At 47.2% G+C, this 139,269-nt stretch overlaps 1 protein-coding gene across 3 annotated transcripts; it reads right to left on the bottom strand.

Annotated features, from left to right (window-relative positions):
• Nucleotides 1-19,223: 19,223 nt before the first annotated feature.
• Nucleotides 19,224-81,642, bottom strand: LOC147105367 (methyltransferase-like protein 27). 3 transcript variants are annotated; one of them, XM_086011662.1, is made up of 6 exons: nucleotides 81,528-81,642; nucleotides 76,189-76,309; nucleotides 45,298-45,426; nucleotides 25,170-25,308; nucleotides 24,777-24,869; nucleotides 19,224-19,557 (listed from the first exon to the last, which is right to left on the bottom strand). In XM_086011662.1, exons 1-6 carry the CDS (start codon nucleotides 81,536-81,538, stop codon nucleotides 19,355-19,357), a joined length of 696 nt encoding a protein of 231 aa, XP_085867788.1. In that variant the 5' UTR covers nucleotides 81,539-81,642; the 3' UTR covers nucleotides 19,224-19,354. The 3 variants fall into 3 exon arrangements, with proteins under 3 accessions (XP_085867788.1, XP_085867790.1, XP_085867791.1); XM_086011664.1 differs by lacking the exon at nucleotides 81,528-81,642 and adding an exon at nucleotides 81,413-81,516; XM_086011665.1 differs by lacking the exons at nucleotides 76,189-76,309; nucleotides 81,528-81,642 and adding an exon at nucleotides 81,413-81,512.
• Between the last annotated feature and the right edge of the window lie 57,627 nt (nucleotides 81,643-139,269).

The raw sequence follows: 139,269 nt of genomic DNA, 5'->3' as shown, positions 1-139,269 counted from the left end.
GATTTTATTAAACAGAAAATAAAACAGTCTTATGAGAAGTCACTAGTATAAAAATACAGGCAAACTACAAAATAACTATACATATACAGGGAATGGGGAACACACGGCACATTGAGGGAAAAACAATTACCTTAACAATCCCCTTATCCTTATCCCACCCCCTATACCTAACTAGATTAAGCTATGAGGGGCCAGAATTCATGCTCACCAATCCAAAGCAAAGCCAACTGTTAACGAACGCAGGTTTTGAGGTTTGGTTTTCTGTCCTCTTAGGTACCCCGTCGCCATGTGGTCTTCAGGGGCGCGGTGCTGGAGCTGCTGCTGAGACACACCTTCTTCTCCTCCACTGTCGTCGTCGGCTCGTCGCGATGGGTTCTCCTCTTCTTCTCCCTCGGGCGGTCGTCGGCGGTAATGTTACATCAATGGGACGATTAGCAGTTTTTACTGCTTAGATTTTACTACCCAAGCTTAGAACACCAGTATATTCGTCATGGCGTGGACACCTGCGTTTATTCGCAATGTTCAACGAGAGGCTTGCCCCCAAGCTTTAACTTAGTTGCAGGGTTCGCCCAACCAACTTCGTCTCACTGTCCTCAGATATTTTCTTCCCCGAGCGTCAGCTTATAACTCGGCGCTCGGGTTTTTAATTAATATGTCTTCTGCTGCCCTTCTCTGCTCTTACTCTTCGTCTCGATTCGCCTCATCTCGTTTGGTTACCATACAAGCCCTGGGCTGCCCACTCAGTTTTGTCTCACCCCTCTTTGCGGCCTATGTGTCCTGGATAACTAGGGACTCGGGTCTCGTTCACCTCCCCTGCAATTGGTATGGTGTCCTTAGCTGTTGAAACTCTGCTACGGGGAGCGAGGAAAGAACCCGCCATGAGGTCAGGGCACGAGTACAGGCAGCCCAAGAGGCCGGAGCCACGAGAGCAGGAGCAAAGGCAAGAGCAAGAGAGCAAGAGCAGAGAGAGATTGCTACCCGGGGCCCACAGTTATACTCCTTTCGAATGGCCCTTATCTTCACGCCAAATCAGGTTAGTTCATTGTTCCAATTTTGGCGGGCTGTTTTAAATAATTATAGCAATCTAAACTAACTGTTTTTAGATGGCCGTTTATCGCACCTAATGGACTGTATTGTTATTAATGCATTCTAATCGGCCTGGCCAGCCTCGATGGCTTCCATAAGCTGTTTCCGATTATTTATGCAGACAACTTGATGGCCTCAAGTATAGGCCTAACTGGTTTTGATCTGTCTACAATCTGGCTTAATGCATATTCAATGTTTGCTGTCTGTTTTCCAAAATACAAAGTCCTATTTCACAGAAACTGCATTTTAGGTTTCGATTTCCCCAAAAGCTGCTTGCGCTGCCACAGAGTCCAAGCTTTTAAAATCTTGCAGGCTTTTGGTCACGAGGTGCGGACGCCGTCTTTGGGTACCCCTTTTAAAATGTCCATAGGGTCCCTTTTATTAATAACCTTGGGAGGATGTGGGAATTTTGCAAATCTTACAGAGCTTGCCTCTCATAAGCCTGCCTTGATAGGTAGAAATTGGTTGGGATGATTGAAGCTGGATTGTAATGAGATTTTTCATGTGGAAGCATAATTTGCATCGAAATCAGTATCCGAAGGTGTTCAGCAAAACGGGCAGTCCAATCCAAGTCTTCAAGGCGAGTGTCAGAGTGCAGAAGGACGCAAGACCAGTTTACCGCAAGCCACGTGCCGTACCATACGCACTCAAGGAGAAAGTTGAGCAAGAACTCAAAAGACTAGAAACTGAGTAGATCTGAGTAATTGGGCTACACCCATTGTTGTTGTACCTAAGTCAGATGGTAAGGTAAGGTTGTATGCTGATTATAAGATAACCATAAACCAGGTTCTAGAGTGTAATCTACCCAATACGTTGCCAAATGTGGAAGATTTGTATTATATGGATTCCAGCATTTTCGCAACTACTGATGTGAGGCCAACAGGTCTATAGTTCCCTGTTTTTTCTCTCCCTCCTTTCTTAAATAGCGGAGTTACATTTGCTATCCTCCAATCTGCAGGAACCATTCCAGAATCTATAGAATTTTGGAAGATGACAACCAATGCGTCCACTATCCCAATGGCCACCTCTTTCAAAACCCTATGGTGTAGGCCATCCGGTCCTTGGGATTTATTGACTTTTAGTCCCATTAATTTTGCTAGTACTGTTTTTTACCACTAATAATTGCTTTAAGTTCCTCATTCTTGCCACATCCTTGGTTTTCTCGCATTTCTGGGAGGTTTTTTGTGTCTTCCTCTGTGAAGACAGAAACAAAGTATTTATTTAATTTCTCTGCCATTTCCTCATTCCCCATTATAAATTCTCCCGTCTCTGACTATAAAGGACCTACATTTACCTTCGCCAGTCTTTTCCTTTTCACATACCTATAGAAGCTTTTACAATCCATTTTAATATTTTTTGCTAGTTTGTGCTCATATTCCATTTTCCCTTTCTTTATCAATTTCTTGGTCCCCCTTTGCTGATTTCTAAAAAGATCCCAATCTTCAGGCTACATGCTTTTTCTGGCAACTTTATAAGCTTCCTCCTTTGACTTAATACTAGCTTTAATTTCTTTTGTTAGCCATGGTTGGATCACTTTTCCTTTTGGGTTTTTATGCCCTAGAGGAATATATGTTTGTTGTAAATTATGAATTATTTCCTATAAGATGAAGAGTCCAAGTCATGCTTGACTATAAATACTCACTGAGGCCTTTATCAATTCATTAGGCTACCATTTGGAGTGTCTTCTGCCCCCAACATATTCCAGGGGGTGATTTTGCAAGGGATTGAGGGGTAGTGTGTTATTTGGATGACATACTCATTTCAGCACCAAACAGGCAAATCCATGATAAGGTGTTGAATGAAGTGCTCAAATGGCTAGAGAAGCACAAAGTACGAGTGACAGCTCACAAGTGAGAGTTGTTTTAAAACTCAGTGGAGTACTTAGGGCACAGAGTAGACAAAGATGGTTTACATCCAACCAAGGGAAAGCTGGATACAATCAGAAATGCACCCACTCCCAAGAATGTCTCTGAGCTTCGATCATTTTTGGGTCTTTTGAATTATTACGGAAAGTTCCTCCCAAACTTGGTTACATTGGTACATCCACTGAATGAGCTGTAGGGAAAAGAGGTCCCTTGGAAGTGGTCAAAAGAATGTGACACAGCATTCAAAGAGTGTAAAAGCCAGTTAGTATGGAGTACCATGTTAGGTCACGATGATGTATCTAAGGGGAACAAGCTAGCGTGTGACACCTCTCCGTACGGAGTTGGGGCAGTGATCTCTCATGTACTAGATAGTGGGGAGGAGAGACGAATTGCTTTTGCTTCACACACTCTCAGAATTATGTGCAGATCAAAAAGGAAGCTTTGTCATTAATTTTTGGGGTCAAGAATTTTCAAATAATTGTTTGGTCATAAGTTTACCGTAGTTACTGACCATAAGACCCTGACAGTAATCCTCCATCCAAAGCCCCCAGTTCCAACCTTAGCTGCAGCCCGAATGCAGAGATGGGCTTTGATTTTGTCAGCGTATATGTATGACATTGAGTACAGACGATCAGCTGATCACAGTAATGCTGACACTATGTCCAGGTTGCCATCCCCATCACAAGTTACACCCAATAGGGAAGAAGTATTCTATTTCTCTTATATTGATGAGCTGCCAGTCACAGCTGAAGAAATTGGTAGGGCAACCAAACGTGACCCAATTATGTCAAAGGTGTATGATTACATAGCAAATGGATGGCCAAACCAGGTAGCAGAGGAAACTGTCCATCCATATTTAGTTCATAGGAATGAATTGTCAGTGGATAAAGATTGTATTGTGGCAGAGCCACCAAGGGGACTCTGATCTTATGTACATAATTATCTTTAACTAATTGTTAGCTACAGAATGAATCTGTATCTCTGTTCATATTGTCGCATGTACATAGCGCGGTCCCTTTAAGATTGAGACCCAACACGATGACGTCATCACGTTAATCACGTGATCCTCCAGCGGCGGGAAAATGTGATGACGTCATGATGTCCGACCAGGGAGGAGCCCTAGTCAGTCCTCGTGGAGCTAGCAACCAGTACAGACCTGTTATCCAGCTTTCCTATGTTTTAGTGTTAAACTCTGTTTATTAGTATTAAACATCATTTGTTTAATAGACTGACTCGATCTCAGTCCTTTAGTTAGGAATCTAGCCGTTCCTACAGTGGTGACCCCAAATTTTCGTGGACAATTTTCGCGAAAGAAGCGAAACGAAACATGGAAGCACACTCCGTGGCTTTGAAGTTCCCACAGTTTTGGGAACAACATGCTGCCTCCTGGTTCGTCCAAGCAGAAGCACAATTCGAACTCCGTAAGATCGTCACGGATCAGACCCGTTACCTCCACGTGGTCTCCGCACTCGACAGCTCCACGGCCGCATGGATCATCAGCCTACTCGAAAACTCCCCAGAGGCCAGCAAGTATGATGCTCTTAAAGCGCGGTTAATACAGGTCTTTGGACTCACGAAGGCAGAGCGGGCCCGCTGGCTGCTCGCTATGCCCGGCCTTGGCGATTCCAAGCCATCCGAGTTAATGAGCCAGATGCTCACGCCCCAGGGGCTGAAAATTCAGTAGGGTTAGCGCCCATTTTGCGGCGCTAGAGGGCCTAGCGCCGCAATGATAGCCGTTTCTGAAATTCACTTCGGCGCTGCCATCGGCGTTAGCCGGTTGCGCTGCGCCGGCACCGATGACGTCATCGGTGTGCGCAGCGTCCCGGTTGCCGTGGCAACGCGCCCGAACGCCGAAATTCAGTTGCGGCCGCCTCGCCCGTGGCAGCCGCAACTAAGACTCTGGCAACCGAGTCTTACACAAGTTAGCGCCGGCGCATTAAGGTCGCGCGGCGGCCGGCCACTTTCCCGCCGGCCGCCTGCCCGCACCTCCCTCCCCGGACTCCTCCACCACCCCCCCCGCGGAACAGATGCGTCTGGCCTGCAAGCCTGGCACTTGTCCGAGGTGCCGGGCTCATTTTTGAAAAAATCAAATGGCCAGCGATCGGGTGAAGGCAGCGCCTCCTTAACGGGAGGAGGAGGCCTGCACTTCCCCAGCCTGCCGCACCGCATCGGGTGCCGCAGCGCCGGATTAGCGCCGCAATGCGGCACTCAGCGCCCATTAGGAGGCACTCACGCCCGCCAGTAGCGCCGGCAGCCGTCTGGGCGCGGCGCTACTGAATTTTTGGCGCGCGCAAGGGAATTAGCGCCGGCGCTAAATTTCCGGCGCTAAAGCCCTGGCGCGGCGTCAACTCAATTTCTAGGCCCTGGACTCCGAACCCCAATGTTTCCTTTTTCGGGAGTTATTCCTGAGTCAACTCCCTGAACAGGTTCAAGCCGCTCTCGCTAGATCGGACACCGCGGATTGTGCAGCACTGGCTGCAGAAGCAGACACGGTTTATGCAGTTACGCAGCAACACTGCACCGCCACGAGGCACCCCTCCTCCGTGGACGCCGCCCCGACGCCTCCATCCCCCGGCTTGTGTTTTTACCACGCCTGTTTTGGCGCGAAAGCCAGAAGCTGCCGCCCTCCTTGCAGTTTTGCGCCTAAAAAAAACATCAACCCCGGCAGCAGCCCCAGAAAAAGAGGATCGAGTTTAAGGTACGGGCCGCGGCCGCGATGGCGGTTGTGAATTCCGAGAAGCTCCTCTACATTACAGATTCCCTTTCGGGCCGGCGCTTTTTATGCGACACCGGGGCGCAGTGCAGCATCCTTCCCGCCTCAGCACTTGACATCCAGTCTGGGAGGCACGGTCCCTCCCTCAAGGCAGCTAATGGCAGGGCCATTCGTACCTTTGGCAAACGGCAGGTCCGGGTGTGCTTTGGCAGGCAATGGTTTCAGTGGGAATTTATCACAGCCAAAGTTTCACAAGCCATCCTCGGCGCGGATTTCTTATGCGCCAACAGCCTCTTGGTAGATGTTCGAAATCGTCGACTGGTCAACGCGGCTACTTTCCATTCCATTCCGTGCTTTCGCAGTTCCGCACCATCCCATACTGTCTCCTGTGTGTTACCCTCGCCGGACGAATTCACCCGCCTATTAGGTGAACTCCCGGAGCTGACCAAGCCCACTTTCTCCACCTCGGCAGCTAAGCATGGTGTCCAACACCACATTACTACGACCGGTTCCCCAGTGTATGCACAAGCTCAGCGACTGGAACCCGGTGTGGTAAACCACTGTATTGTATATTGCCACCTCTGGGTGGCGCTGTGTATGGAGGCATGCCTCAGCTGACTCCACCCACCACTGTGTGGGTTTCGTTCAGACTTGTTCAGTCACTCACGAAGAAGCATGGTCTCTTCTTAGCTAATAAAAGCCTTATTCATCTCTTCTTTCGACTCATCATCTCTTCTTCGACTCATCACCTTTTATGAAGTAATTGATAAGCGTATCAATTTTATTGGCTAAAAGTTAAATGGCGACACCTGAGGAGCAACAACAGCAACGGATACAGCAGACATTGCTGAGAGCCCTCAGACCACCACGCCTGGACCTCGACCCTCAAGATGTGGGTGCATCAGCCAAGTTTGAACACTGGCTGAGCTGCTTTGAATCCTTCCTCGCAATCTCACAGGTTAGAGAGGAGGATCACAAACTGAAAATTTTGACCGCCCAGGTGAGCCATCAAGTATATATGCTAATCCGGGACTCTAATACGTACGTGGCGGCCCTCGAGCTACTAAAAGGGCAATATACGCGCCCAGTGAACACAATTTACGCCCGACACCTCTTGGGATCCCGCAGGCAGCAACCGGGAGAATCGGTAGGGGCATTTGCACGGGCGCTACTGGCACTCTGCAGAGACTGCGATTGTAAAGCGGTAACGGCTGTGGAGCACGCGCAGGGACTCGCCTGTGATGCCTTCGTCAGGGGCCTCCAGTCAGACCACACCCGGCAGAGACTGCTAGAAAGCAAGGAACCCGACCTGAAGACGGCCATTGCCCTTGCGCTCTCGTTAGAGGAGGCCCACCGAAACCTCGAGGCATACCCCCGTAACGGCGCCGAGACATGGCAATCGAAACCGTGGGACACGGGACCGCCGCCCCCGGCACCAACCGCTGCAGCGACCCAACCGAGACAGCAGCCTCCGGTAAGAACTGCTTCGATGCCCAGTAACCAGGCCCAAAAATGCTATTTCTGTGGCCAGTTAAAACATCCCAGAGCGCACTGCCCAGCTAAGACAGCTACCTGCTCGGGCTGCGGGAAGAAAGGCCATTACGCTAACGCCTGCAAGGGGAAGCCAGCCAGCAGCGCAGCGTGCGGGCCGTGGGAGCAGCCATCTTATCCGCCATTTTGTGTACCCCCGGCCGCATGGCATCCGCCGCCATCGTATCCAACGCACTCAACCGCCATTTCGTCACCGGAACCGACCACCGTCTCGGCGGATGACTATAGTGACTCACTAAGCCACATACTGGCCTCCGTGACGCTGGATCAAGGCCACCCTCACCATCTATCCAGCTCCATGATGGATATCGCGGTAAACGGCCGCGCCACCAGTTGCCTGATCGACAGCGGGAGCACAGAGAGTTTCGTCCACCCCGACACGGTACGTAGCCACTCCCTCACGATTCTGCCAACGCACCATCGCATTTCTATGGCGTCCAAGTCCCAGTCAATGGACATCAGCGGCTACTGTGTGGTGACCCTGTCAGTAGGGGGCACTGAATATCAAAAATTTAAACTGCTAGTCCTGCCCCGTCTTTGCGCTGCCGTCCTGCTAGGGTTGGATTTTCAGTGCCACCTTAAGAGTGTCACACTAGCATACGGTGGACCCCTCCCCCCACTCACAGTCTGCAACCAACAACTTTTAAATCGCCCGCTGCAAACCACCTGCAGCCTTTCCACATTAAAAGTCCCCCCCCCTCCCCTGTTCGCTAACCTCACCCGCGACTGTAAACCCATCGCTACCAAAAGCAGGCGGTACAGTGCCGGGGACAGAGCTTTTATCAGCTCTGAGGTGGAGCGGCTATTGAAGGAGGGCATTATCGAAGGTAGCACTAGCCCCTGGCGAGCCCAGGTTGTAGTCGTTAAAACCACTGCAAAACGCCGCATGGTAATCGACTACAGCCAAACCATAAACCGGTACACCCAGCTGGACGCGTACCCCCTCCCTCGCATATCTGATATGGTCAATCAGATTGCGCAATACAAAGTATTCTCCACCATCGACCTTAAGTCAGCGTACCACCAGCTGCCCATCCGCCATGAGGACCGCCAGTATACTGCCTTCGAGGCAAACGGCCGCCTCTACCACTTCCTTAGGGTCCCCTTCGGCGTCACCAACGGGGTTTCGGTCTTCCAAAGGGAGATGGACCGAATGGTTGACCAGAACGCGCTGCGGGCAACCTTCCCCTATTTGGATAACGTCACCATCTGCGGCCACGACCAGCAGGACCACGACGTTAATCTAGCAAATTTCCTCCGTACGGCCCAACGGCTGAACCTAACGTACAATAAGGAAAAATGTATGTTTCACACCAAGCGCCTGGCCATCCTCGGCTGCGTGGTGGAGAACGGAGTCATCGGGCCCGACCCCGACAGAATGCGCCCCCTAATGGAGCTACCCCTTCCCCACTGCCAAAAAGCACTGAAGAGATGCCTGGGGTTTTTCTCCTACTACGCCCAGTGGGTGCCCCTCTATGCAGACAAAGCCAGGCCCCTCATCAAAGCCACCTCCTTCCCCCTGACACCAGAGGCGTGTGCAGCCTTCACTCTTATCAAGAACGATATCGCGAAGGCCGCAATGCACGCGGTGGATGAGTCCATCCCCTTCCAAGTGGAGAGCGATGCCTCCGACTTCGCCCTAGCCGCGACCCTTAACCAGGCGGGCAGACCCGTGGCCTTTTTCTCAAGGACCCTCCAGGGCCCCGAGACGAGACACTCCTCCGTCGAAAAGGAGGCCCAGGCTATTGTAGAAGCGGTGCGTCACTGGAGGCATTACCTGGCCGGGAAATGATTTACCCTGCTCACTGACCAGCGTTCAGTAGCTTTTATGTTTAATAATAAGCAGAGGGGTAAAATCAAGAACGACAAGATCTTGAGGTGGAGAATCGAACTCTCCACCTACAATTATGATATCTTGTATCGGCCAGGGAAACTCAATGAGCCCCCAGATGCCCTATCACGTGGTACATGCGCCAACGCGCAGAGTGATAGGCTGCAGTCCCTCCACAATGACCTCTGCCACCCGGGGGTCACCAGGTTTTTCCATTTTATCAAATCCCGTAACCTGCCCTACTCCATCGAGGAGGTCAGGACCATGACCAAGAGCTGCCAAATCTGCGCCGAGTGCAAACCGCACTTCTATAGGCCGGACAGAGCAAGCCTGATCAAGGCCACCCGCCCCTTCGAACGCCTGAGCGTCGATTTTAAAGGGCCCCTCCCCTCCGCTGACCGCAATGTGTACTTCCTCAACATAGTTGATGAGTACTCCCGTTTCCCCTTTGCCATCCCTTGCCCAGACATGACCAGTACCACGGTCATCAAGTGTCTGAATGACATCTTCGCTCTGTTCGGGTTCCCCAGCTATATACATAGCGACAGGGGCTCATCGTTCATGAGCGACGAACTTCGGCAGTACCTGCTAACAAGAGGTATCGCCACGAGCAGGACCACCAGTTACAACCCCCGGGGGAACGGCCAGGTGGAAAGGGAGAACGCGACGGTTTGGAAGGCAGTCCTCTTAGCACTAAAATCTAAGGGCCTTCCGACCTCCCGCTGGCAGGAGGTCCTCCCTGCAGCGCTTCACTCCATTCGGTCACTGCTTTGTACTGCCACTAATGCGACCCCTCATGAGAAAATGTTTGTTTTCCCCCGGAAGTCTACATCGGGAACCTCGCTACCGGCATGGTTGACTTCTCCTGGGCCCGTCCTACTGCGGAGGCACGTGAGGACGCATAAAACGGACCCCCTGGTCGAGCGGGTGCACCTCCTACACGCCAACCCCCAGTATGCCTGGGTGACATACCCAGACGGGCGGGAGGACACGGTCTCCATACGAGATCTCGCACCCTCGGGTACCCCTGAATTACCACCGTTATCCCCCTTACCACCGTTATCCCCCTTACCACTGTTATCCCCCACCACCCCTCCCAACCCAACCCCTGCAGACGGCATGCCAAAGCCCCAGGAATCTTCGCCAACCACCCAGACACCAGACCCGACGTCGGATGCTGCAACACCACCGCCGCCACCACGACGATCAGGACGTCAGACAAGGCCTCCTGATAGACTTAACTTGTAGTACCCTTCACCCCGCCGGACTTCACATTAAACAAGGGGTGAATGTGGTAAACCACTGTATTGTATATTGCCACCTCTGGGTGGTGCTGTGTATGGAGGCATGCCTCAGCTGACTCCACCCACCACTGTGTGGGTTTCGTTCAGACTTGTTCAGTCACTCACGAAGAAGCATGGTCTCTTCTTAGCTAATAAAAGCCTTATTCATCTCTTCTTTCGACTCATCATCTCTTCTTCGACTCATCACCTTTTATGAAGTAATTGATAAGCGTATCACCCGGTAAGCTCGCGGCAGCGAAGGCCGAGTTTGCCACGATGGAGCGGCTGGGGATTATTCGCCGGTCGAATAGTCCCTGGTCCTCACCCCTACATATCGTTCCAAAGCCTGGCAGTGGATGGCGGCCATGTGGGGACTACCATCGACTGAATGACGCAACGACGCCCGATCAGTACCCGATCCCGCACATTCAAGACTTTTCCGCCCATTTGGCGGGAAACTCAATCTTCTCCAAGATCGACCTTATCCGGGGCTACCATCAGGTCCCCGTACACCAGCAGGACATCCAAAAAACTGTGGTTATTACTCCCTTTGGACTTTTCGAGTTCCTCCGAATGCCTTTTGGGCTCAAGAACGCCGCACAGGCCTTTCAACGACTCATGGACTCGGTCCTGCGGGATCTTTAGTTTTTATTTGTCTATCTGGACGATATCCTGATAGCCAGCTCCACCAAAGCGGAGCACGTCGACCTTCTCCGCACCCTTTTTCGTCGCCTCAGCCAGCATGGCCTCATAATCAACCCGGCCAAATGCCAGTTCGGCCGACATCAGATCGACATCTTGGGCCACCGCATTACCCAGGAGGGTGCAATCCCGCTGCAGTCAAAGGTCGAAGCAATTTCGGCATTCCCGAAGCCACAGTCCACCAAAGCCCTCCAAGAATTCCTGGGCATGGTGAACTTCTATCACCGCTTTGTGCCGAAGGCAGCACAACTCATGCAGCCCCTCTACGAGGCCCTCAAAGGCAAGATGGGAAAGGACGCAATAACCTGGATGGTGGAAATGGACGACGCTTTCGACAACACAAAAACCGCTCTAGCCAATGCAACTATGTTGGCGCACCCTCTGCCAGGAGCCACCATCACCCTCACCACAGACGCTTCCGACTGTGCCATAGGCGCCGTACAAGCACAGTGGGTCAACGGGTCGTGGCAGCCACTGGCGTTCTTCAGCCGCCAACTCCGGCGCAACGAACGCAAATACAGTACTTTCGACCGTGAGTTGCTGGCACTGTTCCTGGCCATTCACCATTTTCGTTTCCTGTTGGAGGGACGTCCCTTCACCGCGTTTGTAGATCACAAACCACTGACTTTTGCAATGGCCAAGACCACCGAACCGTGGTCGGCTCGACAGCAGTGACAGCTAACTTACATTTCGGAATTCACGACAGACATCCAGCACATAGCTGGCAAGGACAATTTGGTAGCCGATTGCCTTTCTCGTGTGCCCGTACGGGCAGTCCAGTTGGGCATCGATTATGCCCTCATGGCCACTGATCAAGCATCTGACCCTGAAACGCAGTCGTATCGTGGATAACAGGGGAAATTAGAGACAGCATAAAATCCAAAGATAGGGCGTATAAAATAGCCAAAAAAAGCGCCAGAGCGGAAGATTGGGAACAGTTTAAGATAGAGCAAAGGAGGGCAAAGGGCATGATCAAGAGGGGCAAAATAGCTTACGAAAACAAGCTGGCGGAAAATATAAAAACTAACTCCAAAAGCTTTTATAAATATATCAAAAGGAAAAGACTGGTGAAAACCAAAGTTGGTCCATTGCAGTCAGATACGGGGGAATATATAATGGGAAATAAGGAAATGGCAGATCAACTAAATGCATACTTTGGGTCAGTCTTTACGAAGGAAGACACAAAAAACCTCCCTGGGATATCGGGAAAAATAGGGACATTGGCAAAGGAGGAACTGACGCAAATCAATATCTCTAAGGATATGGTGTTAAGGAAGCTAAAGGGATTGAAGGTGGACAAATCCCCAGGGCCTGATAACATGCATCCTAGGGTACTGAAGGAGGTGGCCCTAGAGATAGCGGATGCACTAAGGATGATTTTTCAGAATTCATTAGACTCGGGAACAGTGCCGATGGATTGGAGGGTAGCTAACGTTACCCCACTATTCAAAAAGGGGGGTAGGGAAAAAGCAGGTAATTACAGACCTGTAAGCCTTACATCAGTTGTGGGCAAAATGCTGGAGTCCATCATTAAGGATGAAATAGCGGAGCACTTAGCAAATGGGGACAGGATAGGACAGAGTCAACATGGATTTACAAAGGGTAAATCGTGCTTGACTAATCTATTGGAATTTTTTGAGGGAGTAACTGGTAGAATAGATGGGGGAGAGCCAGTAGATGTGGTGTACCTGGACTTCCAAAAGGCCTTCGATAAGGTCCCACATAAAAGATTAGCATGGAAAATTGAGGCTCATGGGATAAAGGGGAAAGTTTTGGCGTGGATAGGGAACTGGCTGTCAGATAGAAAACAGAGAGTTGGAATAAACGGCTCATTTTCTGAATGGCAGGCAGTAACAAGTGGGGTACCACAGGGATCTGTCCTGGGCCCCCAGCTGTTCACAATTTACATTAATGACCTGGATCAGGGAGTCGGATGCAGCATTTCCAAATTTGCAGACGACACTAAACTAGGAGGGGGGGTGGGCTCAGAGGAAGAGACCAGGAAGCTCCAGAGCGATTTGGACAGACTGGGCGATTGGGCGGATAAATGGCAGATGCACTATAATGTGGACAAGTGCGAAGTTATCCACCTTGGGTGCAGGAACGGGAGGGCAAATTATTATTTAAATGGCAATAGATTGGGAGAGGGGGAAGTACAGAGAGACCTGGGTGTTCTTGTACACCAGTCACTGAAGGCGAGCATGCAGGTGCAACAGGCGGTCAAGAAGGCAAACGGTATGCTGGCCTTCATAGCAAAAGGGTTAGAATACAGGAACAGGGATACCTTGCTGCAGCTGTACAGGGCACTGGTGAGACCACACCTCGAGTACTGTGTACAGTTTTGGTCGCCTCATCTGAGGAAGGATGTTCTTGCCATGGAGGGGGTGCAGCGGCGATTCACCAGGCTGATACCAGGAATGGCGGGAATGACCTATGAGGAGAGACTATGTAGTTTAGGGATGTACACACTGGAGTTTAGAAGATTGAGAGGGGACCTCATAGAAGTGTATAAAATTCTGACAGGTCTAGACAGACTGGATGCAGAAGGAATGTTTCCCTTGGCGGGTGAGAACAGAACTAGAGGACATAATTTAAGGATAAGGGCTAAACCATTTAGGACAGAGATGAGGGGGAATTTCTTCACTCAGAGAGTGGTGAACCTGTGGAACTCATTGCCACAGAGGGCAGTGTACGCCAGCTCATTAAATATATTTAAGAGGGAATTAGATATATTTCTACGGGCAAAAGGGGTTAAGGGTTACGGAGAGAAGGCGGGGACGGGATACTGAATTAAAGGATCAGCCATGATCTCATCGAATGGCGGAGCAGGCACGAAGGGCCGAATGGCCTACTCCTGCTCCTATCTTCTATGTATCTATGTATCTATGTATCGCGCCGACACCGCTAGCCTCCAACTGGCCAATGTGCAATTCCATGCAGCAGGCACCTCGTTGCTCTGCGATGTCTCCATGGTGGATCCTCGCCCGATCGTTCCAGCTGCCTGGCGCCACCAAGTCTTCGATGCCATCCATGGGCTTTCGCACCCGGGCGTGAAAGCATCCCAAAAAGTACTGTCGGCTAAGTTCGTCTGGAGAGGAATGCGTAAGTATATCTGCGACTGGGCTAACACCTGCGTCGTCTGTCAAAAGTCTAAGGTGCAGTGCCACGTCAGGGCCCCATTGGCCACGTTCGCTGTACCAGAACGGCGATTCAACCACGTCAACGTGGACCTCGTCGGACCGCTGCCACCGTCCCAGGGTTTCACGCACATTCTAACCATGGTCGATCATACTACCAGATGGCCCGAGACAGTACCTTTGGCGTCTACTACGTCTGCTGATGTAGCCAGAGCGTTCGTCTCCTCGTGGGTCGCACGTTTCGGCATTCCGGCGGATATTTCTTCAGACCGCAGTCCACAATTCTCGTCCGAGCTCTGGAACGCTGTGGCCCAGGGTCTTGGCACCAAGCTCCACCGCACTACGGCCTATCACCCACAGGCAAACGGTTTGTGCGGACGTTTCCACAGATCGTTAAAGGCATCGCTGAGAGCCAGCCTCCAAGGCACCGGATGGGTGGATAAGCTGCCATGGGTCATGTTGGGGCTGCGCTCGGCACCCAAAGAGGACCTGCAATCGTCCGCCGCAGAGCTCGTGTACGGCCAGCTGCTCCGCGTACCGGGAGATTTCCTGCCGCTTCCCACCACGCCATGGTCTGCGGCCGACCAACTCAGCAACCACCGGGAAATGGCCAAGGCTTTCGCGCCTATTCCGACTTTGCATCACGGCCTGCCATCTTCGCACGTTCCAGCAGAGCTAAAAAATGCTGAATTTGTATTCATTCGTCATGATGCCCATAGGGATCCGCTCAAGGCTCCTTACACAGGACCTTTCCGCGTACTGGAGCCCGGCGACAAGAGTTTATCGGTAGACATCGGGGGTAAACCAGACCACATATCCATTGATCGTCTCAAACCGGCGCATCTGGACATCGACCGGCCAGTAGAGACTGCACAGCCACCACGCCATGGCCGCCCTCCCGCTGCATCCATGCCAGACCGAAGGCTCCCATCCGCCAGCCCGCCCGCTGTTCAACAACGTTCACTCCGAGAATACAGTAGTCGCTCTGACAGGCTTGACCAAGAGCTTTGCATGCAGTTACTTATGGTGGCCAGGTTTAGATAAAGAGAGTACATAATAAGTCAGTGTACAACATGTCAATCGGTGAGCAAGAAACCACCATCAGTACCATTACAGCCATGGAAATGGCCTCCCAGAGTGTGGCAAAGGTTACATGTAGATTTTGCTGAGCTAGAAGGACAGCAATTGTTAATAATGATAGATAGTCACTCGAAGTGGGTAAAGGTGTTTCCGATGCGGGCAATAACAAGCAAAACACGAGACAATTTGCGAAGATTGTTTTCTTCATACGGCCTCCCAGAAGAAATTGTGTCTAATAATGGGCCACAATTTTGTTCAGAAGAGTTCACACAGTTCATGAGCAGAAACAGTGTGAAACATACCAAAGTTCCACCGTACCACCCTGCTTCAAATGGTGCAGCAGAGCGCACAGTACAAATTGTCAAACATGCCCTCATCAAACAAATGTTGGATCCAAATCCAAAGAATCATCAGTTGTCGTTGGACCACAAACTGGCAAATTTTCTGATTACCTATCGGAATACTCCTCATACCACTACTGGTAGAAAACCATCAGAGTTGTTTCTCAAATGACAGCCATGAACCAGGTTTTCGTTGTTAAAGCTAAACTTGGCACAGTCCATAGAAGAGAAACAATCAAGGCAGAAAGAGAATCATGATAAAGGTAGAGTTAGAGAGAGAAGTGTGAAGTTGAGCCAGAAGGTTAGAGTGAAGAACCATCAGCATAAATGGTTAAAGTGGTTACCAGGAAGAGTAGTGAAAATATGTGGCCCTCACACATATTTGGTCAAGGTGTTTGATCATGGAAAGGTTAGGTTTGTTCACATTGATCATATCTTACCTACAGATGTGGAAGGAGTTGAAAGCTGGGATGATTCAATTTATTCTAATGAGTCAGATAGTCTTGTTACAAGTAGAGTACCAGTAGCAAATCCTACATCAGACGTACCAGAAACAAGTCCAAGACAAAGTCAGAATTTATGTCTGAGCCCGAGTCAGTCAGACAAAGGGGTCAATTTTCTGGCCGCCGTCGGGTGGCTTTTCATGCAGCCGGGGGCTGAAAATCGGCGCAAAAGCGGGTCGGGACCCCCCCGCCTGATTCCCCGCCCCGTCCGACTTTCAGACCGCCGTTTCCCCGCGACCCGCTTCATTCCCGGCCGCCACTGGCGGGACTGGTCGTCGGCACACTAATTACCAATTATCAGCTTGTTGAGGTAGTTATTCCGGGGCCGTTGCAACTTTGGGGCTTTCCCCACATCAAACCCGCCTGCGGGGAACCCCGCTGCTGAGACCTGGCGTGAAGCTTGCTGGCTTGCTTGCTGTCAGCTGCAGGTCAATCGGAGAAGCTGCGATTTAAAGGGACAGCACTTGTATGTTGAAGGACCTTCTTGTTGCAGGTTTGGGGCTACTTCTTCAAGGCTTAGGCACAGCTGTGGAAGGTAGGAGTCTCACACACTTCTCCAATGCAATCTCCTGGGAAGCCCCTCTCGCCACCCTCACTCAGCGCTTCCTCAGCGGAGGCATCTACAAGAAACATGGGATGCCTTTTTTTCCTTCCCTTCTTGCCATTAGAGGATCTCCAGCAGCAGAGGCGGCAGCAGCAGAACCAGGAACAGCAGGATGAGCACCAGGAGCACCAGGCTGCTGCTCACTCACTTGAAGCTGCACAGGCCAGAAGGGGCCAGCGCTTGGAAGTGGCTTGAGAGCACCTTGCTGCGCTTTAGGGGGCCATGGGGACCCGTTTCTGCACTGGCAGTCCTACTCGGAAGGGCTTCCATGAAGATCTGGTTTTTCTGTTCAACAGATGGCCAACGCTCCTCAAGAGATGTCATTCTCTTATGAGCACTCACCATGTTTTCCGTACCCTGGTGAGTTATCTCCTCCATGGAGGTTGCCAACCTTTCCATGGTGATGCGTTCATGCGCCAATGAGTCCACAAAGGCTCTGCTCATGGTCGCTATGGACTCTTCCATTCGCTACACACTCGCAGCGACCCTGGAGACAAAACCTGCTAGAGACTCCTGCAGCTGTGCATGGCGATCCATCACCTCTTCTCTTGTGGATTGACCCAGAGGTAGAGGGTCAACATGCAGTGTAGCTGAGCTGAGCTGGCAGAGTCCTGCGCCCTCCGACGAGGACTCTCCACTGCTGTCCCTGTCTCCAGAATCTGCTGAGGCTCACTTGTGAGCTGTGAAACACCAGGTGACAACACTACTCTATGTCCCGAAGGTCCTCCCGAGGTGTGAGTGTCTGCGCTGGTGCTGGGTGCGCTTACTTCTGCTGACGCTGTGCCCTCAGAGGTAGGAGCTTCCTCTGAGGAGTCTGGCTGCACAGCCTCTTCCTCCTCCACAGTGAGGACGGGGGCTCTGGATGGTACTGTGGGGGAGTAAAGGAAGGAGTTAGAGATGTAATGCCAAGGTTCTTCTGGTGACTCACAGCGAGTTGGCATCTGCTGACACCTGCATCCATGCAGCATTGGTCTCAGTGGGAGGCCTCTTCCTCCCTGACCTAGGGAAGAGGACCTCCCTGTGGGCCCTAACCCCATCCAATAATGCCTGTAGTGAAGCCTTGTCGAATTTGGAGGCAGCTCGGGGTCTGGCACTGGCCACAGCTGCTGCAGGCTCCTCTGCCATCCTGTATGGTTCGTTTGGAAGCCTTCAGAGGATGCAGTGCTTGCTATGGACCTTGAAAGCACCACGAATGATGACATCATACTGTGGGGATTTCTGACTCGAATTGGACAATTAGCAAGGCTTCCCACATGCTGGGAATTAATTGGCCACTTGAGGGAAAATTGTGCGGAGCTGGCTGACACTTTTTTCTGTGTGTCAGAAACCCCACATTCGGGGAAACCCGACCATTTCCCACACAAGCCGAAAATCGGGGCCAAAGAGTCTGAAAGTGTAAAGAGTCCAAATGTAGATCAAGGTCAACCCATGGACAAAAATTTTCCACAGGCTCAGCCTAGAATGAGTCAAAGTCCTACAACAAGATCTGAAAGTTCTGTTCAAGAAAGAAGGTATCCTCTTCGAAACAGAAAACCAGTGGTTAAGTTCAATCTGTAAATATGGAAAATACTGTGTGTTATAGAATTCTAGAATAGAATTTGGAAACACAAAATGGGTTCCATTTGAGAAATGTGTACCAAGAGTTGTGTATACCATGCAAGTCACGTACAATGATTATTTGCTGTGATTAATTTCTTCAATAAGGAGGGAGAAGTGTAATAGAGCCACCTGGTGAACTACTGATGTATATAATAATAAAGCCACGTGCAGTGCAGTTCTTACCGGAAGCCATGTTGTGTTGTTGTATGTATATGCTGTGTCTCAAGATATCACAGGATGCAAAGGATAGGCAGTGGCCTTCAAGTCTCAGAATTAAGTTCTAATAAAGCCCAGACTAATGGGCTGGAAATCTCTTGTATTTGTATGGGTTCCATGTGAAATGGGTGTGGGCTCACAGCAGGAATAAAGCACACTCAGTTGGGGAGGCAATCGGATGGCTGGTGTGGGAGATGGTGATATATCACACTGTGAAGAGGGGGGTGTCTTATGAGATTGGGGAGAGTAAAGGGAGTTTTACTCTGCATATAAATGGGTTGGCTAGCTGCAGAATTGTACAAAATGGCAAGCCATAGGGACTGATACTGGGTCCCTTACTATTTCTGATCTACATATCTGGCTTACATGTGACTCCAATCCCACACCAACTTTGTTGACTCTTAACTGCCCTCTGAAGTGACCGAGCCAGCCACTTATTTGGCCCACTATTTCCATCAGTAAAGAGCCTAGCGCCTGTTTCAGGTGTGGACCCTGGACGCCTCCTTTGATGCCTATACCAATATGGCAGGAGGTGCTATTGGATGCTTAGTCGCCTGTTGCGCGACTGAAATACAGATGAAGCGCCATCGAATTTCAAGGCAACTGGTCTTTATGAAGCCTGTTACGATTTCCCATATATGTGAGTACATATTTACCCACAATACAATGTCAGCAGCACATTAACGACAAATGAAGAGCAAAGAGACATGGAAAGGGATGATCACTCTCGGGTTTATTTGCACCAGGTGAGTTCTGACTAATTTATTCTCAGATTAAATTCATTCAATTGACAATTTGCAAATGTAAAACTCCCAGAATATCCAGAGACTGGTGACAGCAACATTACTTTTTCCTGTAGACACCCACAACCCCTTCAACGTACTCTTCTGCTAGCTGTGTCTGCAGCACCTCCTTCTGCCATTTCTCCACATGTCGCTCCACAATCTTCTCCCACAGCCCTTTGCTCACCAGCTCTTGGACTGAAGCAAGCAGTTTACTTCTGTGATCACTCTCCTCAGCTCTCAATGAGAAACAGATAGAACCTCCTGCAAGAGAGACGAGTATCCGTTAGACAGCTTCATAAAGGCACTGGGAAGACATGCATTCCCCAAGAACAGAGTTATACTGCACTCTGCTTGTGTAATAGCAGTCTCAGGCCATTCTAACCTGCAGTATGGCTCAGTGCAGTCTGACCCTGCCCTATCAGTGGGTACCTGCAGTATAGCTCAGTGCAGTCTGACCCTGCTCTAACAGTGGGTGCCTGCAGTGTAGCTCAGTGCGGTCTGACCCAGCTCTAACAGTGGGTACCTGCAGTATGGCTCAGTGCGGTCTGACCCTGCTCTAACAGTGGGTATCTGCAGTACAGCTCAGTGCGGTCTGACCCTGCTCTAACAGTGGGTATCTGCAGTATAGCTCAGTGCGGTCTGACCCTGCTCTAACAGTGGGTACCTGCAGTATGGCTCAGTGCAGTCTGACCCTGCTCTCACAGTGGGTACCTGCAGTATAGCTCAGTGCAGTCTGACCCTGCTCTAACAGTGGGTACCTGCAGTATAGCTCAGTGCAGTCTGACCCTGCTCTAACAGTGGGTACCTGCAGTATGGCTCAGTGCAGTCTGACCCTGCTCTAACAGTGGGTACCTGCAGTATAGCTCAGTGCGGTCTGACCCTGCTCTAACAGTGGGTACCTGCAGTATAGCTCAGTGCAGTCTGACCCTGCTCTAACAGTGGGTACCTGCAGTATAGCTCAGTGCAGTCTGACCCTGCTCTAACAGTGGGTACCTGCAGTATGGCTCAGTGCGGTCTGACCCTGCTCTAACAGTGGGTACCTGCAGTATAGCTCAGTGCGGTCTGACCCTGCTCTAACAGTGGGTACCTGCAGTATAGCTCAGTGCGGTCTGACCCTGCTCTAACAGTGGGTACCTGCAGTATAGCTCAGTGCTGTCTGACCCTGCTCTAACAGAGGGTACCTGCAGTATAGCTCAGTGCGGTCTGACCCTGCTCTAACAGTGGGTACCTGCAGTATAGCTCAGTGCAGTCTGACCCTGCTCTAACAGTGGGTACCTGCAGTATAGCTCAGTGCGGTCTGACCCTGCTCTAACAGTGGGTACCTGCAGTATAGCTCAGTGCAGTCTGACCCTGCTCTAACAGTGGGTACCTGCAGTATAGCTCAGTGCGGTCTGACCCTGCTCTAACAGTGGGTACCTGCAGTATGGCTCAGTGCGGTCTGACCCTGCTCTAACAGTGGGTACCTGCAGTATGGCTCAGTGCGGTCTGACCCTGCCCTATCAGTGGGTACCTGCAGTATAGCTCAGTGCAGTCTGACCCTGCTCTAACAGTGGGTACCTGCAGTATGGCTCAGTGCGGTCTGACCCTGCCTTATCAGTGGGTACCTGCAGTATAGCTCAGTGCAGTCTGACCCTGCTCCAACAGTGGGTACCTGCAGTATAGCTCAGTGCGGTCTGACCCTGCCCTATCAGTGGGTACCTGCAGTATGGCTCAGTGCAGTCTGACCCTGCTCTAACAGTGGGTACCTGCACTATAGCTCAGTGCAGTCTGACCCTGCTCTAACAGTGGGTACCTGCAGTATAGCTCAGTGCGGTCTGACCCTGCTCTAAAAGTGGGTACCTGCAGTATAGTTCAGTGTAGTCTGACCCTGCTCTAACAGTGGGTACCTGCAGTCTAGCTCAGTGCGGTCTGACCCTGCTCTAACAGTGGGTATCTGCAGTATAGCTCAGTGCAGTCTGACCCTGCTCTAACAGCGGGTACCTGCAGTATAGCTCAGTGCGGTCTGACCCTGCTCCAACAGTGGGTACCTGCAGTATAGCTCAGTGCGGTCTGACCCTGCTCTAACAGTGGGTACCTGCAGAATAGCTCAGTGTGGTCTGACCCTGCTCTAACAGTGGGTGCCTGCAGTATAGCTCAGTGCAGTCTGACCCTGCTCTAACAGTGGGTACCTGCAGTATGGCTCAGTGCAGTCTGACCCTGCTCTAACAGTGGGTGCCTGCAGTATAGCTCAGTGCAGTCTGACCCTGCTCTAACAGTGGGTACCTGCAGTATAGCTCAGTGCAGTCTGACCCTGCTCTAACAGTGGGTACCTGCAGTATAGCTCAGTGCGGTCTGACCCTGCTCTAACAGTGGGTACCTGCAGTATAGCTCAGTGCGGTCTGACCCTGCTCTAACAGTGGGTACCTGCAGTATAGTTCAGTGCGGTCTGACCCTGCTCTAACAGTGGGTATCTGCAGTATAGCTCAGTGCGGTCTGACCCTGCTCTAACAGCGGGTACCTGCAGTATAGCTCAGTGCGGTCTGACCCTGCTCTAACAGTGGGTACCTGCAGTATAGCTCAGTGCGGTCTGACCCTGCTCTAACAGTGGGTACCTGCAGTATAGCTCAGTGCAGTCTGACCCTGCTCTAACAGTGGGTACCTGCAGTATAGCTCAGTGCGGTCTGACCCTGCTCTAACAGTGGGTATCTGCAGTATAGCTCAGTGCAGTCTGACCCTGCTCTAACAGTGGGTACCTGCAGTATAGCTCAGTGCGGTCTGACCCTACTCTAACAGTGGGTACCTGCAGTATGGCTCAGTGCAGTCTGACCCTGCTCTAACAGTGGGTACCTGCAGTATAGCCCAGTGCAGTCTGACCCTGCTCTAACAGTGGGTACCTGCAGTATAGCTCAGTGCGGTCTGACCCTGCTCTAACAGTGGGTACCTGCAGTATAGCTCAGTGCGGTCTGACCCTGCTCTAACAGTGGGTACCTGCAGTGTAGTTCAGTGCAGTCTGACCCTACTCTAACAGTGGGTACCTGCAGTATAGCTCAGTGCAGTCTGACCCTGCTCTAACAGTGGGTACCTGCAGTATAGCTCAGTGCAGTCTGACCCTACTCTAACAGTGGGTACCTGCAGTATGGCTCAGTGCAGTCTGACCCTGCTCTAACAGTGGGTACCTGCAGTATAGCCCAGTGCAGTCTGACCCTGCTCTAACAGTGGGTACCTGCAGTATAGCTCAGTGCGGTCTGACCCTGCTCTAACAGTGGGTACCTGCAGTATAGCTCAGTGCGGTCTGACCCTGCTCTAACAGTGGGTACCTGCAGTATAGCTCAGTGCGGTCTGACCCTGCTCTAACAGTGGGTACCTGCAGTATAGCTCAGTGCGGTCTGACCCTGCTCTAACAGTGGGTATCTGCAGTATAGCTCAGTGCAGTCTGACCCTGCTCTAACAGTGGGTACCTGCAGTATAGCTCAGTGCGGTCTGACCCTACTCTAACAGTGGGTACCTGCAGTATAGCTCAGTGCAGTCTGACCCTGCTCTAACAGTGGGTACCTGCAGTACAGCTCAGTGCGGTCTGACCCTGCTCTAACAGTGGGTATCTGCAGTATAGCTCAGTGCAGTCTGACCCTGCTCTAACAGTGGGTACCTGCAGTATAGCTCAGTGCAGTCTGACCCTACTCTAACAGTGGGTACCTGCAGTATGGCTCAGTGCGGTCTGACCCTGCTCTAACAGTGGGTACCTGCAGTATAGCTCAGTGCGGTCTGACCCTGCTCTAACAGTGGGTACCTGCAGTATAGCTCAGTGCGGTCTGACCCTGCTCTAACAGTGGGTATCTGCAGTATAGCTCAGTGCGGTCTGACCCTGCTCTAACAGTGGGTACCTGCAGTATAGCTCAGTGCAGTCTGACCCTGCTCTAACAGTGGGTACCTGCAGTATAGCTCAGTGCGGTCTGACCCTGCTCTAACAGTGGGTACCTGCAGTATAGCTCAGTGCGGTCTGACCCTGCTCTAACAGTGGGTACCTGCAGTATAGTTCAGTGCAGTCGGACCCTGCTCTAACAGTGGGTACCTGCAGTATAGTTCAGTGCAGTCTGACCCTACTCTAACAGTGGGTACCTGCAGTATAGCTCAGTGCAGTCTGACCCTGCTCTAACAGTTGGTACCTGCAGTATAGCTCAGTGCGGTCTGACCCTGCTCTAACAGTGGGTACCTGCAGTATAGCTCAGTGCGGTCTGACCCTGCTCTAACAGTGGGTACCTGCAGTATAGTTCAGTGCAGTCTGACCCTGCTCTAACAGTGGGTACCTGCAGTATAGTTCAGTGCAGTCTGACCCTACTCTCACAGTGGGTGCCTGCAGTATAGCTCAGTGCAGTCTGACCCTGCTCTAACAGTGGGTACCTGCAGTATAGCTCAGTGCGGTCTGACCCTGCTCTAACAGTGGGTACCTGCAGTATAGCTCAGTGCGGTCTGACCCTGCTCTAACAGTGGGTATCTGCAGCATAGTTCAGTGCAGTCTGACCCTGCTCTAACAATGGGTACCTGCAGTATAGCTCAGTGCGGTCTGACCCTGCTCTAACAGTGGGTACCTGCAGTATAGCTCAGTGCAGTCTGACCCTGCTCTAACAGTGGGTACCTGCAGTATAGCTCAGTGCGGTCTGACCCTGCTCTAACAGTGGGTACCTGCAGTATAGCTCAGTGCGGTCTGACCCTGCTCTAACAGTGGGTACCTGCAGTATAGCTCAGTGCGGTCTGACCCTGCTCTAACAGTGGGTACCTGCAGTATAGCTCAGTGCGGTCTGACTCTGCTCTAACAGTGCGTACCTGCAGTATAGCTCAGTGCGGTCTGACCCTGCTCTAACAGTGGGTACCTGCAGTATAGCTCAGTGCAGTCTGACCCTGCTCTAACAGTGGGTACCTGCAGTATAGCTCAGTGCGGTCTGACCCTGCTCTAACAGTGGGTACCTGCAGTATTGCTCAGTGCGGCCTGGCCCTGCTCTAACAGCGGGTACCTGCAGTATTGCTCAGTGCGGCCTGGCCCTGCTCTAACAGCGGGTACCTGCAGTATAGCTCAGTGCGGCCTGACCCTGCTCTAACAGCGGGTACCTGCAGTATAGCTCAGTGCGGTCTGACCCTGCTCTAACAGCGGGTACCTGCAGTATAGCTCAGTGCGGTCTAACCCTGCTCTAACAGCGGCTATCTGCAGTATAGCTCAGTGCGGTCTGACCCTGCTCTAACAGTGGGTACCTGCAGTATAACTGACTGAACATTTGCCTGCAATTATTCTGCAAACATTACGATTTTGAAGAAGGTGAACAATATGATTTGAACACGCCCATCCTTCACCTCCGAGATATTTTTGTTTCCGGCACATGAGTGTAAAAGATTCTTTCTGTGGAGAATTAGACCTGCCCCTGGTGCTGTTGCCTTGTTTGATGCCAGGTCCTGTGGATGCCACAATGACAATCCGAGCTGTCTTACGGGGATGGGGCCTTTCTGCTCACCTGATTTGGTGACTCTCAGTATCTCTGGAAAGATGTCCCATGGCAGGTGTTGTTGAGCCAGTCCACCAACAATAGTCACTAAATCATAGGTACCTACAGCAATTCAATCAACAAGAAAGAGGCTTGTTAGACTCCGCACAGGAGAACTGTTACCTGACCTCACAATAAAATGAGAGAAAACGTTGTTTAGTAAGTCGAGTTCTCTTTAAACCCAATCAGTCAGATTGAAGACACCGCTCCTCTACCAGTGAATGAACTCTGAGGGTCTCTGAAATATTCAGACCCGAGCTCTTCCGAGGACCAAAACCTCAGAAAGATCGTCCGACAGAATGAAGGGGCCTGTTCCCTGGGGTCTACGGGTGTTATTTAGATGAGGTAGAATCAGCTGGTTACCTGCTTTTATAGGCAGTGGTTTATCCGCAGTCACCATCCAATGTGTCAGACTCTGATACAGGCCTTTGGATTCAGCTAACTTCAGCATTTCTTCACTGCCATCTATTCCATGGAAGTTCTTAAATCCCAGTTTCTGCAACTAAAGAAACCAGATTATTACATTATGTGTTATTGAACAAGCCTTTCATTGTCTATTACACTTGTCTCCATCGTATTTTATCAAGCTCCACATGAAGGGTGAATTGTGCCACGCAATTTGAAGTCCCACCATCTACACTGCTCTGTGATTTGGTCAGGACGTCAGGATTTGGGCACTTGTACCAATTTAAACTAACTGAAAACAAATTTGTGACAAAAATGAAGTATTTTTCTCTCATGTATCATGTGGTGGGCTTCTCTCTCTCTACCATGGTTCATGGGTCCAAAAACCAGACCCACTAACAGAAAATGGCCTCGTGTGGCAGAGCCACTGAGGGACTCTGAACAACTGTACATAATTCCCTTTAACGATGTGTTAGCTACAGACAAAATCTGTACCATTGTATATACTGTTTGCATGTACAGTGCGCGGCCCCTTTAAGAGCGCCGGCAAACAAGATGACGTCATGCCGCTAATCACGTGATCACCCAAACGCGGGAAAAACGTGATGATGTCATGACGCCATCCACGGGACCGCCCAGGCAGTCCTCGTGGAGCCTCCGACCTGTTAAGACCTGTATTCATAGTTCTCTTGCATCAATCTGTTCAAACTCATTAGTTTGACATTAAAAACCTTTTTGATTGATTGCCTGCGTCGAACTCAATCTCTAGATAGGAATTTGACCATTCCTACATTGGTAACCCTGACTTTTGTGAACGGATTTCGCAAAAGGAACACAGCATGGAGGCGAATGCCCTTTCGTTGAAGCTGCCGCAGTTCTGGGAGCAACAAACAACCTCGTGGTTCATCCAAGTCGAAGCCCAGTTCGCCCTGAGAGGCATCGTTGAGGATCAGACCCGATAACTATACGTGGTCTCCGCACTCGACGGCTCTACCGCCTCGCGGATCATCAGTCTTCTCGGGAATCCCCCAACTGACAGCAAGTATGAGACCCTCAAGGCGCGGTTGCTACAGGTTTTCGGGCTCACGAAATCAGAGCGCGCCCGTCGGCTGTTCGCAATGCCCGGGCTCGGGGACTCCAAACCTTCCAAGCTGATGAGCCAAATGCTCACACTCCTCGGCTCCGAACCGGAATGCTTTCTCTTCAGAGAGTTATTCCTCAGCCAATTACCGGAGCAAGTGCAAGCAGCTTTGGCGAGATCCGAGGTCAAAGACTGTGCAGCGCTCGCTGCCGAGGCAGACAAAATATTCGCAGTTATGCAGCAGTACTGCACTGCCACGAGGCGCCCACCCCCACAGACGCCGCCCCAGCTCCTCAGCCCGCGGGGCTGTGCTTCTACCACGGGCCGTTTGGCGTGAAGGCGAGATGTTGCCGCCCTCCCTGCAGCTTCTCCCAAAAAAAAACGACAACTCCGTCCAATGAAGAACAGGTCTAACGGGTGCCCCGCAGCCGCGATGGCAATCGGCAATGCCGGCAAGCTGCTCTTCATCACAGATACCCTCTCCGGTCGTCGGTTCCTGTGCGACACCGGAGCACAGTGCAGCATTCTACCCGCGTCAGCTCTTGATGTACAGGCTGGGAGGCACGGCCTTCCCCTCGAAGCGGCTAATCACAGATCACAGATCACAGAAATCCCACAGTGCAGATAGAGGCCATTTCGGCCCATCGAGCCTGCACCGACACATATCCCACCCGATCCCCGTAACCCCTACATCAACACATATCCCACCCTATCCCCATGTATTTAATCCCCCTAACACTAAGGGTCAATTTATCATAGCCAATCAACCTAGCCCGCACATCTTTGGACTGTGGGAGGAAACCGGAGCACCCGGAGGAAACCCACGCAAACACGGGGAGAATGTGCAAACTCCACACAGACAGTCGCCCGAGGCCGGATTCGAACCCGGGTCCCTGGCGCTGTGAGGCAACAGTGCTAACCACTATGCCACCGTGCTGCCCTGGCGGAGCTATTCGGACCTTCAGCAGACGGCGGGTCCAGGTGTGCTTCGGCGGCCAGCGGTTTTTCTGGGAATTCGTTACGGCCAAGGTTTTGCAAGCCATTCTCGGTGCAGACTTCCTGTGCACCAACGGCCTCCTGGTCGATGTAAGGAACCGGCGGCTGATCAACGCGGCCACGTTTCACTCTATCCCTTGCCACCGTAGTAACACCATGTCGCGCACTGTCTCCTGCACTTTCCCGACTCCGAATGAGTTCGCTCGCCTGCTAGGCGAATTTCCAGACCTCACCAGGCCCACGTTCTCCTCCACGGCCACGAAGCATGGTGTGGAACACCACATCACCACCACCGGCCCCCCGGTCCACGCACGGGCCCGGCTCCTCGAACCTGGCAAGCTAGCGGTCGCGAAGGCGGAGTTCGCTACAATGGAACGCTTAGGGATTATTCGCAGGTCGAATAGTCCCTGGTCTTCGCCTCTTCACATCGTTCCGAAACCTGGCGGAGGATGGCGGCACTGCGGCGACTATCGGCGCCTAAATGATGCCACCACTCCTGATCGATACCCGATCCCCCACATTCAGGATTTCTCTGCCCATTTGGCTGCAAATAACTTCTTCTCCAAGGTCGACCTCATCCGGGGCTACCACCAGGTCCCGGTGCACCTACAGGACGTCCAGAAGACCGCAGTCATCACCCCATTCGGCCTTTTCGAATTTCTGCGCATGCCTTTCGGCTTAAAGAACTCTGCCCAGGCTTTCCAACGCCTGATGGATTCCGTGCTGCGGGACCTCAACTTCATCTTCATCTATCTGGATGACATTTTGATCGCCAGCCCCACCAAAGAGGAGCATCTTTGCCATCTACGCACCCTTTTTCAATGCCTCAGCCAACATGGCCTGATTATCAACCCGGCTAAGTGTCAGTTTGGCCTGCGACAAATCGATTTCCTGGGGCATCGCATCACCACAGAGGGAGCGGTTCCTTTGCAGGCGAAGGTGGAGGCGGTGCCACACTTCCCACGCCCGCAGAACATAAAGGCTCTGCAAGAATTCCTAGGCATGGTAAACTTCTACCACCGTTTCGTGCCTAAGGCAGCACTGCTCATGCAGCCCCTGTACGAGGCCCACAAGGGCAAGTCTGGCAAGGATCCGGTGGGCTGGACGGTTGACATGGACCGGGCAGTCACCGACACCAAGAGCGCCTTGGCCAACGCGACCATGCTGGCGCACCCGCTACCAGGAGCCACCATCGCCCTCACCACCGACGTGTCAGATTACGCAATCGGCGCCGTTCAGGAGCAGTGGGTAAACAGGACGTGGCAGCCGTTGGCATTCTTCAGCCGTCAACTGCGGCGTAATGAGTGGGCGTACAGTACTTTCAACAGGGAGTTGCTAGCCCTTTTTCTGGCGATCCGCCATTTCCGGTTCTTGTTGGAAGGACGTCCTTTCACCACTTTCGTCAACCATAAGCCACTGACTTTTGCCATGGCCAAGATTGCCGAACCGTGGTCATCTCGACAACAACATCAGCTGACATACATCTCCGAATTTACCACAGATATTCAGCACGTGGCCGGTAAAGACAACCTGGTGGCAGATTGCCTCTCCCGCGCGACCGTGCATGCAGTCCAGCTGGGCATCGACTACGCCCTCATGGCAGCAGACCAAGTCTCCGACCCAGAAGTGCAGGCTTACCGCACCAACACCACTAGCCTCCAGTTGGCCGAGGTCAGGTTCCATTCGGCTGGTACCACGTTGCTGTGTGACGTCTCCGTTCGGGACCCTCGCCCTATTGTGCCGGTCGCCTGGCGCCGCAAGGTGTTTGACGCCATACATGGGTTGTCACACCCAGGAATGAAGGCTTCTCAGAAGCTCATGTCATCTAAGTTCGTTTGGTGGGGCATGCATAAAGATGTCCGCGACTGGGCCAACACCTGCGTGGTCTGCCAAAAGGCTAAGGTACAGCGCCACATCAAGGCTCCATTGGCCACCTTTGCAGTCCCTGAGCGACGGTTTGACCACGTTAATGTGGACCTGGTAGGACCACTTCCACCTTCCCATGGTTTTATGCACATCCTGACCATAGTAGATCGCACCACCAGATGGCCGGAGGCGGTTCCCCTGTCATCTACTACTTCAGCGGACATGGCCAGGGCGTTCATCTCTTCATGGGTCGCCCATTTTGGAGTGCCTGCTGACATGTCTTCAGACCGGGGACCGCAGTTTTCCTCTGAACTCTGGAATGCGGTGGCTCAACGACTCAGTGTCAAGTTACACCGCACCACAGCCTACCACCCACAAGCGAACGGTCTGTGCGAACGCTTTCACAGATCGCTTAAGGCCGCACTGAGGGCCAACCTCCAAGACGCTGGATGGGCAGGCAAGCTGCCATGGGTCATGTTGGGCCTTCGCACGGCCCCCAAGGAAGATCTTCACTCTTCTGCGGCAGAACTCATTTATGGTCAGCCGCTGCGAGTGCCAGGGGATTTCTTGCCAACACCAACGGAGCCATGGTCCACCTCACGCCAGCTCATCAGTCACCAGGAAGCAGCCAGATGTTGCGCGCCGGTTCCCACATCGCATCACGGGTTTCAGGGCTCTCACATTCCAGCAGAGCTGAAACACGCCAACTATGTGTTCATCCGCCACGATGCTCACCGGGATCCGCTCAAGCCCCCATACACTGGTCCTTTCCGCGTGTTAGAGGTAGGAGACAAAACGTTCAACGTCCAAAGATGTGCAGGTTAGGTTGATTGGCTATGATAAATTGACCCTTAGTGTTAGGGGGATTAAATACGTGGGGTTACAGGGATAGGGTGGGATATGTGTTGGTGTAGGGGTTACGGGGATCGGGTGGGATATGTGTCGGTGCAGGCTCGATGGGCCGAAATGGCCTCTATCTGCACTGTGGGGTTTCTGTGATTCTGTGATTCTGGATGTCGGTGGTAAACCGGTGGTGTGGAGATGCCGGAGTTGGACTGGGGTGGACAAATGTAAGAAGTCACACAACACCAGGTTATAGTCCAACAGCTTTATTTGAAATCACAAGCTTTCGGAGCGCTGCTCCTTCATCAGGTGAAGTGGAGAAATGCATAAAGACACAGCTTATATAGTCAGAGAATAATGTCAGATGTTTACAGGTAATCATGCCAACTGCCATTTATCACACCTCGGCAGAGAGATAATCACAGCAATCAAAGGTGTGAATGGTGTCCAAACAGGCCAGTCAGGAAAACATTACATCAAAGAACAATGAGGTGGGGTCACAAGGGGTCAAATATTGCAGATGCTGGGGTCTGTATGAAAAACAAAAAAACAGACAAAAACCATTTTTTTTTGCTGGAAATCACAGCAGGTCCGGCCGCATCTGTGTAGAGAGAACAAGCCAATGTCGACTCGAGTCTGCATGACCCTGCGTCAGGTGGGGTTACATGTAGCGTGACATGAACCCAAGATCTCGGTTGAGGCCGTCCTCATGGGTGCGGAACTTGGCTATCAGTTTCTGCTCGCCGATTTTGCGTTGGGACCACATTTCGGTCGACCGTTTGAAGCCGGCACACCTGGACCTTGACCGTCCCGTCGAGACTGCACAGCCACCAAGACGAGGTCGGCCGCCCACCGTCGTCACACCAGAACAAGTGCAACCACCCGTCAGACCGCCCGCCATCCAACAGCTTCTGCTTCGGGAATACAGGAGTCCCCCTCACCGTTTGACTTGTTCCGTTAAAGACAATTATGGGGGGGCGCATGTGGCAGAGCCACTGAGGGACTCTGAACAACTGTACATAATTCCCTTTAACGATGTGTTAGCTACAGACTAAATCTGTACCATTGTATATACTGTTTGCATGTACAGTGCGCGGCCCCTTTAAGAGCATGGGCAAACGCGATGACGTCATGCCGCTAATCACGTGATCAGCCAAACGTGGGAAAAACGTGCTGACGTCATGACGCCATCCACGGGACTGCCCAGGCAGTCCTCGTGGAGCCTCCGACCTGTTAAGACCTGTATTCATAGTTCTCTTGCATCAATCTGTTTAAACTCGTTAGTTTGACATTAAAAACCTTTTTGATTGATTGCCTGCGTCGAACTCAATCTCTGGATAGGAATTTGACCATTCCTACACTCGCTTCATTTCATACCCCGATAGCTGCAGGGCTTCAGGGGAGATTTCCCTGTGTCTGTGCCCAGCTGTGCTGGATTGCCAGCGTGTAGTACGGTAGTGGTTATGGTGCTGGATTAACTGTACAGAGGTTGTGAGTTCAAATCCCACCACAGCAAGTTGGGAAATTGAGTTTGTTAAATCTTGTAATTTGTGGGCTGGCACCAGAAACAATGACCTTAGAAGCTGCTGGATTGTCATAAAAAACCAACCCAATTTTGGAAAGCCCATCTCAGCCTGTCTTGTTCCAATGGAATCACCACTGGAAGTTGTACAGAGATAAAAACATATATTCTTCCTGGAATACATAGTGAGCTTTGTTAGGATAGTTGACCATGCTTGTGGGGAAGTTGTCAGTAACTTCAACCACTTCAGTTTCTCTTCCTCCGCTCACACCCACAATAGCAGCAATGTTCAATAGAAACATAGAAACATAGAAGATAGGAGCAGGAGTAGGCCATTCGGCCCTTCGAGCCTGCTCCACCATTCAATGAGATCATGGCTGATCATCCAAATTCAGTACCCTGTCCCTGCCTTCTCCCCATATCCCTTGATCCCTTTAGCCTCAAGAAATATATCGAACTCTTTCTTGAATATATTTAATGAACTGGCCTCCACCGCCCTCTGTGGCAGAGAATTCCATAGGTTCACCACTCTCTGGGTGAAGAAGTTCCTCCTCATTTCAGTCCTAAATGGCTTACCCTTTATCCTTAGACTATGACCCCTGGTTCTGGAATCCCCGGCCATCATAAACATCCTTCCTGCATCTAGTCTGTCCAGGCCTGACAGAATTTTATAGGTTTCGATGAGATCCCCTCTCAATCTTCTAAACTCCAGTGAGTATAAGCCCAATCGACATAATCTCTCCTCATACATCATTCCTGCCATCCCAGGTATCAGCCTGGTGAATCTTCGCTGCACTCCCTCCATGGCAAGAACGTCCTTCCTCAGGTAAGGTGACCAAACTGCACACAATTGTAAAGTCTGTGAGTTGTTTAGTTAATTAATACACAGACTACCAGAGTAACTTAAAACAGGACTTTACTATTCGAAGGTCAGGGCGAATCTGCCAAATAAATCCTGACACAGCACTTATATACCGGTGTGGTCACCATCGGTATTACAGTATACAGAAGCCAACAAAGTAGTGCCACACCTAAAATAGTTCTCTTAAAGGTGAACAGTTACATACAATCGATAGCAAAATACTGCAGATGTTGGAAATCCGAAATAACAACAGAAAATGCTGGAAAAACTCAGCAAGTCAGGCAACATCCGTGGAGAGAAATTTGAGTTGACGTTTCGGGTTTGACCCTTCTTCAAAACTGGAGAGAAAAGGAACTGGATCGAAGGCAGGGCTGCGATCGGACAAAAGAATAAAAGAACCAAAAGAAGTAAAAGAGATTAGAAGCTAGACGAGATGGTAATAGGCTGTGATTGGGTGTAAAGTGTACTGGCAGGGTAAAAGATAGCTGCCAGGTGTGAGAGAGAAACAAAAGGAAAGGAGGGGGGGAAGGAAAGGAGTGGAAAAATATAAGTGAAAATGAAATAGGGGCCAAGGTTATGATCTGAAATTGTTGAACTCAATATTGAGACCGGAAGGCTGCAGAGTGCCTAATCGGAAGATGAGGTGCTGTTCCTCGAGTTTACGTTGAGCTTCCGTGGAACAGTACAAGAGGCCAAGGACGGTGAGGTCCGAGTGGGAATGGAGCGGTGAATTGAAATGACAGGCGACCGGAAGCTCGGGGTCACCCTTACGGACTGAAAGACCCCGAGCTTCCGGTCGCCTGTCATTTCAATTCACCGCTCCATTCCCACTCGGACCTCACCGTCCTTGGCCTCTTGTACTGTTCCACGGAAGCTCAACGTAAACTCGAGGAACAGCACCTCATCTTCCGATTAGGCACTCTGCAGCCTTCCGGTCTCAATATTGAGTTCAACAATTTCAGATCATAACCTTGGCCCCTATTTCATTTTCACTTATATTTTTCCACTCCTTTCCTTCCCCCCCTCCTTTCCTTTTGTTTCTCTCTCACACCTGGCAGCTATCTTTTACCCTGCCAGTACACTTTACACCCAATCACAGCCTATTACCATCTCGTCTAGCTTCTAATCTCTTTTACGATCCCTTTAGCCTCAAGAAATATATCGAACTCTTTCTTGAATATATTTAATGAACTGGCCTCCACCGCCCTCTGTGGCAGAGAATTCCATAGGTTCACCACTCTCTGGGTGAAGAAGTTCCTCCTCATTTCAGTCCTAAATGGCTTACCCTTTATCCTTAGACTATGACCCCTGGTTCTGGAATCCCCGGCCATCATAAACATCCTTCCTGCATCTAGTCTGTCCAGGCCTGACAGAATTTTATAGGTTTCGATGAGATCCCCTCTCAATCTTCTAAACTCCAGTGAGTATAAGCCCAATCGACATAATCTTGGTTTTCTTAAAGGTAGACGGATACATACACTACAATCCTCCCTTTTTAGCTTACAACATACTTAGTCCCCCATTAAACATAACATATATTCAACTTCATGTAAAACAATTCACAGGTATAATCTATGCGGGAAACAGTTTACAGATTCAGTCTCGGCGGGAACAGTTCACAGATTCAGTCTCTGGTCTTGACTCGGTCCGAACAACATCTCTGCGGTGTAGCCGGTTCACATTGCTAGCGTGACTCATCCAATAGTCTTTCCCTTGACTTAACAGCTTGAACTTCCGTCCTGCTGAACCAGCAGTGCTGACTTTTACAAACAGCTGGACTGCCTTGGTAATTTTTCCTACTTGCCAACTGATTTGGCTCCCTTCGTAGGGCCCACGTACATGATCTGGTAGAAGTGATAATGATTTAGATGGTTATCACCTTCTGCTTCGTCTTTTTCTTTTCTGCTTCTTGGAGACTCTCGGGGCTCCCTTATCAGCTGCCAGCTGTAGCGCCACCATCTCCCTATGTTCCTTAGACTTTAAGTGCTTCATCCTGATTTCTGCACTTTGGGAGTTTTCATCACAAGCTGGGCAGACCAAGTCCTCGTAATATTCCGTGTCACTCAACAGGTCATGGTAATATTTGGTGTCGTCCTGAACTAGTCTAGCGAGAGGGCCTGCTACTTCTTCCTTACCCAACTGGACATTAGCCGACTGTTGTTCCCTCCCTAGACATCTTTCCTGAAGAGACTTCTTCATGCGTTCATATTCATCCCGCTCTTCCTGGGTTTCCTGCAAATCCTTCACTAATGACCTCATTTGTGATTTCAACACTTCCCCTTCCATCGGGGATTGATTGATCGGGCTATTCAATCCTTCTACTGGAGCAGCTGTTTCAACATTCTGTTGTTCACATAGACGTGATTCAGCGTACTTTTGGCATCCCAGTAAAATCTGTGTTGCAACCTCAGCTATTTCCATAACTTTTGAGAGCTCTGAACTCCTTCCCTTTGAAGATTGAAGCTCGTGTTCAGATTGTTCCCATTGCAGAGTCTTGTCCCTCAGCATATGAAGGAGTTGGCTGACCGTTAACTCTTCCACGGGAACACTGTGGATCAGAGTCTTCTCCATTTCATCCACCTTTTCCTCCAATGCTTTCACCTTCTTTTCCTCTTGTACTTTGGCTTTCAGCGCTCGGAGAAGTTGCGCCTTGATGCTCTCTAGCTCATGTTCAGGGGCCATTCTTACAGTCTCTGTGTTTCTTACAGTTTCCTTTCCTTCCACTGAAAGGATTCCCAGTTGAATCTGTTCTTCAAGTTGTTGAACCTCGGTCATTGCCGCCTCATATTTGTCTTGGGTTTCCTTCAATATTTTTATGAGTTCTTGGACATCTTGTCTTTCATGTTCTGCCATGTCTTTCACCTCTAATTTCTCATCTATGGATGGAACTTCTACCGATGAGTCTGTCTTGGCCTTGAGCTCATCAAGAATTTCCTGCAGCCTTTGGACTTCTTGCTCATGTTCAACCTTTAGTTGCTCATATGCTTCTACTGAAACTAGCTTTTCGGAGGTTGCCGAGTTAATCCCCTCCAGGATTGTAGCCTGGGCCTGTTCATACTGTTCCTTCAACTTCTCAAACTCTGCTTGTAAGGAGTCGTAGAGAAGAACGGGAATAAAATCCTGGCTTCCTGAAGATTCCTCTTCATTTGCTCCTTCCTGCAAATATTCTAACTCCTGAACAGCATAAGGGAGATGTGATCGGTAATTGGTCACAATGGCTCTATGGTCACTCTCTGCTTGAGCTAGCTGCTTCTGTTGTCTTTCCAGATTCTCCCATTCGGTGTCATAGAACTTTTTCATTGTTTTCATCTCTTGTTCGAGACGGTAACTCACTTGTTCTACTTGCTGTCGTAATTTGAAATAAAGTTGAGTCCGAGCTCGGTGTTCGTCAGTCATGGATATGTCCGTAAACTGAACAGACTCAGAATTCTCTGTCAAACTATGTTGTCGTTGTTCGGTGGAGTTCTGTTCTGAAACTTTGTTCTTCTCTGGAGCATAAGCCTTTATGCATGCCTTCGTTCTTCCAACCTTAGTCGGCAAGTCCATTTTAGCCTTGTCTTTCATATTTGGGTTGGTCTTATTGTCATCCGTTTCAGAATCTGAGCTGATTGTCTGCACCGAGTCCTCACTCATTATGGCTTTTAGATAGTGCCATTCCATGTCTATTTTCTTGATCCACTCCCATCCCAGAAGTGGTGGTCCTCCCTCAGGTAGTACGTATAAGTTCATTCTTGGGTGTTCTTTACCCCCATCTCTCACCTTGACTCTTATCTTCCCCATGGGGTATACTTTATGCCCCGTGTATGTCTGCAATACGAACTTGGTATCTCTTAAGGGTATATGTGAGAATAGCCGGTGGTAATCCCTTCGATTTATGACTGATAGAGCTGATCCAGTGTCCAACTCCATTTTCACTTGGACTCCAGCTATTTTTAGCATGACCCAGATAGTTTGTAGGTCAGCTTCCTTACTCGCATTGTGAATTCTCAGACTGCCCAGCTCCTGGCCGTTTGGGTCTGAGTCCGAATTCTGTTCGTCTGAACTCTTCTCAGCCGCCTTGTGTACCTTGTTGTACTTTTCCTGTGATGGCTTCCTTTGGTTGTTGGTCTTCTTCCCTGACCGGCATACCTTAGCTATGTGACCCAGTTTGCCACATTTCCTACATTCCTGGTTCTTAAACCAGCATTGGTTCTGGTCGTGTGTTGTCTTCCCACACCGATAGCATTTTGTTGTACTCGAGGTAATTTGATCCACACTGAGTGCCGCTGCCTTTAGCTGCATTTCCGCAGTTCCCTTCGCTGCGGCTTCGTGCGATGCTGCAATAAGGACAGCCCTGTCAAGTGTAAGGTCGTTCTCTTCGAGTAGTCGCTTTTGCGTTCCTTCCTTTGACAACCCGCACACGAACTTGTCTCGCAATGCCTCTGTCAGATTCCCTCCAAACTGGCAGTGTTTCGCTAGTCTACGCAGTTCGACCAAGTATTCTGCGTTGCTTTCGTCTTTCCTTTGCGTTCTCGCATAGAATTTGAATCGTTCCGCCAACATCAACGGTGTGGGGTTCAAGTGATCCTTCAGTACACTCACAATATCATCGAAAGTCTGATCCGTCGGTTTAGCTGGTGCTAGTAGATGCTTCAAGAGCCCGTATGTCTTCGCGCCCATCGAGTTTAGCAAGGTTATAGCTTTGTCATCTTCTTCTATTTTATTGGCCTCACAATAGATCTCAATGCGTTCCACATACGTGGCCCAGTCTTCTACCTCGGCATTAAAATCGTTGATGTTACCACGCTTAGGCATCTTCCTCTCTTCCTGATAACACCACGAATTATTTCTTTAAATTTTCTTTTATTTATTTATTTTTTCCAAGATGGCGGTTCCCGCGAAAATGGCGGTTTCCCGCGCTTTTCTTCTCTCCCCGCCCACTTCAATGGCGGTTTCCCGCGTCTGTCTTCTTCCCCGCCTAATGGCGGCTTCCCGCGTTTCTTCCCTAGCGGGAGGGGTACACTTTCCCCACGGGCGACGGCCGCTGGCTTTCAGGTTCACAGCCTGCGCGTCGGCTTCAGGGCTTTCCCTTTTCTCGGCAGGGCAACCGGCGCTGGGTACACCCCGTTGACGGCGAACAGTTTCAGCCGCTGGGCTGGCTCTCGCTCGGTTCCCCTTGCTCGGGCTCTGTCTCTCTCCCGCTCGCTCGGCTCTACCGGCGCTGGGTACACCCCGTTGACGGAGAACAGTTTCAGCCGCTGGACTGGCTCTCGCTCAGTTCCCCCTTGGTCGGCTCTGCCTCTCCCGCTCACTCGGCTCCCAATCGCGCCTCCCAGCCCTCTCGCAGTCTGGTGCTTCCCTCCCCGGCTGCGGCTGAGTTTATCTCTTCCCGCGCCTACGCTCCCGGTCGCAGCGCTTCGTGGCTTCGGTCGCTGCCCGGCCTTTTTCGCTGGTCGCGGTCTAGCTGTCTCACGATGCCGTTGCGTCCCCCAGCCTGTCTGTACCGCGGCTTCCTTGCTCCACGCTGCCCCAGTCTCAGCGCCTCTGGACCCGACTTCTGTCCGGCTCCTTTCCCCCTCGACCGTGGTCGAGTGCACCGCCCTTATCCTCCGGTTATTCTTTTTACTTTCCCTTACTCACAGTCACCGTGGCCGCCTTGCTTCTCGTGCTGATCGGCTCACTCCTCACCGTGGCAGAAGGGACAGTCAGTGCCTGTTGCTGAAGGAAGTCTTTGTCTCTAACTTCTTCTTCCTTTCTAGTTCTGCAGCCTCGAGTTTTCTCCCAGCAGAACGACGAGGGCGGTTGCCTCTTCTCGACGCTCGTTAACTGCTTCGGAAGTATTGTTGCCGCAGGGTACGATCGGACTCGTCGCCACTGTAAAGTCTGTGAGTTGTTTAGTTAATTAATACACAGACTACCAGAGTAACTTAAAACAGGACTTTACTATTCGAAGGTCAGGGCGAATCTGCCAAATAAATCCTGACACAGCACTTATATACCGGTGTGGTCACCATCGGTATTACAGTATACAGAAGCCAACAAAGTAGTGCCACACCTAAAATAGTTCTCTTAAAGGTGAACGGTTACATACAATGGTTTTCTTAAAGGTAGACGGATACATACACTACAACAATACTCAAGGTGCGGTCTCACCAAGGCCCTGTACAACTGTAGCAAGACATCCTTGTTCCTGTACTCGAACCCTCTTGCTACGAAGGCCAACATACCATTTGCCTTCTTAACCACCTGCTGCACCTGCATGCTTACCTTCAGCGACTGGTGCACAATAACACCCAGGTCTCTTTGCACTTCCCCTTCTCCCAATCTATTGCCATTCAAATAATTATCTGCCTTCCTGTTTTTGCCACCAAAGTGGGTAAACCTCACATTTATCCACGTTATATTGCATTTGCCATGTTTCTGCCCAATCACCCAACCTGTCCAAATCATCCTGGAGTTTCTCGGCATCCTCCTCACTGCACACATGCCCACCCAGCTTTGTGTCGTCTGCAAATTTGGAGAAATTACATCCAGTTCCCTTGTCTAGATCATTAATATATATTGTGAATAGCTGGGGTCCAAGGACCGATCCCTGCGGTACCCCACTAATCACTGCCTGCCACTCGGAAAAAGACCCGTTTATTCCAACTCTTTGCTTTCTGTCTGCCAACCAGTTCCCTATCCAAGTCAGTACCTTGCCCCCAATCCCATGTGCCTTAACTTTACACGCTAATCTCTTATGTGGGACCTTATCGAAAGCCTTCTGAAAGTCCAAATACATCACATCCACTTGTTCTCCCTTATCTATTTTACCAGTTACATCCTCAAAAAATTCCAGTAGATTAGTCAAGCGTGATTTACCTTTTGTAAATCCATGTTGACTTTGTCCGATCCTGTCACTGCTTTCCAAGTGCTCTGCTATTACATCTTTTATAATAGACTCCAGCATTTTCCCCACTACCGATGTCAGGCTTACCGGTCTATAATTCCCCGCTTTTTCTCTACCACCTTTTTTGAATAGTGGGGTAACATTAGCTACCCTCCAATCCATGGGTACCGTTCCAGTGTCTATTGAGTTCTGGAAGATGACCAGCAATGCATCTACTATCTCTAGGGCCACTTCCTTAAGTACCCTGGGATGTAGGTTATCAGGCCCTGGGGATTTATCGGCCTTCAGTCCCATCAATTTTCCTAACACCATTTCCCTACAAATACTGATTTCTTTCAGTTCCTCCCTTTCATCAGACCCTATGTTCCCCGACATCGCTGGGAGGTTATTTGTGTCCTCCTTTGTGAAGACAGAACCAAAGTATGTATTTAGTTGGCCTGCCATTTCCTTGTTTCATAGAAACATAGAAACATAGAGATAGGAACAGGAGTAGGCCATTCGGCCCTTCGAGCCTGCTCCGCCATTCAATGAGATCATGGCTGATCTTCGTCTGAGATCATAGCTGATCTTACCAGTTCAGTACCCCGTCCCCGCCTTTTCTCCGTAACCCTTAATCCCCTTAGCCTTCAGAAATATATCCAATTCTCTCTTGAAAATATTTATTGAATTAGCCTTCACAGCCCTCTGTGGCAGGGAATTCCACAGGCTCACCACTCTTTGAGTGAAGAAATTCTTCCTCATCTCTGTTTTAAATGATTTGCCCGCTATTTTTAGACTGTGGCCCCTGGTTCTGTGCTCCCCGGCCATTGGAAACATTCTCTCTGAATTCAGCCTGTCCAGGCCTGCCATAATTTTATATGTTTCGATGAGATCCCCTCTCAATCTTCTAAACTCCAGTGAGTACAAGCCCAAACTATTTAATCTCTCTTCGTAGGTCATTCCCGCCATTCCAGGTATCAGCCTGGTGAATCGCCGTTGCACTCTTTCCATGGCAAGAACATCCTTCCGCAGATGGGGCGACCAAAACTGTACACAATACTCCAGATGCGGTCTCACCAGCACCTTGTACAGCTGTAGTAAGGTATCCCTATTCCTATACTCGAACCCCCTTGATATGAAGGCCAACATACCATTTGCCTTCTTAATCGCCTGTTGCACCTGCATGCTCTCCTTCAGTGACTGGTGCACAAGAACACCCAGGTCCCTCTGCACTTCCCCATCTCCCAATCTATTGCCATTTAGATAATAATCTACCCTCCTGTTTTTACCCCCAAAGTGGATAACCTCGCATTTATCCACATTATAGTGCATCTGCCACGTATCCGCCCATTCCCCCAACCTGTCCAAATCGCACTGTAGCCTCCTGACATCCTCATCAGAGCCCACCCCTCCTCCTAGTTTAGTGTCGTCAGCGAATTTGGAAATATTGCATCCAATTCCCTGATCCAGATCATTTATATATATTGTGAACAGCTGGGGTCCCAGGACAGATCCTTGCGGCACCCCGCTGGTCACTGCCTGCCACTCCGAAAATGAGCCGTTTATTCCAACTCTCTGTTTTCTATCCGCCAGCCAGTTCTCTATCCACGTTAATACTTTGCCCCCAATCCCATGAGCCTTAATTTTGCATGATAATCTTTTGTGTGGAACCTTATCGAAGGCTTTCTGGAAGTCAAGGTACACCACATCCACTGGCTCTCCCCCATCTATTTTACCAGTTACTTCCTCAAAAAATTCCAGCAGATTAGTCAAACACGATTTACCCTTTGTAAATCCATGTTGACTCTGTCCGATCCTTTCCCCATTTGTCAAGTGCTCCGCTATTTTATCCTTAATAATGGACTCTAGCATTTTGCCCACAACCGATGTAAGGCTTACTGGTCTATAATTCCCTGCTTTCTCTCTACCCCCCTTTTTAAATATTGGGGTAACATTAGCTACCCTCCAATCCACGGGTACTGTTCCCGAGTCAATGGAGTTCCGGAAGATGATCCTTAGAGCATCTGCTATCTCCAGGGCCACCTCCTTAAGTACCCTAGGATGTAGTTTATCAGGCCCCGGGGATTTGTCGGCCTTCAGTCCCCTCAACTTACCCAACACCATATCCCTAGAGATACTAATTTCTGTCAGCTCCTCCCTCTCATTAGTCCCTATGTTTGCCGATATTCCTGGGAGGTTATTTGTGTCCTCCTTTGTGAATACAGAACCAAAGTATGAGTTTAATTGGTCTGCCATTTCCTTATTCTCCATTATATATTCTCCCGAATCGGACTGCAAGGGACCGACTTGGGATTTTACCAGTCTTTTCCTCCTGTTATACCGATAAAAGCTTTTGCAGTCTGTCTTTATGTTTGCTGCAAGTTTACTTTCGTATTCTATTTTCCCCTTCCTGATTAATCCCTTTGTCCTCTTTTGCTGTATCCTGTACTGCCCCCAATCTTCCGGTCTGGTGCTTTTTTTTGCCAGTTGATATGCCCTTTTTTTTGATTTTATGCTGTCCCTAATTTCCCTCGTTATCCACGGTTGAGTCACCTTTTTAGGTTTATTTTTATGCCAAACCGGTATAAACATGTTCTGGAATTCTTCCATTCTATCTTTGAATGCTTGCCATTGTCTATCCACTGTCAATCCCCCCAGAAACACCACCCAATCAATCTTACCCAATTCCCGTCTCATACCCTCGTAATTCCCTTTATTTAAGTTCTGGACCTTAGTCTCTGATTCAATTTCCTCACTCTCCATCTCGACTGAGAGCTCGATCATATTATGATCGCTCTGACCCAAGGGGCCTCGTACAAGAAGATTGCTGATAAGTCCCTTCTCATTGCACAATACCCAGTCTAAAATGGCCTGATCTCGAGTCGGCTCCTCGACATATTGGTCCAGATAACCGTCCCGAAAACATTCCAGGAATTCCTCCTCCTCAGAATTTTTACTAATTTGGGTAGTCCAATCAATATGTAAATTAAAGTCACCCATGATGACAGCTGTGCTCTTATCGCACGCTTCTCTAATTTCCCTTTTTATGCCTTCCCTCACCTCCATATTACTATTTGGAGGCCTATATATCACACCCACTAACGTTTTCCTCCCCTTGTTATTTCTCATTTCTACCCATACAGATTCCGTTTCATCCGAGTTAATATCCTTCCTTTCCATTGCATTAATCCCCTTCTTTACCAGCAATGCTACCCCACCTCCCCTACCTTTTTGCCGATCCTTCCTAAATATTGTATATCCCTGGATGTTAAGTTCCCAGCCTTGCCCACCCTGCAGCCACGTTTCTGTAATCCCAATCAAATCATACTTGTTTACCTCTATTTCCACAACGAATTCATCCACCTTGTTCCTAATGCTTCTAGCATTAAGATACAAAGCCTTCAGGCTTGCTTTTTTCACACTCTCATTATGAATTAGTTTGGCCCTTTGTGTTTCTCTCCTTTGCTTATTGCTTCTCACCTTTCTACCATCTATTTCTGACTTCATATGACTTCCCTCTTTTCCACTACCTAGGTTCCCATTGATGCGCCATCAATTACTCAAAAGACTGAAGTTGAGCGAGTAACAATCAGGCTTTTATTAACTAAAGAATGAAGGTCTTGTCTCGAGTGGTCGACCCGTCCAGAATACTAAGGGACTGGGAGGTAGTCACTTATATACCTGGAATAGTGGGAGGAGTCAGCCGAGGCATGTCCAGACCTGTACCTAGTGGAATACACATACAGACACAGACAGGTATGACAGTGGTTTACCACACCCATCCCCCTGCCAAATTAGTTTAAATCCTCCCGAACCGCCCTAGAAAATATTACCCCGAGGACATCGGCTCCCTCACAGTTCAGGTGTAGACCGTCCCCTTGGTACAGGTCACTCCTCCCCAAGAACTGGTTCCAATGCCTCAAGAATTTAAATCCCTCTCCCTTGCACCACTGCTCAAGCCACGTATTTAGCTTATCTATCTTACTCTCTCTAAACTTATTAGCTCGTGGCACTGGTAGCAATCCAGAGATTACTGCCTTTGAGGTCCTACTTTTCAATTTAGCTCCTAACTCCCTAAATTCAGCTTGTAGGACCTCCTCCCTCTTTTTACCTACATTGTTGGTACCTACATGTACCACGACAACTGGCTGATCCCCCTCCCCCTTCAGAATGCTCTGCACCCGCTCCGAGACATCCTTGACCCTTGCACCAGGGAGGCAACATACCATCTTGGAGTCTCGGTCTCGGCCACAGAAACTCCTATCTATCCCCCTTACAATTGAATCCCCTATCACTATAGCCCTATCCCTCTTTTTCCCGCCCTTCTGTGCAGCAGAGCCAGTCATGGTGCCCTGAACCTGGCTGCTGGTGCCTTCCCCTGATAAGTCATCTCCCCCAACAGTACCCAAAACGGTAAACCTGTTTTGGAGGGAGATGACCGCAGGTGACTCCTGCACTACCTTCCTGCCTTTACCCTGCCTTTTGGTCACCCATTTACTGTCTGAGCTAGCCTTTACCTGCGGTGTGACCAACTCACTGAATGTGCTATCCACAACATCCTCAGCATCGCGTATGCTCCAGAGTGAGTCCATTCGCAGCTCCAGCGCCGCCATGCGGTCCGCTAGGAGCTGCAGCTGGACACACTTCCTGCACACATAGTTGTCAGGGACAGTGTCCCTGATTTCCCACATGGCACAGGAGGAGCATGACATGGGTCCGAGCTGCCCTTCCATGACTTAACCCTTACAATACCCTTTTATTTACTACGATTTAGCTTAATTATTGAATTCTACTTAGAATAAGTTTGTGAAAGTACTCACCAACCAGTCACCTACCTGTTTTCTGGTGTTGTATTTTCACTGCCACCTCCTGTCCTGGAACCTTTTCCACCTAGGTTAGGCTCCTGAAATAAAATAAATTGAACCTACCTTTTCAACTTCCCCTAACCCCTAACCCCTAAAAGGTTAGAGGAGGTGGAAGGGTGGGAGACACTACACTGTAGTGTTTCGGGTTTAGCAACAGCTCCACCTATATAAGAGTTACTGGCCTCCTGCTCTCCCGACTGCCCCAGCTGTGAAAGAAAAAGCCCGCGAAAGGTGAGCTTTTAAACTCACCAGTTACTGGCCTCCTGCTCTCCCGACTGCCCCAGCTGTGAAAGAAAAAGCCCGCGAAAGGTGAGCTTTTAAACTCACCAGTTACTGGCCTCCTGCTCTCCCGACTGCCCCAGCTGTGAAAGAAAAAGCCCCCGAAAGGTGAGCTTTCCCATTATAAATTCCCCTGATTCTGACTGTAAGGGACCTACGCTTGACTTCACTAATCTTTTTCTCTTCACATATCTATAAAAGCTTTTACAGTCAGTTTTTATGTTCCCAGCTAACTTACTATCATATTCTATTTTCCCTTTCTTAATTAATCCCTTTGTCCTCCTTTGTTGATTCCTAAACTGCTCCTAATCCTCAGGATTATTGCTTTTTCTAGCCAATTTATATGTCCTCTCCTTGGATCTTATGCTATCCCTAATTTCCCTTGTTAGCCACGGTTGAGTCACCTTTTTTGTTTTATTTTTATGCCAAACTGGGATGAACAAATTCTGTAGCTCATCTATTCGGTCTTTGAATGTTTGCCATTGCCTATCCACTGTCAACCCTTTGAGTGCCATTCCCCAATCAATCCTACCCAACTCGCTCCTCAGACCATCGTAGTTTCCTTTATTTAAATTGAGGACCCTTGTCTCTGAGTCAACTACTTCATTCTCCATCTTAATGAAGAATTCGATCATATTATGATCGCTCCGACCCAAGGGGCCTCGTACAACAAGATTGCTAATTAATCCTTTCTCGTTACATAATACCCAGTCTAAGATGGCCTGATCTCTGGTTGGTTCCTCGACATATTGGTCCAGGAAACCATCCCATAAACACTCCAGGAATTCTTCCTCCACAGTAATAAGAAATGTAGATATTTGAGAACCTTCTCACTATTGCATGGAGTGATGAATAATGAGGTTAGTTTGCACTGTTTTATATCAATATCTCCGTGGCATTTGATTACGGTTTCATCGTCTCTTACCCCTTCAGCCACCAGTCCTGTTCCACAGGGCACATCAAGGACCAGCGCACTGCCTCGATCTTCTAGATACACAGAGTCCACTGTCTCCACACCAAACCTGGGGGCCTGGTAATCCATCACACTCATGTGCTGAGGGCAGAAAGAGATTTCATTCACATGGTCTGGCTCCTGAAGAGTATTGATACAGAATCCTTATCTTAGAGCACGGGTGGGGGCTGATTCTGGAGTACACACTGAACCGGGTAGCCTGGTGACCACCAGCACCTATTGTATTATCGCAGGTGAATGGCCGGCAATTTGTCACCCATTGAATTAACACATGGAGAATTTTCTGATACACACTAACCCAGCACTAGTCCGAAAGTTAACCCCATGAAAAGTTTGGGTCGAGTTGTGTCATTTGTCACGGTGCTGACTTTATATTGATGCCCCTTCCTGTGTGGTGGTTCTAATTCCATCTTTTTCTCCTTTCAGTCTCAGCTGCGCCCCCTTTATTCATAGTGTTCCTTTTATTAACCGGCCCCATTACCCTTCTTGCTACACACCACCACTCTGCTCATATGGACACCCACTGCGGTCTTTTACTGTATCTGGCAACAATAATGACTGAGGTTAGGGGGTAAAGCATGATGTGGGAGATGGAAACTGGCTAAGAGAGGAACAGCGGAATTTTATCATTTCAAATATGGGGATCCCAATGGATCGGCCTTGGGGCCCTTGCTATTTTAATACATATTAATGACATCATGGTGGATTAATCTATCGATCCTGGGGTGACGGTGGATTAATCTATAGATCCAGGGGTGACTGTGGATTAATCTATAGATCCAGGGGTGACAGTGGATTAATCTATAGATCCAGGGGTGACTGTGGATTAATCTATAGATCCAGGGGTGACAGTGGATTAATCTACAAATCCAGGGGTGACTGTGGATTAACCTATAGATCCAGGGGTGACAGTGGATTAATCTATAGATCCAGGGGAGTTTGGTGGATTAATCTATAGATCCAGGGGTGACTGTGGATTAATCTACAGATCCAGGGGTGACGGTAGATTAATCTATAGATTCAGGGGCGAGGGTAGATTTATCTATAGATCCAGGGGTGACTGTGGATTAATCTATCGCGTTCCTATGCAGAGCTAGACAGGTAGCTAACAACTTGATATCTTCCCATAAAAATCACAAGGCTTGACTTTTCTTGTAAACTTTACTGAAAGATTCTTATTGTGAAACTGAAATACAATACAGAAATGGAAGCACACATTAGTACACAAGCACATAACTGATATGCATACACAAATTTAGGTAAGCCTGAGCAACACAGTACATTTGACATGTAACTTACCAAAACACGTGAAAACACAGCTTACTGTGAATATACATTTAGCAAACTGAAAGGCGTTCTCTTACATTCACTTTAAATTAGCCCTGTACATAGTGCATCAAAATACAGCTACAAGTTAACCAGCTAGACACAGAGAGCGAGCACTTCACGGCTAGCTGTGCAGGTTTGCTTACAGAGAAAGGTTACAAACTAAACATTTTCTGCTAAATATAGTGCACACTAATCATCTATAACATTCTCAAGTACTTGCAGACAAATAGTGTCCAAGGCTGAAGCGTAACAAGAAAATAACTGCAAGACCATGTGTCGAGCTGCAGGTCTGTGCAATACAGCAGTTAACTTTACTGCACTTTACTGCGCTTTACTGCACTTTACTGCGCTTTACTGCACTTGCTAGGTACCAAATATCCACTAGGTGGCGGCACACAATGGAAATCGACCCAAATTACTCAAACCCCTGAATTAACTTGAAAACTAACATAAATTCCTAAAGGAAGGCAGCACAGTGACTGTGGATTAATCTATAGATCTAGGGGTGACTGTGGATTAATCTATAGATCCAGGAGTGACGGTGGATTAATCTACAGAGCCAGGGTGAAGGAAGATTAATCTATAGGTCCAGGGGTGAAGGTGGATTAATCTATAGATCCAGGGGTGACGGTGGATTAATCTACAGAACCAGGGGTGATGGTGGATTAATCTACAGATCCAGGGGTGACTGTGGATTAATCTATAGATCCAGGGGTGATGGTGGATTAATCTATAGATCCAGGGGTGGCAGTGGATTCATCTATAGCTCCAGGGGTGACTGTGGATTAATCTACAGGACCAGGGGTGACAGTGAATTAATCTATAGATTCAAGGGTGATGGTGGATTAATCTACAGATCCAGGGGTGACTGTGGATTAATCTATAGATCCAGGGGAGACAGTGGATTAATCTATAGTGCCAGTGCTGACAGTGGATTAATCTATAGATCCTGGGGTGAAGGAGGATTAATCTATAGATCCAGGGGTGACGGTGAATTAATCTATAGATCCAGGGGTGCGAGTGGATTAATCTATAGATCCAGGGGTGACAGTGGATTAACCTATAGATCCAGGGGTGAAGGAGGATTAATCTATAGATCCAGGGGTGATGGTGGATTAATCTATAGAGTCAGGGGTGATGGTGAATTAATCTATAGATCCAGGGGTGCGAGTGGATTAATCTATAGATTCAGGGGTGATGGTGGATTAATCTATAGATCCAGGGGTGACATTGGATTAATCTGTAGATCATGGGGTGATGGTGGATTAATCTATAGATCCAGGGGTGACAGTGGATTAATCTACAGATCCAGGGGTGATGGTGGATTAATCTATAGATCTAGGGGTGACTGTGGATTAACCTATAGATCTAGGTTTGATGGTCGAGAGCTGGAGTGACAGTTTGAAGGTCGAGAGCTGGAGAGACAGTTTGAAGGTCGAGAGCTGGAGAGACAGTTTGAAGGTCGAGAGCTGGAGAGACAGTTTGAAGGTCGAGAGCTGGAGAGACAGTTTGAAGGTCGAGAGCTGGAGAGACAGTTTGAAGGTCGAGAGCTGGAGAGACAGTTTGAAGGTCGAGAGCTGGAGAGACAGTTTGAAGGTCGAGAGCTGGAGAGACAGTTTGAAGGACGAGAGCTGGAGTGACAGTTTGAAGGTCAAGAGCTGGAGAGACAGTTTGAAGGATGAGAGCTGGAGTGACAGTTTGAAGGTCGAGAGCTGGAGAGACAGTTTGAAGGTCGAGAGCTGGAGAGACAGTTTGAAGGTCGAGAGCTGGAGAGACAGTTTGAAGGTCAAGAGCTGGAGTGACAGTTTGAAGGTCGAGAGCTGGAGAGACAGTTTGAAGGTCGAGAGCTGGAGTGACAGTTTGAAGGTCGAGAGCTGGAGCGGAACCCGGTTACCAGGACGCCAAGTTGGACAGCCACGGGTAATGTGCAGGCCAGGTGTGTGGAAGAAACCGAGGGGAAACATCGAGAAAAACTGAGAGGAAACATCGAGAAAGACAGAGGAAACATCGAGAGAGAGAGAGGGGAAACATCGAGAGAGACCAAGATGGAAACATCGAGAAAGACTGAGGGGGCACTTTATTTATTTAATTTTATTAATTTATTAATTAATTAATTAAATGTATTTAATTATAAGTTATGAGTTCCTCACAATGCTCTCCCAGTACGGCCACCCTGAAACCAGAGATTATTCTGGAAGCCTGGGTAGAAATATCAATGTAATTACTGTAGAAATTACTTTTTTTACATTATTGCTTGTTCATTTTATGTGCTGTCTTTTTCTGTCTTTTATTTATTTTTTGTCTGCTTTATTTATATTTAAAGTATGTATGCGTGTATATGTTGGTATGTGTTTTTTTGTGATGGCGCCGATGAAGATGGCTGCCGTCCTTGCGAGCTCCGTGCGTACCAGGCAGCTCAGTGTTCTTGCTGCTTGGTGCTCTCGGCTCGTCAAGAAAAAAGCATTTCACTGACTAGATTACACTTCTTGTATTTAGTTATGTGACCATTAAAATTGAATTGAAATTGAAATTGAAAAAAATTGAATCGGGGTGACTGTGGATTAATCTATAGATCCAGGGGTGACGGTGGATTAATCTACAGAGCCAGGGTTGACGGTGGATTAATCTATAGATCCAGGGGTGACGGTGGATTAATCTATAGATCCAGGGGTGATGGTGGATTAATCTACAGATCCAGGGGTGATGGTGGATTAATTTATAGATCCAGGCGTGATGCTGGCTTAATCTACAGATCCAGGGGTGACGGTGGATTAATCTATAGATCCAGGGGTGACAGTGGATTAATCTATAGATCCAGGGGTGACTGTGGATTAATCTATAGATCCAGGGGTGACGGTGGATTAATCTATAGATCCAGAGGTGACGGTGGATTAATCTATAGATCATGGGGTGATGGTGGATTAATCTACAGATCCAGGGGTGAAGGAGGGTTAATCTATAGATCCAGGGGTGATGGAGGATTATACTACAGATCCAGGGGTGACGGTGGATTAATTTATAAATCCAGGGGTGACGGTGGACTAATTTATAGATCCAGGGGTGACGTTGGATTAATCTGTAGATCCAGGGGTGGCAGTGGATTAATCTATAGCTCCAGGGTGACTGTGGATTAATCTATAGGTCCTGGGGTGAAGGAGGATTAATCTATAGATCTGTAGTGTCCGTGTGTTGATAAAGATACTGAAGACAGGAGTTGGTTCATAGGTATTTACTAAGCAAAGTCTGGGGGGGGTTCTAACAGATATACACAATATACAGGCTTATATAGCCCGAGTGGCAATTACCAGCATTACAGCACACCTGGGGCTCTTAAAGGCACATATACCACAATTCCTCCCCTTTTAGCTAACCAGTACATCATATTTTAAGTAATTATTAATTACATGTTATAAGCAAAATAATATACATTGCTGTAGTTAATTAATTATAAGTTAGTCTCTCAGGAGGCTTCCTGACTCGGTCCGGATAATGCCTCAGGGGTGTAGTAGTTTCTGGTGGTGTAGTAGGTTCTTCTGGCAAGGCTGATTCGACTTGAATGCCAGTGTCGGGTTCATTGGGTTCCAGTATCACCGGATCGGAGGTAGATATGGGTATCTCTACTTCATCGTTAGATGTATAGAGTTGTGGTGTAGGTTGTCCCTTTTCGGATGACTTTATGATTTGGTCAGCATGGCGCTTTATTATGCTTTCTCCGATGTCCACGGTATACATCAGTGGTCCTAGTCGTGTGCAGATAGTTCCAGGCTGCCATTTCTCGGTACGGTAGTCCCGAGCCAAAACTTGTTGACCTATCTGGAAGGTTCTAGTTGGCCTTTCATTCATGCCTTGAAACTGCCGGTTCTCCATGTCCCTTCTGATGTTGGGCTTGACCAAATCCAGCCGGCATCTTAGGTTTCTATTGAAGAACATCATGGCGGGAGTTTGGTTGGTAACCATATGTGTTGCATTCCTGTATGCGAATAAGAAGTTATCCACCTTGTGCTGAAGTTTTATGTCTTCATTACCCATGGCCTTTGATGTAAAAAAGAGTCTCACACATCAAGGAACTTTAAAGTAAGCTTTAAGCAACTTATAATTATACTATATACAAGAGCGGTCTTCACCATGCCTCTAGGAGAAGCCCTTTTACCATACTGAGCAGTTCAGTATTTATACTAGTCCAAACACAGGAAGTGACGTATGCACAGGAAGTGATGTATGTACAGAGTTCACAGTTCACAGTTCACAGGAAGTGATGTGCACATAACTTCATCCGGAAGTTATTTATTATTATTACATTCTTCCCTCCTGCGAGATTAGAAGGCTGTGGTCTTCCTTTTATTCCGCAGCCGCCGAACGAGGAAGAGTCGCACCCGTTTGGGTTCCCATCGTAGAGGGTCTCTGGTCCGCTTACATGCTGTTGGCCATTGGTCAGAGTCTGTGTGGCCTGGATTACCCTGTGAAGGGTCGGGGAGATCATGGCTTCGTGTACGAGCCCCAATAGGTGCAGAGTTGGTCTGTCTCTGTTCAGAGGGAGGTGCAGAGCTGGTCTGTGGTGGATCAGTACTTTGGTGTGCGGTACTGGGAGGGTCGCAACTTTGAGTACGGGGTTCTACCGGCACCAAGCTAGTTGGTGTCAGATCAGGATCCTGGAGAGGGGTACCCGGTAGGTTCCAAGAGGCTCCTGGTAAAATACCATCACTCGATGTCCCACTAGGTCCTGGTGGGCAGGGAGCCAGATCCTGTAATGATACGGTAGATTCTCGGCCGTCGGGATATCGTATGTATGCATAGGTGGGGTTGGCATCGGTTAGTTCGACCTCGTCTACGAGAGGGTAATTTTTAGACGTCCGAACGTATCTTCAGAGTAGTACAGGTCCAGGAGTAGTTAGCCATGACGGGAGGGATGTCCCATAAGATGAGCGACGCTGGAATCCAAAGAACCGCTCATGAGGTGTAGTATTTGTAGCTGTAGAAAGAAGGGACCGTATAGAGTGCAATGCATCCGGAAGCACTGCTTCCCATTGCTGGTTTGGTAGGCCCTGAGATCTTAAAGCAAGATGTACGGAATTCCAGATGATACCGTTATACCTCTCTACCTGCCCATTTCCGATGGGATGATATGGCGTCGTGTTGCTTGTAGCAATTCCCCGTTCTGAGAGGTAGTCCTTGAGTTCCCTTGACATAAAGGATGGACCCCGATCCGAGTGAATGTAAGCCGCCATGCCACAGAGAGAAAATACCTGCTCAAGGCAGCAGATTACTGTGGACGCCAGCATATTGGAGCAGGGGAAGGCAAACGGAAAACGTGAATATTCATCAATCATGGTGAGCAAATATGTGTTCCGAGTTGAAGAGGGCACTGGGCCCTTAAAATCGATGCTAAGTCGTTGCATCGGTTGGGTTGCGTGTATGAGTATACCATCTGAGGGGCAGAAGAACTGAGGTTTTAATTCTGCACAAAGCCAGCATTCTGAGCACATTTTCTTTACATCTCCAGTAGAAAAAGGGAGATTCCGTGATCGTACGAAATGCAGCATGCGCGTAACGCCAGGATGACACAATCCATTATGGACATCTATGAGAGTAGAGGACGACATAGTGGAGCAGAATGCTCGTGTGAGGGTATCCGGGGCCACATTCTCCTTGCCAGGTCGATAGTGAATGGTGTAACCAAAAGAGGCAAGTTCCATCCTCCAAAGCTGTATTTTATTATTCTTAATTTTGGTTCGTTTTCGATTATCGAGCATGAAGGCGACTGATCGCTGGTCCGTGATTAATGTAAAGTGCTGGCGAGCTAGGAAATGGTTCCACTTCTGTACCGCCTCTATGATGGCTGTGGCTTCCTTCTTAACCGGAGGATAATGTAGCTCGGCACCTTGTAAGGTCCTGGACATAAATGCTACAGGACGACCTTCCTGATTTAGAGTAGCCGAGATCGCCACCTCCGAGGCATCACATTCGACTATGAAAGGGAGATTCTCATCGATGGAGTGAAGAGCTGCTTTCTCCAACTGTTTTTTGAGAAGGTTAAAGGCTGCAACAGCTGCTGTTTCCAATGGAAATGATCTAGCATGCAGCAAGGGTTGGATTTTGTCTGAAAAATGAGGAATCCATTTAGCGTAGTATGCAAACAGACCGAGAGCCCAATGTAAAGAAGCCGGATTCTTAGGTGACGGGAGCTCTTGGAGCGGGCGAAGTCTTTCTGGGTCTGGCTTAATGATACCATTGCCTACGCAGTAGCCAAGGATGTTGATGGTCGGTTGCGACTCAACAGATTTAGATTCATTCAAAGTTAAGTTGCGGTGATGGAGGGCATCCCGAAATTTTTGGAGGTTGGCGTCATGTTCCTGTTGATCGTGACCTGCAATAGTAATGTTATCAAGATAGGGAAAAGTGTCCCTTAAGTTTTCCTGCTTAACCAGGCCATCCATTGCCCATTGGAAGACAGCCACTCCATTAGTAACCCCGAATGGGAGGCGATGAAATTGGTACAGCCGTCCATTAGCCTCAAAGGCCGTGTACTGCTTACCTGAGACCTTCAAGGGTACCTGATGATAGGCACTTTTTAAATCGTAAGTTGAGAACACTTTGTATTCGGCCAGTTTATTAACCATATCATCAATGCGTGGCAATGGGTAGGCGTCCAAGTCAGTATACTGATTGATGGTTTGCGAATAATCAATGCATAGTCGTTGTTTGTGAGGTTTTAGAGGGCTCTTGGCGATGACGACTTGAGCCCGCCAGGGCGACGAACATGGTTCGATGATATCCTCTGCTAAAAGTCGAGAGATTTCAGCCTCAATAAAAGATTGGTCTTCCTGACTAAAGCGCCGCGATTTCGTTATTATTGGTTTGCATCGAGGAGGAATACTGGCAAATAATGAGGGTTCATCAAGTGAAGCTGCTGATAATGCACAAAACGGTAATTTAGACAGTATATTAGAAATAGTAAGTCCAGGTTTGGATCCGCCGAACTCAATGGTGAGTTTCTTATGCTGTTTTTGAAAATCCAGCCCTAAGATGAGATCACTACATAAGTCCTTGAGCACCGAAAGTCGGGTGGAGGGATACATGTGACCATTAAGTGTCATATCAATAATACAAAAGCCGGAGATTCTGGTATTAAGTGATGACTGAGCCATCGCAATTGCCTGGTCCGATGGGAAGATATGTAGTTTCAATTTCGCAACAATCTGTTCTCTAATGAAACTATCAGTACTTCCTGAGTCAATTAAGGCATCTAAGGTATGCCCATTAATTGAAACTTTTGTAGCTGCATGAAACAGGTTCTGTGGGCAAGCAGCTGTAATTGCTGTGGTTACACAGAGAGTGGCTGAAACTCTAGGTATGCTTCTTCGGGAGAGAGCGCGAGAGGAAGCTTGATAGGTCCTAGCCGGAGCATCTTAATAGGCCCTAATTGGGGCAGTTCGGTAGGCCTTAGCTGGATAGGCCCTCGTAGAGGCTCTTGATTGGCAAACTTTTGCAAAGTGTCCCTTTTTATCGCAATGACTGCAGATCGCATTGCGAGCAGGGCAGAATTTCTTAGGGTGAAAGGAATCTCCACAAAAGAAGCATTCCTTCCTAGATTGCCAAGAGGCTGCTAAAGTGGGGTCATCCTCCTCTTCTTCATCAGAATTATCATCAGGATCAGATTCCTCCATGATAGGGTTCACCTGAGGCCACTTGAATCGTCTGGTTGCAGTTACAGCAGCAGATCGAGATCTGGGCAGCTGATAGAGGTCTGCATTTTTCTTTGCCAAATCCAGAGAACAAGCCAGGTCAAAAGCCTTTTGTAGCTCAAGTGTTTTACTTTCTAGTAGACGCTGGCATATAAATGGAGAGGCAATCCCGCAGATGAAAGCATCACGAATCATTTCTTCGCGGTACAGCTCAGCCGAGGCTGCCTGAAAGTAACAATCTATGCTAAGCCTGCGAAGTTCTTGAAGGAATTCGTTAATCGATTCCCCTGGCCCTTGTCGGGCTGTGGCCAGTAGATGTCTAGCATAGACCTCATTTGCGGTCTTGGCATATAGTTTTTTAAGTGCCCGGATCACCTCATCGTAATTATCCCATTCATCAACATATTCAAACACTGTTGGGGTCACATAGTTGATAAGCATCCTCAGTTTAGTAGAAGCATTCGCTTTACATTCATCAAGAAAATTCTCAAAAGTACGGTACCAATGCTTCCATACCCTGCCAGCTGCTGGTGCGTTTGGGTCCAAGTCCAGACGAGTAGGTTTAAGGATGTTTTCCATGATGGGTGGTTCCCTGGATCCTTAACTCCGAGTTTGTCCGAAGGTCTAGTATTTGTGAGTGTAAATACTAAGTTGCTTAAATTGATGTAAAAAAGAGTCTCACACATCAAGGAACTTTAAAGTAAGCTTTAAGCAACTTATAATTATACTATATACAAGAGCGGTCTTCACCATGCCTCTAGGAGAAGCCCTTTTACCATACTGAGCAGTTCAGTATTTATACTAGTCCAAACACAGGAAGTGACGTATGCACAGGAAGTGATGTATGCACAGAGTTCACAGTTCACAGGAAGTGATGTGAACATAACTTCATCTGGAAGTTATTTATTATTATTACAGCCTTTATGGCCTTCTTGAAGGTCTGGACAAACCTTTCAGCCAATCCATTGGTGGCGGGATGGTGTGGGGCGGACGTGTAGTGCTTAACCCCATTGTTTTTTAAGAACTTTCTGAATTCTTCGGACACAAATTGCGGTCCATTATCAGAACATATCTGTTCCGGCAGCCCATTCCTGGCAAATATGGTCCTTAATACTGTGATGGTTTTTTCCGTGGTGGTGGAGGACATCTTTATTACCTCCGGCCACTTGGAGTGTGCATCAACCGCGATTAAGAACATTGAGTCCATAAATGGACCAGCAAAGTCGATGTGCATCCTTTGCCAGGGAGATGAGGGCCACTCCCATGGATGTAGAGGGGCTTGTGGTGGAGCGTTTTGGACCTTCTGGCATCCTAGGCAGCTCTTGGTCATTTCTTCGATGTCTCCATCGATACCTGGCCACCATACAAACGCCCTAGCTAGGTTCTTCATTTTCACTCCACCCAGATGCCCCTCGTGAAGCTCCTTTAGCACTTTATCCTGGAGTTTGGGTGGAATCACCACTTTGGATCCACACATCAAGGTTCCTCGGCACACTGACAGCTGTTCTCTTCTTTGCGAGAATGCTGGCAACAGTGGTTCGCCATGTGCTGGCCATCCCTTCACTGTTAAATTGTAGACCCGTGAGAGAGTCGGGTCATTTCTCGTCTCCCTTTCAATGGCAGAATTTGTCACTGGTAGACATTCCACTATGGTAGAGTGGAACATCTCTACTGGGTCTACTGTAGGTGCCTCTTCTACCGTTGGCAACGGTAGGCGCGATAAACCGTCAGCATTCCCATGCTGTTTTGACCCTTTGTATTCTATGTTGTATTGGTGTGCCCCTAGAAAAAGGGACCACCTCTGTAGCCTTTGCGCTGTCATAATGGGAACACCTTTTTTAGGGTTGAATATGGAGATGAGGGGTTGATGGTCAGTCAACAAGGTAAATTTTTGTCCGTGTAGGTAATGGTTGAATTTCTTCACTCCCCATACCAGGCTGAGTGCTTCCCTGTCGATTTGGGCATAGTTACGCTCAGCTGAGTTTAATGAGCGTGACACAAAAGCTATCGGCCGTTCTGAGCCATCTGGGAATTTATGGGATAATACTGCTCCTATGCCATAAGGGGATGCATCGCACGCCAGTCTGATTGGCAGTGATGGGTTGTAATGAGCCAAAACTTCTTCGGATGTGATTAAGTCTTTGCATTTATGGAAGGCACGTTTACAGTCTTCATTCCATTTCCAAATCACTCCTGTTAGTAGAAGTTCATTAAGAGGGTGTAGAAGAGTTGATAAGTTCGGTAAAAATTTATGATAGTAATTTATTAATCCCAGGAACGACCTTAATTGTGAAGCATTTTCAGGTGCTGGGGCTTTTATAACCGCTTCAATTTTTTCAGGTGACTTATGCAACCCTTCATTATTAATTATGTGGCCAGAATATGATATCTGATTTTGGAAAAATTCACACTTGGGGCGATTCGCTCGTAGGCCCCGTTCTTTCAGCCTAGTGAGCACCTGCTCCAAATTGGCAAGGTGCTCGTTGTCGTTTTCTCCTGTTACAAGGATGTCATCTAGGTAGCATTGAGTCCCCGGAATCCCTTGCAGGACTTGCTCCATAGCTCTTTGCCAGATAGCTGGAGCTGATGCTACTCCAAAAACCAGTCGATTGTACTGGTACAGGCCTTTGTGTGTGTTTATCGTAAGATACTTTTTAGAGGCCTCCTCAACCTCCATCTGTAGATATGCCTGTGCCAAGTCAATTTTGGTGAAACGTTTCCTTCCGGATAGTGAGGCGAAAATATCTTCTATCCTCGGAAGAGGTTACTGTACTGTGTGAAGGACCGGGTTTACAGTCACCTTGAAGTCACCACAGATGCGAATTTTTCTCTGTTCTTCAGAATTATCTTTATTCAATGCTTCTTTCATGACTGGAACGATGGGTGTTGCCCATTCGCTCCAATCTATTTTGGATAATACGCCTGCTTTTTCCAAATTCTCCAGCTCTGCCTCGACTGCTGGACGTATTGCGTATGGCACCGGTCTTGCCTTAAAAAATTTGGGAATTGCTGCATCTTCCACTTTTATTGAGGCGGTGATGCCTTTCAAGGTTCCTAGTTTCTCTTGAAACACTTCTTTGGCGTTGGCCAAGATGTCTTTTAATCGTTCAGGTATGATGTCATCATTGTTTTTTTCCTTACTGGTCACCGTCAGTGCCTGAATGGAGTGCCGGTCTAAACGTATCTTCCTGATCCATTCACGTCCCAACAACGGTGGACCACCATCTTGTAGAATGTATAAATACAACTTTTGTATTTCTTTGCCGTTGTATACAACAGGCACCCTTATTTTTCCTTTGGGGTATACTTTCTGTCCCGTATATGTTTTTAAGATAATGGATGTGTCTTTTAGAGGTATATGCGAAAATAGCCTCTCGTAATCCCGTCGATTTATTACGGTTAGAGCTGATCCTGTATCTAGCTCCATTTTAACTGGGGACCCTGCTATTGTGAGGGTAACCCAAATGGTTTGGTAATCATCTTTGGCAAGTACATTATGTAATTTGAGACAGCTTAGTCTCTTGTTATCGAAGTCGCTATCGCTCTTCTGGTCTTCGGAGCTACTGTCCGTCATCATTTGTACCTTCCTGCACTTTTCTTTATTGATTTTTTTTTTTTCTGTCAGTGGATTTATTTTGTCCAGATCGGCATACCGGTGCAATGTGTCCAATCTTTCCGCATTGCCTGCATGCTTTGTCCTTGAAACAGCAGTCCCTCTGGTTATGGGTGGATCTGCCGCAGCGATAACATCTTTCGAAACCCTGTGTCATTTCATGGGTGCTGAAGTCCTGTGTCTTTTGTTGTATCTCTGCAGCTCCTTTTGCTGCTGCTTCGTATGATACAGCCATACTGAAAGCTTTGTCCAATGTTAAATCTTTTTCAGAAAGCAGTCTTTTTTGTGTTCCTTCACTTAAGAGACCGCAAACGAATTTGTCTCGAAGATAATCTGATAGTCCTGCCCCGAATTGGCAGTACTTTGATAGCTTTCTTAATTCGGTTAGGTAATCAGCGTTACTTTCATTCTTGTGTTGATTTCTCTTGAAGAACTTGAATCGTTCCGCTATCAGCAGCGGTGTTGGGTTTAAGTGCTCCTGCAGGGTATCAACAATTTCTTTAAAATTCTTGTCCTTTGGTTTGGCTGGAGTGATTAAATTTCGTAACAGCCCGTATGTCTTTGCGTCCATTAAGTTCAGAAGTACTGAAGCTTTTTTTTCATCTTCTATTCCATTTGCAGTGCAATATACCTCTACTCTTTCCACGTATGTGGTCCAATCCTCTATTTCGCTATCAAAAGCATCAATATTGCCAGACTTAGGCATTTCAGAAAAGATATGGCGCTCCCGCGCTTTTTTTTCTTTTCTGTAACAAAGATATGGCGCTTCCCACGCTTTCCCGCCTCTGCTGACGATAACAACGCTGTTTACTGCGGTTTCCGTTCTCTTTTTTTTTAAATTTACTGTTGGTGACTCGTTCCCGCCGGAGGTCTGAACGCTGACCTGCTCGCCGCGCAGGCCGTCTCCCGAGTGCTCCCTCCCAGTCCGTCACTGATTGCCTCCGATTTCGCTGCCTTATTCAGCCGTAGAGCCAGCCGCTGGAGCCCCAGCCTGATGCCCAGGAAGGATTAGCACAGTACCTGACACCAGCCTGGCCAGCTGGTGAAACCAGAGCTTCCCTCACTTCCTTGAGTCTTCTGGACGCCCGAGGAATCGATGTCCTTGAGGTGCTGCCGAATTGCAGGTAAGTCCGTTTCCACTTCGTCACCACTGTAGTGTCTGTGTGTTGATAAAGACACCGAAGACAGGAGTTGGTTCATAGGTATTTACTAAGCAAAGTCTGGGGGGGGTTCTAACGGATATACACAATATACAGGCTTATATAGCCCGAGTGGCAATTACCGGCATTACAGCACACCTGGGGCTCTTAAAGGCACATACACCACAAGGTCCAGGGGTGATGGTGGATTAATCTATAGATTCAGGGGTGACAGTGAATTAATCTATAGATTCAGGGGTGAAGGTGGATTAATCTATAAATCCAGGGGTACGAGTGGATTAATCTACAGATCCAGAGGTGACAGTGGATTCATCTATAGATCCAGGGGTGACAGTGAAATAACCTATAGATCCAGGGGTGACAGTGGATTAATGTATCGATCCAGGGGTGATGTTGGATTAATCTATAGATCCAGGGGTGACGGTGGATTAATCTGTAGATCCAGGGGCAAGGGTGGATTATTCTATAGTTTCAGGGGTGAGAGTGGATTAATCTATAGATCCAGGGGTGTCAGTGGATTAAACTATTGATCCAGGGGTGGCAGTGGATTAATCTATAGATCCAGGGGTGACAGTGGATTAATCTATAGTTTCAGTGATGACTTTGGATTAACCTATTGACCCAGGGGTGACGGTGGATTAGCTATAGATCTGAGGTGATGATGGGTTAATCTGTAGATTCAGGGGTGACTTTGGATTAATCTATAGATCCAGGGTTGACGGTGGATTAATCTATAGATCCATGGGCGAGGGTGGATTAATCTATAGATTATGGGGTGACTTTGGATTAACCTATAGATCCAGGGATAACGGTGTGTTAATCTATAGACCCAGGGGCGATGGTGGATTAATCTATAGATTCAGGTGTGACAGTGGATTAATCTATATATTATGGGGTGACTTTGAATTAACCTATAGATCCAGCGATAACGGTGGGTTATTCTATAGACCCAGGGGCGATGGTGGATTAATCTATAGATTCAGGTGTGATAGTGGATTAATCTATCGATTCAGGTGTGATAGTGGATTAATCTGTAGATCCAGGGGTGACGGTGGATTACTCTACAGATCCAGGGGTGACGGTGGATTAATTTATAGATCCAGGTGTGACGTTGGATTAATCTATAGATCCAGGGGTGGCAGTGGTTTAATCTAAAGCTCCAGGGGTGACTGTGGATTAATGTATAGATCCAGCGGTGGCGGTGGATGAATCTACAGATCCAGGGGTGACAGTGCATTAATCTGTAGATCCAGGGGCGAGGGTGGATTATTCTATAGTTTTAGGGGTGACTTTGGATTAACCTATTGAACCAGGGGTGACAGTGGAATAATCTATAGATCCTGGGGTGACAGTGGATTAAGCTATAGTTTCAGTGGTGACTTTGGATTAACCTATTGATCCAGGGGTGACAGTGGATTAATCTATTGATCCAGGGGTGACAGTGAATTAACCTAATGATCCAGGGGTGACAGTGGATTAATCTATAGATCCAGGGGTGACGGTGGATTAATCTGTAGATCCAGGGGCGAGGGTGGATTATTCTATAGTTTCAGGGGTTACAGTGGATTAATCTATAGATCCAGGGGTGTCAGTGGATTAACCTATTGATCCAGGGGTGGCAGTGGATTCATCTATAGATCCATGGGTGACAGTGGATTAATCTATAGTTTCAGTGGTGACTTTGGATTAACCTATTGACTCAGGGATGACGGTGGATTAGCTATAGATCTGAGATGATGATGGATTAATCTATAGATCATGGGGTGACAGTGGATTAATCTATAGATCCAGGGGTGACAGTGGATTAATCTATAGATTCAGGGCTGACTTTGGATTAATCTATAGTTCCAGGGGTGACTTTGGATTAATCTACAGATCCCGGGGCGACGGTGAATTAATTTATAGATCCAGGGTTGACGGTGGATTAATCTATAGATCCATGGGCGAGGGTGGATTAATCTATAGATTATGGGGTGACTTTGGATTAACCTATAGATCCAGGGATAACGGTGGGTTAATCTATAGACCCAGGGGCGATGGTGGATTAATCTATAGATTCAGGTGTGATAGTGGATTAATCTACAGATTATGGGGTGACTTTGGATTAACCTATAGATCCAGGGATAACGGTCGGTTAATCTATAGACCCAGGGGCGATGGTGGATTAATCTATAGATTCAGGTGTGCTAGTGGATTAATCTATAGATTCAGGTGTGACAGTGGATTAATCTATAGATCATGGGGTGACAGTGGATTAATCTATAGATTCAGGTGTGATAGTGGATTAATCTATAGATTCAGGTGTGATAGTGGATTAATCTGTAGATCTAGGCGTGACGGTGGATTAATCTACAGATCCAGGGGTGACGGTGGATTAATTTATAGATCCAGTGGTGACGTTGGATTAATCTATAGATCCAGGGGTGGCAGTGGATTAAACTATAGCTCCAGGGGTGACTGGGAATTAATGTATAGATCCAGCGGTGGCGGTGGATGAATCTACAGATCCAGGGGTGACGGTGGATTAATCTCCAGGTCCAGGGTTGAGGCTGGATTTATCTACAGATCCAGGGGTGATGGTGGATTAATATATAGATCCAGGGGTGACTGTGGATTAATCTATAGATCCAGGGGTGAATGTGGAGTAATCTATAGATCCAGGGGTGACTGTGGATTAATCTATAGATCCAGGGCTGACTGTGGATTAATCTATAGATCCAGGGGCGACAGTGGATTCATCTATAGATCCAGGGGTGACAGTGGTTTCATCTATAGATCCAGGGGTGACTGTGGATTAATCTATATATCCAGGGGTGACTGTGGTTTAATCTATAGATCCAGGGTTGACAGTGGATTAATCTATACATCCAGGGGTGACTGTGGATTAATCTATAGATCCAGGGGTGACTGTGGATTAATCGATAGATTCAGGGGTGACTTTGGATTAACCTACAAATCCAGGGGTGACTGTGGATTAATCTATAGATCCAGGGGTGAGAGTAGAATAATCTAGATGTCCAGGGGTGACAGTGGCTTAATCTATAGATCCAGGTGTGACTGTGGATTAACCTACAAATCCAGGGGTGACTGTGGATTAATCTATAAATCCAGGGGTGAGAGTGGATTAATCTATAGATCCAGTGGTGACGGTGGATTAATCTGTAGATCCAGGGGCGAGGGTGGATTAATCTGTAGTTTCAGGGGTGACTTTGGATTAACCTATTGATCCAGGGGTGACAGTGGATTAATCTATAGATCCTGGGGTGACAGTGGATTAATCTATAGTTTCTGTGGTGAATTCGAATTAACCTATTGATCCAGGGGTGACAGTGGATTAATCTATAGATCCAGGGATGACAGTGGGTTAATCTATAGATGCAGGGATGATGGTGGCTTAGTCTATAGATCCAGTGGTGACTGTGGATTAATCTATAGATCCAGGGGTGACAGTGGATTAATCTATAGATCCAGGGGTGATGGTGGATTAATCTATAGATCCAGGGGTGACGGTGGATTAATCTGTAGATCCAGGGGCGAGGGTGGATTATTCTATAGTTTTAGGGGTGACTTTGGATTAACCTATTGAACCAGGGGTGACAGTGGAATAATCTATAGATCCTGGGGTGACAGTGGATTAAGGTATAGTTTCAGTGGTGACTTTGAATTAACCTATTGATCCAGGGGTGACAGTGGATTAATCTATTGATCCAGGGGTGACAGTGAATTAACCTAATGATCCAGGGGTGACAGTGGATTAATTTATAGATCCAGGGATAACGGTGGGTTAATCTATAGACCCAGGGGCGATGGTGGATTAATCTATAGATTCAGGTGTGATAGTGGATTAATCTATAGATTCAGGTGTGATAGTGGATTAATCTATAGATCCAGGGGTGAATGTGGATTAATCTATAGATCCAGGGGTGACTGTGGATTAATCTATAGATCCAGAAGTGACAGTGGATTAATCTATTGATTCAGGTGTGATAGTGGATTAATCTATAGATTCAGGTGTGATAGTGGATTAATCTGTAGATCCAGGAGTGATGTTGGAGTAATCTATAGATCCAGGGGTGACGGTGGATTAATCTGTAGATCCAGGGGCGAGGGTGGATTATTCTATAGTTTCAGGGGTGACAGTGGATTAATCTATAGATCCAGGGGTGTCAGTGGATTAACCTATTGATCCAGGGGTGTCAGTGGATTAATCTATAGATCCAGCGGTGGCGGTGGATGAATCTACAGATCCAGTGGTGACGGTGGATTAATCTCCAGGTCCAGGGGTGATGCTGGATTAATCTACAGATCCAGGGGTGATGGTGGATTAATCTATAGATCCATGGAGGAGAGTGGATTAATCTATATATCCAGGAGTGACTGTGGATTAATCTATAGATCCACGGGTGACTGTGGAGTAATCTATAAATCCAGGGGTGACTGTGGATTAATCTATAGATCCAGGGGTGACTGTGGATTAATCAAAAATCCAGGGTTGACTGTGGATTAATCTATACATCCAGGGGTGACTGTGGATTAATCTATAGATCCAGGGTTGACTGTGGATTAATCTATAGATTCAGGGGTGACTTTGGATTAACCTTCAGATCCAAGGGTGACAGTGGGATAATCTAGATGTCCAGGGGTGACAGTGGCTTAATCTATAGATCCAGGGGTGACAGTGTGTTAATCTATAGATGCAGGGATGATGGTGGCTTAGTCTATAGATCCAGGGATGACTGTGGATTAATCTATAGATCCAGGGTTGACAGTGGGTTAACCTACAGATCTAGGGGTGACTGTGGATTAATCTATAGATCCAGGGATGACAGTGTGTTAATCTGTAGATGCAGGGATGATGGTGGCTTAGTCTATAGATCCAGGGATGACTGTGGATTAATCTATAGATCCAGGGGTGAGAGTGGATTAATCTATAGATCCAGGGTTGACGGTGGATTAATCTATAGATCCAGGGGCGAGGGTGGATTAATCTATAAATTATGGGGTGACTTTGGATTAACCTATAGATCCAGGGACAATGGTGGGTTAATCTATAGACCCAGGGGCGATGGTGGATTAATCTATAGATTCATGTGTGATAGTGGATTAATCTATAGATTCAGGTGTGATAGTGGATTAATCTGTAGATCCAGGGGTGACGGTGTATTAATCTACAGATCCAGGGGTGAAGGTGGATTAATTTATAGATCCAGGGGTGACGTTGGATTAATCTATAGATCCAGGGGTTGCAGTGGATTAATCTATAGATCCAGGGGAGATGGTGGATTAATCTATAGATCCAGGGGTGATGGTGGATTAATCTGTAGATCCAGGGGCGAGGGTGGATTATTCTATAGTTTCAGGGGTTACAGTGGATTAATCTATAGATCCAGGGGTGTCAGTGGATTAACCTATTAATCCAGGGGTGGCAGTGGATTAATCTATAGATCCAGGGGTGACAGTGGATTAATCTATAGTTTCAGTGGTGACTTTGGATTAACCTATTGACTCAGGGATGACGGTGGATTAGCTATAGATCTGAGGTGATGATGGATTTATCTATAGATCATGGGGTGACAGTGGATTAATCTATAGATCCAGGGGTGACAGTGGATTAATCTATAGATTCAGGGCTGACTTTGGATTAATCTATAGTTCCAGGGGTGACTTTGGATTAATCTACAGATCCCGGGGCGACGGTGAATTAATTTATAGATCCAGGGTTGACGGTGGATTAATCTATAGATCCATGGGCGAGGGTGGATTAATCTATAGATTATGGGGTGACTTTGGATTAACCTATAGATCCAGGGATAATGGTGGGTTAATCTATAGACCCAGGGGCGATGGTGGATTAATCTATAGATTCAGGTGTGATAGTGGATTAATCTACAGATTATGGGGTGACTTTGGATTAACCTATAGATCCAGGGATAACGGTCGGTTAATCTATAGACCCAGGGGCGATGGTGGATTAATCTATAGATTCAGGTGTGATAGTGGATTAATCTATAGATTCAGGTGTGACAGTGGATTAATCTATAGATCATGGGGTGACAGTGGATTAATCTATAGAGTCAGGTGTGATAGTGGATTAATCTATAGATTCAGGTGTGATAGTGGATTAATCTGTAGATCTAGGCGTGACGGTGGATTAATCTACAGATCCAGGGGTGACGGTGGATTAATTTATAGATCCAGTGGTGATGTTGGATTAATCTATACATCCAGGGGTGGCAGTGGATTAAACTATAGCTCCAGGGGTGACTGGGAATTAATGTATAGATCCAGCGGTGGCGGTGGATGAATCTACAGATCCAGGGGTGACGGTGGATTAATCTCCAGGTCCAGGGGTGAGGCTGGATTTATCTACAGATCCAGGGGTGATGGTGGATTAATATATAGATCCAGGGGTGACTGTGGATTAATCTATAGATCCAGGGGTGAATGTGGAGTAATCTATAGATCCAGGGGTGACTGTTGTTAATCTATAGATCCAGGGGTGACAGTGGTTTCATCTATAGATCCAGGGGTGACTGTGGATTAATCTATATATCCAGGGGTGACTGTGGTTTAATCTATAGATCCAGGGTTGACAGTGGATTAATCTATACATCCAGGGGTGACTGTGGATTAATCTATAGATCCAGGGGTGACTGTGGATTAATCTATAGATTCAGGGGGGACTTTGGATTAACCTACAAATCCAGGGGTGACTGTGGATTAATCTATAGATCCAGGGGTGAGAGTAGAATAATCTAGATGTCCAGGGGTGACAGTGGCTTAATCTATAGATCCAGGGGTGACTGTGGATTAACCTACAAATCCAGGGGTGACTGTGGATTAATCTATAGATCCAGGGGTGAGAGTGGATTAATCTATAGATCCAGTGGTGACGGTGGATTAATCTGTAGATCCAGGGGCGAGGGTGGATTAATCTGTAGTTTCAGGGGTGACTTTGGATTAACCTATTGATCCAGGGGTGACAGTGGATTAATCTATAGATCCTGGGGTGACAGTCGATTAATCTATAGTTTCTGTGGTGAATTTGAATTAACCTATTGATCCAGGGGTGACAGTGGATTAATCTATAGATCCAGGGATGACAGTGGGTTAATCTATAGATGCAGGGATGATGGTGGCTTAGTCTATAGATCCAGTGGTGACTGTGGATTAATCTATAGATCCAGGGGTGACAGTGGATTAATCTATAGATCCAGGGGTGATGGTGGATTAATCTATAGATCCAGGGGTGACGGTGGATTAATCTGTAGATCCAGGGGTGAGGGTGGATTATTCTATAGTTTTAGGGGTGACTTTGGATTAACCTATTGAACCAGGGGTGACAGTGGAATAATCTATAGATCCTGGGGTGACAGTGGATTAAGCTATAGTTTCAGTGGTGACTTTGGATTAACCTATTGATCCAGGGGTGACAGTGGATTAATCTATTGATCCAGGGGTGACAGTGAATTAACCTAATGATCCAGGGGTGACAGTGGATTAATTTATAGATCCAGGGATAACGGTGGGTTAATCTATAGACCCATGGGCGATGGTGGATTAATCTATAGATTCAGGTGTGATAGTGGATTAATCTATAGATTCAGGTGTGATAGTGGATTAATCTATAGATCCAGGGGTGACTGTGGATTAATCTATAGATCCAGGGGTGACTGTGGATTAATCTATAGATCCAGAAGTGACAGTGGATTAATCTATAGATTCAGGTGTGATCGTGGATTAATCTATAGATTCAGGTGTGATAGTGGATTAATCTGTAGATCCAGGAGTGATGTTGGAGTAATCTATAGATCCAGGGGTGACGGTGGATTAATCTGTAGATCCAGGGGCGAGGGTGGATTATTCTATAGTTTCAGGGGTGACAGTGGATTAATCTATAGATCCAGGGGTGTCAGTGGATTAACCTATTAATCCAGGGGTGGCAGTGGATTAATCTATAGATCCAGGGGTGACAGTGGATTAATCTATAGTTTCAGTGGTGACTTTGGATTAACCTATTGACTCAGGGATGACGGTGGATTAGCTATAGATCTGAGGTGATGATGGATTAATCTATAGATCATGGGGTGACAGTGGCTTTATCTATAGATCCAGGAGTGACAGTGGATTAATCTACAGATCCAGTGGTGACTGTGGATTAATCTATAGATCCAGGGGTGACTCTGGATTAATCTATCGATCCAGGGGTGATGGTGGATTATTCTATAAATCCAGGGTTGAAAGGGGATTAATCTATAGATTCAAGGGTGACTTTGTATTAACCTGTTGATCCAGCGGTGACAGTGGATTAATCTATAAATCCAGAGGTGACTTTGGATTAATCTATAGATCCAGGGGTGACAGTGGATTAATCTATAGATCCAGGGGTGACTTTGGATTAATCTATAGATCCAGGGGTGTCAGTGGATTAATCTATAGATTCAGGTGTGATAGTGGATTAAGCTATAGATCCCGGGGCGATGGTGAATTAATCCATAGATCCAGGGGTTATGATGGATTAATCTACAGATCCAGGGGTGACTGTGGCTTAATCTATAGATCCAGGGGTGATGGCGGATTAATCTACAGATCCAGGGGTGTCTGTGGATTAATCTATAGATCCAGGGGTGACTGTCGATTAATCTATAGATCCAGGGCTGACTTTGGATTAATCTATAGATCCAGTTGTGATAGTGGATTAATCTATAGATCCAGGGGTGACTGTCGATTAATCTATAGATCCAGGGTTGACAGTGGATTAACCTACAGATCTAGGGGTGACTGTGGATTAATCTATAGATCCAGGGGTGAGAGTGGATTAATCTATAGATCCAGGGGTGACGGTGGATTAATCTATAGATCCAGGGGTGACAGTGGATTAACCTATTGATCCAGGGGTGACAGTGGGTTAATCAATAGATCCAGGGATGACAGTGGGTTAATATATAGATGCAGCGATGATGGTGGCTTAGTCTATAGATCCAGGGGTGACAGTGAATTAATCTACAGATCCAGTGGTGACTGTGGATTAATCAATAGATCCAGGGGTGACAGTTGATTAATCTATAGATCCAGGGGTGACTTGGATTAATCTATTGATCCAGGGGTGACATTGCATTAATCTATAGATCCAGGGGCGACTTTGGATTAATCTATAGATCCAGGGGTGATGGTGGATTAATCTACTGATCCAGGGGTGACTGTGGATTAATCTATAGATCCAGGGGTGACTGTCGATTAATCTATAGATCCAGGGCTGACTTTGGATTAATCTATAGATCCAGGTGTGATAGTGGATTAATCTATAGATCCAGGGGTGACTGTGGATTAATCTATAGATCCAGGGTTGACAGTGGATTAACCTACAGATCTAGGGGTGACTGTGGATTAATCTATAGATCCAGGGGTGAGAGTGCATTAATCTATAGATCCAGGGTTGACGGTGGATTAATCTATAGATCCAGGGGTGTTGGTGGATTAATCTGTAGATCCAGGGGTGAGGGTGGATTAATCTATAGTTTCAGGGGTGACTTTTTATTAACCTATTGATCCAGGGTGACAGTGGATTAATCTATAGATCCAGGGGTGACAGTGGATTAATCTATTGATCCAGGGATGACAGTGGATTAATCTATAGATCCAGGGATGACAGTGGGTTAATCTATAGATGTAGGGGTGATGGTGGCTTAGTCTATAGATCCAGGGGTGACAGTGGAGTGATCTGTAGATTCAGGGGTGACAGTGGATTAATCTATAGATCGAGGGGTGACAGTGGCTTAATCTATAGATCCAGGGGTGACAGTGGATTAATCTACAGATGCAGTGGTGACTGTATATTATTTTTTAGTTCCAGGGGTGACTGTGGATTAATCTATAGATCCAGGGGTGACGGTGGATTAATCTACAGATCCAGAGGTGAAAGAGGATTAATCTATAGTTTCAAGGGTGACTTTGGATTATCCTGTTGATCCAGGGTGACAGTGGATTAATCTATAGATCCAAGGGCGGCTTTGGATTAATCTATAGATCCAGGGCTGACAGTGGATTAATCTATAGAGTCAGGTGTGATAGTGGATTAAGCTATGGATCCCGGGGCGATGGTGAATTAATCCATAGATCCAGGGGTGATGATCGATTCATCTACAGATCCAGGGGTGACGGTGGCTTAATCTATAGATCCAGGGCTGACCGTGGATTAATCTATAGATTCAGGTGTGATAGTGGATTAAGCAATAGATCCCGGGGCGATGGTGAATTAATCCATAGATTAAGGGGTGATGATGGATTAATCTACAGATCCAGGGATGACTGTGGATTAATCTATAGATCCAGGGGTGACTGTCAATTAATCTATAGATCCAGGGCTGATTTTGGATTATTCTATAGATCCAGGGGTGACCGTGGATTAATCTATAGATCCAGGGGTGACAGTGGATTTATCTATAGATCCAGGATTGATGGTGGATTAAGCTATAGATCCCGGGGCGATGGTGAATTAATCCATAGATCCAGGTGTGAAGATGGATTAATCTATAGATCCAGGGGTGACGGTGGATTAATCTACAGAACCAGGGTTGACAGTGGATTAATCTATACTTCCAGGGGTGATTGTGGATTAATCTATAGATCCAGGGGTGACTGTGGATTAATCTATAGATTCAGGGGTGACTTTGGATTAACCTTCAGGTCCAGCGGTGACAGTGGAATAATCTAGAGGTCCAGGGGTGAGAGTAGCTTAATCTATAGATCCAGGGATGACAGTGGATTAACCTATAGATCCAGGGGTGACAGTGGATTAATCTATTAATCCAGGGGTGACAGTGGATTAACATATTGATGCAGGGGTGACGGTGGCTTAGTCTATAGATCCAGGGGCGACAGTGGAATAATCTATATATTCAGGGATGACAGTGGATTAATCTATAGATCCAGGGGTGACAGTGGCTTAATCTATAGATCCATGGGTGACAGTGGATTAATCTACAGATCCAGTGGTGACTGTGGATTAATCTATATATCCAGGGGTGACAATGGATTCATCTATAGATGCAGGGGCAACTTTGGATTAATCTATAGATCCAGAGGTGACAGTGGATTAATCTATAGATCCAGGGGCGACTTTGGATTAATCTATAGATCCAGTGGTGACAGTGGTTTAACCTATAGATTCAGGTGTGATAGTGGATTAAGCTATAGATCCCGGGGCGATGGTGAAATAATCCATAGATCCAGGGGTGATGATGGATTAATCTATAGATCCAGGGGTGACTGTGGCTTAATCTATAGATCCTGATGTGATGGTGGATTGATCTACAGATCCAGGGGTGATGGTGGATTAATCTGTAGATCCAGGGGTGAGGGTGGATTAATCTATAGTTTCAGGGGTGACTTTGGATTACCTATTGATCCAGGGGTGACAGTGGATTAATCTATAGTTTCAGTGGTGACTTTGGATTAACCAATTGAACCAGGGGTGACAGTGGATTAATCTATAGATCCAGGGATGACAGTGGGTTAATCTATAGATGTAGGGGTGACGGTGGCTTAGTCTATAGATCCAGGGGTGACAGTGGATTAATCTATAGATCGAGGGGTGACAGTGGCTTAATCTATAGATCCAGGGGTGACAGTGGATTAATCTACAGATGCAGTGGTGACTGTATATTATTTTTTAGATCCAGGGGTGACTGTGGATTAATCTATAGATCCAGGGGTGACGGTGGATTAATCTACAGATCCAGAGGTGAAAGGGGATTAATCTATAGTTTCAAGGGTGACTTTGGATTATCCTGTTGATCCAGGGTGACAGTGGATTAATCTATAGATCCAAGGGCAGCTTTGGATTAATCTATAGATCCAGGGCTGACAGTGGATTAATCTATAGATTCAGGTGTGATAGTGGATTAAGCTATAGATCCTGGGGCGATGGTGAATTAATCCATAGATCCAGGGGTGATGATGGATTCATCTACAGATCCAGGGGTGACGGTGGCTTAATCTATAGATCCAGGGCTGACAGTGGATTAATCTATAGATTCAGGTGTGATAGTGGATTAAGCTATAGATCCCGGGGCAATGGTGAATTAATCCATAGATTAAGGGGTGATGATGGATTAATCTGCAGATCCAGGGATGACTGTGGATTAATCTATAGATCCAGGGGTGACTGTCAATTAATCTATAGATCCATGGCTGATTTTGGATTATTCTATAGATCCAGGGGTGACCGTGGATTAATCTATAGATCCAGGGGTGACAGTGGATTAATCTATAGATCCAGGATTGATGGTGGATTAATCTATAGATCCAGGGGTGACAGTGGATTAATCTATAGATCCGAGGTGATGGTGGATTAACCGGCAGATCCAGGGGTGACAGTGGAATAATCTAGACATCCAGGGGTGACAGTGGCTTTATCTATAGATCCAGGGGTGACAGTGGATTAACCTACAGATCCAGGGGTGACTGTGGATTAATCTATAGATCCAGGGGTGAGAGTGGATTAATCTATAGATCCAGGGGTGACTTTGGATTAACCTATTGATCCAGGGGTGACAGTGGATTAATCTACAGATACAGGGGTGACAGTGGATTAATCTATAGTTTCAGGGGTGACTTTGGATTAACCTATTGAAATAGGGGTGACAGTGGATTAATCTATAGATCCAGGGGTGACAGTGGCTTTATCTATAGATCCAGGGGTGACAGTGGATTAATCTACAGATCCAGTGGTGACTGTGGATTAATCTATAGATCCAGGGGTGACTGTGGATTAATCTATCGATCCAGGGGTGACGGTGGATTATTCTATAAATCCAGGGTTGAAAGGGGATTAATCTATAGATTCAAGGGTGACTTTGTATTAACCTGTTGATCCAGCGGTGACAGTGGATTAATCTATAAATCCAGAGGCGACTTTGGATTAATCTATAGATCCAGGGCTGACAGTGGATTAATCTATAAATCCAGGGTTGACGGTGGATTAATCTATAGATCCAGGGGTGACAGTGGATGAATCTATAGATCCAGGATTGACGGTGGATTAATCTATAGATCCAAGGGTGACGGTGGATTAATCTATAGATCCAGGGGTGACTTTGGACTCATCTATAGATCCCGGGGTGACTGTGAATTAATCTATAGATCCAGGGTTGACGGTGGATTAATCTATAGATCCAGGGGCGAGGGTGGATTAATCTATAGATTCAGGGGTGACTTTGGATTAACCTATAGATCCAGGGATGACGGTGGGTTAATCTATAGATCCAGGGACGATGGTGGATTAATCTATAGATTCAGGTGTGATAGTGGATTAATCTATAGATTCAGGTGTGATAGTGGATTAATCTATAGATCCCGGGGTGATGGTGAATTAATCTATAAATCGAGGGCTGTCAGTGGTTTAATCTATATATCCAGGGGTGATGGTGGATTAATCTGCAGGTCCAGGGTTGACTTTGGATTCATCTTTAAATTCAGGGGTGACTGTGGATTAATCTATAGATCCGGGGTGACGGTGGATGAATTTATAGATCCAGGGGTGACTGTGGATTAATCTATAGATCCAGGGGTGACGGTGGATTAATCTAAATATCCAGGGGTGACAGTGGATTAATTTATAGATCCAGGGGTGAATTTGGATTAATCTATAGATCCAGGGCTGACAGTTGATTAATCTGTAGATCCAGGTTTTACAGTGGATTAATCTACAGATCCATGGGCGAGGGTGGATTAATCCATAGATCCAGCGGTGACAGTGGATTAATCTATAGCTCCAGGGGTGACAGTGGATTAATCTATAGATCCAGTGGTGACAGTGGATTAATCTACAGATCCAGGGGCGATGGTGGATTAATCCATAGATCCAGCGGTGACGGTGGATTAATCTATAGCTCCAGGCAAGACAGTGGATTAATCTATAGATCCAGGCGTGACAGTGGATTAAGCTATATATCCAGGGTTGACCATGTCTGAATCTATAGATCCAGGGTGATTGTGGATTAATCTATAGATCCAGGGGTGATGCTGGATTAATCTATAGATCAAGGTGTGACAGTGGATTAATCTATAGATCCAGGGTTGACGGTGGATTAATCTATAGATCCAGGGGTGACTGTGGATTAATCTATAGATCCCGGGGTGACGGTGGCTTAATCTATAGATCCAGCGGTGATAGTTGATTAATCTATAGCTCCAGGGGTGACTGTGGATTAATCTATAGATCCACGGGTGACTGTGGATTAATCTACAGATCCAGGGTTGACTGTGGATTAATCTATATATCCAGGGGTGGCGCTGGCTTAATCTATAGATCCAGGGGTGACGGTGGATTAATCTATAGATCCAGGGGTGATAGTTGATTAATCTATAGCTCCAGGGGTGACTGTGGATTAATCTATAGATCCACGGGTGACTGTGGATTAATCTACAGATCCAGGGTTGACGGTGGATTAATCTATATATCCAGGGGTGGTGCTGGCTTAATCTATAGATCCAGTGGTGATGGTGGATTAATCTATAGATCCAGGGGTGATGGCGGCTTAAGCTATAGATCCAGTGGTGACTGTGGATTAATCTATAGATCCTGGGGTGACGGTGGCTTAATCTATGAAAGAATTGGCACAATGCTGCGTTGCAGTAAAAGAACGATGAAACCGCTTCCATGTTTCTATTAGCAAAGTTTCCTGTTTGTCAAACCCCGTTATGATTGCTGTGCATAGTTCTGGTTACAGACTCTTCGGAAGGATATTATTGCCCTTGATAGCGTTCAGAGGCAAGGCAAAAAGTGATTATGTGTTCAGGTGCTTCAGATATGAGAAAATGTTAAGGAAATTGCATTTATTTCCTTTAGAAAAGAGACTTCAAGGTGATCTAATTTAAGTTTCCTAGATTATGAAAGTCAAGGATGTCTGAATGGAATCGTTCACAGCGGTGAAGAGTTCAACCATTGGAGACACGTTAAAATTTTGATGGGCCCGGACCTGTTTACTCTAAGATAATAGAGTGGCAATAAGTTAATGTGGAATGTCATTGAAGCAGTCAGTGGAAAAGATGTGAACGATAATTAGGAGGATTTCTGGAAAGATAAAGGATTCAAGGTATAGTGAAAATGTCCCAAAAAAAATACCTTAAAGGTGTTCTCAAAATGGAGCTTTCAGCAGCTCAGCTCAACTCTGGTAGATGAAAAGAACTAATGTCCAGACTCATGGCGCAAAGGCCCTGGTATTTACGGGGTGGTGAGTAGGGTGCGGGGAGTGCGGTAGCGTGGGGAAAACCCGGCACCACCAGGGACGCGGAGGTCCTGCCGAATTTAATGGCAGGAACTCATTATAACTTTTTTCTTCTGTTTCCTGCCCGGTAGACGTCCATATTAACAGGCTTAGCAGCTGCCGAGTGGGAGAACCAGCGGCAGATGGCAGCAGCCGGGGTCCCTTGGGGACTGTCAATGCATGTCTACTTTAAACTCTTGTCCGTTTGTTGGTAAAATGGTAAGACAAAAAGCAGAATGAGAGTGCTTTGTGATCTTTATAACTGCTTTACTTCCTTGGTTATGGAATGCTGGCAGATGTGTCTAAAACGGCATCGCCATAGACACACCAGTCATGGCAGGTCTGCTATTTTGTATTGGATAATGCTGGACTAAAGCCATGTAGAAACTTCCAGCACAAAATAACTTTCCAACGTTAATCACTAAACAGAAATGAATATTGGTAACATTACAATCCGATGGGGAAAGATTTGCTCTGGTTGCTATGGAGAATGACTCCATGGCAGACAGAAAGCAAAGAGTTGGAATAAATGGGTCCTTTTCCGAGTGGCAGGCAGTGGCTAGTGGGGTACCGCAGGGATCAGTCCTTGGGCCCCAGCTATTCACAATACATATTAATGATCTAGACAAGGGAACTAGATGTAATATCTCCAAATTTGCAGATGACACAAAGCTGGGTGGGCGTGTGTGCTGTGAGGAGGATGTCGAGAAACTCTAGGATGATTTGGACATGTTGAGTGATTGGGCAGAAACATGGCAGATGCAATATAACGTGGATAAATGTGAGGTTTTCCACTTTGGTGGCAAAAACAGGAAGGCAGATTATTATCTAAATGGCAATAGATTGGGAGAAGGGGAAGTGCAACGAGACCTGGGTGTCCTTGTGCACCAGTCGCTGAAGGTAAGCATGCAGGTGCAGCAGGCGGTTAAGAAGGCAAATGGTATGTTGGCCTTCATAGCGAGAGGGTTCGAGTACAGGAACAAGGATGTCTTGCTGCAGTTGTACAGGGCCTTGGTGAGACCACACCTTGAGTTATTGTGTGCAGTTTTGGTCGCCTTATCTGAGGAAGGATGTTCTTGCCATGGAAGGAGTTCAGCGAAGATTCACCAGGCTGATACCTGGGATGGCAGGAATGACGTATAAGGAGAGATTGGGTCGATTGGGCTTGTACTCGCTAGAGTTTAGAAGAATGAGGTGTGATCTCATTGAAACTTATAAAATTCTGACAGGACTGGACAGACTAGATGCAGGAAGGGTGTTCCCGATGGTCGGGGAGTCCAGAACCAGGGGACATAGTCTAAGGATAAAGGGTAGGCCATTTACGACTGAAATTAGGAGGAATTTCTTCACCCAGAGAGTGGTGAACCTGTGGAACTCTCTACCACAGAAGGCGGTGGAGGCCAGTTCATTAAATATATTCAAGAAGGAGTTGGATATATTTCTTAAGGCTAAAGGGATCAAGGGGTATGGGGAGAAGGCAAGGACTGGGTACTGAATTTGGATGATCAGCCATGATCGCATTGAATGGCGGAGCAGGCTCGAGGGGCCGAATGGCCTACTCCTGCTCCAAGCTTCTATGTTTCTTTGTTTCTATAACTACAAACAGGACATTTTTGGCAATTGGCATTTGTAGCAAATTTATAAATGCATTTATAAAGGATATCTAGTGACACCGAGTGGGGCAACCCATGGTAACAGTGACCATGTTGCTACACAGATGGGCGGAGCGATTCTTTCCCTCCCAGGGGTCAGTTCTATAGCCAGTAAAGTGAGAGGGTGACAGGTGCTACCTCTTCATAGTTCTCAGCCCAAGAGTTGTAAAACTTCACTTTTTCTTCCGTTTCCATGTCTCTGTATAAAGTGAGGAGGTTCTTGGTGGCAGCAGCCACATCTATTCCAGACTTTTTCATCCTGTGGAAATTGAGAATACGAGCTGGTAATAGGAGGCTGAGAATAAAATATTGCAGCAAAAACGTCCTTTCATTCCAATTACGAGGGCTTGAAATGAGACAGATACACTCTACCTGCAATTACAGGATGGGACAACAATGAGACAGATAGACTCTACATGCAATTACAGGGTGGGACAACAATGAGACAGATAAACTCTACCTGCAATTACAGGGTGGGACAACAATGAGACAGATAGACTCTACCTGCAATTACAGGGTGGGACAACAAGGAAACAGATAAACTCTACCTGCAATTACAGGGTGGGACAACAATGAGACAGATAGACTCTACCTGCAATTACAGGGTGGGACAACAATGAGACAGATAGACTCTACCTGCAATTACAGGGTGGGACAACAATGAGACAGATAGGCCTAGAAATTCAGTTGCGTTCGCCAGCCGTTAGCGCCATAAGAGGGGTAGATTTCGAGCGCTAGGCACTTAGCGCCCGGGCGCAGACCGATCTGCGCCTACGCCCAACTTCAGTTGACATTTAGTGCCGGCGCAAAGTGTTTGCGCACGCTCAGCTGCGCGCGCAGCTTATGACGTCATTTCGTCGTGCAACGCCGTTTGTACGCCCCAAACCGGAACTTCAGTGGCGCCCGCCCAATGTGGGCGTGGCGCTGTTAAGAACTGTGAAGTGGAATGCAGCAGAGGCCCTGCGGGCCTCGGGGAGCGCTAATTAAAGGGCACTTAGACTGAACTATAAAGGGCAGCCATTTTGCTGCAATGACTTTAGTGCTACGGATTTCTGGACAGAGACCAAGGAAGAGACCTTACTGAATTGGGCCAACATAGGAGAGGTATTTTTGGCTTCTGGCCAGAGCTTGCAAATTTGTCTCATTGTGATTTCACTGTTTGCAAGTATATTATGGGGGCTGCATGGGGTTCCAACCCTCAGTTCCAGCATTATGTGCGAAGGGCTCGCAGACGCTGTGTGAGAGGGGCAGCCATGCCTAGACGCAGAGGGGCCATCAGGCGTCGGCAACGTAGGCCTTACCCACTCAGGGAATACCGCCAGCAGGTGTCCTATCTCACCATGACTGCCGCGCAGTGTGTTAAGAGGCTGCGCTTCAGAAGGGAGGTGGTTGCAGAGATCTGCCAGCTGCTTCACAGAGATCTGTGTCCACAGCTGATGTGCAGGACATCTCTGTCGGTGGAAGTGAAGGTCACGGTGGCTCTGAACTTTTATGCAAGCGGCTCCTTCCAAGCCGCTGCTGGGGACATAGCGAACATCTCCCAGTTCGCCGTGCATCGCTGCATCCGGCAGGTCACCGATGCCCTTTTCGCAAGGAGACACCAATTCATCTCCTTCCCCATGACCCTAGAGAGGCAGGAGCAGCGTGCAGTCGGATTTGCGAGGATCGCCGACTTCCCCATGGTGCAGGGCGCCATTGACTGCACACATGTGGCTATGCGGGCACCTATCGACAATGCCGAGGATTACCGCAACCGGAAGGGCTACCATTCCCTCAATGTACAGCTGGTGTGTGACCACAGGCAGCGCATCCTAGCTGTCAATGCCCGCTTTCCAGGCAGCAGCCACGATGCATTTATCCTGCGCCAGACTACTGTGGCTGACATGTTCCAGGCACAGCCTCCCCCAAGAGGATGGCTTATCGGGGACAAAGGCTATCCTTTGTGTACATGGCTCATGACCCCGCTCCGCGCGCCCAGGACCCCTGCTGAGGAGGCATACAACGAAAGCCATCAAGCCACAAGGAACATCATAGAGCAAACGATTGGCGTCCTCAAGCAACGGTTCCGCTGCCTGGATCGTTCCGGCGGATCTCTACAGTATTCGCCGGATAGAGTCTCCCAGTTCGTCGTCGTTTGCTGCATGCTGCACAACCTGGCTATCCGCAGGACTCAGGCACTGCCACCTCACGTTGGACCACCACCTCAGGAGGATGAGCAGGAGGACCATGAGGAGGAGGAGGAGGAGGAGGAGGAGTACCAGCCCAGGAGGGAGCCACAAGGTCCAAGGGCCGTCCGTCGGCGGCTTATTGAACGACACTTCTAGGCCCCCTGTCAGGGAATGGCTTGTGGCAATGAACGCACCTGAATGCAGCCACTCCGCAAGCCCTCAGCCGGTTAACGCAACAACCACTTGAAACATCACACATGGACAAGCTGAATAAATAAAAAGCTTTATTTAACAAACTCAGGGCCCTTCCCACATGAAACTCAAAAACAGACAAGACCCCCAAAAAACAGTCAAAAACATATCTCACTCCCACAACCTGGGGAGGAATAACAAAACTTGTCCATCCAAATGGCCTTCATCCTCGGCCTTACCAAAACAAACCCCCCCATACAGAACACAAACACCCCCATATAAAAAAACATTTGCCTTCATCTTCGGCCTTACCAAGCCAAACCCCCCCCATATAGAACACAAACACCCCCATATAAAAAAACATTTGGCAACACACTCTACTTTGTGTGCCGAGAGGGCGAGTCCTTGTCCAGGCTTTTCCGGCCCCTGGCCGACCTGCTGCTCCGCCTCAACCTGGGCCCTGTGGGTGTTGCAAGGCTGGGGGAAGGCTCCTGAGGGGCACAATGCGTGACGGCAGATGCCCTTGGGGGTCGGCCTAGACGAGCTCCGGCCCTGGAGGGGCCGGCTGCTGACTGCTGCAGCTGTGGCTGGGCAGCATCAGTCTCTCCAGCAGCTCGTCGCAGCTTTGCTGGGGGAGTGGCAGTGGCGGCTGCAGCAATGGGGGCAAGCTGGCTGATGCCAGGCGCTCGCTGGTCGCCAGAGACACTGGCAGTCGGCCGGGCTGGCACTGCAGCAAGCGCAGCAATCTGGTGAAGGACAGACCGCTGTGCTGCAGCAGCGCGGCGGGTGCCCTGGCGATGCGTCCGTGACACAGCGAGTGTGGCAGCAGTGAGTGCCCATACTGCCCTGGTCTGTGCCCGCATCAGACCAGCCAGTGACTGCACGGCACCACTCATCAACTCTGCACTCGCTGCCTGTGCTGCCCTGAAATCAGCCCGACTCGCGTCCTGTGATGCCCTGAATTCTTCGTGACCCCTGGCCTGTGCTGCCCCGAATTGTTCGTGACCCCTGGCCTGTGCTGCCGCGAGTTCTTCTAAACCCCTGGCCTGTGAGGCCCCGAAATCGGCCACACTATGAGCCAGGGACTCAATGGCCTCAGGCAACCGTCCCACAACCCCCATGAACTCGGTGTGCCAACGATCCGAGTCCGCGGACATGTGATCAAGGAGGCGCACCTCCTGGGCGAGGACCGTCTCCGGACTGGAGGCCGGACTCTCCCTCTGGGGAGAAGGCCGCCGAGCTGCCCGACCCTTCCCGTGTGGCTGGACACCACTGGGCCCAGCAACTGCACTCCCCTGCAACACTTCCCCCCTCTGGGGAGAAGGCCGCCGAACTGCCCGACCCTTCCCGCGTGGCTGGACGCCACTGGGCCCAGCAACTGCACTCCCCTGCAACACTTCCCCCCTCTGGGGAGAAGGCCGCCGAGCTGGCCGACCCTTCCCGCGTGGCAGGATGCCACTGGGCACAGGAGCTACACTCCCCTGCAACACTTCCCCCCTCTGGGGAGAAGGCAGCCGTGCTGCCCGACCCTTCCCGCGTGGCTGGACGCCACTGGGCACAGGAGCTACACCCCCCTGCAACACTTCCCCCTGGCTCTCCTCCAGGCAAGACGTGCCCCCTCCATTGCCATCCCCTGGCGCGGATGAGGGTTCCCCCGATGTGCCGCCTTCCTCTTGCTCCTCGTCGTCCTCCTCTTCCGAGGGACTGGCACTCTCAGCTTCAGGGACCTCCTCCTCACCAGCTGAAAGCAGGAAGGCACAAGAGTAGCTTTAGAGTGAGGACAGGGCGTCAGCAAGGGAGGCATGAGTGGTGGCATTATGCGCATTGGTCGGACAGTGGCAAAGGATGTAGATCTGAAGCGCAAGGGGAACGAGAGAGGTCCAAACGCTCATGTCCTTACCATTGGGGCCCAGCACAGGGTCGGCATCTCCAATTGCAATGGGGCCAATCACCCGGGCACCCATGAGTCGACCCACGCGCTCCTCCAGGTCACTGAGCTCCTGGAACTGGGCACGCCCTCCCCCGGTGACAGTCCGGCTCTTCAGATTCTGGGCCAGCTTGGCCTGCAAGAGAAAGGACGGCCTCTAAGTACAGTGTGGTGCCCTGTTGTTGTGTGCACTGCCTCCCATGGTGGAATAGCTTGGCCAGTGTGGTGCCCTGTTGTTGTGTGCACTGCCTCCCATGGTGGAATAGCTTGGCCAGTGTGTAAAGTGCAGAAAGTGTTATTGATGTTCATGCCAGTGCCACAGCTGCTGAAGGAGGGCTGGCCATTAGGCCTTTGCGGTCCCTTTGCCCATAATGTGAGGTGCACATGCAAGGATGAGGAGGACAATGGAAAGGGTACTCACCCTGACCAACCGAGTGAGGTCGTTAAACTTTTTCCGGCATTGGTCACCAGTCCTGGGGACATCGCTGTTGGCTGTGACCCTCTGGGCGATTTCCCTCTAGGCTCTCCTGTACAGCCTCTTGGGAGCCTTCTTGCCACTGTCCGGGCACAAGATATCTCTTCTCTTCTCCAAACCCCTAAGCAGCACCTTCAAATCATGGGCAGAGAAGCGCTGCGCTCGCTCACGGGCCCTCTGCATCGTTGCTGGCGCTATTTCTCTCCAGCAGCAGTGTTTAGGCCTAGCTGGAGGGCTGCAGTATCCAGGGCGTGGCAGCAGACCAAGTCGACCCTTCCCCCTTTAAGAGCTGGCCGGCGCCAGGGTGTCTGCTGTCAATCAAAACATGACCGCACCTGCGCTGCGCCCGGCCTCGGCGGTATCAGTCTGCACCGCCGGCTTAGCGCCTAAAGATAGGGGTGCAACGCCAGTTTTAGCGCTCGAGCAAACTCCTTGGCCAAAGCTACTGAATATCGGCGAAGTGGCCTCCACTTTCCGGCGGGCGCAAACTTTAGCGCCCGCCCGACTTTACCGCCCCAAAAGTGGCTATACTGAATTTCTAGGCCATAGACTCTACCTGCAATTACAGGGTGGGACCACAATGAGACAGATAGACTCTACCTGCAATTACAAATATTGAGGTGCTTTCAGTTCTTGGTCAGAATGCCGTTGAAAATCCGATCTCCCATATTCTGACGTTGCTTTAATGTCCAACTTTACAGCACAAAGTTCTCACCTGCTGCTCATTGCCACAGATGCACAGTGTAAACGTGCCCACGACACACACAACCTCCCAGAGAAGAAGCCAACACGGATCTCCCCGGGTGGGGCTATGACTGACCTTTAAGGTTTGATTCCACCAATGACCACATCCGCTGCCTGTAACTGAAGGTACGATTGAGTAACTCGTCATTTTGCTCACTTTGAGCAAAGGTCGTGCACAGTGTGTACAGCAGCAGAGAAATTAACCCCTTGTGTCAAGGGCAACTTTACTCACCAACCAAAATGGGAATTTGGGGTCACAGTAGGGTCACCAATCCTCCAGGATTGCCCTGGTATCTAGAAGAATTAAAGATTAATCTCCCGAGCACTACTGTGAGCAACCCGGGAGGGAAATCAGAGGAGAATTAAATTAAGTTGTGCTTTTTTCATATTCTTGGAATACATTCGTTTACTAGTTATAGAAATATTGAAATTGGGCATAAAGGGTCATTGACTGGATGGGGCGGCTGGAGGCGGGAGATCATGTGATGGAACCTCCCGGAATATATCCAATGAGAGTTGGCAACCCTAGTTCACAGGAATAGTGGAAAAGTTCACTTACCAACTATGTAACACCCACAAGGGTTTAAGTCAAAACTGTAAAGTCCGCGCCTCAATAATACACGGACTTCGGGAGAACAGTTTAACAGGTACTTTACTGAACAAGAGGCAGCTTGAAACTGAAACTACAGAAGCCTGCTAGGGCCTTTTATACAGGGGTGGTCACTGCCGGTACTGCAGTCTAAGACCAGTTATTCCCTTAAAGGGACATACACAACAATTCCTCCCCTTTTAGATAAACAGTACATAACATTCATTTAACAACTAAATAATAACTAATTACAATTACAATTTCCTCAGTAATATATACATCAACTGGAATAGTCATTTATAAGTTCAGTCTTTGAGGAGGCTTCCTGATCCGGACTGGATAGCGCCTTTCTCGAGTATCCTGTTCTGGCGGTGGAGTCAATTCTGGCTCATTGTCATTGGTTGGTTCGTCAGCTTCCAATACCCCTGCTTCTGAGGCAGACGCAATCTGTACTTCGGGCTCATTGCCAGGTGCACATGCTTGTGGTACAGGTTTGGCTTGTTCCTGTGACTCTAGAATCTGGTCAGCATGGCGTCTCACGATGCTCTCTCCAACGTCCACTGTGTACATTAGTGGTCCCTGCTGTGTGCATATCGTGCCTGGCTGCCATTTTTCTGTTCGGTAGTCGCGGGCCAAGACTGGTTGCCCTATCTTGAAGCTCCTGGTTGGCTTCTCATTTATGTGCTGGAACTGCTTATCCTCAACATCTTGTCTTATGTTTGGTTTGAGCAAATCCAAGCGACATCTTAGTCTCCAGTTGACAAACAGTACGGCTGGAGTTTGGTTGGCTACTGCATGTGTCGCATTCCGGTAAGCAAACAGAAAGTTATCCACCTTGTGTTGCAGTGGTATGTCGTCATTATACATTGCCTTTATGGCCTTTTAAAAGGTCTGAACAAACCTCTCAGCCAATCCATTTGTGGCTGGATGATATGGGGCAGATGTGTAATGTTTCACCCCATTATTCTTCAGGAACCTCCGGAAATCCTCAGACACAAACTGTGGGCCATTGTCGGAACAGATCTGTTCTGGCAACCCATTCTTGGTGAAGATGGTCCTTAGGACAAATTCATTGTAGCCACTTTTGGGGCGGTAAAGTGGGGCGGCCGCTAAAGTTTGCGCCCACCGCCAAATCGAGGCCACTTCTCCGATATTCATTAGCTTCGCCCTAAGAGTTCGCTCGAGCACTAAAACTGGTGCTGGACGCCTCTCTTTGGGCGCTAAGCCGGAGGTGCTGATCGATAGCGCCGAGGCCGGGCACAGCGCAGGTGCGGCCATCTCGTGATTGACAGCAGACACCCTGGCGCCGGCCAGCTCTTAAGGGGGAAGGGTCGACTGTGTCTGCTGCCACGCCCTGGATAGTGGAGCCCTCCAGCTAGGCCTGAACACTGCTGCTGGACCCAAATAGCGCCTGAAGCCATGCAGAAGGCCCGTGAACGTGTGCAGCGCTTCTCAGAGCGTGATCTGAGTGTGCTGGTTGGTGCTGTGGAGAAGAGGCGCCATGTTTTGTACCCGGACAATGGCAAGAGGGCGCCGTTCCGCGTCTACAGGAGAGCCTGGAGGCATGTCGCCAGCAAGCTGTCAGCCAACAGCGAGGTCCCCAGGAGCGGTGTCCAATGCCGCAAAAAGTTTAATGACCTCACTCGCATTGTCAGGATGAGTACCCTTTCCAGTGACCTCCTCATCCTTGCATGTGCACCTCACATTATGGGCAAAGGGACCTGAAAGCCCTAATGGCCAGCCCTCATCCAGCAGCGATGGGACAGGCATGAACATCAATTGCACAATCTGCACTTAACACACTGGCCAAACTATTCCACCATGGGAGGCAGTGCACACAAGATCAGGGCGACACACTGGCCAGGCTATTCCACCATGGGAGGCAGTGTACACAAGATCAGGGCGACACACTGGCCAGGCTATTCCACCATGGGAGGCAGTGCATACAAGATCAGGGCGACACACTGGCCAGGCTATTCCACCATGGGAGGCAGTGCACACAAGATCAGGGCGACACACTGTACTTAGAGGCCATCCTTTCTCTTGCAGGCCAAGCTGGTGAATAATAGGAAGAGCCGGACTGCGACCGGGGGAGGCCGACCCCATATCCAGCCACTCACCGAGCTGCAACATCGCGTGGAGTGCATCATGGGTGGCCGGGTGATTGGGCCCGTTGCATGTGGAGATGCCGACCCTGTTCTGGCCAGCAATGGTAAGGACATCACCTTTTGGACCTCTCTCGTCCCACTTGCGCATCAGATCTACATCCTTTGCCACTGTCCGACCAATGCGCTGAATGCCACCACTCATGCATCCCTTGCTGATGCCCTCTCCTCACTCTAAAGCTACTCTTGTGCCTTCCTGCTTTCAGATGGTGAGGAGGAGGTCCCTGAACTTGCCAGTGACAGCCCCTCAGAAGAGGAGCAGGAGGAGGAGCAAGAGGAAGGCGGCCCATCAGGGGAACCCTCAGCCGCGGCCACCCAGGCCAATGTAGGGGACACGCCTTCCCTGGAGGGGAGCGTGGCAGAAGTATCGAAGGGGAGGGGAGCTCATTGGACCTGCGGCCTGCAGAAACGGTGGCATAGTGGTTAGCACTGTTGCCTCACAGCGCCAGGGACCCGGGTTCGAATCTGGCCTCGGGCGACTGTCTGTGTGGAGTTTGCACATTCTCCCCGTGTTTGCGTGGGTTTCCTCCGGGTGCTCCGGTTTCCTCCCACAGTCCAAAGATGTGCGGGTTAGGTTGATTGGCTATGATAAATTGACCCTTAGTGTTAGGGGGATTAAATACGTGGGGTTACGGGGATAGGGTGGGATATGTGTTGGTGTCGGGGTTATGGGGATCGGGTGGGATATGTGTCGGTGCAGGCTCGATGGGCCGAAATGGCCTCTATCTGCACTGTGGGGTTTCTGTGATTTCTGTGATCCAGAGGGGGGATGCATCGGAGGGGAGTCCAATTGCTGGGCCCAGCGGCGTCCAGCAATGCAGGAAGGGTCGGCCAGCTCGGCGGCCTTCTCCCCAGAGGGAGAGTCCGGCCTCCAGTCCGGAGATGGGCTTCGCCGAGGAGATGGAACGCCTCGAGGACTTGTCCGCGGACTCGGAGCGCTGGCACACGGAGCTCATGGCGGCAGTGGCACGGTTGCCTGAGGCCATCGAGTCCCTCTCTCGGAGTGTGACCGAGTTCGGGCCCTCAGAGGCCACCAGTCGGGCGGAATTCCGGGCAGATCAGGCAGCGAGTCGGGCAGAATTCGGGGCAGCTCTGGCAGCGAGTCGGGCGGAATTCGGGGCAGATCAGGCAGCGAGTCGGGCAGAATTCGGGGCAGCTCTGGCAGCGACTGGCCAGGTGATCAGTGGTGCCGTCCAGTCACTGGCTGCTCTGATGCGGTCAGTGAACAGGTCAACACGGGCACTCACTGCTGCCACACTCGCTGTGTCAGCCAGACATCGCCAGGGCACCCGGCGCGCTGCAGCAGCACAGCGGTCTGTCCCTCGGCAGATTGGTGCGCATGCTGCAGTGCTGGCCCGGGCGAGTGCCAGTGTCTCAGGCGACCAGCGAGCGCCTGCCATCCGCCAGCTTGCCCCCATTCCTCCAGCCGCCACTGCCACTCCCCCAGTGGAGCTGCCAGGAGCTGCTGCAGCGACTGATGCTGGCCAGCCACAGCTGCAGCATTCAACAGCTGCCCGCTCGACGGCCAGACCTCGACTAGGCCGGCCCCCAAGGGCATCTGCCGTCACGACATGTGCCCCTCAGGAGCCTGCCCCCAGCCTTGCAGCAGCCAATGGCCTTACTTTGAGGAGGAGCAGCAGGGCGGGCAGGGGCCACACAAAGATGGCCAAGGCATCGCCCTAGCGGGCCAAATAGTCGAATGTGTGGCCAGTTGTGTTTGTTTTTTGAGGCCGAGAATTGGATGTTTGTTTTTTGAAGGCCGATGATGTGATGTTTGTTTTTTACGAAGGCCGAGAATGACGGCCATTTTAGTTGCACTATTTTGTTAATCCTCTCCAGGTTGTGGGAGCGAGTAATGTGTTTGAGTGTTTTTTGGGGGTTTCGTCTGTTTTTGGTTTTCATGTGGGAAGGGACCTGAGTTTGAACAATAAAGCATTTTATTTATTAACATTGTCCATGTTTGATCTTTGAAGTGTTTGTTGCCTTAACCGGCTGAGGGCTTGCGGAATGGCTGCAATCATGTTCTTTCATTGGCACAAGCCATTCCCTGACAGGGGGCCTAGAAGTGACGTTCAATAAGCCGCTGACGGGCGGCCCTTGGACCTTGTGCCTCCCTCCTGGCCTGGTACTCCTCCTCCTCCTCCTCCTCATGCTCCTCCTGCTCCTCCTCCTGAGGTGGTGGTCCAACGTGAGGTGGCAGTGCCTGAGTCCTGCGGATAGCCAGGTTGTGCAGCATGCAGCAAACGACGACGAATTGGGAGACTCGATCCTGCGAATACTGGAGGGCTCCCCCGGAGCGATCGAGACAGCGGAACCGTTGCTTGAGGACGCCGATTGTTTGTTCTATGATGTTCCTAGTCGCTTGATGGCTCTCGTTGTATGCCTCTTCAGCAGGGGTCGTGGGCGCGCGGAGCGGGGTCATGAGCCAGGTACACAAAGGATAGCCTTTGTCCCCGATAAGCCATCCTCTTGGGGGAGGCTGTGCCTGGAACATGTCAGCCACAGTTGTCTGTCGCAGGATAAAGGCATCGTGGCTGCTGCCTGGAAAGCGGGCATTGACAGCTAGGATGCGCTGCCTGTGGTCACACACCAGCTGTACATTGAGGGAATGGTAGCCCTTCCGGTTGCGGTAATCCTCGGCATGCTCAAGAGGTGCCGGCAAAGCCACATGCGTGCAGTCAATGGCGCCCTGCACCATGGGGAAGCCCGCTATTCTTGCAAATCCCACTGCACGCTGCTGCTGCTTGTCCAGGGTCATGGGGAAGGAGATGAATTGATGTCTCCTTCTGAAAAGGGCTTCGGTCACCTGGCGGATGCAGCAATGCACGGCAAACTGGGAGATGTTAGCGATGTCCCCAGTAGCGGATTGGAAGGAGCCGGTGGCATAGAAGTTGAGAGCCACCGTCACCTTCACTGCCACCGACAGAGACGTCCTGCGCATCAGCTGAGCCTGCAGATCTCTCTGAAGCAGCCGGCAGATGTCTGCAACCACCTCCCTTCTGAATCGCAGCCTCCTAACACACATCGCGGCAGACATGGTCAGATAGGAGGTCTGCTGGCGGTATACCCTGGGTGGGTAAGGCCTCAGTTGGCGACGCCTGTTGCCCCCTCTGCGTCTAGCCAGGGCTGCCACTCTCTCACGGCGTCTGTAAGCCCTTCTGGCATAAGGCTGAAAGTCAGCGTTGCCACCCAATGCAGCCCCCATTATATGCTGGCAAACACTGAGCTCTCAATGAAGGCAAAGATAATTGCTAAGCTCTGGCCTGAGCCAAAAATATCTGTCCTAGTGTTGGTCCAAACCAGTAAGCTCTCCTCCTTGGTCTCTGTCCAAAAAACCGTTGCACAAGAGTGAATGCTGCAAAATGGCGGCCCTTTATAGTGCAGGGTAAGTGCCCTTTAATTAGCGCTCCCCGCGGCCCGGCTCGGCTGTGTACCGTTCCACTTCACAGTCGTTAGGGCCGCCCGGCGCACAATGGGCCGGCGCGAGTGAAGTTCAGGTTTGGGGCGCACAAAGGGCGTTGCACTAGTAAATGACGTCATGATCTGCGCGTGCAGCAGGGCGCGCGCTAAGACTTTGCGCCGGCGCTAAATGTGTACTGAAGTTGGGGCGAGGCGCAGATCGCGCTGCGCCCGGGCACTAAGCGCCTAGCGCACGAGATCTACTCCTCCTAAGGCGCTAACGGCTGGCGCGCCCAACTGAATTTCTAGGCCATTGAGTCCATAAATGGACCAGCGAAATCAATGTGTACCCGTTGCCATGGAGATGAGGGCCACTCCCATGGATGTAGCGGGGCCTGTGGTGGAGCGTTTTGGACCATCTGGCATCCTGTGCATCTCTTGGTCATATCCTCGATTTCTTTATCGATTCCCGGCCACCACACAAACGCCTTGGCTAGGCTCTTCATTTTTAGCCCTCCCAGATGACCCTCGTGAAGCTCATTGAGTACTCTATCTCTCAACTTGGGTGGAATTACCACTCGGGATCCACACATCAAGGTTCCCCGGCACACTGACAGCTGTTCCCTCCTTGGCGAGAATGCTGGCAACAGTGAGTCGCCATATGCTGGCCATCCCTTCACTGTCAAATCATAGACCCGAGAGAGTGTCGGGTCATTTTGGGTTTCCTTCTCAATACTTGTGTTTGTAACAGGCAAACATTCGACTATGGTCACATGGAATATCTCCACTGGGTCCACTGCAGGTGCTTCTTCCGCCGTAGGCAACGGTAGGCGCGACAGCCCATCAGCGTTTCCATGTTGTTTCGTACCTTTGTACTCTATGTCATACTGATGTGCTCCTAGAAAAAGTGACCATCTTTGCAGCCGTTGCGCCGTCATCACCGGAGCGCCCTTCTTTGGGTTAAAAATTGAGACCAGGGGTTGATGATCAGTCAGTAGGGTGAATTTCTGCCCGTGCAGATAGTGATTGAACTTCTTCTCCCCCCACACCAGGCTGAGGGCCTTCCTGTCAATCTGAGCGTAGTTACGCTTGGCTGAGGTTAGCGAGCGCGATGCAAAGGCTATTGGCCTCTCTGAACCGTCACGGAATTTGTGTGACAGCATCGCTCCAATGCCGTAAGGTGACGCATCACATGCCAACCGAATCGGTAGTGTTGGGTTGTAGTGGGCCAATACTTCTTTTGAAGTGATTTGACATTTACATTCCTGAAAGGCACGCTTACCCTCATCACTCCATTTCCATGTTACACCAGTTTGAAGGAGGGCGTTCAGTGGGTGCAGAATTGTAGATAAATTCGGCAAGAACTAATGGTAGTAGTTCACCAACCCGAGGAACGACCTCAGTTGCGACATATTTTCTGGTGCTGGCGCCTTGACTACAGCCTCAATCTTGTCCGGCGACTTATGCAACCCTTCCTCATCAATCATGTGGCCACAATACGAGATTTGTCTCCTGAAGAACTCGCATTTGGGACGGTTAGCTCGTAGCCCATATTCCTGCAATCTCGTGAGCACCTGTTCCAGGTTGGCAAGGTGTTCATTTTCATTTTCGCCCGTAACCAGGATGTCGTCCAAATAACACTGGGTCCCCGGGATCCCTTGCAGGACTTGTTCCATTGCCCTCTGCCACATAGCCGAGGCCGATGCTTCCCCAAATACCAGTCGATTGTACTGGTAAAGGCCTTTGTGAGTGTTTATCGTGAGGTATTTCCTAGATGCTTCTTCCACCTCCATTTGTAGATACGCTTGAGCCAGGTCAATCTTTGTAAAACATTTCCCTCCAGATAGTGAGGCGAAAATATCTTCTATCCACGGAAGCGGATACTGTACTGTGTGCAGGACTGGGTTCACAGTCACCTTGAGGTCCCCACAGATGCGAACCTTCCTTGGCTCCCCAGGCGTGTTGCTCAATGCTTTCTTCATTACAGGAATGATGGGTGTGGCCCACTCGCTCCAGTCCACCTTAGACAGCACCCCCGAACGCTCCAGACTCTTCAGTTCAGCTTCCACAGCTTGGCGTATCGCGTATGGCACCGGTCTGGCCTTGAAAAATTTTGGGGTTGCGTTATCCTCAATCTTTATGGTTGCCTTTACTCCTTTTAGAGTCCCAAGTCTGTAATGATCAATAACATGTCATTCTATAGTGGACACTAGGTGGAGCCGTAGAGCTGTGTCGAGCTGTATATAGATGTATGTATAAGACTACACTACCCAGCTGTATGTATATTAAGACTACATTACCCATGAGGCACTAGGCTACCCACAAGGCAGCAGTCAAGATGGAAGCCTCTACAGATACTGTACCTAGTCCACATGTGCTCAATAAAGTAACTGGCAAAAGCTAGCTGTGTTCATAATAAGAATGTCTATTTATTAAAGAACATAAGATGGTACCAGGAGTGGGGTGAAGATCTGCTGAAAATTGTGAAAAGCGACATGGAGAATTTGAAGCCACCAGAGCATTTGAATCTCGAGGGAAATGTCGACTACAATTGGCGGATTTTTAAACAACAATTCGAACTCTACATTGCAGCCATCGGATTCGGTACGAAGCCAGACGCAAGGAAGATAGCGTTGCTGCTTACGGTTGCAGGCCCACAGGCAATAGAGGTATTTAATACATTTGTATTTAATCCAGAGGGGAACAGAGAAAAATTAGAAGATGTGCTAAAAAAATTTGATGTACATTGCTCTCCCAAAAAGAATGAGACCTATGAAAGATACATCTTCTGTTCTCGGACACAGCAGCAAAATGAGACTTTTGATAGCTTTATAACTGATCTGAAACTGAAAGCACAGACATGTAATTTCTCTGAGCTCAAAGCATCCATGATTCGTGACCAGATTGTGTTTGGTATTCATGATAAAAAAAAGTCAGGGAACGTCTGTTGAGAGAAACCGAACTAAATTTGGAAAATGCGGTGAAAATATGCCAAGCCAGCGAGCTAGCTCGAAAGCACGTGAAGACTTTCAGTGAAATCAATAATGATGCGATTGTAATGAGTGATAATGCTGCTGTTGGTGCTGTGTCCTATAAGGGGAAGAAACATGGGCAGAACAGAAATGAAAAGCAATCGGAGGATGAAATTTTTAATTGTAAACGCTGTGGTTACAAACACCAGTTAAGACAATGCCCAGCGTTTGGAAAAATGTGCACAAAGTGTAATGGAAAGAATCACTTTGCCAAACAATGCTTTTCAAAAGTAAAAACAACGAAAGGGCAACAAGTTAATGTGATTGAGGACACTGATTTAAGTGAGACATTTTTTGTAGGAATGGTGTCATGTGACGATATCAAAAAAGATACAGAAAATGTGCAGCCCTCAGAAATGGACAATGCTGAACATAAAGTCAATGCAGTAAAAGTGGACAAATGGATGATCCCACTGCAGATAAATGGAGCATTAGTTACATTGAAACTGGACACTGGGGCAAAAGCAAACTTAATCAGTATGAGTGACATAAAAAATATGAAAGAAAAGCCCAAAATACAGAAAAAGTCAGTACTACTGAAGAGCTATAATGGACAGAAAATAGATAGCTTAGGTGTATGCAGACTTAAAGTGACAGTCAAAGACAAAGTGCATCATCTCATGTTTTCTGTTGTGGCTGAAAGACTTGATTCGATACTGGATGACAAAGCTTGTGAAGCCTTAGAACTGGTCAAGAGAATCTACTGTATAAACTGTGCCATAAGCAGACCAGATGACTCAGGTGATGAAGCAGAGAGCCCATCAAGGATGAAAAGGCCAAAGGGTATCCATGTCTTCAAAAAGCCTAGTTTCTCCAAGAAGAAAGAAAAATACTTTAAGGTCAAAGAGAAGCCAAAGGAAGAAAAGCACAAAGAGGAAAAACACAAGGAGAAAAATTCCAAAGATATAGCCGCAGCAGATGTTGTTAAGCAGTGGAAAAAGAAAAAGAAAAAGAAGAAGCCTGCACCAGAGCAGGAAGCAGTTCCGGTGGATACTCCTTCTTCCCTCAGGCCAATCTTTGGTGTTCCATTAGCCGAGGCTGCTGAGAGGACTATGCTGTATGATGGGATCCAGCTGCCAGCAGTTTTTCGAGAGTGCATTGACTACATTGAGAGTTATGGCATGAAAAGTGAAGGAAACACTGAAACCCTCTCCAAGCAAAGATTGCAAGGAGACCTCGATCTATACAAGAGCAGATTGATGACAATGCCGCAACTGCATCTTGTCATTCACCACCAGAACAATCTCATGAAGACACATCAGACTTACCCGTGTTGAGAAGATCCACACGTGAAGTAAAAGAGCCTGATAGACTTAATCTTTGAGTACAATGTAAAGCTTTGAAAATGTGTTGACTGTTTTCAAAATGTTTAAGTTTATAGAGCACTAACAAAAGTGTTACTGATATTATCTTTATTGTTTTCTTGAAAGTTGATTGATATTGATTTTGTTAAACCTCAAAGAAAGGGGGATGTAATGATCAATAACATGTCATTCTATAGTGGACACTAGGTGGAGCCGTAGAGCTGTGTAGAGCTGTATATAGCTGTATGTATAAGACTACACTACCCAGCTGTATGTATATTAAGACTACATTACCCATGAGGCACTAGGCTACCCACAAGGCAGCAGTCAAGATGGAAGCCTCTACAGATACTGTACCTAGTCCACATGTGCTCAATAAAGTAACTAGCAAAAGCTAGCTGTGTTCATAATAAGAATGTCTATTTATTAATGAACATAAGAAAGTCCTTGTTGGAACACCTCTTCCGCGTCAGACAGAATTTGTGACAGACGTCCAGGTGCGACGTCATCATCTTTTTTGTCAGTCACAGTTAGTGCCAGAATGGAATGCCAATCCAATTGTAGTCTTCGGATCCATTCACGCCCCAATAATGGTGGCCCTCCATCTCGTAGTATATACATATATAGTTTCTGTGTTTCCTTTCCGTTATATTCAACTGGCACCCTTATTTTTCCTCTGGGGTAGACCTTTTGCCCCGTGTATGTCTTCAATACAATGGACGTGTCCTTTAAGGGTATGTGTGAGAATAGCCGCTCATAGTCTCGTCGATTCATGACAGTTAGGGCTGATCCTGTGTCCAATTCCATCTTCACTGGGGACCCTGCTATCATGAGGGTGACCCAAATGGTTCGGTGATCTTCTTTTGCGATCACGTTGTGTAACTTTAAACAACTTAGTCGCCTGCTCCCAGAGTCCTTATCACTCTCCTGATCTTCTGAACTACTATCTGTCAGTTTCTTTACTTTCCTGTACTGTTCCTTAGTAGTTCTTGTCATGTTGGTCTTCTTTCCCGACCTGCAGACTCTTGCTATATGTCCCATTTTCCCGCATTGCCTGCATATTTTGTCTTTAAACCAGCAGTCCTTCTGCTCATGGGTTGTTCTGCTGCAGCGATCGCACTTTTCGGCTCCATACGCCATTTCGTTAGCGCTGTATTCTTGTGGTTTCTGTTGTATTTCCGCAGCTCCCCGTGCTGCTGCTTCGTAGGATACTGCCACGTTAAAAGCCTGTTCTAGCGTCAGGTCCTTTTTTGAAAGTAGTCGTTTCTGGGTTCCTTCACTCTGGAGCCCGCAGACAAACTTATCCCGTAAGGTGTCTGCCAGTCCTGCTCCGAATTGGCAGTGCTTCGATAACTTGCGTAGTTCCGTAAGATAGTCAGCATTGCTCTCATCTTTGTGCTGGTTTCTTTTATGGAACTTGAATCTTTCTGCTATCAGCAGTGGTGTAGGGCTTAGATGTTCCTGTAAGATATGAACAGTCTCCTCAAAACTTTTCTCCATTGGTTTAGCTGGGGTAATTAAATTCCGCAATAGGCCGTACGTACTCGCACCCATCAGATTTAATAATACCGATGCCCTCTTTCCATCAGCCACCTCATTTGCCTTGCAGTACGCTTCAATTCTTTCCACATACGTGGTCCAGTCTTCTACCTCATTGTCGAAAGCAGTGATACTGCCACTTTTCGGCATCTTGGCCGATTTAAAATGGCGCCTCCCGCGCTTTTGCTTCTTCCACAATGGAATAAAATGGCGCCTCCTGTGCTTTTGCTTCTTCCCCAACGGGATAAAATGGCGCCTCCCGTGCTTTTGCTTCTTCCCCTTACTGCCATGCTGCTCCTAGCATTCTACGGGGTAATGGTGGCGATCCGCAGCTTCGGCGCGTCTCGCTTTCCTTCCCCCCCCGTTTAGTTTCTCTCCGCTGTCCTGTTCTCGAGCACCGACCGCGCCCTGTGCGCTCCACCCTCTCTCTCTTGTTTTCTTTTCCCGGCGACGCTGCGCGGCCCGATTTGTAGAGCCGCTCGATCGAGCTTGAGCCCGCCGCAGTCCGGAAGGGTCAGCGCGCTACCTGCTATCAGCACGATTCGCTGGAACCACAGTCTCTCCCGCAATTCTCCAAACACCAAAGGATTCTTTGGGTGGTTGCCCTCGGTCAACGCCCGTTGCTCAGACTACGACCTTCCAGGACCTTCCATTCAGGCGAGATCCCCGTGAGATGATGCCACACTGCAGGTGAGTTCGAATTTACTCGTCGCCACTGTAAAGTCCGCGCCTCAATAATACACGGACTTCGGGAGAACAGTTTAACAGGTACTTTACTGAACAAGAGGCAGCTTGAAACTGAAACTACAGAAGCCTGCTAGGGCCTTTTATACAGGGGTGGTCACTGCCGGTACTGCAGTCTAAGACCAGTTATTCCTTTAAAGGGACATACACAACAAAAACCACCGGAGTTCATGATCTAGTTCACCAAGGCCTCATAGATTCAAATCCCACCACGGCAGCTGGGGAATTTACATTCAGTTAATTAAATAAATCTGGAGTAAAAAGCTAGTAGCAGTAATGGTGACCATGAAACTATCGGATTGTCGTAAAAACCCATCTGGCTCACTCATGTCCTTTAGGGAAGGAAATCTGCCGTCCTTACCCGGTCTGGCCGACATGTGACTCCAGACCCACAGCAATGTGGTTGACTCTTAACTGCCCTCTGAAATGGCCTAGCGAGACACTCAGTTGTAACAAACCGATACGAAACACAATAATAAGAATGAAACTGGACAGACCACCCGGCATTGACCTTGGCACCGGATACAGACACAACAACGGCACAGTCGGCCCTGCAATGTCCTCCTCACCATCATCTGGGGACTTGTCTGTGGGACAGCTCTCCCAATTTTGGCACTAGTCAAGCAACAGCCAGACATAGTCATACTCACAGAATCATACCTTTCAGCCAATGTCCCAAACTCCTTCATCACCATCCCTGGGTATGTCCTGTTCCAATGGCAGGACAGACCCACCAAGGGTGGCAGCACAGTGGTACATAGTAGGGAAGCAGTGGCCTGGGTGTCCTCAACATTGACACCGGACCCCATGAAGCCTCATGGCTTCAGGTCAAACATGGGCAAGGAAACCTCCTGCTGATTACCACCTACCGCCCTCCCTCAGCTGATGAATCAGTATTCCTCCATGTTGAACACCACTTGGAAGAAGCACTGAGAGTAGCAAGGACACAGAATGTACTCTGGGTGGGAGACTTCAAGGTCCATCACCAAGAGTGGCTTGGTAGCACCACTACTGACCGAGCTGGCCGAGTCCTGAAGGACATAGCTGCCAGTCTGGGCCTGAGACAGGTGGTGAGAGAACCAACACGTTGGAAAAACCTACTTAACCTCGTCCTCACCAATCTACCTGTCGCAAATGCATCTATCCATGACAGTATTGGTAGCAGTGACAACCGCACAGTCATTGTGGAGATGAAGTCCCATCTTTACACTGAGGACACCCTGCAGCGTGTTGTGTGGCACTACCACCGTGCTAAATGGGATAAATTCAGAACAGATCTAGCAGCTCAAAACTGGGCATCCATGAGGCGCTGTGGGCTGTTAGCAGCAGCAGAATTGTATTCCACCACAGGAGCAGCACCAGGCGTACCTAAAAATGAGGTGCCAACCTGGGGAAGCTGCAACACAGGACTACATGCATGCCAAAAAGCAGAAGCAGCATGCTATAGACAGGGCTAAGCGACCCCACAATCAATGGATCAGGTCAAAGCTTTGCAGTCCTGCCACATCCAGTCGTGAATGGTGGTGGACCATTAAACAACTAACGGGAGGAGGAGGCTCCATGAATATCCCCATCCTCAATGACAGTGGGGCCCAGCATGTGAGTGTAAAAGACAAGGCTGAAGCATTTGCAACCATCTTCAGCCAGAAGTGCCGAGTGGATGATCCATCTTGGCCTTCTCCCGAGGTCCCCACCATCACAGAAGCCAGTCTTCTGCCAATTCGATTCACTCCACATTGTCGGATAGATGCCAGTGTTGCAGCTGTACTGGTACAACTTGGCTAGAGGCGCGGTTAGTTCTGGAGCACAAGTCTTCAGCACTAAAGCTGGGATATTGTCGGGGCCCATAGCCTTTGCCGTATCCAGTGCGCTCAGCCGTTTATTGATATCACGTGGAGTGAATCGAATTGGCTGAAGACTGATCCTCCTGGCCCACAAGCAGTGCTGTAACAGTACGTACCTTTTCCCTGAAGCTTTACTTGCTACACTTCAGCTGCTGGGTTCCCCGAGGCCTGGGAAACCCATCTGGCCAGGGTGAAAGCGGGAAAGCAATTTAAATCAAAGGCTGCCTGCCTCATTAAAATATTTAATTGCCAACCTGCCTCCTGGGAACGGGTTGGCTGCCCACCCCTTGTCCCACCTCCGTTTAACTCACAAGTAAACACGTTGGAGACAGGTTTGATTTTTTAATTTTTTTTAGCATCTCAGCCGACTCCAACACACCCGTTTGTGGGGATTAAAATTCACTCCACACTGTCTCAGATCATTCATAAACTGGCCACTCAAACAAGATACCAAAGTACTGCTGTAAACTGTGAAACTTAGTACACCAAGGGGAGAGGTTTCACAAGAGAAGGGAAAAAAATAAATGAATACAAGAGAGGTTGGAAATGATGCAACCCAACGTCATCCAGACCAGGTAGGGTACGTCCCAATCATTCAAACTACAACCTGACCCCAGACCACAGCCCAATCCTTCCAATCACAATCTGACCCCAGACCACCGCACAATCGTTCAAACCACAACCTGACCCCAGACCACAGCCCAATCCTTCAAACCACAACCTGACCCCAGACCACAGCCCAATCCTTCAAACCACAACCTGACCCCAGACCACAGCCCAATCCTTCAAACCACAACCTGACCCCAGACCACAGCCCAATCCTTCAAACCACAACCTGACCCCAGACGACAGCCCTAACGTTCAAACCACAACCTGACCCAAGGCCACAGCCCAATCGTTCAAACTACAACCTGACCCCAGACCACAGCCCAGTCCTTCCAATCACAATCTGACCCCAGACCACCGCACAATCGTTCAAACCACAACCTGACCCCAGACCACAGCCCAATCCTTCAAACCACAACCTGACCCCAGACCACAGCCCAATCCTTCAAACCACAACCTAACCCAAGGTCACAGCCCAATCGTTCAAACTACAACCTGACCCCAGACCACAGCCCAGTCCTTCCAATCACAATCTGACCCCAGACCACAGCCCAATCCTTCAAACCACAACCTGACCCAAGGCCACAGCCCAATAGTTCAAACTGCAACCTGACCCGAGACCACAGCCCAGTCCTTCCAAGCACAATCTGACCCCAGACCACAGCCCTATCCTTCAAACCACAAACTGACACCAGACCACAGCCCTGTCGTTCAAACCACAACCTGACCCCAGACCACAGCCCAATCCTTCAAACCACAACCTCACCCCAGGCCACCGCCCTATCGTTCAAACCACAACCTGACCCCAGACCACAGCCCAATCCTTCAAACCACAACCTGACCCCAGACCACAGCCCAATCCTTCAAACCACAACCTCACCCCAGGCCACAGCCCTATCGTTCAAACCACAACCTGACCCCAGACCACAGCCCTATCCTTCAAACCACAACCTGACCGAAGACCACAGCCCAATCCTTCAAACCACAACCTGACCCAAGACCACAGCCCAATCCTTCAAACCACAACCTGACCCCAGACCACAGCCCTATCCTTCAAACCACAACCTGACTCCAGACCACAGCCCAGTCCTTCCAATCACAACCTGACCCCAGACCACAGCCCAATCGTTCAAACCACAGCCTGACCCCAGAACACCGCCCAATCCTTCAAACCACAACCTGACCCCAGACCACAGCCCAGTCCTTCCAATCACAACCTGACCCCAGACCACAGCCCAATCCTTCAAACCACAACCTGACCCCAGACCACAGCCCAATCCTTCAAACCACAACCTGACCCCAGACCACAGCCCAATCCTTCAAACCACAACCTGACCCCAGACCACAGCCCAATCCTTCAAACTATACCCAGACACTAGGCCACACCCCAAACAATCAAACCACATAGGGTATATCTAATTAGTGCAATTCACAGGGTGGGTGTATCTAATTTGGATATTCACAGGGTGGGTATATCTAATTTGGGGTATTCACAGGGTGGGTTTATCTAATTTGGAAATTCACAGGGTGGGTATATCTAATTTGGAAATTCAAAGGGTGGGTATATCTAATTTGGATATTCACAGGGTGGGTGTATCTAATTTGGGGTATTCACAGGGTGGGTATATCTAATTTGGATATACACAGGGTGGGTATATCTAATTTGGGATAGTCACAGGGTGGGTATATCTAATTTGGGATATTCACAGGGTGGGTATATCTAATTTGAGATATTCACAGGGTGGGTATATTTAATTTGGATATTCACAGGGTGGGTATATCAAATTTGGATATTCACAGGGTGGGTATATCTAACTTGGGATATTCACAGGGTGGGTATATCTAATTTGGATATTCACAGGGTGGGTATATCTAATTTGGGATATTTACAGGGTGGGTATATCTAATTTGGGGTATTCACAGGGAGGGTATATCTAATTTGGGGTATTCACAGGGTGGGTATATCTAATTAGGGATATTTACAGGGTGGGTATATCTAATTTGGGGTATTCACAGGGTGGGTATATCTAATTTGGATATTCACAGGGTGGGTATATCTAATTTGGGATATTCACAGGGTGGGTATATCTAATTAGGGATATTTACAGGGTGGGTATATCTAATTTGGGGTATTCACAGGGTGGGTATATCTAATTTGGATATTCACAGGGTGGGTATATCTAATTTGGTATATTCACAGGGTGGGTATATTTAATTTGGATATTCACAGGGTGGGTATATCTAATTTGGGATATTTACAGGGTGGGTATATCTAATTAGGGATATTCACAGGGTGGATGGCCTAGAAATTCAGTGGGCTGCGCCACCAGTTTGCGCCCAAAGAGGGCACTCAGTGGCTTTAGCGCCACTGGCCATACCTCCCGTGATATTTAGCGGGGCGCTAATGGCGGCGTTAGCCTGTAGCGCTGCGCCGCCACCGATGACGTCATCGGTGTGCGCAGTGCCCCACTCCCGCCCCGATGACAATATTTGGTCGCGCCCGCCTCTTTAACGCCGGTCGCAAATCGCGACCGGTTCACAGGGCCTACCTGTGGCGGTAGTGGCGCTAGTTAAGGTGGAGGTGCGGGGCGGCCGCTTTTTCGGCGGCTGCCTGCCAGCACCTCCGTCCCTGGCCCCCTAAAGCCCCCCCCCGCCACCGCGACATTGCCGGCTGTTTCCCGAGAGCCCGGCACTTCTCCTTGGTGCCGGGCTCATTTGCCGACACTCGCGAGCGGGGATCGCGCTGTTGCAGGCACCTCCCCCTTAACAGTGGGAGGAAGGCCTGCAGTACCGCAGCGTGCCGTCCCGCAGCGTGTGGCGCTGCGGCCCTTAGCGCGCCGATATTCAGGGTGAGCGCCCCAAGCGGGGCGCGGGGAGCCTCGAGTAGCGGCCCGCTTCCGTTTGGGGCGCAGAAACTGAATATCGGGATGGCGCAAGTGGCACCGCTCTCAGCGGTAATTCCGGCACCCAGGCGAGCTTGGCGCCCAAAACGGCGCCCAACTGAATTTTTAGCCCGATATGTCTAATTTGGTATATTCACAGGATGGGTATGTCTAATTTGGATATTCACACGGTGCGTACATCTAATTTGGGGTATTCACAGGGTGGGTATATCTAATTTGGGGTATTCACAGGGTGGGTATATCTAATTTGGGATATTCACAGGGTGGGTATATCTAAGTTGGATATTCACAGGGTGGGTATATCTAAGTTGGATATTCACAGGGTGGGTATATCTAATTTGGGGTATTCACAGGGTGGGTATATCTAAGTTGGGGTATTCACAGGGTGGGTATATCTAATTTGGGATATTCACAGGGTGGGTATATCTAAGTTGGATATTCACAGGGTGCGTATATCTAATTTGGGGTATTCACAGGGTGGGTATATCTAAGTTGGATATTCACAGGGTGGGTATGTCTAAGTTGGATATTCACAGGGTGCGTATATCTAATTTGGGGTATTCACAGGGTGGGTATATCTAAGTTGGATATTCACAGGGTGGGTATGTCTAAGTTGGATATTCACAGGGTGCGTATATCTAATTTGGGGTATTCACAGGGTGGGTATATCTAAGTTGGATATTCACAGGGTGGGTGTATCTAATTTGGATATTCACAGGGTGCGTATATCTAATTTGGATATTCACAGGGTGGGTATATCTAATGTGTGGTATTCACAGGGTGGGTATATCTAATTTGGATATTCACCGGGTGGGTATATCTAATTTGGATATTCACAGGGTGGGTATATCTGATTTGGGATATTGACAGGGTGGATATATATAATTTGGGATATTCACAGGGTGGGTATATCTAATTAGGGATATTCACAGGGTGGGTATATCTAATTTGGGGTATTCACAGGGTGGGTATATCAAATTTGGATATTTACAGGGTGGGTATATCTAATTTGGGGTATTCACAGGGTGGGTATATCTAATTTGGGGTATTCACAGGGTGGGTATATCTAATTTGGGGTATTCACAGGGTGGGTATATCTAACTTGGGGTATTCACAGGGTGGGTATATCTAATTTGGGGTATTCACAGGGTGGGTATATCTAATTTGGGGTATTCACAGGGTGGGTATATCTAATTTGGGGTATTCACAGGGTGGGTATATCTAATTTGGGGTATTCACAGGGTGGGTATATCTAATTTGGGGTATTCACAGGGTGGGTATATCTAATTTGGATATTCACAGGGTGGGTATATCTAATTTGGGGTATTCACAGGGTGGGTATATCTAACTTGGTATATTCACAGGGTGGGTATATCTAATTTGGGATATTCACAGGGTGGGTATATCTAATTTGGGATATTTACAGGGTGGGTATATCTAATTTGGGGTATTCACAGGGTGGGTATATCTAATTAGGGATATTCGCAGGGTGGATGGCCTAGAAATTCAGTGGGCTGCGCCACCAGTTTGCGCCCAAAGAGGGCACTCAGTGGCTTTAGCGCCACTGGCCACACCTCCCGCGATATTTAGCGGGGCGCTAATGGCGGCGTTAGCCTGTAGCGCTGCGCCGCCACCGATGACGTCATCGGTGTGCGCAGCGCCCCACTCCCGCCCCGATGACCATATTTGGTCGGTCCCGCCTCTTTAACGCCGGTCGCAAATCGCGACCGGTTCACAGGGCCTACCTGTGGCGGTAGTGGCGCTAGTTAAGGTGGAGGTGCGGGGCGGCCGCTTTTTCGGCGGCTGCCTGCCAGCACCTCCGTCCCTGGCCTCCTAAAGCCCCCCCCCGCCACCGCGACATTGCCGGCTGTTTCCTGAGAGCCCGGCACTTCTCCTTGGTGCCGGGCTCATTTGCCGGCACTCGCGAGCGGGGATCGCGCTGTTGCAGGCACCTCCCCCTTAACAGTGGGAGGAAGGCCTGCAGTACCGCAGCGTGCCGTGCCGCAGCGTGCGGCGCTGCGGCCCTTAGCGCGCCGATATTCAGGGTGAGCGCCCCAAGCGGGGCGCGGGGAGACACGAGTAGCGGCCCGCTTCGGTTTGGGGCGCAGAAACTGAATATCGGGATGGCGCAAGTGGCTCTGCTCGCAGCGGTGATTCCGGCGCCCAGGCGAGCTTGGCGCCCCAAACGGCGCCCAACTGAATTTTTAGCCCGATATGTCTAATTTGGTATATTCACAGGATGTCTAATTTGGATATTCACACGGTGCGTATATCTAATTTGGATATTCACAGGGTGCGTATATCTAATTTGGGGTATTCACCGGGTGGGTATATCTAATTTGGATATTCACAGGGTGGGTATATCTAATTTGGAATGTCACAGGGGGCGTATATCTAATTTGGGGTATTCACAGGGTGGGTATATCTAATGTGGATATTCACAGGGTGGGTGTATCTAATTTGGATATTCACAGGGTGGGTATATCTAATTTGGGAGATTCACAGGGTGGGTATATCTAAGTTGGATATTCACAGGGTGGGTGTATCTAATTTGGGATATTCACAGGCTGTGTATATCTAATTTGGATATAGACAGGGTGGGTATATCTAATTTGGAATGTCACAGGGTGCGTATATCTAATTTGGATATTCACAAGGTGGGTATATATAATTTTGATATTCACAGGGTGGGTGTATCTAATTTGGATATTCACAGGGTGGGTATATCTAACTTGGGGTATTCACAGGGTGGGTATATCTAATTTGGGGTATTCACAGGGTGGGTATATCTAATTTGGGGTATTCACAGGGTGGGTATATCTAATTTGGGGTATTCACAGGGTGGGTATATCTAATTTGGATATTCACAGGGTGGGTATATCTAATTTGGGGTATTCACAGGGTGGGTATATCTAACTTGGTATATTCACAGGGTGGGTATATCTAATTTGGGATATTCACAGGGTGGGTATATCTAATTTGGGATATTTACAGGGTGGGTATATCTAATTTGGGGTATTCACAGGGTGGGTATATCTAATTAGGGATATTCGCAGGGTGGATGGCCTAGAAATTCAGTGGGCTGCGCCACCAGTTTGCGCCCAAAGAGGGCACTCAGTGGCTTTAGCGCCACTGGCCACACCTCCCGCGATATTTAGCGGGGCGCTAATGGCGGCGTTAGCCTGTAGCGCTGCGCCGCCACCGATGACGTCATCGGTGTGCGCAGCGCCCCACTCCCGCCCCGATGACCATATTTGGTCGGTCCCGCCTCTTTAACGCCGGTCGCAAATCGCGACCGGTTCACAGGGCCTACCTGTGGCGGTAGTGGCGCTAGTTAAGGTGGAGGTGCGGGGCGGCCGCTTTTTCGGCGGCTGCCTGCCAGCACCTCCGTCCCTGGCCTCCTAAAGCCCCCCCCCCGCCACCGCGACATTGCCGGCTGTTTCCTGAGAGCCCGGCACTTCTCCTTGGTGCCGGGCTCATTTGCCGGCACTCGCGAGCGGGGATCGCGCTGTTGCAGGCACCTCCCCCTTAACAGTGGGAGGAAGGCCTGCAGTACCGCAGCGTGCCGTGCCGCAGCGTGCGGCGCTGCGGCCCTTAGCGCGCCGATATTCAGGGTGAGCGCCCCAAGCGGGGCGCGGGGAGACACGAGTAGCGGCCCGCTTCGGTTTGGGGCGCAGAAACTGAATATCGGGATGGCGCAAGTGGCTCTGCTCGCAGCGGTGATTCCGGCGCCCAGGCGAGCTTGGCGCCCCAAACGGCGCCCAACTGAATTTTTAGCCCGATATGTCTAATTTGGTATATTCACAGGATGTCTAATTTGGATATTCACACGGTGCGTATATCTAATTTGGATATTCACAGGGTGCGTATATCTAATTTGGGGTATTCACCGGGTGGGTATATCTAATTTGGATATTCACAGGGTGGGTATATCTAATTTGGAATGTCACAGGGGGCGTATATCTAATTTGGGGTATTCACAGGGTGGGTATATCTAATGTGGATATTCACAGGGTGGGTGTATCTAATTTGGATATTCACAGGGTGGGTATATCTAATTTGGGAGATTCACAGGGTGGGTATATCTAAGTTGGATATTCACAGGGTGGGTGTATCTAATTTGGGATATTCACAGGCTGTGTATATCTAATTTGGATATAGACAGGGTGGGTATATCTAATTTGGAATGTCACAGGGTGCGTATATCTAATTTGGATATTCACAAGGTGGGTATATATAATTTTGATATTCACAGGGTGGGTGTATCTAATTTGGATATTCACAGGGTGGGTATATCTAACTTGGGGTATTCACAGGGTGGGTATATCTAATTTGGATATTCACAGGGTGGGTATATCTAATTTGGATATTCACAGGGTGGGTATATCTAATTTGGGATATTCACAGGGTGGGTATATCTAATTCGGGATATTCACAGGGTGGGTATAACTAATTTGAGATATTCACAGGGTGGGTATATCTAATTTGGATATTCACAGGGTGGGTATATCTAGTTTGGATATTCACAGGGTGGATATTTCTAATTGGCTATATTCACAGGGTGGGTGTATCTAATTTGGATATTCACAGGGTGGGTATATCTAATTTGGGGTATTCACAGGGTGGGTATATCTAATTTGGATATACACAGGGTGGGTATATCTAATTTGGATATTCACAGGGTGGGTGCATCTAATGTGGATATTCACAGGGTGGGTGTATCTAATTTGGATATTCACAGGGTGGGTGTATCTAATTTGAATATTCACAGTGTGGGTATATCTAATTTGGGAGATTCACAGGGTGGTTATATCTAAGTTGGATATTCACAGGCTGGGTATATCTAATTTGGATATTCACAGGGTGGATATTTCTAATTGGCTATATTCACAGGGTGGGCATATCTAATTTGGGATATTGACAGGGTGGGTATATCAAATTTGGGATATTCACAGTGTGGGTATATCTAATTTGGGATATTCACAGGGTGGGTATATTTAATTTGGATATTCACAGGGTGGGTATATCAATTATTGGATTTTCAGGGTGGGTATATCTAATTTGGATATTCACAGGGTGGGTATATCTAACTTGGATATTCACAGGGTGGGTATATCTAATTTGGGATATTCACAGGGTGGGTATATCTAATTTGGGATATTCACAGGGAGGGTATATCTAATTTGGGATATTCACAGGGTGGGTATATCTAACTTGGATATTCACAGGGTGGGTATATCTAATTTGGGATATTCACAGGGTGGGTATATCTAATTTGGGATATTCACAGGGAGGGTATATCTAATTTGGGATATTCACAGGGTGGGTATATCTAATTTGGATTTTCACAGGGTGGGTATATCTAATTTGGATATTCACAGGGTGGGTATATCTAATTTAGCTTATTCACAGGGAGGGTATATCTAATTTGGGATATTCACAGGGAGGGTATATCTAATTTGGGATATTCACAGGGTGGGTATATCTAATTTGGGATATTCACAGGGTGGGTATATCTAATTTGGGATATTCACAGGGAGGGTATATCTAATTTGGGATATTTACAGGGTGGGTGTATCTAATTTGGGATATTCACAGGGAGGGTATATCTAATTTGGGATATTCACAGGGTGGGTATATCTAATTTGGGATATTCACAGGGAGGGTACATCTAATTTGGATATTCACAGGGTGGGTATATCTAATTTGGATATTCACAGGGTGGGTATATCTAATTTGGGGTATTCACAGGGTGGGTATATCTAATTTGGGATATTTACAGGGTGGGTATATCTAATTTGGGGTATTCACAGGGTGGGTATATCTAATTTGGATATTCACAGGGTGGGTATATCTAACTTGGGGTATTCACAGGGTGGGTATATCTAATTTGGATATTCACAGGGTGGGTATATCTAATTTGGATATTCACAGGGTGGGTATATCTAATTTGGGATATTCACAGGGTGGGTATATCTAATTCGGGATATTCACAGGGTGGGTATAACTAATTTGAGATATTCACAGGGTGGGTATATCTAATTTGGATATTCACAGGGTGGGTATATCTAGTTTGGATATTCACAGGGTGGATATTTCTAATTGGCTATATTCACAGGGTGGGTATATCTAATTTGGATATTCACAGGGTGGGTATATCTAATTTGGGGTATTCACAGGGTGGGTATATCTAATTTGGATATACACAGGGTGGGTATATCTAATTTGGATATTCACAGGGTGGGTGCATCTAATGTGGATATTCACAGGGTGGGTGTATCTAATTTGGATATTCACAGGGTGGGTGTATCTAATTTGAATATTCACAGTGTGGGTATATCTAATTTGGGAGATTCACAGGGTGGTTATATCTAATTGGCTATATTCACAGGGTGGGCATATCTAATTTGGGATATTGACAGGGTGGGTATATCAAATTTGGGATATTCACAGTGTGGGTATATCTAATTTGGGATATTCACAGGGTGGGTATATTTAATTTGGATATTCACAGGGTGGGTATATCAATTATTGGATTTTCAGGGTGGGTATATCTAATTTGGATATTCACAGGGTGGGTATATCTAACTTGGATATTCACAGGGTGGGTATATCTAATTTGGGATATTCACAGGGAGGGTATATCTAATTTGGGATATTCACAGGGTGGGTATATCTAACTTGGATATTCACAGGGTGGGTATATCTAATTTGGGATATTCACAGGGTGGGTATATCTAATTTGGGATATTCACAGGGTGGGTATATCTAATTTGGATTTTCACAGGGTGGGTATATCTAATTTGGATATTCACAGGGTGGGTATATCTAATTTAGCTTATTCACAGGGAGGGTATATCTAATTTGGGATATTCACAGGGTGGGTATATCTAATTTGGGATATTCACAGGGAGGGTATATCTAATTTGGGATATTCACAGGGTGGGTATATCTAATTTGGGATATTCACAGGGTGGGTATATCTAATTTGGGATATTTACAGGGTGGGTGTATCTAATTTGGGATATTCACAGGGAGGGTATATCTAATTTGGGATATTCACAGGGAGGGTATATCTAATTTGGGATATTCACAGGATGGGTATATCTAATTTGGATTTTCACAGGGTGGGTATATCTAATTTGGATATTCACAGGGTGGGTATATCTAATTTAGCTTATTCACAGGGAGGGTATATCTAATTTGGGATATTCACAGGGTGGGTATATCTAATTTGGGATATTCACAGGGAGGGTATATCTAATTTGGGATATTCACAGGGTGGGTATATCTAATTTGGGATATTCACAGGGTGGGTATATCTAATTTGGGATATTTACAGGGTGGGTGTATCTAATTTGGGATATTCACAGGGAGGGTATATCTAATTTGGGATATTCACAGGGTGGGTATATCTAATTTGGGATATTCACAGGGAGGGTACATCTAATTTGGATATTCACAGGGTGGGTATATCTAATTTGGATATTCACAGGGTGGGTATATCTAATTTGGGGTATTCACAGGGTGGGTATATCTAATTTGGGATATTTACAGGGTGGGTATATCTAATTTGGGATATTCACAGGGTGGGTATATCTAATTTGGGATATTTACAGGGTGGGTATATCTAATTTGGGATATTTACAGGGTGGGTATATCTAATTTGGATATTCACAGGGTGGGTATATCTAATTTGGGGTATTCACAGGGTGGGTATATCTAATTAGGGATATTCACAGGGTGGATGGCCTAGAAATTCAGTGGCCTGCGCCACCAGTTTGCGCCCAAAGAGGGCACTCAGTGGCTTTAGCGCCACTGGCCACACCTCCCGCGATATTTAGCGGGGCGCTAATGGCGGCGTTAGCCTGTAGCGCTGCGCCGCCACCGATGATTTCATCGGTGTGCGCAGCGCCCCACTCCCGCCCCGATGACCATATTTGGTCGGTCCCGCCTCTTTAACGACGGTCGCAAATCGCGACCGGTTCACAGGGCCTACCTGTGGCGGTAGTGGCGCTCGTTAAGGTGGAGGTGCGGGGCGGCCGCTTTTTCGGCGGATGCCTGCCAGCACCTCCGTCCCTGGCCCCCTAAACCCCCCCACCACCCCCGCGGCATTGCCGGCTGTTTCCCGAGAGCCCGGCACTTCTCCTTGGTGCCGGGCTCATTTGCCGACACTCGCGAGCGGGGATCGCGCTGTTGCAGGCAACTCGCCCTTAACAGTGGGAGGAAGGCCTGCAGTACCGCAGCGTGCCGTGCCGCAGCGTGTGGCGCTGCGGCCCTTAGCGCGCCGATATTCAGGGTGAGCGCCCCAAGCGGGGCGCGGGGAGCCTCGAGTAGCGGCCCGCTCCCGTTTGGGGCGCAGAAACTGAATATCGGGATGGCGCAAGTGGTTCCGCTCGCAGCGGTAATTCCGGCACCCAGGCGAGCTTGGAGCCCCAAACGGCGCCCAACTGAATTTTTAGCCCGATATGTCTAATTTGGTATATTCACAGGATGGGTACGTCTAATTTGTGATATTCATAGGGTGCGTATATCTAATTTCGAATATTCACAGGGTGGGTATATCTAATTAGGGTAATCACAGGGTGGGTATATCTAATTTGGTATATTCACATGGTGGGTATATCTAATTTGGATATTCACAGGGTGGGTATATATAATTTGGGATATTCACAGGGTGGGTCTATCCAATTTGGGATATTCACAGGGTGGGTATATCTAATTTGGGATATTCACAGGGTGGGTATATCTAATTTGGTATATTCACTGGGTGGGTATATCTAATTTGCGTTATTCACAGGGTGGGTCTAACTGATTTGGATATTCACAGGGTGGGTCTATCCAATTTGGGATATTCACAGGGTGGGTATATCTAATTTGGATAATCACAGGGTGGGTATATCTAATTTGGTATATTCACTGGGTGGGTATATCTAATTTGGGATATTCACAGGGTGGGTCTAACTGATTTGGATATTCACAGGGTGGGTATATATAATTTGGGATATTCACAGTGTGGGTATATCTAATTTGGGATATTCACAGGGTGGGTATATCTAATTTGGTATTCACATGGAGGTTGTATCTAATTTGGATATTCACAGGGTGGGTATATTTAATTTGGGATATTCACAGGGCGGGTATATCTAATTTGGATATTCACAAGGTGCATATATCTAATTTGGTATATTCACAGGATAGGTGTATCTAATTTGGATATTCACAGGGTGGGTATATCTAATTTGGGATATTCACAGTGTGGGTGTTTCTAATTTGAGATATTCACAGGGTGGGTATATCTAATTTGGGATATTAACAGGGTGGGTGTATTTAATTTGGGATATTCACAGGGTGGGCATATCTAATTTGGATATTCACAGTGCGGGTGTATCTAATTTGGATATTCACAGGGTGGGTGTATCTAATTTGGGATATTCACAGGGTGGGTATATCTAATTTGGGATATTCACAGGGTGGGTATATCTAATTTGGATATTCAGAGGGTGGATATATCTAATTTGCTATATTCACAGGGTGGGTATATATAATTTGGATATTCACAGGGTGGGTATATCTAATTTGGGATATTCAGAGGGTGGATATATCTAATTTGCTATATTCACAGGGTGGGTATATCTAATTTGGATGTTCACAGGGTGGGTATATCTAATTTGGGATATTGACAGGGTGGGTATGTCTAATTTGGTATAGTCACAGGGTGGTTGTATCTAACTTGGGATATTCACAGGGTGGGTATATCTAATTTGGGATATTTACAGGGTGGGTAAAGCGAATTTGGGGTATTCACAGGGTGGGTATATCTAATTTGGGATATTCACAGGGTGGGTATACCTAATTTGGATATTCACAGGGTGGGTATATCTAATTTGGGATATTCACAAGGTAGGTGTATCTAATCTGGGATATTCACAGGGTGGGTGTATCTAATTTGGATATTCACAGGGTGGGTGTATCTAATTTGGATATTCACAGGGTGGGTGTATCTAATTTGGGATATTCACAGGGTGGGTATATCTAACTTGGGATATTCACAGGGTGGGTTTATCTATTTTGGATATTCACAGGGTGGATATATCTAATTTGCTATATTCACAGGGGGCGTTTATCTAATTTGGATATTCACAGGGTGGGTATATCTAATTTGGGATATTCACACGGAGGGTATATCTAATTTGGGATATTCACAGGGTGGGTATATCTAATTTAGGATATTCACAGGATGGGTATATTTAATTTGGATATTCACAGGGTGGGTATATCAAATTTGGATATTCACAGGGTGGGTATATCTAATTTGGGATATTCACAGGGTGGGTATATCTAATTTGGATATTCACAGGGTGGGTATATCTAATTTGGGATATTTACAGTGTCGGTATATCTAATTTGGGTTATTCACAGGGTGGGTATATCTAATTTGGGATATTCACAGGGTGGGTATATCTAATTTGGATATTCACAGGGTGGATATGTCTAATTTGGGATATTCACAGGGTGGGTATATCTAATTTGGATATTCACAGGGTGGGTATATCTAATTTGGATATTCACAGGGTGAGTCTATCCAATATCGGATATTCACAGGGTGGGTATATGTAATTTGGGATATTCACAGGGTGGATTTACTAATTTGGGATATTCACAGGGTGGGTCTATTCAATTTCGGATATTCACAGTGTGGGTATATCTAATTTGGGTAATCACAGGGTGGGTATATCTAATTTGGTATAATCACATGGTGGGAATATCTAATTTGGATATTCACAGGGTGGGTATATCTAATTTGGGATATTAACAGGGTGGGTATATCTAATTTGGGATATTCACAGGGTGGGTATATCTAATTTGGATAATCACAGGGTGGTATATCTAATATGGTATATTCACAGGGTGGGTATGTCTAATTTGTGATATTCACAGGGTAGGTACATCTAATTTGGATCTTCACAGGGTGGGAATATCTAATTTGGGATATTCACAGGGTGGGTCTATCCAATTTGGTATATTCACATGGTGAGTATATCTAATTTGGATATTCACAGGGTGGGTATATCTAATTTGGGATATTCACAGGGTGGGTCTATCCAATTTGGGATATTCACACGGTGGGTATATCTAATTTGGGTAATCACAGGGTGGGTATATCTAACTTGGGATATTCACAGGGTGGGTTTATCTAATTTGGGGTATTCACAGGGTGGGCATATCTAATTTGGTATATTCACAGGGTGGGTATATCTAATTTGGGATATTCACAGGGTGTGTCTATCTGATTTGAATAGTCACATGGTGGGTATATCTAATTTGGGATTTTCACAGGGTGGGTATATCTAATTTGGATATTCACAGGGTGGGTGTATCTAATTTGGGATATTCACAGGGTGGGAAAATCTAATTTGGGATATTCACAGGGTGGGTATATCTAATTTGGATATTCACAGGGTGCATATATCTAATTTGGTATATTTACAGGGTGGGTATACCTAATTTGGATCTTCAGAGGGTGGGTATATCTAATTTGGGATAATCACAGGGGGGGTGTATCTAATTTGGGATATTCACAGGGTGGGTGTATCTTATTTGGGATATTCACAGGGTGGTTATGTATAATTAGGGATATTCACAGGGTGGGTATATCTAATTTGGATATTCACAGGGTGGGTATATCTAATTTGGTATATTCACAGGCTGGGTATATATAATTTGGGATATTCACAGGGTGGGTATATCTAACTTGGTTATTCACAGGATGGGTATATCTAATTTGGATATTCAGAGGGTGGATATATCTAATTTGCTCTATTCACAGGGTGGGTATATCTAATTTGGACATTCACAGGGTGGGTATATCTAATTTGTGATATTGACAGGGTGGGTATATCTAATTTGGGATATTCACAGGGTGGGTATATCTAATTTGGGAAATTCACAGGGTGGTTATATCTAATTTGGGGATATTCACAGGGTGGGTATATTTAACTTGGATATTCACAGGGTGCGTATATCAAATTTGGATATTCACAGGGTCGGTACTTCTAATTTGGTATATTCACAGGGTGGTTTTATCTAACTTGGGATATTCACAGGATGGGTATATCTAATTTGGATATTCACAGTGTGGGTATATCTAATTTGGGATATTTACAGGGTGAGCAAAGCGAATTTGGGGTTTTCACAGGGTGCGTATATCTAATTTGGGATATTCACAGTGTGGGTTTATCTAATTTGGGATATTCACAGGGTGGGTATATCTAATTTGGGGTATTCACAGGGTGGGTATATCTAATTTGGTATATTCACAGGGTGGGTATATCTAATTTGGGATATTCGCAGGGTGGGTATATCTAATTTGGATATTCACAGTGTGCATATATCTAATTTGGTATATTCACAGGGTGGGTATAACTAATTTGGATGTTCACAGGGTGGGTATATCTAATTTGGGATAATCACAGGGTGGGTGTATCTAATTTGGGATATTCACAGGGTGGGTGTATCTTATTTGGGATATTCACAGGGTGGGTATATCTAATTAGGGATATTCACAGGGTGGGTATATCTAATTTGGATATTCAAAGGGTGGGTATACCTAATTTGGTATATTCACAGGCTGGGTAGATATAATTTGGGTTATTCACAGGGTGGGTATATCTAATTTGGATATTCACAGGATGGGTATATCTAATTTGGATATTCAGAGGGTGGATATATCTAATTTGCTATGTTCACACGGTGGGTGTATCTAATTTGGATATTCACAGGGTGCATATATCTAATTTGGTACATTCCCAGGGTGGGTATACCTAATTTGGAAGTTCAGAGGGTGGGTATATCTAATTTGGGATAATCACAGGGGGCGTGTATCTAATTTGGGATATTCACAGGGTGGGTGTATCTTATTTGGGATATTCACAGGGTGGTTATGTATAATTAGGGATATTCACAGGGTGGGTATATCTAATTTGGATATTCACAGGGTGGGTATATCTAATTTGGTATATTCACAGGCTGGGTATATATAATTTGGGATATTCACAGGGTGGGTATATCTAATTTGGTTATTCACAGGATGGGTATATCTAATTTGGATATTCAGAGGGTGGATATATCTAATTTGCTATATTCACAGGGTGGGTATATCTAATTTGGACATTCACAGGGTGGGTTTATCTGATTAGGATATTCACAGGGTGGGTATATCTATTGTGGGATATTCACAGGGTGGGTATATCTAATTTGGATATTCTCAGGGTGCATATATCTAATTTGGTATATTCACAGGGTGGGTATATCTAATTCGGATATTCACAGGGTAGGTATATCTAATTTGGGATATTCACAGGGTGGATGTATCTAATTTGGGATATTCACAGGGTGGGTGTAACTAATTTGGGATATTCACAGGCTGGGTTTATCTAATTTGGTATATTCACATGGTGGGTATATCTAATTTAGATTATCACAGTGTGGGTATATCTAATTTGGATATTCACAGGGTGGATATATCTAATTTGCTATATTCACAGGGTGGGTATACCTAATTTGGATATTCACAGGGTGGATATATCTAATTTGCTATATTCACAGGGTGGGTATATCTAATTTGGATATTCACAGGGTGGGTATATCTAATTTAGGATATTGACAGGGTGGGTATATCTAATTTGGGATATTCACAGAGTGGGTATATCTAATTTGGATATTCACAGGTTGTGTATATCTTATTTGGGATATTTACAGGGTGGGTATATCTAATTTGGGGTAATCTCAGGGTGGGTATATCTAATTTGGTAAATTCACATGGTGGGTATATCTAATTTGGATATTCACAGGGTGGGTATATCTAATTTTGGAAATTCACAGGGTGGGTCGATCCAATTTGGGACATTCACAGGGTGGGTATATCTAATTTGGGATATTCACAGGGTGGGTATATCTAATTTGGATAATCGCAGGGTGGGTATATCTAATTTGGTATATTCACAGGGTGGGTATGTCTAATTTGGGTAATCACAGGGTGGGTATATCTAATTTGGTATATTCACATGGTGGGTATATATAATTTGGATATTCACAGGGTGGGTATATCTAATTTTGGAAATTCACAGGGTGGGTCTATCCAATTTGGGACATTCACAGGGTTGGTATATCTAATTTGGGATATTCACAGGTTGGGTCTATCCAATTTTGGATATTCACAGGGTGGGTATATCTAATTTGGGTAATCACAGGGTGGGTATATCTAATTTGGTATATTCACATGGTGGGTATATATAATTTGGATATTCACAGGGTGGGTATATCTAATTTGGGATATTCACAGGGTGGGTCTATCCAATTTGGGATATTCACGGGGTGGGTATATCTAATTTGGGATATTCACAGGGTGTGTATATCTAATTTCGATAATCACAGGGTGGGTATATCTAATTTGGGATATTCACAGGGTGGGTATATCTAATTTGGGGTATTCACAGAGTGGGTATATCTAATTTGGTATATTCACAGGGTGGGTATATCTAATTTGTGATATTCACAGGGTGGGACTATCTGATTTGGATATTCACAGGGTGGGAATATCTAATTTGGGATATTCACAGAGCGGGTATATCTAATTTGGGATATTCACAGGGTGGGTATATCTAATTTGGTATTCACAGGGAGGTTGTATCTAATTTGGATATTTACAGGGTGGGTATATCTAATTTGGATATTCACAGGGTGGGTATATCTAATTTGCGGTATTCACACGGTGGGTATATCTAATTTGGGATATTCACAGGGTGGGTATATCTGATTTGGATATTCACAGGGTGGGTATATCTAATTTGGGATATTCACAGGGTGGGTGTATTTAATTTGGGATATTCACAGGGTGGGTGTATCTAATTTGGGATATTCACAGGGTGGGTATATATAATTTGGGATTTTCTCAAGGTGTGTATATCTAATTTGGGGTATTCACAGGGTGGGTATATTTAACTTGGATATTCACAGGGTGCGTATATCAAATTTGGATATTCACAGGGTTGGTATATCTAATTTGGTATATTCACAGGGTGGTTTTTTCTAACTTGGGAGATTCACAGAGTGGGTATATCTAATTTGGATATTCACAGGGTGGGTATATCTAATTTGGGATATTTACAGGGTGGGTATATCAAATTTGGGGAATTCACAGGGTGGGTATATCTAATTTGGGATATTCACAGGGTGGGTATATCTAATTTGGATATTCACAGGGTGGGTGTATCTAATTTGGAATATTCACAGGGTGGGTATATCTAATTTGGATATCCACAGTGTGGGTTTATCTAATTTGGATATTCGCAGGGTGGGTGTATCTAATTTGGGATATTCACAGGGTGGGTATATCTAATTTGAATATTCACAGGGTGGGTGTATCTAATTTGGATATTCACAGGGTGGGTGTATCTAATTTGGGATATTCACAGGGTGGGTATATCTAATTTGGATATTCACAGGGTGGTTGTATCTAATTTGGGATATTCACAGGGTGGGTATATCTAATTAGGATATTCACAGGGTGGGTGTATCTGATTTGGATATTCACTGTGTGGGTTTATCTAATTTGGATATTCACAGGGTGGGTGCATCTAATTTGGATATTCACATGGTGGGTTTATCTAATTTGGATATTCATATGGTGGGTATATCTAATTTGGGATATCCACAGGGTGAGTCTATCCAATTTGGGATATTCACAGGGTGGGTATATCTAATTTGGATATTCACAGGGTGGGTATATATAATTTGGTATATTCACATGGTGGTTATATCTAATTTGGATATTCACAGGGTGGGTATATCTAATTTGGGATATTCACAGGGTGAGTATATCTAATTTCGGATATTCACGGTGTGGGTATATCTAATTTGGGATATTCACAGGGTGGGTATATCTAATTTGGATAATCACAGGGTTGGTATATCTAATTTGGGATATTCACAGGTTGGGTCTATCCAATTTCGGATATTCACAGGGTGGGTATATCTAATTTGGGTAATCACAGGGTGGGTATATATAATTTGGTATATTCACATGGTGGGTATATCTAATTTGGATATTCACAGGGTGGGTATATCTAATTTGGGATATTCACAGGGTGAGTCTATCCAATTTCGGATATTCACAGGGTGGGTATATCTAATTTGGGATATTCACAGGGTGGGTGTATTTAATTTGGGATATTCACAGGGTGGGTGTATCTAATTTGGGATATTCACAGGGTGGGTATATATAATTTGGGATTTTCACAGGGTGGGTATATCTAATTTGGGTTTTCACAGGGTGGGTATATTTAACTTGGATATTCACAGGGTTCGTATATCTAATTTGGTATCTTCACAGGGTGGTTTTTTCTACCTTGGGAGATTCACAGGGGGGGTATATCTAATTTGGATATTCAGAGGGTTGGTATATCTAATTTGGGATATTTACAGGGTGGGTATTTCAAATTTGGGGTATTCACAGGGTGGGTATATCTAATTTGGGATATTCACAGGGTGGGTATATCTAATTTGGATATTCACAGGGTGGGTGTATCTAATTTGGATATTCACAGTGTGGGTATATCTAATTTGGATATTCACAGGGTGGGTGTATCTAATTTGGGATATTCACACGGTGGGTATATCTAATTTGGATATTCACAGTGTGGGTTTATCCAATTTGGATATTCACAGTGTGGGTTTATCTAATTTGGATATTCACAGGGTGGGTGTATCTAATTTGGAATATTCACAGGGTGGGTATATCTAATTTGGATATTCACAGTGTGGGTTTATCTAATTTGGATATTCACAGGGTGGGTGTATCTAATTTGGGATATTCACAGGGTGGGTAGATCTAATTTGGATATTCACAGGGTGGGTGTATCTAATTTGGATATTCACAGGGTGGGTGTATCTAACTTGGATATTCACAGTGTGGGTTTATCTAATTTGGATATTCACAGGGTGGGTGCATCTAATTTGGATATTCACATGGTGGGTTTATCTAATTTGGATATTCATAGGGTGGGTATATCTAATTTGGGATATCCACAGGGTGAGTCTATCCAATTTGGGATATTCACAGGGTGGGTATATCTAATTTGGATATTCACAGGGTGGGTATATCTAATTTGGGATATTCACAGGTTGGGTATATCTAATTTGGGATATTCACAGGGTGAGTATATCTAATTTGGGGTATTCACAGGGTGGGTATATCTAATTTGGTATATTCACAGGGTGGGTATATCTAATTTCGAAAATCACAGGGTGGGATTATCTAATTTGGGATATTCACAGTGTGGGTTTATCTAATTTGGGAAATTCACAGGGTGGGTATATCTAATTTGGTATTCACAGGGAGGTTGTATCTAATTTGGATATTCACAGGGTTGGTATATCTAATTTGGGATATTCACAGGGTGGGTATATCTAATTTGCGGTATTCACAGGGTGGGTATATCTAATTTGGTATATTCACAGGGTGGGTATATCTAATTTGTGATATTCACAGGGGGGGTCTGTCTGATTTGGATATTCACAGTGTGGGATTATCTAATTTGGGATATTCACAGGGTGGGTATATCTAATTTGGTATTCACAGGGAGGTTGTATCTAATTTGGATATTCACATGGTGGGTTTATCTAATTTGGATATTCACAGGGTGGGTATATCTAATTTGGGATATCCACAGGGTGATTCTATCCAATTTGGGATATTCACAGGGAGGTTGTATCTAATTTGGATATTCACATGGTGGGTTTATCTAATTTGGATATTCACAGGGTGGGTATATCTAATTTGGGATATCCACAGGGTGATTCTATCCAATTTGGGATATTCACAGGGTGGGTGTATCTAATTTGGGATATTCACAGGTTGGGTCTATCCAATTTCGGATATTCACAGGGTGGGTATATCTAATTTGGGTAATCACAGGGTGGGTATATATAATTTGGTATATTCACATGGTGGTTATATCTAATTTGGATATTCACAGGGTGGGTATATCTAATCTGGGATATTCACAGGGTGAGTCTGTCCAATTTCGGATATTCACGGGGTGGGTATATCTAATTTGGGATATTCACAGGGTGGGTATATCTAATTTGGATAATCACAGGGTTGGTATATCTAATTTGGGATATTCACAGGGTGGGTATATCTAATTTGGGGTATTCACAGGGTAGGTATATCTAATTTGGTATATTCACAGGGTGGGTATATCTAATTTGTGATATTCACAGGGTGGGTCTATCTGATTTCGAAAATCACAGGGTGGGATTATCTAATTTGGGGTATTCACACGGTGGGTATATCTAATTTGGGATATTCACAGGGTGGGTATATCTGATTTGAATATTCATAGGGTGCATATATCTAATTTGGTATATTCACAGGGTGGGTATATCTAATTTGACTATTCACATTGTGGGTATATCTAATTTGGGATATTCACAGGGCGGGTGTATCTAATTTGGGATATTCACAGGGTGGGTGTATCTAATTTGGGATATTCACAGGGTGGGTGTATTTAATTTGGGATATTCACAGTGTGGGTGTATCTAATTTGGGATATTCACAGGGTGGGTATATCTAATTTGGGATTTTCACAGGGTGGGTCTATGTAATTTGGGGTATTCTCAGGGTGGGTATATTTAACTTGGATATTCACAGGGTGCGTATATCAAATTTGGATATTCACAGGGTTGGTATATCTAATTTGGTATCTTCACAGGGTGGTTTTTTCTAACTTGGGAGATTCACAGGGTGGGTATATCTAATTTGGATATTCACAGGGTAGGTATATCTAATTTGGGATCTTTACAGGGTGGGTATATCAAATTTGGGGTATTCACAGGATGGGTATATCTAATTTGGGATATTCACAGGGTGGGTATATCTAATTTGGATATTCACAGGGTGGGTAGATCTAATTGGGATATTCACAGGGTGTGTGTATCTAATTTGGGATATTCACAGGGTGGGTATATCTAATTTGGATTTTCACAGGGTGGTTGTATCTAATTTGGGATATTCACAGGGTGGGTACATCTAATTTGGATATTCACAGTGTGGGTTTATCTAATTTGGATATTCACATGGTGGACTTATCTAATTTGGATATTCATTGGGTGGGTATATCGAATTTGGGATATCCACAGGGTGAGTCTATCCAATTTGGGATATTCACAGGGTGGGTATATCTAATTTGGGATATTCACAGGGTGGGTATATCTAATTTGGATAATCACAGGGTGGGTATATCTAATTTGGTATATTCACAGGGTGGGTATGTCTAATTTGTGATATTCACAGGGTGGGTATATCTAATTTGGATATTCAAAGGGTGGGTATATCTAATTTGGGATATTCACAGGTTGGGTCTATCCAATTTCGGATATTCACAGGGTGGTTATATCTAATTTGGGTCATCACAGATTGGGTATCTCTAATTTGGTATATTCACATGGTGGGTATATCTAATTTGGATATTCATAGGGTGGGTATATCTAATTTGGGATATTCACAGGGTGGGTTTATCTAATTTGAATATTCACAGGGTGGGTGTATCTAATTTGGATATTCACAGGGTGGGTGTATCTAATTTGGGATATTCACAGGGTGGGTAGATCTAATTTGGATATTCACAGGGTGGGTGTATCTAATTTGGATATTCACAGGGTGGGTGTATCTAATTTGGGATGTTCACAGGGTGGGTATATCTAATTTGGATATTCACAGGGTGGTTGTATCTAATTTGGGATATTCACAGGGTGGGTATATCTAATTAGGATATTCACAGGGTGGGTGTATCTAATTTGGATATTCACAGTGTGGGTTTATCTAATTTGGATATTCACAGGGTGGGTGCATCTAATTTGGATATTCACATGGTGGGTTTATCTAATTTGGATATTCATAGGGTGGGTATATCTAATTTGGGATATCCACAGGGTGAGTCTATCCAATTTGGAATATTCACAGGGTGGGTATATCTAATTTGGATATTCACAGGGTGGGTATATCTAATTTGGATATTCACAGGGTGGGTATATCTAATTTGGGATATTCACAGGTTGGGTCTATCCAATTTTGGATATTCACAGGGTGGGTATATCTAATTTGGGTAATCATAGGGTGGGTATATATAATTTGGTATATTCACATGGTGGGTATATCTAATTTGGATATTCACAGGGTGAGTATATCTAATTTCGGATATTCACGGTATGGGTATATCTAATTTGGGATATTCACAGGGTGGGTATATCTAATTTGGATAATCACAGGGTTGGTATATCTAATTTGGGATATTCACAGGGTGGGTATATCTAATTTGGGGTATTCACAGGGTGGGTATATCTAATTTGGTATATTCACAGGGTGGGTATATCTAATTTGTGATATTCACAGGGGGGGTCTGTCTGATTTGGATATTCACAGTGTGGGATTATCTAATTTGGGATATTCACAGTGTGGGTATATCTAATTTGGTATTCACAGGGAGGTTGTATCTAATTTGGATATTCACATGGTGGGTTTATCTAATTTGGATATTCACAGGGTGGGTATATCTAATTTGGGATATCCACAGGGTGAGTCTATCCAATTTGGGATATTCACAGGGTGGGTATATCTAATTTGGGATATTCACAGGGTGGGTATATCTAATTTGGATATTCACAAGGTGGGTATATCTAATTTGGGATATTCACAGGTTGGGTCTATCCAATTTCGGATATTCACAGGGTGGGTATATCTAATTTGGGTAATCACAGGGTGGGTATATCTAATTTGGATAATCACAGGGTTGGTTTATCTAATTTGGGGTATTCACAGGGTGGGAATATCTAATTTGGTATATTCACAGGGTGGGTATATCTAATTTGTGATATTCACAGGGTGGGTCTGTCTGATTTCGAAAATCACAGGGTGGGATTATCTAATTTGGGATATTCACAGTGTGGGTTTATCTAATTTGGGAAATTCACAGGGTGGGTATATCTAATTTGGTATTCACAGGGAGGTTGTATCTAATTTGGATATTCACAGGGTGGGTATATCTAATTTGGATATTCACAGGATGGGTGTGTCTAATTTGGGGTATTCACACGGTGGGTATATCTAATTTGGGATATTCACAGGGTGGGTATATCTGATTTGGATATTCACAGGGTGGGTATATCTAATTGGGATATTCACAGGGTGGGTTTATCTACTTTGGATATTCATAGGGTGCATATATAGGGTGGGTATATCTAATTTGACTATTCACAGTGTGGGTATATCTAATTTGGGATATTCACAGGGCGGGTGTATCTAATTTGGGATATTCACAGGGTGGGTGTATCTAATTTGGGATATTCACAGGGTGGGTGTATTTAATTTGGGATATTCACAGTGTGGGTGTATCTAATTTGGGATATTCACAGGGTGGGTATATCTAATTTGGGATTTTCACAGGGTGGGTCTATCTAATTTGGGGTATTCACAGGGTGGGTATATTTAACTTGGATATTCACAGGGTGCGTATATCAAATTTGGATTTTCACAGGGTTGGTATATCTAATTTGGTATATTCACAGGGTGGTTTTTTCTAACTTGGGAGATTCACAGGGTGGGTATATCTAATTTGGATATTCACAGGGTAGGTATATCTAATTTGGGATATTTACAGGGTGGGTATATCAAATTTGGGGTATTCACAGGATGGGTATATCTAATTTGGGATATTCACAGGGTGGGTATATCTAATTTGGATATTCACAGGGTGGGTGTATCTAATTTGGAATATTCACAGGGTGGGTATATCTAATTTGGATATTCACAGTGTGGGTTTATCTAATTTGGATATTCACAGGGTGGGTGTATCTAATTTGGATATTCACAGGGTGGGTGTATCTAATTTGGGATATTCACACGGTGGGTAGATCTAATTGGGATATTCACAGGGTGTGTGTATCTAATTTGGATATTCACACGGTGGGTGTATCTAATTTGGGATATTCACAGGGTGGGTATATCTCATTTGGATTTTCACAGGGTGGTTGTATCTAATTTGGGATATTCACAGGGTGGGTATATCTAATTAGGATATTCATTGGGTGGGTATATCTAATTTGGGATATCCACAGGGTGAGTCTATCCAATTTGGGATATTCACAGGGTGGGTATATCTAATTTGGGATATTCACAGGGTGGGGATATCTAATTTGGATAATCACAGGGTGGATATATCTAATTTGGTATATTCACAGGGTGGGTATGTCTAATTTGTGATATTCACAGGGTGGGTATATCTAATTTGGATATTCAAAGGGTGGGTATATCTAATTTGGGAGATTCACAGGTTGGGTCTATCCAATTTCGGATATTCACAGGGTGGGTATATCTAATTTGGGTAATCACAGATTGGGTATATCTAATTTGGTATATTCACATGGTGGGTATATCTAATTTGGGATATTCACAGGGTGGGTATATCTAATTTGGGATATTCACAGGGTGGGTATATCTAATTTGGATAATCACAGGGTGGGTATATCTAATTTGTGATATTCACAGGCTGGGTATATCTAATTTGGTATATTCACAGGGTGGGCATATCTAATTTGGGATATTCACAGGGTGGGGCTATATGATTTGGATATTCACAGGGAGGGTATATCTAATTTGGGATATTCACAGTGTGGGTATATCTAATTTGGGATATTCACAGGGTGGGTATATCTAATTTGGATATTCACAGGGAGGTTGTATTTAATTTGGATATTCACAGGGTGGGTATATCTAATTTGGATATTCACAGGGTGGGTATATCTAATTTTGGGTATTCACTATGGGTATATCTAATTTGGGATATTCAAAGGGTGGGTATATCTGATTTGGATATTCACAGGGTGGATATATCTAATTAGGGATATTCACAGGGTGGGTATATCGAATTGGGATATTCACAGTGTGGGTGTATATAATTTGGATATTCACAGGGTGGATATATCTAATTAGGGATATTCACAGGGTGGGTATATCTAATTTGGATATTCACAGGGTGGGTGTATATAATTTGGATATTCACAGGGTGGGTGTATCTAATTTGGGAAATTCACAGGGTGGGTATATCTAATTTGGTATTCACAGGGAGGTTTTATCTAATTTGGATATTCACAGGGTGGGTATATCTAATTTGGATATTCACAGGATGGGTATATCTAATTTGGGGTATTCACACGGTGGGCATATCTAATTTGGGATATTCACAGGGTGGGTATATCTGATTTGGATATTCACAGGGTGGGTATATCTAATTGGGATATTCACAGGGTGGGTTTATCTACTTTGGATATTCATAGGGTGCATATATCTAATTTGGTATATTCACAGGGTGGGTATATCTAATTTGACTGTTCACAGTGTGGGTATATCTAATTTGGGATATTCACAGGGCGGGTGTATCTAATTTGGGATATTCACAGGGTGGGTGTATCTAATTTGGATATTCACAGGGTGGGTGTATTTAATTTGGGATATTCACAGTGTGGGTGTATCTAATTTGGGATATTCACAGGGTGGGTATATCTAATTTGGGATTTTCACAGGGTGGGTCTATCTAATTTGGGGTATTCACAGGGTGGGTATATTTAACTTGGATATTCACAGGGTGCGTATATCAAATTTGGATATTCACAGGGTTGGTATATCTAATTTGGTATATTCACAGGGTGGTTTTTTCTAACTTGGGAGATTCACAGGGTGGGTATATCTAATTTGGGATATTTACAGGGTGGGTATATCAAATTTGGGGTATTCACAGGATGGGTATATCTAATTTGGGATATTCACAGGGTGGGTATATCTAATTTGGATATTCACAGGGTGGGTGTATCTAATTTGGATATTCACAGGGTGGGTGTGTCTAATTTGGGATATTCACACGGTGGGTAGATCTAATTGGGATATTCACAGGGTGTGTGTATCTAATTTGGATATTCACAGGGTGAGTATATCTGATTTGGATATTCACAGGGTGGATATATCTAATTTGGGATATTCACAGGGTGGGTGTATCTAATTTGGATTTTCACAGGGTGGGTGTATCTAATTTGGATATTCACAGTGTGGGTTTATCTAATTTGGATATTCACATGGTGGATTTATCTAATTTGGATAATCACAGGGTGGGTATATCTAATTTGGTATATTCACAGGGTGGGTATGTCTAATTTGTGATATTCACAGGGTGGATATATCTAATTTGGATATTCAAAGGGTGGGTATATCTAATTTGGGATATTCACAGGTTGGGTCTATCCAATTTCGGATATTCACAGGGTGGGTATATCTAATTTGGGTAATCACAGATTGGGTATATCTAATTTGGATATTCATAGGGTGGGTATATCTAATTTGGATATTCATAGGGAGGGTATATCTAATTTGGGATATTCACAGGGTGGGTCTATCCAATTTGAAATATTCACAGGGTGGGTATATCTAATTTGTGATATTCACAGGCTGGGTATATCTAATTTGGGGTATTCACAGGGTGGGTATATCTAATTTGGTATATTCACAGGGTGGGCATATCTAATTTGGGATATTCACAGGGTGGGGCTATATGATTTGGATGTTCACAGGGAGGGTATATCTAATTTGGGATATTCACAGTGTGGGTATATCTAATTTGGGATATTCACAGGGTGGGTATATCTAATTTGGATATTCACAGGGAGGTTGTATCTAATTTGGATATTCACAGGGTGGGTATATATAATTTGGATATTCACAGGGTGGATATATCTAATTTGGATATTCACAGGGTGGGTATATCCAATTTGGTATATTCACAGGGAGGTTGTATCTAATTTGGATATTCACAGGGTGGGTATATCTAATTTGGATATTCACAGGGTGGATATATCTAATTAGGGATATTCACAGTGTGAGTGTATCTAATTTGGATATTCACAGGGTGGGTGTATATAATTTGGATATTCACAGGGTGGGTGTATCTAATTTGGGATATTCACAGGGTGGGTATATCTAATTTGGGATATTCACAGGGTGGGTATATCTAATTTGGATATTCACAGGATGGGTATATCTAATTTGTTATATTCACAAGGTGGCTTTATCTAATTTGGGATATTCACAGGGTGGGTCTATCTAATTTGGATATTCACAGGGTGGGTATATTTAATTTGGATATTCTGAGGGTGGATATATCTAATTTGCTATATTCACAGGGTGGGTGTATCTAATTTGTATACTCACAGGGTGGGTATATCGAATTTGGGATATTGACAGGGTGGGTATATCTAATTTGGGATATTCACAGTGTGGGTATAGAGTCAAGGGGCTAGATTTTCAGTATAGACAGTTTTAGGGCGCTAACCTTAGCACCCGCCCGAAGTTAGCGCCCGCCCCAAAGTAGCGCCCCGTTGCCGGAAATTCAGTGGCTTCGCCCTAAGAGAGTGGTGGAGCGCTAAAAGAGGCGTTCCACTCCTACCTTTAGGTGCTAAGCCGGTGGTCCAGAGGGATAGCGCCCAGGCGGGGCGCAGCGCGGGTGCGGTCATTTTTGCACTGACAGCAGACCCCGTGGTGCCGACCAGCTGTTAAAGGGGGAAGGGACGAATTGGTCTGCTGCCACGCCCCGCACACTGCAGCCTTGCAAAGAGGCCTCAACACTGCTGCTCAGCCCCAGGGAGTCATGGCAACGCCAGAGAAGGCCCGTCAGCGTGCCCTGCGCTTCTCAGAGGGTGATCTGGACATAATGGTCACAGCTCTGGAGGTGAGGCGCAAGATCTTGTTTCCAGAGAGTGGGAGGAATCCAACCCACCATGACTACACCAAAGCCTGGAAGCAGATCGCCCAGAGGGTGACGTTCACCGGCGATGCCCCCAGGACCCACAAACAATGTCGTAAAAAATACAACGATCTGACCAGGATTGTGAAGGTGAGTAGCCTTTCCAGTCTCCTCCTCATTCTTGCATGTACACCTGACATGATGGGCAAAGGGAGCTGAAAGTCCTATTGGCCAGCCCTCAGCCAGCAGCATTGGGACAGTCATGAGCATCAAATGGCCATTCGGCACTCTACACTTTGGCCAAGCTATTCCACCATGGGAGGCAGTGCACAGTACATCAGGGCTTCACTCTGTCCAAGCAATTCCACCATGGGAGGCAGTGCACAGTACATCAGGGCTTCACTCTGTCCAAGCTACTCCACCATGGGAGGCAGTGCACTCTACATCAGGGCTTCACTCTGTCCAAGCTATTCCACCATGGGAGGCAGTGCACTCTACATCAGGGCTTCACTGCGCACTTACAGCCCGTCCTTTCTCTTGCAGGCTAAAGTAGCGTTTAATCGCCAGGCCCGTGCCAGGGGTGGCCGCGCCAAGCTGCAGAAGCTCACTCAGCTGGAGGAGCGCGTGTGTGTGCTCATGGGAGCCCGTGTGATTGTCCCCACAGCGTGCGGTGTATCCGACCCTCCACTGCCCGGCAATGGTAAGGACCTCGCCTTTTGGCCCTCTCGCGTCGCACTGGCCCATCCGAGCTACCTCCTTTGCCACTGTCCCACCAATGCGCTGAATCCCACCAGTCCTAACTCCCTCGCTGACGCCGTCTCCTCACTCTGAAGCTACTCTTGTGCATTCCTGCTTTCAGCTGGTGACGACCAGGACCCTGAAGCTGCCAGTGACAGCACCTCCGACCAGGAGGAGGAGGAGGAGCAAGCCGGACCTTCGGGGGAACAGTCACGTCCCGCAGGAGAGGAGGAAATGCTTGACACCTCCTCACTGGACGAGTGCCTGGAGGAACTGTCGCAGGGCAATGCAGCTTCTGGGACCAGTGGCGTCCAGCCACCCAGCAGCCGTGCGCATGGCCCGCGGCCTTCCCCCCAAAGGGGGGAAGGATCAGAGGGGAGTGCTGCTGCTCGGCACACTCGCCGTCACCAACGCGGCAAGGGTCCCCTAGTTCGGCCCCCTCCTCCCCAGCGGGAGAGTCGCGACTCCAGTCCGGACACCTTCACTTCGGAGGAGGTGCGGAAGCTTGATAAGATGGCCGACGACTTGGACCGGCGCCACACGGAGCTCATGAGCGTGGTGGGGCGCATGCCTGAGGCCATCGAGTCGCTGGCGACCAGTGTGCGCGAGTTCGGGGCAGCAACTGCCGCGAGTGGCCGCATGCTGACTGATGCCGTCAAGACCCTGGCGGATGTGATGTGCGCGCACACCAGGACCACAGGGGCACTCACTGCTGCCACACGCGCTGTCTCAGGCAGGCATCGCCAGGGCAGCCGCCGCGCTGGACCATCCCAGCAAGCCGCCCCTCGGCTGATTGCTGCGGATCCTGCAGTGCGGGCCCGGCCGAGTGCCACCGCGCCACAGCACCAGCCAGCGCATCCCAGACGCCAGCTGGCCCACATTGCGCCATCCGTCGCCGCCATTCCCCCACTGGGGCGTCAAGGGCAAGCGGCTGCAGCTGATGGTGGCCAGGCTCAGGTGCGCCACTCAGCAGACGGCCCCCCAGCGGCATCTGGCGGAAGGGCATCTGAGCCTCAGGCGCCTTCCCCCAGCCTCGCAGCAGCCACTGGGCAGAGCTTGCGAAGGAGCAGCAGGCCGGGCAGGGGAGGCAAAAGGCTGGCCAAGGTCTCGCCCTCGTGGGCCACTCAGTAGAGGGTGTGGGCAGCTTTCCTTTAATATGGCGGTGGCCATCTTTATTTTGCCCATGGTTGTGCTTTTGGAGGGCTTATTTTTTGCGTTAGGCCGACGTTGAGGCCCGGTTTGAAGAATGGTGGAGTGACTTCTCCCCAGTTTGTGGGAGTGAGTCGTTTGTTGGGCTTTTTGTGGGGCCCGTTTATTGTTTTTGGGGATTCATGTGGGAAGGGCTTTTCATTTTTGTGCAATAAAAAATTATCTTTATTCATGCAGTCTCCATGGTTGTTCTTCTTAGTGTTTGTTGGCTTCGCCGGCTGAGGGCTTGCGGAGCGGCTGCATTCATCTTCCCTCATGGCCCCTGGCCATTCCCTGACAGGGGGCTTAGAAGTACCGTGTAATAAGGTGGCGTCGTGCGGCCCTTGGCCCTGGTCGCTCCCTCCTGGGAACGTACTCCTGCTCCTCCTCCTCCTCCTCCTCCTCATGCTCCTCCTGCTCCTCCTCCTGAGGTGCTGGTCCAACGTCAGGTGGCAGTGCCTGAGTCCTGCGGATAGCCAGGTTGTGTAGCATGCAGCAAACCACCACAAATTGGGAGACCCGGTCCGGCGAATACTGGAGAGCTCCTCCGGAGCGATCAAGGCAGCGGAACCGCTGCTTGAGGACCCCAATAGTTAGCTCGATGATGTTGCGGGTGGTTTGATGGCTCTCGTTGTAGGCCTCTTCAGCAGCGGTCCTGGGCGCGCGGAGCGGGGTCATGAGCCAGGTGCACAAAGGATAGCCTTTGTCCCCGATGAGCCATCCTCTTGGGGGAGGCTGTGCCTGGAACATGTCATGCACAGTACTCTGCCGCAGGATAAAGGCATCGTGGCTGCTGCCTGGGAAGCTGGCATTGACTGCCATGATGCGCTGCTTGTGGTCACATACCAGCTGCACATTCAGAGAATGGTAGCCCTTCCTGTTGCGATACTGCTCGCCATGCTCCAGAGGGGCTCGCAAAGCCACATGCGTACAGTCAATGGCGCCCTGCACCAAGGGGAATTCCCCGAGTCTGGCAAATCCCAATGCGCGCTGATGCTGGCTCTCGAGGGCCATGGGGAAGGAGATGAATTGGCTTCTCCTTCTGAACAGTGCTTCGGTCACGTGGCGGATGCAGCGATGCGCGCCATACTGGGAGATGTTTGCTATGTCCCCAGCAGCGTATTGGAAGGAGCCGGTGGCATAGAAGTTCAATGCCACCGTCACCTTCACTTCCACCGACAGAGACGTCCTGCACCTGAGCTTTGGCCGCAGATCTCGGCGAAGCAGGTGGCAGATCTCTGCAATCACCTCCTTTCGGAATCGGAGCCTTCTAACACATCGCGCGGCACTCATGTTTAGGTAGGAGCGCTGCTGGCGGTATAGCCTGACTGGGTAAGGCCTACGTGGCCGACGCCTGTAGCCCCCTCTGCCTCTAGCCAGGGCTGCCCCTCTCACAATGCGTCTGCGAGCCCTACGGACATGGCGCTGCAGCTCCGTGTTGGCACCCCATGCAGCCCCCATCAAATCCTGGCAAACAGTCTAATTTCCAAATGGCCACTTGCAGCGCTATGGCCTGAGTCCAAAAATACCTGGCACTTGCTGCTTGAAACCAGTTAGCTATCCTCCTTGTTGTGTCTCCAGAAATGCGTTGCACAAGACTGTTTTCTGAAAAAAGGCTGGCCTTTATACTGGAGAGGACGTTCCCTTTAATTAGCGCCCCCCGGGGCCCGCGCTGGTTGTGTTGCGTTCCTTTTTCCAAACGCTCCGGCCGCCCGCCGCACAATGGGGCGGTCCGACTGAAGTTTGCAATCGGGGCGGCCAAAGGGCGTTGCACGAGGATGTGACGTCATTTTCTGCGCGCGCATCCGGGCGGGCGCTAAACTTTGCGCCGCCGCTAACGGGCAACTTAATTTGGGGCGGGGCGCAAACTGCGCTGCGCCCGGGCACTACACGCATAGCGCCCGGAAATCACTTCTCTTAAGGCGCTAACTGCTGGCGCAAGCGACTGAAAATCTAGCCCATAGAGTCATAGAGTCATAGGGCTAGATTTTCAGTTGATAGCGCCAGCAGTTAGCGCCTTAAGAGAAGTGATTTTCGGGCGCTATGCGTGTAGCGCCCGGGCGCAGCGCAGTTTGCGCCCCGCCCCAAATTAAGTTGCCCGTTAGCGCCGGCGCAAAGTTTAGCGGCCGCCTGGATGCGCGCGCAGAAAATGACGTCACATCCTCGTGCAACGCCCTTTGGCCGCCCCGAATCCAAACTTCAGTCGGACCGCCCTATTGTGCGGCTGGCGTCCAGAGCGTTTGTAAAATGGAACGCAACACACCCTGGGGAGCGCAAATTAAAGGGCACTCCTCCTGCACTATAAACGGCAGTCTGCATGTGTTGTGTGGAAGGATCCAGTGTGTTGTTGTGAACGGTGTATTTATGTCCTCCTCCTCCCTCCTCCTCCTCCTCCTCCTCCTCCTCCTCCTCCTCCTCCTCCTCCTCCTCCTCCTCCTCCTCCTCGTCTTTTCCCCCCCAGACTCTGCCTTTGAAAAAAACACATGCACCCTTCCCCTTTAAGAGCTCACTGGCACCAGAGTGTCTGCCGTGCGCTGCGCCCGAGCTCGGGTGTTGCGCTCTGCACCGCCGGCTTAGCGCCTAAAGATAGTAGTGGAACACCTCTTTTAGCGCTCCACCAACCTCTTAGGGCGAAGCCACTGAATTTCCGGCAACGGGGCGCTACTTTGGGGCGGGCGCTAACTTCGGGCGGGCGCTAAGGTTAGCGCCCCAAAACTGTCTATACTGAAAATCTAGCCCATAGAGTTTTACAGCACAGAAAGAGGCCCTTCGGCCCATCGTGTCTGCGCCGCCCATCCATCCCTGTCCAGTCTAATCCCATTTTCCAGCATTTGGTCCATAGTCTTGTATGCAATGGCATTTCAAGTGCTCATCCAAATGCTTCTTGAATGTTGTGAGGGTTCCTGCCTCTACCACCCTTTCAGGCATTGAGTTCCACATTCCAACCACCCTCTGGGTGAAAAGGTTCCTCCTCAAATCCCCTCAAAATCTCCTGCCCCTTACCCTGAATCTATGCCCCCTTGTTATTGACCCCCCTACTAAGGGGAAAAGTTCCTCTTTATCTACCCTATCTATGCCCCTCATCATTTTGTACACCTCAATCAGGTCCCCCCTCAGCCTTCTTTGCTCCAAGGAAAACAACCCCAGCCTGTCCAGCCTCTCTTCATAGCTGAGGCGCTCCATCCCAGGTAACATCCTGGTGAATCTTCTCTGCACCCTCTCCAAAGCAATCACATCCTTCCTATAGTGAGGCAACCAGAACTGCACACAGTACTCCAGCTGTGGCCTCACCAGCGTTTTGTACAGCTCCATCATAACCTCCCTGCTCTTATATTCTATGCCTCAGCTAATGAAGGCAAGTATCCCATATGCCTTTTTAACCACCTTATCTACCTGTTCCGCTGCCTTCAGGGATCTATGTACATGTACACCAAGGTCCCTCTGACCCTCTGTACTTCCTAGGGTCCTACCACTCATTGTGTATTCCCTTGCCTTATTTGTCCGTCCAAAATGCATCACCTCGCACTTTTCAGGGTTAAATTCCATTTGCCACTTTTCCGCCCATCTGACCAACCCGTTTATATCGTCCTGCAGCCTGAAGCTTTCCTCCTCGCAATTTAGCACCCCACCAATTTTCGTGTCATCTGCGAACTTACTGATCATACCTTTACATTCTCATCCAAATCATTTATGTAGATCACAAACAACAAGGGACCCAGCACCGATCCCTGAGGTACCCCACTGGACACAGGCTTCCAGTCACAAAAGCAACCTTCGACCATCACCCTCTGCCTCCTGCCACTCAGCCAGTTTAGGATCCAACGCGCCAAGGCACTCTGGGGAGATATTCACAGGGTGGGTATATATAATTTGGGGTATTCACAGGGTGGGTTTATTTAACTTGGATATTCACAGGGTGCATATATCAAATTTGGATATTCACAGTGTGGGTATATCTAATTTGGATATTCACAGGGCGGGTGTATCTAATTTGGATATTCACAGGGCGGGTGTATCTAATTTGGATATTCACAGGGATGGTGTATCTATTTTGGGATATTCACAGGGTGGGTATATCTAATTTGGATATTCACAGGGTGGGTGTATCTAATTTGGGATATTCACCGGGTGTGTATCTCTAATTTGGATATTCACAGGGTGGGTGTATCTAATTTGGATATTCACAGTGTGGGTTTATCTAATTTGGATATTCACAGGGTGGGTATATCTAATTTGGATATTCACAGGGTGGGTTTATCTAATTTGGATATTCACAGGGTGGGTATATCTAATTTGGATATTCACAGGGTGGGTTTATCTAATTTGGATATTCACAGGGTGCATATATCTAATTTGTTATAGTCACAGGGTGGGTCTATCTAATTTGGATATTCACAGGGTGGGTATATCTAATTTGGAATATTCACAGGGTGGGTGTATCTAATTTGGATATTCACAGTGTGGGATTATCTAATTTGGATATTCACAGGGTGGGTGTATCTAATTTGGATATTCACAGGGTGGGGTATCTAATTTGGGATATTCACAGGGTGGGTTTATCTAATTTGGGATATTCACAGGGTGGGTATATCTAATTTGGGATATTCACAGGGTGAGTCTATCCAATTTGGGATATTCACAGGGTGGGTATATCTAATTTGGATATTCACAGGGTGGGTATATCTAATTTGGGATATTCACAGGTTGGGTCTATCCAATTTCGGATATTCACAGGGTGGGTATATCTAATTTGGGTAATCACAGGGTGGGTATATATAATTTGGTATATTCACATGGTGGGTATATCTAATTTGGATATTCACAGGGTGGGTATATCTAATTTGGGATATTCACAGGGTGAGTCTATCCAATTTCGGATATTCACGGGGTGGGTATATCTAATTTGGGATATTCACAGGGCGGGTGTATCTAATTTGGGATATTCACAGGGTGGGTATATATAATTTGGGATTTTCACAGGGTGGGTATATCTAATTTGGGGTATTCACAGGGTGGGTATATTTAACTTGGATATTCACAGGGTGCGTATATCAAATTTGGATATTCACAGGGTTGGTATATCTAATTTGGTATATTCACAGGGTGGTTTTTTCTAACTTGGGAGATTCACAGGGTGGGTATATCTAATTTGGATATTCACAGGGTGGGTATATCTAATTTGGGATATTTACAGGGTGGGTATATCAAATTTGGGGTATTCACAGGGTGGGTATATCTAATTTGGGATATTCACAGGGTGGGTATATCTAATTTGGATATTCACAGGGTGGGTGTATCTAATTTGGAATATTCACAGGGTGGGTAGATCTAATTTGGATATTCACAGGGTGGGTAGATCTAATTTGGATATTCTCAGGGTGGGTGTATCTAATTTGGATATTCACAGGGTGGGTGTATCTAATTTGGATATTCACAGGGTGGGTTTATCTAATTTGGATATTCACAGGGTGGGTTTATCTAATTTGGATATTCACAGGGTGGGTTTATCTAATTTGGACATTCACAGGGTGGGTTTATCTAATTTGGACATTCACAGGGTGGGTTTATTTAACTTGGACATTCACAGGGTGGGTTTATCTAATTTGGATATTCATAGGGTGGGTATATCTAATTTGGGATATCCACAGGGTGAGTCTATCCAATTTGGGATATTCACAGGTTGGATCTATCAAATTTCGGATATTCACAGTGTGGGGAAATCTAATTTGGGTAATCACAGGGAGGGTATATATAATTTGGTATATTCACATGGTGGGTATATCTAATTTGGATATTCACAGTGTGGGATTATCTAATTTGGATATTCACAGGGTGGGTGTATCTAATTTGGATATTCACAGTGTGGGATTATCTAATTTGGATATTCACAGGGTGGGTGTATCTAATTTGGGATATTCACAGGGTGGGGTATGTAATTTGGGATATTCACAGGGTGGGTATATCTAATTTGGATATTCACAGTGCGGGTTTATCTAATTTGGATATTCACAGGGTGGGTGTATCTAATTTGGGATATTCACAGGGTGGGTATATCTAATTTGGGATATACACAGGGTGGGTATATCTAATTTGGATATTCACAGTGTGGGATTATCTAATTTGGATATTCACAGGGTGGGTATATCTAATTTGGGATATTCAATGGGTGGGGTATCTAATTTGGGATATTCACAGGGTGGGTGTGTCTAATTTTGATATTCACAGGGTGGGTGTATCTAATTTGGGATATTCAATGGGTGGGGTATCTAATTTGGGATATTCACAGGGTGGGTATATCTAATTTGGATATTCACAGTGTGGGATTATCTAATTTGGATATTCACAGGGTGGGTGTATCTAATTTGGATATTCACAGGGTGGGTGTATTTAATTTGGGATATTCACAGGGTGGGTGTATCTAATTTGGGATATTCACAGGGTGGGTGTATCTAATTTGGGATATTCACAGGGTGGGTATATCTAATTTGGATATTCACAGTGCGGGTTTATCTAATTTGGATATTCACAGGGTGGGTGTATCTAATTTGGATATTCACAGGGTGGGTGTATCTAATTTGGGATATTCACAGGGTGGGTATATCTAATTTGGATATTCACAGGGTGGGTGTATCTAATTTGGATATTCACAGGGTTGGTGTATCTAATTTGGGATATTCACAGGGTGGGTATATCTAATTTGGATATTCACAGGGTGGTTGTATCTAATTTGGGATATTCAGAGGGTGGGAATATCTAATTAGGATATTCACAGGGTGGGTGTATCTAATTTGGATATTCACAGTGTGGGTTTTTCTAATTTGGATATTCACAGGGTGGGTGCATCTAATTTGGATATTCACATGGTGTGTTTATCTAATTTGGACATTCACAGGGTGGGTATATCTAATTTGGGACATCCACAGGGCGAGTCTATCCAATTTGGGATATTCACAGGGTGGGTATATCGAAATTTGGGATATTCACAGGGTGGGTATATCTAATTTGGATAATCACAGGGTGGGTATATCTAATTTGGTATATTCACAGGGTGGGTATGTCTAATTTGTGATATTCACAGGGTTGGTATATCTAATTTGGATATTCAAAGGGTGGGTATATCTAATTTGGGATATTCACAGGTTGGGTCTATCCAATTTCGGATATTCACAGGGTCGGTATATCTAATTTGGATAATCACAGATTGGGTATATCTAATTTGGTATATTCACATGGTGGGTATATCTAATTTGGATATTCATAGGGTGGGTATATCTAATTTGGGATATTCACAGGGTGGGTATATCTAATTTGGATAATCACAGGGTGGGTATATCTAATTTGTGATATTCACAGGGTGGGTATATCTAATTTGGGGTATTCACAGGGTGGGTATATCTAATTTGGTATATTCACAGGGTGGGTTTATCTAATTTGGGATATTCACAGGGTGGGGCTATATGATTTGGATATTCACAGGGAGGGTATATCTAATTTGGGATATTCACAGTGTGGGTATATCTAATTTGGGATATTCACAGGGTGGGTATATCTAATTTGGATATTCACAGGGAGGTTGTATCTAATTTGGATATGCACAGGGTGGGTATATCTAATTTGGATATTCACAGGGTGGGTATATCTAATTTTGGGTATTCACAATGTGGGTATATCTACTTTGGGATATTCAAAGGGTGGGTATATCTGACTTGGATACTCACAGGGTGGATATATCTAATTAGGGATATTCACAGGGTGGGTTTATCGAATTGGGATATTCACAGTGTGGGTGTATCTAATTTGGATATTCACAGTGTGGGTGTATATAATTTGGATATTCACAGGGTGGGCGTATCTAATTTGGGATATTCACAGGGTGGGTATATCTAATTTGGATATTCACAGGATGGGTATATCTAATTTGTTATATTCACAAGGTGGGTATATCTAATTTGGGATATTCAAAGGGTGGGTATATCTAATTTGGATATTCACAGGGTGGGTATATCTAATTTGGATATTCACAGGGAGGTTGTATCTAATTTGGATATTCACGGGGTGGGTATATCTAATTTGGATATTCACAGGTTGGTTATATCTAATTTTGGGCATTCACAATGTGGGTATATCTAATTTGGGATATTCACAGGGTCGGTATATCTGATTTGGATATTCACAGGGTGGGTATATCTCATTAGGGATATTCACAGGGTGGGTATATTTAATTTGGATATTCACAGGTTGCATATATCTAATTTGGTATATTCACAGGGTGGGTATATCTAACTTGGATATTCACAGGGTGGGTGTATATAATTTGGATATTCACAGGGTGGGTGTTTCTAATTTGGGATATTCACAGGGTGGGTATATCTAATTTGGATATTCACAGGGTGGGTGTATATAATTTGGATATTCACAGGGTGGGTGTATCTAATTTGGGATATTCACAGGGTGGGTATATCTAATTTGGGATAGTCACAGGGTGGGTATATCTAATTTGGATATTCACAGAGTGGGTATATCTAATTTGTTATATTCACAAGATGGGTATATCTAATTTGGGATATTCACAGGGTGGGTATATCGAATTGGGATATTCACAGTGTCGGTGTATCTAATTTGGATATTCACAGGGTGGGTGTATATAATTTGGATATTCACAGGGTGGGTGTATCTAATTTGGGATATTCACAGGGTGGGTATATCTAATTTGGGATATTCACAGGGTGGGTATATCTAATTTGGATATTCACAGAGTGGGTATATCTAATTTGTTATATTCACAAGGTGTGTATATCTAATTTGGGATAGTCACAGTGTGGGTACATCTAATTTGGGATATTCACAGGGTGGGTATATCTAATTTGGGGTATTCACAGGGTGGGTTTATTTAACTTGGATATTGACAGGGTGCGTATATCAAATTTGGATATTCACAGGGTGGGTATATCTAATTTGGTATATTCACAGGGTGGTTTTATCTAACTTGGGAGATTCACAGTGTGGGTATATCTAATTTGGATATTGGCAGGGTGGCTATATCTAATTTGGGATATTTACAGGGTGGGTATATCAAATTTGGGGTATTCACAGGGTGGGTGTATCTAATTTGGATATTCACAGGGTGGGTGTATCTAATTTGGGGTATTCACAGGGTGGGTATATCTAATTTGGATATTCACTGTGTGGATTTATCTAATTTGGATATTCACAGGGTGGGTGTATCTAATTTGGGATATTCACAGGGTGGGTATATCTAATTTGGGATATTCACAGGGTGGGTATATCTAATTTGGATATTCACAGGGTGGGTATATCTAATTTGTTATATTCACAAGGTGGGTATATCTAATTTGGGATATTCACAGGGTGGGTATATCTAATTTGGATATTCACAGGGTGGGTATATTTAATTCGGATATTCTGAGGGTGGATATATCTAATTTGCTATATTCACAGGGTGGGTATATCTAATTTGTATATTCACCGGGTGGGCATATCGAATTTGGGATATTGACAGAGTGGGTATATCTAATTTGGGATATTCACAGTGTGGGTATAGAGTCATAGGGCTAGATTTTCAGTAGCTTGCGCCAGCAGTTAGCGCCTTAAGAGAAGTGATTTCCGGGCGCTATGCGTGTAGCGCCCGGGCGCAGCGCAGTTTGCGCCCCGCCCCAAATTAAGTTGCCCGTTAGCGCCGGCGCAAAGTTTAGCGCCCGCCCGGATGCGCGCGCAGAAAATGACATCACATCCTCGTGCAACGCCCTTTGGCCGCCCCGATTGCAAACTTCAGTCGGACCGCCCCATTGTGCGGCGGGCGACCGGAGCGTTTGGAAAAAGGAACGCAACACAACCAGCGCGGGCCCCGGGGGGCGCTAATTAAAGGGAACGTCCTCTCCAGTATAAAGGCCATCCTTTTTTCAGAAAACAGTCTTGTGCAACGCATTTCTGGAGACACAACAAGGAGGATAGCTAACTGGTTTCAAGCAGCAAGAGGCAGGTATTTTTGGACTCAGGCAATAGCGCTGCAAGTGGCCATTTGGAAATTAGACTGTTTGCCAGGATTTGATGGGGGCTGCATGGGGTGCCAACGCGCAGCTGCAGCGCCATATCCGTAGGGCTCGCAGACGCATTGTGAGAGGGGCAGCCCTGGCTAGAGGCAGAGGGGGCTACAGGCGTCGGCCACGTAGGCCTTACCCAGTCAGGCTATACCGCCAGCAGCGCTCCTACCTAAACATGAGTGCCGCGCGATGTGTTAGAAGGCTCCGATTCCGAAAGGAGGTGATTGCAGAGATCTGCCACCTGCTTCGCCGAGATCTGCGGCCAAAGCTCAGGTGCAGGACGTCTCTGTCGGTGGAAGTGAAGGTGACGGTGGCATTGAACTTCTATGCCACCGGCTCCTTCCAATACGCTGCTGGGGACATAGCAAACATCTCCCAGTATGGCGCGCATCGCTGCATCCGCCACGTGACCGAAGCACTGTTCAGAAGGAGAAGCCAATTCATCTCCTTCCCCATGGCCCTCGAGAGCCAGCATCAGCGCGCATTGGGATTTGCCAGACTCGGGGAATTCCCCTTGGTGCAGGGCGCCATTGACTGTACGCATGTGGCTTTGCGGGCCCCTCTGGAGCATGGCGAGCAGTATCGCAACAGGAAGGGCTACCATTCTCTGAATGTGCAGCTGGTCTGTGACCACAAGCAGCGCATCATGGCAGTCAATGCCAGCTTCCCAGGCAGCAGCCACGATGCCTTTATCCTGCGGCAGAGTACTGTGCATGACATGTTCCAGGCACAGCCTCCCCCAAGAGGATGGCTCATCGGGGACAAAGGCTATCCTTTGTGCACCTGGCTCATGACCCCGCTCCGCGCGCCCAGGACCGCTGCTGAAGAGGCCTACAACGAGAGCCATCAAACCACCCGCAACATCATCGAGCTAACTATTGGGGTCCTCAAGCAGCGGTTCCGCTGCCTTGATCGCTCCGGAGGAGCTCTCCAGTATTCGCCGGACCGGGTCTCCCAATTTGTGGTGGTTTGCTGCATGCTACACAACCTGGCTATCCGCAGGACTCAGGCACTGCCACCTGACGTTGGACCAGCACCTCAGGAGGAGGAGCAGGAGGAGCATGAGGAGGAGGAGGAGGAGCAGGAGTACGTTCCCAGGAGGGAGCGACCAGGGCCAAGGGCCGCACGACGCCACCTTATTACACGGTACTTCTAAGCCCCCTGTCAGGGAATGGCCAGGGGCCATGAGGGAAGATGAATGCAGCCGCTCCGCAAGCCCTCAGCCGGCGAAGCCAACAAACACTAAGAAGAACAACCATGGAGACTGCATGAATAAAGATAATTTTTTATTGCACAAAAATGAAAAGCCCTTCCCACATGAATCCCCAAAAACAATAAACGGGCCCCACAAAAAGCCCAACAAACGACTCACTCGCACAAACTGGGGAGGAGCCACTCCACCTTTATTGAAACCGGGCCTCAACGTCGGCGTAACGCAAAAAATAAGCCCTCCAAAAGCACAACCATGGGCAAAATAAAGATGGCCACCGCCATATTAAAGGAAAGCTGCCCACACCCTCTACTGAGTGGCCCGCGAGGGCGAGACCTTGGCCAGCATTTTGCCTCCCCTGCCCTGCCTGCTGCTCCTTCGCAAGCTCTGCCCAGTGGCTGCTGCGAGGCTGGGGGAAGGCGCCTGAGGCTCAGATGCCCTTCCGCCAGATGCCGCTGGGGGGCGGCCTACACGGCGTTTGGGCCTCGAGGGGCCATCTGCTGAGTGGCGCACCTGAACCTGGCCACCATCAGCTGCAGCCGCT

The sequence above is a fragment of the Somniosus microcephalus genome, chromosome 18 (genome assembly GCF_052327205.1).
Source record: "Somniosus microcephalus isolate GS21.2 chromosome 18, FLI_Smic_1.0, whole genome shotgun sequence".
Lineage (NCBI taxonomy): Eukaryota > Metazoa > Chordata > Chondrichthyes > Squaliformes > Somniosidae > Somniosus > Somniosus microcephalus.
This window is presented reverse-complemented; position numbering and strand designations above follow the sequence as displayed.

What these genes read in the sequence shown, in the direction of transcription:
- LOC147105367 (XM_086011662.1), bottom strand. An exon ending in ACCACTGCCTATAAAAGCAG is followed by an intron (nt 24,870 to 25,169) that starts GTAACCAGCTGA and finishes GAATTGCTGTAG; the next exon opens with GTACCTATGATTTAGTGACT. An exon ending in ACTGAGAGTCACCAAATCAG is followed by an intron (nt 19,558 to 24,776) that starts GTGAGCAGAAAG and finishes TCTCTCTTGCAG; the next exon opens with GAGGTTCTATCTGTTTCTCA.